Below are 126,248 nucleotides of genomic sequence, written 5' to 3' on the forward strand. Positions count from 1 at the left end.
ACCCAGAGCAATCTACACATTCAAGGCAATCTCTATCAAAATACCATTGACATTTTTCACAGAGATGGAACAAACAGTTCTAAAATTTGTATGGAACCAGAAAAGACCCCAAAAAGCCAAGAGGAATATTGATAAAGAAAACCAAAGCTGGGGGCATCACAATTCTGGACTTCAAGCTATTATTACAAAGCTGTAATCATCAAGACAGTATGGTATTAGCACAAAAAGAAACACACAGATCAATGGAACAGAAGAGAGAACCCAAAAATGGACCTTCAACTCTACGGTCAACTGATCTCAACAAAGCAGGAAAGAATAGCCAATGGAAAAAAGACAGTCTCTTCAACAAATGGTGTTGGGAAAATTGGACAGCCACAAGCAAAAGAATAAAACTGGGACATTTTCTTACACAAGACATAAAGATAAACTCAAAATGGATGAAAGACCTAAATATGAGACAGGAATCCATCAAAATCCTTGAGAAGAACACAGGCAGCAACATCTTCAGTCTCAGCTACAGCAACTTCTTGTTAGAAATGTCTCCAGGGGCGCCTGGATGGCTCAGTGGGTTAAGCCGCTGCCCTCGGCTCAGGTCATGATCTCGGAGTCCTGGGATGGAGTCCCGCGTCGGGCTCTCTGCGCAGCATGTAGCCTGCTTCCCTCTCTCTCTCTGCCTGCCTCTCTATCTACTTGTGATCTCTCTCTGTCAAATAAATAAATAAATAAATCTTTAAAAAAAAAAAAAAGAAAGAAAAGAAATGTCTCCAGAGACAAGGGAAACAAAGGCAAAAATAAACTATTGGGATTTCAACAAGATAAAAATTTTCTGCACAATAAAGGAAACAGTCAACAAAACCAAAAGCCAACCTACAGAATGGGAGAAGATATTTGCAAACAACATATCAGATAAAGGTCTACTATCCAAGATCTAGAAAGAACTTGTCAAACTCAACACCCAAAAAAACAAATAATCCAGTCAAGAAATGGGCAAAAGACATGAAGAGACATTCCTGCAAAGAAGACATACGAATGGCCAACAAACACATGAAAAAATGTTCCACATCACTCAGCATCAGGGAAATACAAATCAAAACCACAGTGAGATACCACCTCACACCAGTCAGAATGGCTAAAATTAAAAAGTCAGGAAACAACAAATGTTGGGGAAGATGCAGAGAAAGGGCAACCCTTTTACACTGTCAGTGGGAACGCAAGCTGGTATAGCCACTTTGGAAAACAGTATGAAGGTTCCTCAAAAAGTTGAAAATAGAGCAACCTTACAACCCATCAATTACATACTAGGAGAAAAAGAATCTTTTTTTTTTTTTTAAGATTTTTATTTATTTATTTGACAGACAGAGAGAGATCACAAGTAGGCAGAGAGGCAGGCAGAGAGAGGAGGAAGCAGGCTCCCTGCCAAGCAGAGAGCCTGATGCAGGGCTCGATCCCAGGACCCTGGGATCATGACCTGAGCCGAAGGCAGAGGCTTTAACCCACTGAGCCACCCAGGCGCCCCAGGAGAAAAAGAATCTTAAGCAGGCTCCACACCCAGCACAGTTTGAGTCTGATGCGGGCCTTGCTCTCAAGATGCTTGAGATCATGACCTGAGATGAAATCAAGAGTCAGATACTTAACCACGCAGGTGCCCTTATACCTATTGCTTTATGTTCATCTTCTTATCCCCTTCTTAATCCCTTCTATACCACTGCGTGGTTATACTCTTATCCATCTATTATATATGAAATACACAAAACACAGAACTCAAAATTCAAAAAGGCCAAGTAAGATACTTGTGACAAGGGAATACACTTGCAAAAAAAAAAAAAAAAAAAAAATCTGAGATTCAAATTTAGGTTGGATTCCAAAGGCCCTGTTCTTTCTACAATACCATGGAAGCTAGTGAGATACAGATTTCCTCACAAGCTGAGGAAATTGATTTTGGCATTAAACAGCATCATGAAACTCTTACCTCTGAAAATAGTTTTGGCAGCTCCTCAAGTAACTGATCTGTATTTTGTTGTATAACATTCATTTCTGTTTGATAACATTTCCAATATTTAAGTACACTGAAGATTTGTTGATCTGCTGACATTTAAATTAGTTTTTGCATGTCTTTTCTTCCAACAATGTTAGGTCATTGAATTTCAGAATAGGGCCATTTTTATAGAGCTTCCTCCATATGTAAAAAGATTACCACATCATGCTGAGAAAAAAAGATTGAAGATGAAAGGCTTGAAACTCTATAGTTCTCAAAGTAGGGTCCAAAAAACTCTATCAGAGTTACTTTAGGAGGTTGTTAACATGCAGGTTCCTAAAACCTCATCCCAGAGACACTGATCCCAGTTCTGGGCCCCTGTTACCTACATTTTAAAAGCAAAAGTACAGGAATCACTATTACAGGCAATGCACTGTGAAGGAAGTATTGTAAAGACCCAACCTATGAAGTTTTTAAACCCCAAGAGTCACAAAAAGGGTCACCTCCAGTTACTAAAGACTTAAATTTGAAACAGACATAAATGAAATGGACTAGACTCTCTGTGCAAATACACAAATTATTTTTATGGAAAGAAATTAGTTTCAGGTATGCCACTGTTGATATGAAGCAGTAAATCAGACTAACCCACTTACATTTTCACCAGAAACCAGCAAATTAACACATGTACAAAAACCAAATGGGGTCTTTGGGTGTATAGCAATTGGCCTACTGTCCTTCCCCTTCTCCCTCTCTCCTTGCATAGCCATAGTTCTTCCATTATTATATGTTTACAGGCCTTCTTTCTTCCCAACTCCTCATATTTCATAGTAATTATACTCAAAGTCTAATACGTCAATGTAAAAGAATTTGTGTCATGTACATGACATGGAAGTCCTTTCAGCATGAGGCCCCTGCCTTTCAGCATGAGGAACCCTGCACTCCCCCTGCCACCCTCTCATTATTCCTAACCCTGGAACAATTCCCAGCTGGAGCTCCCTGAATACCCAATGCTGACCCATGCTGCATCCTTCTCTTTTGATAAAATGAACTTTAACCCATCATCTTCTTTACCTAAGTGATAATCAATTTTCTTCTCAAGGATTGCCTCCTCCTGGAGCCTTCCCTGATGCTCTGCAGCCCCACAGTGGGAGAATGGAGGGGGTTCTAATTTCTAACTGTACCTCAGAATTGTCTGGGTAGCTTTGATATATATATAGTCCCTCCAACTCTCTGTGGTTACTGTGTGCATGATATATCTTTTTCCGTGCTCCTACTTTTAACCTATTTGTGTCTTTGAATCTAAGCTATGTTTCTGGAAGACAGTGTATAGTTGAGTCTTACTATTTTATCAAATCTAACAATGTTTGTGTTTTGATTTGAGTATTCTTTCATTCACATTTAGTGAAATTATTGCTATGGGTAGATTTATTTTTCCATTTGATGTGATGGATTTCTTTGCTTATAGATTTCATATCTTAAAATTCCCATATAACTATTAATTTGGTTGGATTTATTTATTTTCAATATGACTACCTTTGTTCCTGTTTTCTTCCTGTATTGCCTTCATCTGCATTAATTACCTTTTAGGATACCATTACAATTCTTCTGGTAACTTTTTTGTCATTTTTTTTATTTTTTTAGAAGTTGCTTCAGGATTGATATGCATCTCTACTTGTCACAATCTACTTCAGGTTAATAGTGACAGAATTCTGGTAAAATATATCAGGTCTGTTTCACTGTGCTTCATTTCCTCCTCCATACTTCGTGCTATTATTATCAGATATATTACACCTCTGTATGTAATAAACCCAACAATATATTGTTATAACTATTGATTTAAACAATCTTTCGGTTTTAAAGAAATTAAGAGAACGAGACAAAAAAGATAATCGCTTTAGATATATCCTATTTTACCTACATATTTACCATTTCCAGTGCTCTTCTGTAATCTAAACACCTGACATTAAACTTTTGGATTGTAGTTTAAGTGACTGACATTAAGCTTTTGATTGCCGAGACATCCATTTCAAAAGCCATCCATTTCGAATAAACACATTGCTGGCTATATGACACAGCTACTAGCAAAACAACCAGATAAGGAACAGGCTAACTGACCCAGGAAGCTCCCTCTTTCAGAAAGCCCTGAGTAACCTGGGTAACCGACTGCTTGAGTGGCCCCACTTCCCCCCTCCCATGCCCTAATTCTTGTTCTCATGCTTTAAGATAGCTGATAAAGAGTGAACCCACAAAATCCCAAGCACATGTCCCTGGAACAATAATAAAGGCAGAGCCCCAGGTTGTGCCTCCCCTCCCTGCACTTCCCAAGACCTTGCTGTGTGGCCCTCTGGCATGCCTCATACCCTCCACCACCACCTGTGGGTAATAAATCTTGTTCCTCAAAGTTTCTTGATGATTTTGCTGAATGTAGCCTGACATTATAGTAAGAACGACATGGGCCAGTCCAGTCACAACATTTATTTATTTATTTAAATGGACTGACCCCCAAAAATGAACTTAGTCCATAACTTGTTTTTTTTTTTCACTTGGTGACATCTAATACGCCAAAGAACTTATAATAAGTATAAACAGAAGGAGAACTCCTTGATACTACATAAAGGAAATAGAACAAAATTTTAAGACTTTTTTTTAACTGCCTCTTATGCTGACAATTATAGAATGATCCGATGACTCAGAAATGTAAAAGCATCAATGATACACAAAGGTCTTCCTTTCTTTTTGATCCTTTCTTGATAAAGATGACCTATGCTTTACCCCATGCCTGTTGCCTTCTAATTCTGCTCCAAAGATGAACTAGCTTTCTCAAGAAATTCCTCTTCAAGAACTTCCAGACCAACTAAATTGGGTCTCATTTCATTCTCATGAGACAATGAGATTATTAATGCAAATTAAGCAACGTATAAAACAAAGGACCTCCCATTCCCATGAATTACATACAGATCTAAATGAAACACCCAGTAAGTATATATGGTCTAAAATTTATTTTTCATAATGAAGATGGACTCAGCCTTTGACAGTATTCTTTGGCTGCCCATTTTTAATCTTCTTAGATTTCTGGAATAATTGTACACTCTGACCTCTGATCTTCTTCATCCAGCTCAACAGGACTACATCCATCCTCTCTGGAGCCTACATGGCATACTTTCATAGGGAAAAAAAAAAAAAAAAACCACCTTAGAACTATATTTATAATGCACATTTTAATCAACAGCCAAGATTTGAAAAGGGCAGTATTATGCTCATTCCGCCTCCACCTCTAGAAGAAAGGATGGGTAAGATTTACATACTGCTTAACTCCATTGCAAAGAATTTGTATGCAATAATCTACCATTTCGTTCATCTCCAAATCTTAACAAGGTCAGATTCTCAAATAATTGGCTATAAAATTATGTAGAATATACCACATTCAGTTTATTCCCTGCACTCCCACCCCATAATCTGTGTCTGTGTCACAAGAATAATAGAGAGTCGACACAAGGCTGTTGATTGTACATGCCATCATTCCCCACATAAACAGACTTGCATCTGGTAGGTTCCAAAGGACTGCTTTTATGTTTTCTTCTCCCTCTGCTCCAACACAGGTTTTAAGAGACTGGAAATCCAAGCTGCATGGTTTGAGTTAACTTAATGGTTACAAAGTTTGTTTAATTATTGCCTTATTCCCAAAGCATGAAAGAGGGTGAATTCTTGGTGGGGGGTGAGGGAGGAGAAGGAACAAGGTATCACTTAAAGAATATTATTGTATACCCACTGTTCTCACTTTCCCTTCTCTCCATAAACAGCTCTTGGGCCCTGGAGGACCCTCTGACCTACAGGTGAGGCATCCAGAATCCCTTTACTGTGACAGTTAATGAGCCTCATCTCCAGAGAACATACACAGCAGGTTGTTCCAGATTAAAGAAGATGCTCTTACCCTCTTACAAAGGCAGAACAGTGCAGCTTTCATGAAAAAGGGCACTAAGGAAAAGAATCCTCCAACAAGACAGTCAGGTGATGTCCAGCAACCTATAGCCAACAAGCAAAAAGTCCACTGTTGGTACATGCTACCCCTTCAATGGTCAGTCTGTGCTAAATTCAAGAACACAAAGTATTTGAAATAGATCTTTCCTACCTGTCCATTCTCATTTGTATCCCCACCTCTGTGTGTGGCAGCTTCCTACTCTCCCTGACTGACCAGGATCCCTATTCCAGTGCCCATGTTTTCCCACCTTTCACTTGGCAATAAAAATGACCTATCCTTCTTGGCCTAAAGGGCCATTATATCTAGGCCCTGTATGATTGAGTTAACTTCCTGAGCCAGGATACTGATGGCTGTTCCATGTGTACACCCTCCTTCCTAAGATATATGATTATTTTTAAAAGGACCTCTAATATCTTTATCCAAAGATATAGCAATCTTGAAATTCCAGATGACCCAGCATGATGTCCCTAGCAGGGAAAGGATAACAGTGTCTACTGACGTCTCTCAAATGATCCCTTATACACTTGTACCTATAAGGGATGCCCAGAATGGGGTCTCACTCTCCTCTTCTTATACACCAAGGCCAAACTCATTTACTTACCCACTGTTGCCAGTGGGTAAGTAAATGGCATGAGATGCCATGAAGCTAAGCCCTAAATGAACAGAATGTTCCTAGTCAGAAGCACTAACAAATGGAGTGGTGACTGCTAATGCATTATCCACCCTATATGTTCCCCATTAAATTCAATTAAGTGGCACAACTTTTGCCAGACTTCCTTAGATATCATCACATGGTACAAATATCATGCATACTACAGTATAGCAGATCCTGCCATGACTCCCTCTGTTACTTCTGCCAGGCAGACACCCACTGTGGACCTCAGATTCTCCATACACACACTAGAGATGATAATATCTGCCACCCAGGGCTATGTGAGGAATAATGAGAAGGTGCCTATGAAAGCAGCAAGCCTGGGACCTGGCACCCTGTAGGAACCCAACAAATGCCTTTTTTCATCCTTACTCCAACTTCAAGATTTATTTCTTATCTAAAACACCTTTTATAAGAATGTGGATACCTATAAATATATGTGGATACTCATAAAATCCCGTATTTGTCTCTTCTCCATAACCACTCAGTCTCCTCCTTGCACTATGCACCCTGCATCTTGAGAAGACCAATCCAGTCTGTCTCCCTAAGTTCTTTTCACACTGGCTAGGGCAAGAGATATGAAAGGCTGCATGTGAGTTCACCCTTCAACAGAACCTTCTAAGAAAAACCTCTGAACTCAGCACTCGGCACTGTGATGGCTCCACCAGAACAAGGATAGGACCTGGTCCATCCAAACCCTCCCGCCCAATTAAGAGACGCACTAAATATGTGAAACTATTATAAGACCATGTGAATCTGTGTATTTTTAGTGTGTACTGTGTTATAGATGCCAAATAACTATAATAATAATAGCTAAAGTAATGAGTGCTCACCATGAACAGTCACTGTTCTAAGTATTTCATACAAATGGTGTTTTCATTATTTCCATTTTATAGATGAGAAACTTGAGGCAAAGGAAGATTAGGCCGTTTGCTCAAGGCCATGCAGTGGAGGAGCTACCACTATTATTCAGTTTGTGAAAACTACAAAATACTGTGCTGAGGACAAGATTTGGAGTACTGGATTAGTGTGAGATTCTTAACAGAAGAAATCACATCTTCCTGATTTTTATTTCCATGGTAGACAGTCCATTAATGTGTGTTGGTTAACTGACTAAATGAATGAGAGAAGTCTTGTTGAATGATATGGAGCTTGATAACTAAAGTACAGATGAGCAAAGTAAAGGCGAATGGCAAGTACAGTAGCAGACCCACATGCTCAAAGGTTACCATCACTATAGACAGGAACTGGAGGGAAGACTGACCTTACTGTTTGAAGATAATGATGGATGATAGATGAGACAGATGGGGATAATGGGAGGCCTTAAAAGCTTAAACAGAAAAATATAGAGTTGACACTATGGGTGATAGGGGTACCAATAAATCCCTGAGGAGGGAAACAAGTTAAGAGGCATTTTAGAAAGACTGATCTGGAAAAGAGTAGAATAGTCCAAGTGGGAGACCAGGAAGGAGTGAATCTGAGTTTGCCAAATGGCTGAACTAGAATGCAGAGCTACAAGAGCCAACGCATGGAGAGAAACAATAATTTAACAATGACTGAGCATCTTTTTTGTGCCTGGAATAGTGTCAGAGGCTGAGGGGAAAACAAAATGGAGATATAACCCTGGATGACTATCACGGAGAAGATGAAAATGGAGTTGAAAGTATTCTGCCATCGGTGTTCAGGTATCAGACCAGAAGTGGTGTCATCCCAGATCTCAGATCAGAAGGGCAAGATCCTGATTCCAGACATGAACATTGATGGGTTGGGGGGGAAGTGGGGAGGAGAGACAACTCACATTGTTCTCTCATCCCTTCATTAGTATTTATCTCCAGCAAGATTTTAAGTTTCTCTGAAAAAGGAGCCATATCATTCACATCTTTCAAGATGCCTAGGATAGTACTGGAAATAAAGACATAATAGGATGCTTACCTACAATCAATTAACTAAATATCATGAAATCCAATAGGAATTTCTTTTTAAAGTTATTACAATAACCTAGTCTCTCTCTAGTCCCTTATTATCATTTTATAGTCCCTCCTACCTTTTCTCCATTCCTTCACAATTACCTCTCCACCCCTGACGGGATTTGTTTCCTGCTGCTCCAGCCATCTGGCACACTGTTTCTGAGTCTCAGAAACTCTATCAATTTAGAAATATCATCATTCTTGTACTTCCAAAAAAAAATTAACACAAAGAAAAGAACTATCCATTAACACTGGCAAGTATTTTAGGCAATACTGTGTGATAAGTGTTAGGAAGGTACACCATGTTGGGAATTAACTTTTGGAAGTCTGGGGGTTCAAATTCCACTAATGACTTTCAGTCTTACAACTCCATATTGCCTTTCTTCATGACTGAATTGTTCTAGCCATAAGTGAAAAATACTCTGATCTGACAAACTCTCACAAAGAAGAAACCCAGAACCCAGCACAGGCCTCAGCACAGTACTGGATTAATGGGAAAAATCCCTGACAGGTAGGAAGTAGCTCTCCAGCATATCATCTCATAGGTGATGACAAATGCAGCACAGGAAAAGCAGGTGTTATTAAAACAATGGACTGCCTGGTCAATAATCATCTATAGACAAAAGAAATGGGGGCTAATGTGACTTCTGAAGGGATGAAAAATGGGTTTCAATTCTCTAGCAAACTCCAGTTGATTGACACGAACAGCCCAGAGCAGTTTGGACTATTCCTAGGCTCGGTGAGAATACAGTGCTGGACTGACTGCTGATACTGATCACAGCAAAGGCACAGGTAATGATATGTGTGCTCTTAGGCCAGGTCTGGTCATGTCCAAACCCCACCTGGATGACCAGCATGAACAGTATAAAGGATTGAGTGAAATTCAACAGTAAAGCTTCTAGAGAACGCAAGTGAGTCTAATCTGTGAGTGTTTTCTGAGTCATTACTAGGTGTAGTACATCATACATTAGTAAGGAAAGTCTTGAAGTAAGAGAGGAAGACTACAAAAGAGAAAAATCAAAGACCTGCAAGTCTACTGGAAGCTAGCTCTACAACTCTGAATAAGACCATCCACTTCCTTGGATTTCCATATGTTCATCTAGAAATGAGAGAAGGACATACACTTTCTCATACAAAATTCAATATTTTTAATTGCCATCTTTACTATTTCTCATTAATCAAAAAAACCCCACAAAAAAACAAAAACAAAAGGTGATTCTAATCAAAACGTTATGATCATTTTGATGTAAACTAGTCTACCTTGAAGACAGAACATGGGAGCGATGGTAGTTGAACCTAAATACCATCTATATTCTGGACAACCTTAGATCAAAATTTTTGTTGCTTTCCCCTTCTTATAAACCATGCTGTATTTTTATTCCCCAAATGCCAGCCTTGAAAAATACAATGTTGGCACCAGCCAGTAAATTATTAACTACTGTGTAGGTACTTGAGAGGGCTGAAAGAGAAAGGAATTATCATGGATTCCCAGATTTCAAATTTCATAGATGGGAGGGTGCTAGGGAGGAGAAAGAATTGGAGGAAGAAAGACTCAGATATCTTATCTTGAGGTGCTTAGGAGATATCTGAATCAAGCTGTCCAGAGTAAATGAAAGTCTGAAGCCTGGGAGAAGAATCTGGTCTACAGATAAAATTCAGGACTCGTTGATATATTGATGATAACTAATATCATGACAATGGATTAGATCAACTAGCCAGAAGAGTATGCAGAAAAATAGTCTACTTGAGATAAAAAAATGCCAGAAGTTAACTGGTGAGCAGTAGGGGATGCCCTGAAGAAAACCAAGAAGAGACAGTCCCTGAGGTGTCACGGCAATCAGGAGAGTAAGATTTCATAAAACCCAACATTACAGATTTTGATGAAGCAGTGTCAAACAGCAGAAAAATCCAGAAAGGGACTAAAAAAAAAAGTCCAAATGATTTGGTGATTAAGACACCAGGACTGTTAGCAAGAACCACTTCAGAAGAATAGAGTAATGCAAACTCGAGTGAGGAAAATAGTAATTTACTTTTATTTGGAAGAATATGGGGGATTGTGCACAAAAGGTAGAAAGTGAAAAGCTAGTATATAAGTGTGAGAAATTCTAAGTACTTGCTTTTTTCCATTGCCTGTAATTGGATAAGGGTGGGCTAATTTACTGGCATGAGTCTATCAAAGGTTGATTTCAACGGACTCATTTCTGGGAGAACTGACAGATCATACTAAGAAGAAAATAACTTAGCATCTCAGAAAGGGGGAGACTTCTAAATCCCACTCCCTTGTCTGCCGTGTTAGATCTGTTAGGTTTTAAAACAGTCATTCAGCCTCTTTGTTGATCCATTTCCTTAGCTGTGGAGTGGGAAAATAATTCCCTTTTAATTGGATCCTGAAGTGCTAAGGGCTTTTCAGACTGCCCGAGACTCGACAGTATTGAGACAATATTCTGGCTCAGAAATTTCCCAGCTACTTTGTCCTGCTACTGAGAAAGCCACTCTCTCTCTTCACATGAAATCCTTAACTGGAATGCTCAGGATGTAAATTTCTTCTTGCAAGTTGGTTAGGCTTTGGACCCTAAACTATCTCCTTGTGTCTACAATATGCAAAGTAAAGTGAAGAACTGAAGAAATGATCCAGAAAATTCAGCCCCAGCTTGAAGTTTGCCTCAGACTATTCATTTCTTTGGCCAGAAAACTTTATAAAACCAAATTCCTACAGCATAGGCGAGGGCCTCCAGTTTATTAGGTCTGTGCAGGTTCATTTGAATTCTCTGTTTCTTTCCTCTTGAATTTCAGCCTCTACCAATTTTGTATCCCCCAGGAGCTGTCGTTAGCAGCCATATATCCTCTTGTAAATAAACCCCAACTGTCTGCTGGAAATTTCCACTTGCATATCCAGCCATCACACCAAAGGCAATGCACCTAAAATCAAATTCATCAATCTCTCCCCCAAAACTGGCTTCTTCCCAGCCTTTCCTATTTCAAATTGACATCATTCTCCCCATCACCCTGGCTTACATCCTCAGCATCATCCCTGTGCCCTCACTCTCCCTCATCCTCCATACCTTCCCCCAGTTGTAAAATTTTTTCACTGAAATGCTCAGCCCACCAGTCCTTCTAGTTTCCGGCATCTGAATACTTCTCATGTGCTTCATGTGCTTCATCATGCTGCATACTTGACAAATTTCACCTTACTTAATTCTCATGACAAGTTTATGAAGAGGCTGATAGAATTTTCCCCAATCTGCAGATGAGAAACTTGTGGTTGAGAACTCGTGGGGACTGCTTGGGACTGGACTATCTGAATTGCCCCCAAATTCCTTTGGTGAAGCCCCAACCACCAATGTGACTTTATGGAAAAAGGGCCTCTGAAGTGTGATAAAAGCTAAATGAGGTCAGAGGATGGGGCCTTAAACCAATAGAGCTGGCGTCCTGGTAAGAAGAGGAAGAGACATCATTGCAGGCTCCCCTACCCACCAAGTGAGGACACAACAAAAAGGTGTCCATTGATAAGCCAAGAAGAGAGTTCTCACCAGAAACCAGCACCTTGATTTTGTACTTCCTGGGCTCCAAAATTGTGAGGAGAAAAAAAAAAAACCAAAACATTTCTGTTGTCTAAACCACCCAGCCTAGGGTATTTTTGTTATGACAGGCTGTACTAAGATGGGGTCTGTGCCCAACCCACTACAAGGGCACAGAGGTCAGATCCAAAGCCAGGAATGCCTCTCTCTGCATGCAAAGCATGCCCTGAGGGACCATGCTACATGGCCCTGGCCAACTAACTGCTCAGGCTCCCCTTGCCCCCAAGGGAGGCTTCCTAGCAGCTTCTTGGCAACCACCTCACTTCAAGTCCCCTTTACCCTCCTCCAGTCAACCTGTGCATGTTAGGTTTGCTATCCCCAGGCATCACCTGCATCAGATCATTCCTTGAATCAAAAAGCTTTCAGTGGCTCCCCACTAAATACAGAGTAGGTTTAATCTCTTTAAACAGGCTTCCAAGCTCTCTCCATGTTGGCCCTCGCCTTCTTATCAGCTCTGGGTCCCCTCATTGCCAATACCCACGGCACCCACTCTGCTTCTCAAAGTGGCATGAGTTATTCATCTGTGAGTTCCAATGAGGGCAGAGACTATGGCCTCTCTCTGTACAACTAGGGTCTGGCACACAGTTAACACTCAATAAATAGCTGTTGAGTGACTGACTGAAGTGGTACGTGCTAATCACCTGGCCTGGATACACTTCCTGTCCTCCCACCTGCAGTTTACCCATCCACCAGGACCAAGCTCAGTGCTGGCCTATCCAGCCATCCCGGCCCACCATCATCTCATACTTCTCCAAGGCCTCCTCAAGGGGCTATCCCATTTGCTACATACCGATTACTAGAATGAATCATCATGATTTCCCACATTCAAGAATGTTCATTTTTGTTTTTGCAACAGCAAACAATGCTAACAATTTGTGGCAGATTCTGCCAATGCTTCCTTAAAAGCCATTCCATCCTTTTTTTTTTTTTTAAGATTTTATTTATTTCACAATAGAGAGATCACAAGTAGGCAGAGAGGCAGGCAGAGAGAGAGAGGAGGAAGCAGGCTCCTTGCTGAGCAGAGAGCCCGATGCAGGTCTCGATCCCAGGACCCTGGGATCATGACCTGAACTGAAGGCAGAGGCTTAACCCACTGAGCCACCCAGGCACCCCAATTCACTCTATCCTTTTATGTTATAAAAACTCTGATCTTTAGGTGGGCATTTCGCTGCCCAACTTAGAAAAAGGAACACACACACACACACACACACACACACACACGTTATAAAAACTCTGATCTTTAGGTGGGCATTTCGCTGCCCAACTTAGAAAAAGGAACACACACACACACACACACACACACACACACACACACACACACCCTTGCCTCCTTAGCAGCTAATTATGAACAACACACACACACACACACACCCCTGCCTCCTTAGCAGCTAATTATGAACAACGCATGCGCACGCACGCACACACACCCCCGCCTCCTTAGCAGCTAATTATGAACACCGGACTGAATTCTGGTCAATCAGGAAAAGTCATACCTTTCTCTTCTACATCCTCAGTCCCACTTCATGGAATTCAGATGTGACTCTGGAACTCTAGCAGCCATACTGGACCATGAGGACAAGGACTAACCAGGGCAGAAAGCTGGCAAGACCTGGGGTATCTACCTGTAGCATGGAGCTGTCAGAACATCCACATACTGCCTGCCTCTGGCCTTTTTCATGCTCGAGAAATGAACTCCTACCTTATCTGAATCACTATTATTTAGGATTCTCTACTTAATGCAGCCAAGCTACAACACACGAAAATAATTATCACTAGAGAAATGAATATACAAAAATATGTTGAGGGGGACCTGGGTGGTATAGTCAGTTAAGTGTCTGACTCATGTTTTTGGCTCAGGTCATTATCTCAGGATCCTGGGATCAAGCCCTGAATCGGGCTCTGTGCTCAGCACAGAATCTGCTTGAGATTCTCCCTCCCTCTCCCTTTGTCCCTACCTCTGCTCTCTCTCTCTTTGAAATAAGTTAATAAATAAATCTTTTATAAAAATGTTGATATAAAGGTAGTTAAAAGAAAAGAACTGAATCTATCTACCTACTCACCTACGTTTATATTTATCTATTTGAGAGAAAAATAAATGATATATCCATTATACTTTTAAGTAAAAGAATGGATTTATTTATGTATAATTTGTATAACAAATCACCAAAAAATTTTTAGTCATAAAAATGTTAATTTTTTTCTATTCTCTATATATTTTGTTCCCTAAATAATCTTTTAAGCTTCCCAGAAACAGAGGTAAGAACTTTTATTATCTGACATGCCTGAGTGGCTCAGTTGGTTAAGCATCTACCTTCAGCCCAGGTCATAGTCCCAGAGTCGGGGGATCAAGTCTCACACCTGGCTCCTTGCTCAGCAGGGATCCTGCTTCTTCCTCTGCCTGAAGTTCCCTCTGCTTGTGTTCTCTCTCTCTCTCTTTTTCTCTCTCTCTGACAAATAAGTAAATAAATTTTTTTAAAAAAAGAACTTTTATTTTCTTCATGTCTACCACTCTCCCTAGCATATAATAGGTCCTAATATTTGACTGGCTAAAATCTGCCAGAATTTGTCAAACACTAACTGTACAGAAAAGCTGAGGATAAATGGTGAGGTGGTGGTGGGGGCTTAAAAAAATGAAATCCTTCATCCTCAATAACTTAATATTTTATAATCTGAAAGACTGTTTACTTCTCTCAGCCCTAATTTCAGGGATTTTATACTCAAATTAAACATTAATATGTTTGACTAATCCTTATAGTCCCTTACTCCCCACCTCCTACAAAATTTAATTCACTTATCAGCTAAAAAATTAACTATTTTGAATTCTAAAATGAGATAGAAACATTGATTGTGAAGCTTACCAGTAAGAGGCTGAAAGGAGCAAAATAAAGACAAATGGTATGAAATGGAATTTCTTTACACTATATGGTTTGAAAGATGAAATTAATACTCACCTATAAATTTACCAGGTTCAAACTTATTCATATCCTAAGTACTTAGTAGTTATGTTCCAGAGGATGAGATATCTTACTATCAGTAGTAGAAATCCATCCATATTTTGTGCTCTTCACAGAAAGTCTTTGTTTGGGGCCCATCAAGAGGTAATAGGGCATGGCATTGGAGTTTATTGGAAAAACCAGCCCTTGTTTATTTCATAATTATATACTTGACATTTGAAACTCCTGCTTGTTACTAATCGCTTAATTAGGCGCTCCAAAGTTCATAAAAAATCATAGGTTTAACTTCAACTTAAAAGATCCTTTAGCTCCTCTTGCTCTGAAATTCGATCTCACCCACTGTACATGCAATTACAGCCCTGACAAATGATTGCTGACAATAATAGACCTCATTTAAAGGAATGAAGTCTAAACACAGCGATGACCTGATTTTTTTTTTTAATCTGTGTCCAGAGAAAGAAGGTGTGGAACAGATAAATCAATCATGGGAAGGAAAAAAAAAACCCTAATTGTTGACTCTACATTCAGCAAATCATTAAATGAAGCTTGAATTAATGCAAATTTACATAAATAGTCTAAATGGTGAGTGACCTTCAGGAAAATTACTATTAAGACAAAGGCCTTTGCATCTCTCTTCAGAGATGTTTGACAAGGGAATGACCTCAGCTGCATGTGTTCATTATTATAGGTTTCATTTAGATCACCAGGATTTTTCCTGAACTGTGTGTGTGTCCGTATATGGCATATACATACATATATCTCTCTCTATATCTATCTATCTATCTATCTATCTAGATATAGATAGAGAGAGAGAGATATCTTGGCTAAAGCTAACGTCATATCTGAAGAATTTTGGCAGTTATAAACACACATGCACACAACACCCAAACTAATTATGTTCAGGAGTGCAAACTATTTTTTTGCTTTCTTACAAGCAGTCATTAGAGAAAATGAGGGTGACTTTAATAGTGAAAATACTTTTGATAATGATGGGTGCTATAAAAAATGCAGACTATTACCTCAAGTCGGTATTTTCTGAAATGAGTTACTAAAAACTCTGGTTCATCAATATGCTTCACAAAGACAAAGCTCTGTGGTCCAAAGAACATGAAATATGATGCCTACTACGTTCTCTCCTTGATAGTCACATTAGCATATTACATTCCATTAAGCATATTAAAGGCTCTGAAAAAGACATGCGATAAAGCAACCTATATAAATATAACCAGGTATTTTTTTCCCCAAAGTAACTTCTATTACTATTCCACTTTGGGAAACTATGCTCTAAATCAAGATTCTCAGGTTGGGTTTTCCTTGTGCATTATAATTCTCAACTGAATGCTCTTTATTATGAAGGTGATTTACCAAATTCTCACTATGGTTAAAGTTGTATAAGGAACAAGAGATGAAGAAAGTAGGATCTTTGATCTCCAGGAACTGACACCCCAGTAGGAAATGTAACATGCCTCCCACACTAAATGTATCATGGTATATGGTATAGGCAGGCAACAATTGCCATAGTTAACTTGAACAGGAAAGGTTTCAGACTCTGTGGCAATTCAAACTGAATTTTAAAGCATGGATTGAATTCATTTGGAAAGAGATGGAGTTTGGAAATAACGAGGTGCAAAGATAAAGGGCAGGAAACTCAAGATGTTCTGTAGGATGATGACTAATTGGCTAGTGTAGAGATTTCGGGTAAGGGACCTACAGGCTAAATGGCTTGAAAGCTCTCCAGCAGTTTTAAGTAGAGTTCAGATTATGGGGATGCTTAAATGCAAAGCTAAGGAAGGTGGGAGTTATTAGGTAGAATAACTGTGAAGGTAATATGATGAAAGCTCTATATGGAATGGTTTGAAAGGCCACCCTCAGTACAGAAGTGCGATAGCCTGAGGCCTTTCATCCTCTGCTTGGATCACAGCACTATATAATTTAAGATCTTTTGATTTTTTTTAAAAAGATTTTATTTATTTATTTATTTATTTATTTGAGAGAGAGAATATGGGTAGGGCGTGGGGAGGGGAGATGAAGGGCAGAGGGTGAAGAGACTCCCTGCTGAGCAAGAAGCCCCATGCAGGACTTGATCCCAGGACCCTGGGACATAACCTAAGCCAAAGGCAGATGCTTACCCAGTGAGCCACCAAGGCACTCCTATAATTTAAGGTCTTTTTTTTTTTTTTTAAATTAATTTATTTATTTTTATTTGCTTATTTACAGCATAACAGTGTTCATTGTTTTGGCATCACACCCAGTGCTCCATGCAGTACGTGCCCTCCCTATTACCCACCACCTGGTTCCTCAACCTCCCACCCCACCCCACCCCGTCCCGCCGCCCCTTCATAACCCTCTGGTTGTTTTTCAGAGTCCATAGTCTCTCATGGTTCATCTCCCCTTCCAGTTTCCCTCAACTCCCTCTCCTCTCCATCTCCCCATGTCCTCCATGTTATTTGTTATGCTCCACAAATAAGTGAGACCATATGATACTTGACTCTCTCTGCTTGACTTATTTCGCTCAGCATAATTTCTTCCAGTCCTGTCCATGTTGCTACAAAAGTTGGGTATTCGTCCTTTCTGATGGAGGCATAATACTCCATTGTGTATATGGACCACATCTTCCTTATCCATTCATCCGTTGAAGGGCATCTTGGTTCTTTCCACAGTTTGGCGACTGTAGCCATTGCTGCAATAAACATTGGGGTACAGATGGCCCTTCTTTTCACTACATCTGTATCTTTGGGGTAAATACCCAGCAGTGCAATTGCAGGGTCATAGGGAAGCTCTATTTTTAATTTCTTCAGGAATCTCCACACTGTTCTCCAAAGTGGCTGCACTAACTTGCATTCCCACCAACAGTGTAAGAGGGTTCCCCTTTCTCCACATCCTCTCCAGCACACGTTGTTTCCTGTCTTGCTAATTTTGGCCATTCTAACTGGTGTTAGGTGGTATCTCAATGTTGTTTTAATTTGAATCTCCCTGATGGCTAGTGATGATGAACATTTTTTCATGTGTCTGATAGCCATTTGTATGTCTTCGTTGGAGAAGTGTCTGTTCATATCTTCTGCCCATTTTTTGATATGATTATCTGTTTTGCGTGTGTTGAGTTTGAGAAGTTCTTTGTAGATCCTGGATATCAACCTTTTGTCTGTACTGTCATTTACAAATATCTTCTCCCATTCCATGGGTTGCCTCTTTGTTTTGTTGACTGTTTCCTTTGCTGTGCAGAAGCTTTTGATCTTGATGAAGTCCCAAAAGTTCATTTTTGCTTTTGTTTCCTTGGCCTTTGGAGACTTATCTTGAAAGAAGTTGCTGTGGCTGATATCGAAGAGGTTACTGCCTATGTTCTCCTCTAGGATTCTGATAGATTCCTGTCTCACGTTGAGGTCTTTTATCCATTTCGAGTTTATCTTTGTGAATGGTGTAAGAGAATGGTCGAGTTTCATTCTTCTACATATCGCTGTCCAGTTTTCCCAGCACCATTTATTGAAGAGACTGTCTTTTTTCCATTGAATATTTTTTCCTGTTTCGTCGAAGATTATTTGACCATAGAGTTGAGGGTCCATATCTGGGCTCTCCACTCTGTTCCACTGGTCTATGTGTCTGTTTTTATGCCAGTACCACGCTGTCTTGGTGATCACAGCTTTGTAGTAAAGCTTGAAATTGGGTAACGTGATGCCGCCAGTTTTGTTTTTGTTTTTCAACATTTCCTTAGCAATTCGGGGTCTCTTCTGGCTCCATACAAATTTTAGGATTATTTGCTCCAGCTCTTTGAAAAATATTGGTGGAATTTTGATCGGAATGGCATTAAAAGTATAGATTGCTCTAGGCAGTATAGACATTTTAACAATGTTTATTCTTCCAATCCAAGAGCATGGAACAGTCTTCCATCTTTTTGTGTCTTCTTCAATTTCTTTCATGAGTGTTCTGTAGTTCCTCGAGTACAGGTCCTTTACTTCTTTGGTTAGGTTTATGCCCAGGTATCTTATGGTTTTTGGTGCTATAGTAAATGGAATAGATTCTCTAATTTCCCTTTCTGTATTTTCATTGTTAGTGTATAAGAAAGCCACTGATTTCTGTACATTGACTTTGTATCCTGCCACGTTACTGAATTGCTGTATGAGTTCTAGTAGTTAGGGGGTGGAGTCTTTGGGGTTTTCCATATAAAGAATCATGTCATCTGCGAAGAGAGAGAGTTTGACTTCTTCCTTGCCAATTTGGATACCTTTTATTTCTCTTTGTTGTCTGATTGCCGTTGCTAGAACTTCTAATACTATGTTGAACAAGAGTGGTGAGAGTGGGCATCCTTGTCGTGTTCCTGATCTCAATGGGAAGGCTGCAAGCTTTTTCCCATTGAGGATGATATTTGCTGTGGGTCTTTCATAGATAGATTTTATGAAGTTCAGGAATGTTCCCTCTATCCCTATACTTTGAAGCATTTTCATCAGGAACGGATGCTGGATTTTGTCAAATGCTTTTTCTGCATCAATTGAGAGGACCATGTGGTTCTTCTCTCTTCTCTTATTGATGTGTTCTATCACACTGATTGATTTGCGAATGTTGAACCAACCTTGCAACCCAGGGATGAATCCCATCTGGTCATGGTGGATAATCTTTTGAATGTGCTGCTGGATCCTGTTTGCTAGGATCTTGTTGAGAATCTTTGCATCCATATTCATCAGTGATATTGGTCTGAAATTCTCCTTTTTGGTAGGGTCTTTGCCTGGTTTGGGGATCAGGGTAATTCTGGCTTCATAAAAAGAGTCTGGAAGTTTTCCTTCTGCTTCAATTTTTTGGAACAGCTTCAGGAGAATTGGTGTTATTTCTTCTTTGAAAGTTTGGTAGAATTCCCCAGGGAATCCATCAGGTCCTGGGCTCTTGTTTTTTGGGAGGTTTTTGATCACTGCTTCAATCTCATTACTAGATATCGGTCTATTCAGGTTGTCAATTTCTTCCTGGTTCAATTTTGGGAGTTTGTAGTTTTCCAGGAATGCATCCATTTCATCTAGGTTGCTTAGCTTATTGGCATATAACTAACTGTTGGTAATAATTTCTGATGATTGTTTCTATTTCCTTGGTGTTAGTTGTGATCTCTCCCTTTTCATTCATAATTTTATTAATTTGGGCTTTCTCTCTTTTCTTTTGGATTAGTGTGGCCAATGGTTTATCGATCTTATTGATTCTTTCAAAAAACCAGCTTCTAGTTTCATTGATACGTTCTACTGTATCTCTCGTTTCTACCTCATTGATCTCTGCTCTAATCTTGATTATTTCCCTTCTTGCATGTGGAGTTGGTTTGATTTGTTGTTGATTCTCCAGTTCTTTAAGGTGTAGAGACAGCTGGTGTATTCTGGATTTTTCAATGTTTTTGAGGGAGGCTTGGATGGCTATGTATTTCCCCCTTAGAACCGCCTTTGCTGTATCCCATAGGTTTTGGACCGAGGTGTCTTCATTCTCATTGGTTTCCATGAATTGTTTAAGTTCATCTTTGATCTCCTGGTTGATCCAAGCATTCTTAAGCAAGGTGGTCTTTAGCTTCCAGGTGTTTGAGTTCCTTCTGAACTTTTCCTTGTGATTGAGCTCCAGTTTCAAAGCATTGTGATCGGAGAATATGCAGGGAATAATGTCAGTCTTTTGGTATCGGTTGAGTCCTGCTTTGTGACCCAGTATGTGGTCTATTCTGGAGAAGGTTCCATGTGCACTTGAGAAGAATGAGTATTCTGTTGTTTTAGGGTGGAATGTTCTGTATATGTCTATGAGGTCCATCTGGTCCAATGTTTCATTCAATGCTCTTATTTCTTTATTAATTTTCTGCTTCGATGATCTGTCTATTTCTGAGAGAGGCGTATTAAGATCTACTATTATTGTATTCATATCAATATGGCTCTTTATCTTGATTAATAGTTTTCTTACGTAATTGGGTGCTCCCATATTGGGGGCATAGATATTCACAATTGTTAGATCGTCTTGGCGGATAGTCCCTTTAAGAATTATGTAGTGTCCTTCTGTATCTCTGACTACAGTCTTTAGTTTAAAATCTAATTTATCTGAATGAGAATTGCTACTCCGGCCTTCTTTTGAGGCCCATTGGCATGAAAGATACTTCTCCATCCCTTCACTTTCAGTCTGGGTGTATCCTTAGGTTCAAAATGGGTCTCTTGTAGACAACATATGGATGGGTCCTGTCGTTTTATCCAATCTGCAACCCTGTGTCGTTTTATGGGCGCATTTAGGCCATTCACATTGAGAGTGATTATTGAGAGATAGGTTTTTATTGACATCGTGTTGCCTTTGAAGTCTTTCTGTCTATAGATTGTTTCTATATTTCTGTTCAATGATATTCTTAGGATTTTTTCTCTTTTATAGGACCCCCCTTAATATTTCCTGCAGTGTCGGCTTGATGGTTGCATAGTCTTTTAAGCCTTGCCGGTCTTGGAAACTCTTTATCTCTCCATCCATTTTAAATGTCAGTCTTGCTGGATAGAGTATTCTTGGTTGCATGTTTTTCTCATTTAGTACTCTGAATATATTTTGCCAGCCCTTCCTGGCTTTCCAGGTCTCTGTGGAAAGGTCTGACGTTATTCTAATGGGCTTTCCTCTGTATGTAAGAAGCTTCTTTGTCCTAGCTGCTTTTAAGAGGGTCTCTCTTGAAACATAATTCCCCATTTTAACTATAAGGTGCCGTGAGGACTTTCGAGAATCTAAAATCTTGGGAGGAGATCTTTCTGCCTCTAGTACATGAACATTGTTTCCATTCGTGAGATTGGGAAAATTTTCATAGACAACTTCTTCCACTATATCTTCTAGACTTCTTTCTTTTTCTTCCCCTTCAGGGATTCCAATAATTCTGACGTTGGAACGTTTCATGGCATCGTTTATTTCCCTGATTCTGTTTTCGTGGCTTCTGAGCTGTTTGTTCCAGGCTTCCTCCTGATCCTTTCTCTCTATCTGTTTGTCCTCCAGATCACTAATTCTATCTTCTGTCTCAGTTACCCTAGCTTTTAGAGAATTTAGATTGGACTGGAACTCATTGAGAGCATTTTGAACATCATCCCTGGTGGCTTTCAGTTCTGCCCTAACATTGTGAACATCATCCCTGGTGGCTTTCAGTTCTGCCCTAATCAATTCTGTTTGGTCATCCATGGCTTTCTCCAACCTAGCTATTGCCTGGATAATTGTTAGTCTGAATTCCTTTTCTGACATATTGTCTATGTCGATAGCCATTAGTTCTGTTGCAGAAGGCCCATCCTCTGTATTTTTCTTCTGTTGGGTATTCCTCCTCCTAGTCATTTTGGTAAGAGATGACTAAACAGATGCAGCTGGACTTATCGATTGTGGTGCAGTCAATGTGCACCCTGGAACGCTTCTGTGCAATCAGGATTCCCCACCCAAATGAGAGAAAAAAGAAAAGAAAAAGAAATAGAGAAGAAGAAAGAAAAAAAAAGGGGAAAGAAAAAAGGAAGAAAAAAAAAAAGAGAGAGAGAGAGATAGGAAAAAAAGGGAAGATATAAGAGAAGGCTCAGCCCAAATGGGCCACAAGGTAAGATTTGTGGAGTATACAAACAAAAACAGACAGACAAAGAGTGATAAAAGTATATGACAAGAGAAAAAAAATATGTATATATAAGCAAAAAAAAAGGGAAAAACCTCCTCAGAAAGAACCCCAAGTATAAGATTTATATATTGTCAGGACAGACACAAATTCACAGAAACACTGACAGAAGGAAAAATTGGGAGAATGGTTATAGATTCTCAGTGTGGGTGAGGAAGGTTATTTTGATTCTTCCTGAAGGTATCTTGATGTTTTTGTTAAGGGACTCAACTTTCCTAAGTTACAGGGGGATTAGAAACTGGTTTGCCTATAGGGGTAGCATTGATTGGGGAAAGGGGGTTACCTTGAAGTTTAACTCTATATGTATAGTAGAAAATAAAAATTAAAAAAAGAATAAACTAGACTAAACTAAGTTAAAATTAAAAAAATAGAAAAACAAAAGAAAAACACGGGTGTATGTATCAAAAATTTCAGGTTAGAAGGTTATTAAAGAATTTGATGTACTGGACATCTCAGTGTGATGGTAAATAGGTTAAAAAATTATCTGTATGTATAAAAAAAAAGAACCAGAATATTGGTAAAGAGTTAAAAATAAAAGTTGTATTTATGAAGTAGTGGTGGTTGTTCTCTTGTAGTCTTTTTTTTTTTTTTTTTCCTTCCTTCCTGGTTGGTTTTCTGGGGGAGGGGCCTGCCACGTGGGTTTTCAGACAATGATGTTCCCTGAGTTAGGTCCTCCCACTCCCCTCAAGGGGGTGAGCTCTTTTTTTTTCAGGAAACTGTTTTTTTTTTTTTCAATCTTTTGTTCTCTGGGGGTTTTTATGTTCTTTCATCTGTTTTCTCTCGCCTTGACAGCTTTTGATGGTTTTTGGAGATTTAGAGGAGAGCAAACAGCACCCCAACCTCCCTCTCAGAGAGAAGCCTCAGACTGTTTTGCAAAAGCTGCTGGCAGAGTTGGTTCTGGGTCACTGTCCCTGGGGATGCAGGAGCTCCTCGTTGTGCCCAAAACCAGGGCAGCTGTGGCTGTCTAGGCAGCTCCAGACCGCCAGAGAGGTTCCGAGCAGAGATCGCGCACTGAAATTTTCCCGCTGTCCCGGGCTGGGAATGTCTGGTTTTTCCTGCTGCCAGAGCTCCAGGCTAGCGCCTATGAGCACCTATCCCAAGGGAGGGTGTGGGACGCGCGCGTTTCAGGATTGCCGTCTGGCCAGGCTCCCAGCCCCTCACGGGAGACAGACCCCACTCGTTCTCAGGCGCGCTGGCGTTCAGGTGCACTCGCGGCTCAGGGACCGAGACCTGATTTCTCCGCCGCACTCTCTCTGGCTCTGCGCCAGGGGAGGCTGTCCTGGGTCCGGGGACTTAGGTCCCTGACCCTAACCGCCCAGGTTCCCACTATTACCCCCCCCCCCCCCCCCGACCGCGATCCTTTGCTGTTTGTTTTTTGAGTGCTTTCAACCAGACTCCAAGTTAATGCTGGTCCCCAGACGCAGAGCACTCTCGTGTTGGGGTGTTACTTTCCAATCGGTCACCTCTGGTGGCTCCCTCCCCCTTTTGTTTATCTTCCGATATCAGTCCGATGCTCCCAGTCTGCTTTACCTGCCACTGGTGTCTTCTGCTCCAGTAGAGATCCAGACGTGTATAATTCTGATCTCAGGCTGATTTCATGGGTGGTCGGAGTTCTTTGGTAGGTAATCAGCTCACTTTAGGGTACAGGTTGAAATGGTGCCTCCTCCTACTTCCCCGCCATCTTGCTCCCCCCTAATTTAAGGTCTTAAACACATCCATATTACAAAGATTCAGAGTGGAATACATTTTATCAAAAATGTTCACAAGCAACCAAGAGACTAGAAAATCATGGTTTGGGAATAACAGGGAAAGGCGATAAATTTTCACTATCTTTCATAAATCCAACCTGATGGCGATACAAACGTATGACCCTGAACTATCACTGTCTGCACCCCCACTGGCACCTGGCATGGAAACCACAGTATAGCCCTGCAAAACTGAAAAGACCAGTTTCACCACAGCAACTTCCATTGGTTATGAGAGGTTACCTTTATCCCCCAAAAGCCACACATTATTAAAAATTTACATGAAGCAGAAGTATTTCATGTGAGGAATCTGTGGCTTAAAAACAAACAAACAAACTGGCAACTTTATATACTTAAGGACCAAAACAGAAAACATGCAATTTGAGGTTTAAAACCCAAAGGTTGTTTGCTTTAGAAAAAGAGTTTTACTCCATAAGAGACTCTTAACTACAGATAACAAACTGAGGGTAGCTGGAGGGGAGGCGAGTGGGGGGATGGGCTAAATGGGTGATTAAGGAGAGCACTTGTTGGAAAGAGCACTGGGTATTGTATGTGGGTGATGAATCAGTGGATTCTGCCCCTGAAACCAGTGCTACCTTGTCTGTTAACTTGAATTTAAATTAAAAAAAGAAAAAGAGAAACTGTTTTACTCCCACAACTCCATCCACATCTACTGGCATAGTTGAGGAAACTAGGAATATAATGGTGCTATATTCTATAATGGTGCTTGCTAGGAGGTGGAAGAATTGAAACGAGACATGGGGAATTTTTTATTTATAATTATAATAAACCACAGGTAGCCAGGTTCCACAAAATCCAGGATGGCTCTCCTCATATGCAAGGTGTTTCACTGGGAAATGAAGTAGCCTTATTTACGGAGCACACTATGGAAGTTCCAAACAACTGATCACAGAATATGTCTGAAGTCTGGCCAATTAGAATGGCTGGTATTAATATACATTACACACACACACACACACACACACACACACGTATACACACACACATTACTAAGTAACTAAAGATCACTCATTTTTCTTAGTCCTTTTTGTTAAAAATCTCCCTGAAACAAATTAATCCATACTCCTGCTTATCTAGTGCATTATCTAGATCAGTCCTTTGAAAACACCAAACTGGCACAAGACTGCTATATCCAAATCACCCAGAGAACCTCTGAAAAATGTAGATTCCTGGCCTGCTTCTACCCCTACCCCCACTCCCATTCTGACTCTGTGTAGGTCTAAATTCAGAGATATTTTTTAATGACCCAGGTTTATGAAAGCAGTAATCCAGATGATAATGAGATGCTTCTTAGATGTTTCACAATACCAGCAGGGCCATAAAATCTCAAGATTTTATGTCACTGCGGTGACAGGGACCATGTTAGGCAGATATCAACCATTTTTCCCTTTTCTTTCTGGGCACAGAGATGGACTTCATTTCCCAGCCTCCCTTGCATTTCCCACCTCCCTTGGGTGGGTCATGTGACCAAGGCTCAGCCATTGGAATTTGACAGATGGACTGCGTACTCCTTCCAATCTTGGCCTCAGAAACATCCCAGAGAATCTTCCTGGTTGGCTGCCTTCCTTCACTCGCCAGTCAGGATCCAGAGCTTCAGTAGAGAACTGAGATTCTGGAGGACTATCAGGGCCACAAGATAGAAACAGTCCGGATATCCGAACGAGTGTATGGAGCAGAGCAACCACCCATCCCCTGACCACAACTGACTCCCACGGCATTGTGGGATGCATGAGACACCAGATTTTATTACAATAAGCTATTAAGATGCAGGGACTCTTGGTCACAGCCATAGCTTACCTTTACTGGTACAACTTCCTTAACAGTTTTAGCAGTGCTAGCAGTTGAGTAAACATTTCAAAATCATAAAGAAATGTACTTAAAATTTAACATCGTACTAGGCATACTGAGACATTAGGCATAACATCTAAAAGGCATAGGACCACAGGACATATTTAACCTTTAAAAGAAATTCTGATATGAGCTTATTTTTCTGTGGTTTTCTCCTTCCTTCTAAAAGTGGAGTACAAAAAAAAAAAAAAAATCTGGCTAATTAAGAGTTCCAGGTAATAAGATTTCAATTTAATAAGGTTTTATAACAGTTACAGGAATAAAAACAAAATATAGCAACTAATAAATCTGAATTTCCAAAGACCAAATGAATACAAAATGAAAGGCTATGAAATTTTAAGACTTAATAGAATCACACAACCAGAGGAGTATTCAAAAGGTCATGATATTTATTTACTTTTGAAAAAATCTGTAGGAGGAAACTCTACCACTGAGCTCATCATTGTCATCGCCTTTGAGTTGGTTTTACAATATAATGTTGCGAGGACAAGGTTAAGAGTTAGACAGAGGTGGGTCTAAATTCCAGCTTTTCTGCTTAGCATTTGGGAAATCTGAATAATCTAAGGCTCACTCTCCCCATCTGCACAATGGTGATGATATTACCTATTCCATGGATTTATGAAATTTAAGTGGGCTTTAAGGCAATAATGGCACCTATAACTTTTTTTTTTAATTTTATTTTATTTTATTTGTCAGAGAGAAGGAGAGAGAGAGAGAGCACACAGGCAGGCAGAGAGGCAGGCAGAGGTGGAGAGAGAAGCAGGCTCCCTGCCAAGCAAGGAGGCCATGCGGGACTCAATCCCAGGACCCTGGGATCATGACCCGAGCTGAAGGCAGCGGCTTAACCCACTGAGCCACCCAGGCGTCCCACACCTATAACTTTTTAATGCTTGTTTATATTAATATAGTATTAGCATCATGCTATATTATAGTCAACCCCCCTACCACTTCTGTGCGTCCCTCCAGCTACCTCTCCTGCAACAGATCTTAGTTAGTTGCAAGGTATCTTCCATAGCCTGCTACTTTTTATCCCAAAAGAAAGATGAGGCTGATAGGAGCTATGCCTGGAATTCTATATAGATGAACACTGTTCTTGTAATGCCACAACTAGTGTGCTAATATCTATGCTTCATAATCCTTTTTCTGCCAACCATGAAGATCAGTAAGTCCCAGGATCACTGGTGCTTGACACTTCTCCAAAAATGGTAAAACTCTCCCCATTCGTGGAGAGAAGAGCTGGGCTGCCTGTCATAGTCATCCAGTCTCAACCAGCCCTTCCTATCCTAGGCCACCTCAAAAATGGACATCTGCAAGGGGGAGAAGAAATCATCTGATGAAGGTGCACCCCTCATCCCTCCACCTGGCAACAGGGAGAGCCTGTTCCTGGAATTTCTTTTGATAAGCTACTGAGGAGACCCTCGGTTTTCTAAGTTTTAGTTTGAAAATTGAATTCAGGAACTTGTCAACTCTGACAGCCGAGCTTTAATATTCAGTTCAAAAAAATCTGCTTGTATCTTTATAAAATCCAGCTTCTCACTTCAGAGCAGGAGGATTTTTCAAAATCTTCACTTTGTAGGGAATGAAAACTTCAGTTTTTTCCTTCTTCTCAATTAAACTTGGGTTTTTCATAAAAGCCATTACATTTTTCCCCTCTTCCTACCCTAATTCTTCTCCCCAAACCACCTCTTTCAGCGCATAGAACTCAGTCTTACATTTCAAAAAACAAGGCTGAGACTTTTGGCTGATGTGAACCCTCCTCATCAGCAAAGACTAAGGACAAAAATAGACAATACATACAGGATTAATTACCAATCAACACTGTTCAGCTGACAGGATTTATGACACCTAAGGTTTTAAAAATAATGAAAAGTGAAGCCTGTGGAAGAAATCACTCCATACCTTAAAGTTACAAAAGTTGCACCTGGCAGCAGAGACCTCCATCGAAAACTATATTGAGAGGTAAAATTACCACGACTCAAAGAGATGGGTCAAAACCCTGCACATGGCAGGAAACCAAAGGTAAAACCATGATCCAATGACAGATGGCAAAGGCCTGTCAATGCCAGGGAAATTACACGGTGAAATTCATTTCTGACATTTCACTCACACAAGAATAACAGGACCCTGAAGTTAAACAATGACATTCTGAAAGGGAACACCTCCACAGATGACGCTCCTTGCATAGTTCAGCCTCCAAGGCATACCAGAATTTCAGAACCAGAATTTCATACAGTTCACGTGGGGGGAGGGCGCGGGGAGGAAGTGGGGGGAGGGTGGGAATGCAAAGAGCAGAGGAATGAGCAAGAGGGGGAAGAGAGCCAATATCTAAGCAAAGGGAGGATCCGGTGACAGATCATTTCTACTCCTTCCCAAAGGACTTGAACCTTCACTTCATGGATTTTTTTTTAAAGTGACATTTTAAAGGTGCTACAATCATCCATTCATTTGTGTTCTGTTTGGCCTTTAAATGTAATATTTCAACTGAGAGTTTAAGCTGCTGGGGGTTTGAGATGTTTTCATGAGAAATAACCAAGCCAGACAGTTCTTATTGTCAAGGAGACCCTGTTGAAGGGGAGAAGCACTAAAATTGGCCACTCGGGGTAATTTTATCACTCAGGCCCAGGGCACAAGGCTTCTAGACTGTTCCATTCTTCTTAGCAGAAAGGTACTGAAAGCAATCCTTGGATTCTGGAGAAATCCAGTGTGCATGCTTGTGCAAGCGTGGGGAGAAAGGGTTGGGGGAGGGGGACCGTATCTCAGAGCTGTTTCCATGTACCAACATAGGAAACAAAGTGAAATGTTTTTGAGTGATGAGCAACTCAAGAGAAACAGAGTCCCTTTATTTTTTTAAGTTTTTATTTAAAATCCAAAGGTAGGCTCTAAAGTTCTACTTACTAATTTCTGTCTCGTTGCCTTCCATTTGAATGATTATCATCATTACTTTATTAAGAATTATTTTAAATTCGTTTTCAAATAGCTTCAACAATAAACTCTAATTAAATATTACTAACATGCTATATTAGAAATCAATTCTTAAAATATAAAAAGCAACAGAAAGGATTTCTGGTCTTACAGTGTCTCACACACACATACACACACCAGCCTCCAAAAAATTCAATTCTATTTTCTTCTGCTTTAGAGAATAAACACAACTGCTTGCAATTCCAGGGACACTTAGTGGCCAATGCACTCTCTCCTTACCCCAGACCATGCATAACTACTTCGAAAAGGTGATTACACACACATTTTTCTTCTCATTGAAACATCGGACTGGGGAGACGGAGTTTCCCCAGCGAGTTGCAAAAACACAGAACAGGACATTTAATTTGTTTAAGTTTCCAGAGCAATTTACCAGAGACAAAATATAAAATACCATGGCATTTTGTTGGCATCCTAAAAAAAAGAAACCCTCTCTAAGAAGTACAATGAACCTCATGAGAGTTCCAACATGATTCTTCTACTTGTGTGCACACATATATTTATAATTTTCTTTACCAAAGAACAGGTTAACATATTCCAACCCATGCATGGAGTGGAAGAGGGGCTTCCAACCAAACAGGTCTTTCATGAAGTAGCCCTCAAGGTTACCAACAGCTAAATAGGCTCAGGCAGCCACCCACACTCACTTCTCTCAGCCTCGGTCATCAGGAGACTCTGTTCCCCAGATCACCTTCATTTGAAAGAACGTTTTCCTACTTAAAATACAGCACCGCACTAGAGTCAGCTTTTAGAAATCTTTAAAGAAATCTCATATGCCTATGAATAAGGTATGGCCATCTATGCTTTCATTATTTTACAATGAAGCTTGAAATGAGAATTTTTTAAAAAGGAATGACTCATCTGCAGTTCATGGCTTTGACATGGTACACAGTACCCAAGGAGGGCAAAGGCAGGCATGGTTTGAAAAATACTAGGTCTCTACTCTTTGATGTTTGCCCTTGATCTGCCACCGCTGGTGCCCTAAGGTCCTGGAAAACATCTCCCTGCTTGGGAGTCAGTTGTCAAGCTACCTGTTGGTCTTCTCATTTTCCTTTACCACTGCAATGATCGCTCAGCACAAAAACCCTCCAGTGGATGAGCTTCTCTGTTCCTGCTCGCTAACTTGATTCTCAACTACTACAGAGCTGCTTAAGAACCACATGGGATTTTCAAGGCACCATCTATTCATGAGGTATCAGAGGAGAGCACATATATCTAACAAATTGTCAACTCTTCCCCATCAATTCAGAGTTCTTTAATTACAAACAACAGGAAATCACTCTGGCTAATTCAGGCAGAAAAAGACTATCAAAAGAGTAGAGTGGAGCTCTCAGAATAGAGAAGGCTGCAGATCTGGCCCAGAAAAAAGGGTAGAAGCCTAGAAAGTTTTGAGGCCTAGCTAACGAGAACAACTTGACAGTCTTAACTAAGCTGTTGCTGGAATGGACAAGTCCCATCATTTGGAGGAGAGGGGTGTTGCTAATAGCACATCCCTGATTTTCCACAGTCCCAGAAGGTAGAGCCCATTTGGCTTCAATCGGGGCTTCTCAACCTCTGCATTACTGACATTTTGGATCAGATAATTCTTTGTTGTGAGGGGTGGTTGCCTTATGCAGCACCTCTGGCTTCCATGCACTAAATGCCAGTAGCATTCTCTCTGGTTGTGACAACGAAAAATGTCTCGATGTTGCCCAATGATCCCCAGGAGGCAAAATTACCCCAGCTGAGAACTGGCTTAGACTGATTCACAAAGCTGCCCAACTGATGGCTTAGGAAAGACCAGGTCCCTTGATGTATGATCCCATAAGGCAAAGGGAAGGTAAGTCAGTCTCCCAAAAGGAAGTTGGGATACTGATCCCAAAAGATAAGAGAATTAATGCTTACAGTCCATTTCCCAACACTGGTAAGCCGGAAAGTTGAACAAGATTGTATTTTTTAGCCCATGTATTCAGAGAACAAGAAAAAACAGTAAAATTTCAAAAATTTATGAAAACAGGCTGTAGAAAAAGTATTTCATCAGAATGTTGTACTAGTCCCCCACAACACTGTGCCAGTGAACACTCATGCCCTGAAAAAGCACAATTCCAGTCAAGTGGGCATTCTTTACCATTTTTATTGAGATTCTCCACATTTCCCTATCTGTTTTCTTAAAACCTGCCAGATCTTTTTACAATTCCTGCTATCTACGGACTCAAGGTAATTGACATGGCTAATTTAAGGGAAACTGATTCCAAATCCCAGAAAACACCCACTGCATCTTTGTATTAATTAGTCAGCTAACTCTGGTGGTTCCAACATGGTGCTAATGAGACCAAAGACATGAATCCAATCCTCATGCCATATGGGCTTGTTCAACAGCAAGCCCGGAGCCCCACTCCAGCCAGCCAACTGATAGATCGATGTATATGGCCGCTGGTGGGGAGAGGAGAAGGAGAGGGGATGGATGTGTCCAGACAAATCCACCTCCACTGTGAGCACAGCCCGTGGTGTACATTCTCCCAGGAAAGGGGAGCGAATCCTCACAGAATCAGAGCATAGCACACCCCTCACTATGCCTCTTCCCTAACACTCTCCCATGCCATGCCACGTCTTTGCCTCTCCCCTTTCCAGCTCATACCCACTCACCCCAGCTTCCTTTGCTGCTCCCTTTCCCTTCTGTTCATTACCATTTCTTAAAAATTAGAGTGCAGAACTTCATCTCCAATCCACACTGACTCTAAATTCTCTGATCCTACCATCAGCAGCAAGTCTGGGCTTGTCTCTTCTTCCATTATTATTTCTGACAGCCCCAAAGAAATCACTTAATATTCATTTCAGCCTCCTTTTTCAGACAGTCTTAAAAATCAATTTCAAAATTTTTCTTCTTGATCCTGTCATTTAGCACTGAAATGGCCCAAACTGATTACTTGGGAGCATCAGTGTTTCTCCCTTGTCCTCCCGGGATGTCAGACTCTGGGAGTCTCTTCTGGTATGATTTCGGTTGGCTTTCATTTCAGGGAGGCTGTTTTTCACTAAGAAACATGATTTTTTTTTTTTAAGCTATATTTGTAGAACAATTATCCTTACTGGGAAAAAGAAAAAAAAAAAAAAAAACAGCATTAAAGAATAGACCAAACACTTGGCTACAAGAAAAATCAGATTCAATGGGTGAAAAAAGAAAAAGAAAAGTCTTGAAATTCAGTTACTCTAAAAACTCCCAAGAATGTCATGTGAAATCCCCTAATTTTCAAACAGTAAATTAGCAACACTAACATCATCTTATTTATTAATAAGAAGAAGAAGTTAAAATAGCCATTCATGATAAGATGCTGAACACTGTGAGGAAGCCAAGAACAGGAAGAAAAAGGTCTGAAAGGGGAAAAAAGGGAAGGGCAGCTTTTATAAAGAAGAAAAAAGTTCTTTGTCTTTGCTGCCATTCTGTGAACAGTCTAGAGAATTCAGTTCATTGTTATTGTCGGGGCCCTTCTTCCTTGCCATTGTTTTGCTTTTTCAGGTTGTCTTTAATTCTCCAAGTAACATTATTAGAGAACTGGAGAGGTTGCAAACCACCAGGAGGACTGAGGTGCCAGTGGGGGGCGGGGGATGGAACTCAGTGAAACGTGTCCAGAGCATTTTATTCCTTCGCCTGTGTTTTCTCTTCTCAGAGAGCAGAGGAATGTTGCAGACATGACATTATAAAAGCTCTGGACCATGCAAAACAGTCCTCCAGCTTGATAACCGTAACCAGTTTTTGCTCTGACCTCTTAAGAATCACTCTGTTATCTTTGTAATTCCACCAGCTTCTTACTTATGTTATTACAATATCTTCATACACCTCCCCCCCGCCATAACTCTGGCTTGAGAAAGAAAGTATCAGCTAAAGCGACCAGGGAACAAAAGCCAGTGGCAGGAACTGCAAGAGAGAAAACAATTGGATTTTTCTTAGAGGATCAAAGAGCCAAAAATCATTCTTTCTGGGACAGAGAACATCAAACATTGGGACTTAAGCAGTGTCACCTCAGGAATTAACCAACAACACAGAGTGCAACCAGCCCCAAACCACTTCCTGAGAAGGAAGATAAATGGCAGGAGCCCGTCCGCATCACAGCAAATGGGATCCTACAGATCTGGAAAAGGCACAGTGTGACTTGTGTGAGAGAACCCTCTGTCTTTTCTGCCTGCCCAACGTGTGACCCTTCTGTGTAGAGCAAGTGTCCTTCGAGTGCCTCCAGGAGGCCACTTACACATGGTGCCACAGTACTGTCCTGGCTTTTAGGCTCTGACTGCAGGGAGTCAGCCCGTGACTCCAGTGAACTGAAAGTCCCCGAACATAACCAAGGGATGGAGATAGTCCTCCCACCTGAATGTGTACCGAGCATCAGTAAGGTAGCTTGCTCTACCTGCAACACCACCTCTGACAAGTCATTCCTCTACGTGCATATACAGTTAACCCAGGGATGCCTTGAGAAGAAGGGGAATATTGGGACTATTTTGATCAATGACCTTTGGTTGTTTTTTTTTTTTAAGATTTTATTTATTTATTTATTTGACAGAGATCATAAGTAGGCGGAAAGCCAGGCGGTTGGGGGGGGGGGGGAAGCAGACTCCCTGCTGAGCAGAGAGCCTGATGTGGGGCTTGATCCCAAGACCCTGAGATCATGACCTGAGCCAAAGACAGAGGCTTAACTCACTAAGCCACCCAGGCGCCCATGTTTCCTTTTGTTTTTAATAAATGACTGATCTCTGAAGACCATGGTGGTAGCTAGAAGAAAAAAAAAATTTTTTTTAGAAAAATTTTAATATAGAGCCTGAACTAAGTCACACAGTAAGAACAGAGTTTTGCAACTACACCCAGAATTCTCCTGAAAGTTCTGCCAGACTTCAAGCAAAGTCAACAGAAGAACATCCATACTTTCAAAATTAGGTTATGAGTCACTTTACCGAGGGTCCATTTATTTCACTAAGGGATTTACTTCTAAATTCTTCCAAATAGCATTAGCCCTTTGAATGCATTTCTAATTGGATTAGAACGATAAATATTTCAAACCGGACTCAGCTTCATGAGGGAGAGAAAATCTGAACTGCTTGTGTGACTAACACATGTCTTCAGGCTAACAGGACTAGAAATGGGTCCCTGAGTGAGGCCCCTTACTCTAACAAGACCTGTTGGTCTTCCACTCTCATTTCCCTATGATGCTTCAGCACTTACAAAACTGTCGTTGACCCAAACAAAATGAATGTAGTGAAATCCAAATGCAGAACCCCACAGCATTTTCATTGGTAGGTGATCATGAAAGGTCACTGATCAAAACCTTCCTCTGAGGTTCAGGCCCCACAAGCACATGCCAGACAGCCTCACTTTAGCACATCTGCTCACAGGAGAGGACTACTTTTCAAGGCTCTTAGGTGTCACTCAGCTTCACTAGTACAGGATCTCTCATAGAACAGTTAACATTTAGAGATGAATATGCGATGCTCTAGGATATTTATGCGAAAGGGGCAAATAGTTAAGAGGACAGCGTATTTTTATTATTGTCATCTCTGTTCTGCTGAGATGGTCTCCTGATCCTTCCATTTCAAATATTCTACATAACTTCACCTTCCTTTGAATCCTTTCCGCCATTCTATCCTCAGATTTATTATCTAATTCATAAGAATGGCAGCACCCAAAATCCCAAATGCTTATGATAAATTTCTTGCAAATCACCTATCAGACGACAGGAGCACACCCGTTTACCTAAGGAAATGCCGAGAGTGCCATGAGCTTTTGGAGACCAAAGGAGAAAGAGCACTTTGGATTTCACAAATGCTCTAAACTTTCAAGTCTGGCATTCCCTAACCTGAGAGTGGATCCCGTTCCTCAGTTCTGTGGGCCAACCATTAACTGACAACTATTTGTGGAAGGCCTTTGTGGTCTAGTTACCATGATGGAACAGAAAAAAACAAAAAACAAAAAATTATCAGATGTGGTTCTTCCCTATCATCCATCTTCCACCATCTCACTGGAGAGACAAAAATAATACACAAGGTCAAAGAATAAATCCTTAAACTAACTTAAGCTGTTTTAATTGAAAGAGAAGAGGGATAATTCATGGATTTGCTGATTATACTTCTGTGCTGTACACATTAGCCTTGAATGGCTCATCCACGGCTTAACCTGACTTCAGGGACATTTCATCAAGGCCTCTCTTGACTCCTCTACATGTTCAGCTGATACCAATGCTAAGCATGGTTTCTTACAGAATACACTCCATTTTGCTGGCTGCTCTAGGTCTTTCCCTAGGTCTTTCCCTAAGCAAACATTTTCCCAAAGCAAACATGAAAGTTAAACACTTTCGACACCTATCCGGTATTAGTTTCCAAAATATTCCATGCCAATATGGAGATAAGCTTCCAAAAACCTAAAAAGCGTGTTCACATAAACAGATGTCAAGCAGTTTTAAATACTTACAAACAGTCCCTTTCACACCCTGTTGCCAGTTTATTTCTGTGTATGTTAACAAGGAAAAAAAAAAAAAAAGACAGGAAAAAAAACATAGCCCAAAAGTGAGCAGCAAGTGAAACCTTGAGAGAAAACACAGGAAAGAAACATACAGTAGTGCCCCCCATATCTGCAGGGAAAACATTCCAGTCCCCCAGTGGATGCCTGAAAGTGCAGGTGGTACCAAACCCTATACAGACCATGTTTTCTCCTATCCATACTTACACAATCAAGTTTAACTTGTAAATTAGGCACAGTAAGAGATTAACAACAATAACCACCAATCAAATAAAACAATATCAGAAACAACTGTAATAAAAATTATGTGGATGTGGTACCTCTCTCATACGAACAAAATACTTTATTGTCTTGTACTCACCCTCGTCTTGTGATGACGTGAGATGGTAAAATACCTACGTGATGAGATGGAGGGGAATGACGTAGGCACTGTGATGTAGCATGAGGCTATCGCTGACCTTCTGACAGTTCATCAGGAGGATCACCTGCTTTCAAACACAGTTGACCCGGGGAGCTGAAACTGCAGAAAGCAAAACCGTGGATAAGTCGGGAATTACTGTGTGGCAGTCATTTGCATGAACTGTTAGTTCGCCCTCCTAGATTCTAGCTTTACAGGATTCAGTTTCACACTACACACAGCAGAGATGGCTGAGACAAAGGAGGGAGAGAGTGAATCACATAATGTACAGTCTAGAAGAATATTCCTATTCTTTTCTGAGAAAATTCATGTCAACTTCCCCTCCTCTGAAGATGAATAAAAGCATTTTTAAATAAAAAGTCACCATAAATTTTGATGCTGCAAATAAATCCCCTAGATGTTTTGTTGCAGCTTCAAAAGTAAAAAGCTTCCAAAGCATTTACTCTGAACATAATAGCGGAATCTCCAAGAATACACTGGGCACTAAATCCAAAATGATATTATATGAAAGATACAGACATTTCACACCTTTTTTAAGGAGACTTGGGACACTGAGTGCAATCTCTTGGGAATACAAACTTAGGCTGTGACAAACTTTTAAATGCATTTTTAAAAATTAAATGTGTACATGTCTGAATCATCTGGAGCCATTGCTTAAAACTGGAAAGAATTAAGACAGACTTTTAAGTAAGGGGGCAAATTAATATTGGTTTAATTCTTCACTTTATAAACACCTATTTTATAAATGTTAAAAATTGCTGAAAATAAAATCCCATAACATCTAAATGAACATGAAAGCATATTAGGTAAAAATATTTCACATTTGGGTTCCATGAATCACAATTACAGACTAAAGGCTCCCTTACTTGGCATTGGAGAAGGAACTTTAAAAAAAAGAAAGAAAAAAAAATTTTTTTGAGACAGCTGTGCCCTCTGGAGGTGACACTTGGGAATTGAATAAATTTTCCCTAAACCAGTAACAATGACTTTCCTAAGGAACTGAACATGCACTTGGAAATGCAAAGAAGGCTTAGGAGGTTTCATCCTTGTTCCTTTCTTTGTGCCAAACCAGGTTTCAGTGAATAATAATTTAGAATTTCAATTTAGAAATGTTCAAATGGGCGCAAAACATTTTGGTAGGAGGGATTAAAGCCTGTGTTCAATATATAGAATACAATGATCAGGAACACACTCAGTATTATGAGAAGAAAGAACAGCAGTTCCAAATCAAATATCCTCAAGCGTCTTTTGGTGAACTGGCTAAAAGCAGATGGCCTACGCCCCTCAAACCGCATTTTTGATCACTCTGGGAGCAAACCAAATCATCTTGACTAGCAAAATGCATATCCTATCTCAGAATAACTCACCACCTCTCCTTTACTTTTCCTTTGACCTTTTTATTGCTCATTTTGAATAAATGGAGCAATAGTACCCTTCTAGGGACTATATTTTCCCCTTGGGAGAAGAAATAAGCATTTCCTGCAGGAGTTTTAGAAATAGAAATTAATAGGGGCGCCTGGGTGGCTCAGTGGGTTAAGCCTCTGCCTTCCGCTCAGGTCATGATCTCAGGGTCCTGGGATTGAGTTCCGCATGGGGCTCTCTGCTGGGCAGGGAGCCTGCTTCCTCCTCCCTCTCTGCCTACTTGTGGTCTCTCTCTGTCAAATAAATAAACTCTTTATTTTTTTAAAAGATTTTATTTATTTATTCGACTGACAGAGATCACAAGTAGGCAGAGAGGCAGGCAGAGAGAGAGGGGGAAGCAGGCTCCCCGCCCAGCAGAGAGCCCGATGCAGGGCTCGATCCCAGGACTCCGGGATCACGACCCGAGCTGATGGCAGAGGCTTTAGCCCACTGAGCCACCCAGGGGCCCCATCAAATAAATAAAATCTTAAAAAAAAAAAAAGAAAGAAAGAAAGAAAAGAAAAAGAAATAGAAATTTATTAATAAAGTTGGCTTTGCGTGTTTGGAATTTCAACAGGCAATAAATAAATAAATGAAGTAATTGGGGCAGATCAAAAACAAAGCCACCACCTCTGAAGAGGAAATGAAGACATCGTCTTCATTGTAAAATTGGCCTTGGTTGTGGGTGAATGTTGTGTTTCTTTGAAAAGAGGTGGGGGAGAAACCCAAGAGTAATTGAGTAAGGCTGGTTCACGGGGAGAGAGTTTAATTACTATCTGTAGGAGTGCAGAATACACCCAAATATCAGTGGGATGGGATTTTCTTCAGCAAGCAGGTCCCCCCGTGCGCGCAGAGCGCGTGGCGCGTGCCGCCCGGCGGAAGTGGAACTGAAAGTTCGGGAAAAGGAAGCAGAGGTGGTCTTCCAGGCTTCCAGTGACTTCGGGCCACCCCTGCATCTCGGGTTCTGGACCTCTCTCCAAAGGCAGCTTCTCTCTCAAAACCCACTTTCTCCCTCCTCGCCAGAGGGAAGTCAAGGACCCCTCAGGGTTACTAGAACCTCGCCCTTGCCCGCGTCCCACTGCTTGCGGTTCCATCCTACTCGCGACAATTCCTAACTCTTAAAGTTCTCCTTCCCCTTGGCCAGCCCCTTCTCTTCACACTGCACCCCCACCTCCAGGGCCGATTCCTTAAAGAGGCCCAAGACGATGCCCCGAAACTCACGGTGATATCCAGGTCCCACTGGGAGCCCGCTCTCGTCTACCCCCAAACGTGAAGCTACCACGTGAAGACGGCGGGTAGTCAGACGCCGGCGCACGCACCTTGCGCGCAGCTTCCTGCCTCCCGCCCTCCGCGCACCTGCGCGACCGCCCGTGGGCCGCAGCGCCACTAGAGCGCCGACAGAGGGCGCCCGCGGCCGGTGTCCCCGTCGGAGGCCAAGGGCTGGCTAACTGCTTGCCTGTTCCAATACAGAGGTGCCCCGTGGATCCAGGGAGATGGCTGTGTGGGCTAATAAGTAAGGGATGGCATAGGGGACGAGTTTCTAACTTATCTGAACCTCAGACTCTCACCTAAGAAAACGGTGATAACACCAATAATCTATGCCATGGTTGTCAGTTATGACCATAAAGACATCCATTTATTCATTCATTCATTCACTCATTCACAATAAATATGCCATGAGGTCCCTGCGATTTTCCAAGCGAGGCAGGCGCACTAGGGATACCTAAGAATCAAATTGAACCCAGGGTCCTGGAGGGAACATTCAAAAGGGATTAACCTGGGGTAGCAGGAATGAGATTATGCTTGCGGACCTTTTAGCATAGCTCCTAGCACGTGCTCAGCCTTCTTGAAAGGCTGTTTGGTGCTTAATATTATTAGGTGCCTCTGCCTACATCAACTTCATCCTCCTCCTACAGAAAAGAGGGTTGGTTCATTCCTCAGTGGCTCCAGGGCAGGACACCAACTTCCTCACATTAATAGCTGGATGAGAGTTTGGTGAAGGAATAAAGTGCTTCAATGAACTGTGCCCTGGATCCCTGGGGGAGGGTAGAAGGAATGGAAGGGACAAAGCCCTGCTACTCATGAGGCAAATATTGCTGGGGGCTGGTGTGGAAAATTCAGAGTAACATCTTCCTGTGGAGAGCCTTCTGTCTTTGAAGGACTGACCACTTTCCCAAGGAAAAGAAAATAGTCTCTTAAATTAAAAGAGAGGTGAGCCTGCACAGGGATTTCCCTCCAGCTCACATCCTCCTCATTAAGAGCTTCCAATGGCATTTGGGTTGTTAGCTATCTCCTACTCTTTTCGTAGGTGTACCTAAGTGTTCCCAGTAGTTTCAGGGCCCTCAAAAACTTTCTCACTGAGTTTCCCCTCAAAGAAACTGATCAGAGATGAGAACTTACATCACCAAAGGGAGTCACATCATTGTAAAAACAAATCCTGGACAAATGAGAATGCTCTTCTCAACTTTTTTTTTAAAGGTGTTTTAAGGTTTTAACTCCTCAAACAGCATCCAAACAGAGGAGGGGTCTTTTTCCTCCTAGAGCCACTGAAAATGATTTTTTCTTAAAATAAATTTCAGGAAGATGTATTAGTCTCCCACTGCTGCATAACAAATTACCACACACTTAGCAGCCAAAAACAACACTCATTTATTATCTCATAGTTTCTGTGGATCAGGCATCTGGGTACAGGTTTCTCTTTTCAAGGTCTTGTGTGGCTGAACTAAAGGTATTGGCTAACACACAAAGAAAAAGAAATAAAAGGCATCAGATTGGTAAGGAAGAAGTAAAACTCACTATTTGTAGATGACATGATGGTATATACAGAAAACCCTAAAGACTCTACCAAAAAACTACTAGAACTGAAGAATAAATTCAGTAAGGTTATAAGATACAAAATCAATTTATAGGAATCTGTTTCATTTCTATATACTAGTAACAAAGTAGCAGAAAGAGAATTAAGAAAGCAATCCCATTTACAATTTCACCAAAATAACAAAATACCTCAGAATAAACTTAACCAAGGAGACAAAAGACCTATACTCTGAAAATTATAAAAAGTTGTTGAAAGAAACTGAAGATGACATAAAGAAATTGAAAGATATTCTATGCTTATGGATTGGAAGAACAAATATTGTTAAAGTGTCCATACTATCAAAAGTGATCTACAGATTTAATGCAATTTCTATCAAAATACCAATATCATTTTTCAAAGAACTAGAACAAATAATCCTAAAATATGTACAGAATCACAAAAGACCCCAAATAGCCAAAACGATCTTGAAAAAGAAGGACAAAACTGGAGATACCACAATCCTTGATTTTAAGATATACTACAAAGCTGTAATAATCAAAACAGTATAGTCCTGGTGCAAAAATAGACACATAGATCAATGGAAAAGAATAGAAACACCATAAATAAACCCATTATTATATAATCGATTAATCATCAACAAAGGAGGTAATAATATGCAATGGGAAAAAGACAGTCTTTTCAACAAATGGTGTTGGGAAAACCGACAGCAACATGCAAAAGAATGAAACTGGATCACTCTCTTACACCATACATAAAAATAAACTCAAAATGGATTAAAGAACTAAATGTGAGACCTGAAACCATAAAAATCCTAGAAGAGAACACAGGCAGTAACTTTTCTGACATCAACCATCATTTTTCTAGCTATGTCTCCTGAAGCAAAGGAACAAAAACAAAAATGTTTGGGACTACATCAAAATTAAAAGCTCTGCACAGCTAAGGAAAATTGATAAAACTAAAAGACAACCTATAGAATGGGAAAGCTATTTGCAAATAACATATCTGATAAAGGGTTAGGATCCAAAATATATAAAGAACTTGTATAACTTGATATTTAAAAAACCCAAATAATCCAATTAAAAAGGAGCAGAAGGTATTAACAGACATCTCTCCAAAGAAGACATCAAGATAGCCAACAGACACATGAAACAATGTACAATATTACTCATCAACATGGAAATGTAAATCAAAATTACAATGAGATATTATCTCACACCTCTCAGAATGGCTAAAATCAAAAACTTAGAAAACAACAGGTGTTGGCAAGGATGTGAAGAAAGAGGAACCCTGGTGCACTGTTGGTGGGAATGCAAACTGGTACAGCCATTCTGGAAAACAGTATAGAGTTTCCTTTAAATATTAAAAATAGAATGACTATATGACCCAATAATTCCATTACTAGGTATTTACCCAAAGAAAATGAAAATACTACATTCCAAAAGATAATGTTTATCTATGATGTTTATTACTATGTCCATGGCAACATTATTTAAAGTAGCCAAATTATGAAGGCAGACAAAACTATGGTATATAAATACAAAGGAATATTACTCAGCCAAAAAAAAGGAATGAAATCTTGCCATTTGCAAAAACATGGATAGATCTAGAGAGTATAATGCTAAGTGAAGTAAGTCAGAAAAAGACAAATACCATATGATTTCATTTATATGTGGAATTTAAGAAATGAAACAAAAGAGAAAAAAGACCAGGAAAGACTCTTAAATATAGAGAACAAACTGGTGGTTACCAGAGGGGGGTTGGGTGGGATGGCTGAAATACATGAAGGGGATTAAGAGGACACTTATCATGATGAGCACTGAGTAATGTATAGAATTATTGAATCACTATATTGTACACCTGAAACTAATATGACACTGTATATTAACTGTACTGGAAATAAATAAACTAATAAATAAAATTAAATTAATAAAATAAAATAAAATGAATTGGCCAGTTACATCCTCTCCTGGAGGCCCCACTAGGGAAATATCCAATCCTATGTTTCCTTGTGTTATTGGCAGAATTCTTTCCTTGTGGTTGTATCACTGAGATACCCACTCCACTGACTTGCTAGCTATTAGCCAAGGACCACTCTCATTTCCTACAGGCTACCCTGGTCCTTACCAATGCGTCCTCCACAGACCCTCTCATATGACCTTTCACTCTTTTAAAACTCACCTGATAAGATCAGATCTGCCCTAATAATTTCCTTTGTGAGTTCCTTTGTGAGTAACTCCAATTCCAATGATTAGGAACCTATTAATGGGAATAATATCTGATCATATTCAGAGGGAAGGAAATTATACAGGTGTCTTCATTTGAGCTGCTATAGCAAATACCATAGGCTGGGTGACTTTGAAATAAATAAAATAAAAACACATTTATTTCTCACAGTTTAGTTGGTTAGGAAGACCAAGATCAAGGTGATGGCTGATTCAGTTCCTAGTGAGAGTCCTTTTTCTGGTTTGTAGATAGATGCCTTTTTGTTGTATCCTCACATGGCAGAGAGAGAAAGATTGTCTCTATCATGTCTCTTCCTATAGGGGCTCCAACCCCATCATGAGGGGGTCGGTCCATCCTCATGACTTAATTATCTCGCAAAGATTCCACTTCCTAATATCATCATACTAAAGATTAGGGTTTCAACATGTGAGTTTGGGGAGGACAGAAACACTTAGTTAATAGCAACAGAACATATATACCTGGGGGTAGAAATCTTGTGGGTCATCTTAGAATTCTGCCCACTGCAGAAGAAACTAGAGGAAAATAAACAAAGGAAACATAATGCTATAGAAATGTGCTAACTTACAGACATTGAATTTCTATCTAACATCACTACTAACTCAAGGCCAAGGGTATGTCCAGGGCCCCAGGGACCCCTCCTTCTATCCTGCCTCAAGCCTTCACCCCTCTCCAACCTTTCCCTTCCACTCTTCCACCCCTATGCATGAGGAGAATTAAGAGCCAATGCTGGAGCTTGGAGCGTCAAGGGCATTTACTGAGGGCCATAGGCAAGAAAGGCCACGACATGCACCTCATGGTGACTCTGACCTGGCAGCAAGGCAAAAATTAAAAGTAGAAGGGTCAGGAAGTCATACTTGGGTTCTGAGCTCAGCTCTGACACCTACTCCATTTGTAACTTCCAAGTCTAGTTTACTGAATCTCCGTTTCTGCATCTATAAAATGAAAGTCCTAAGATTTCCTTCTTGGTGGTAAGCACTGGGTGAGATAATATACATCACGTTCTTCACACAGCATCAGCACAAGAAGAGAACACAATGGGAAAAACAAAACAATCTGAGAAGCAGTTCGGAGAAAGAGACATTGCTATTCCGCAAAGCATCTACTGGCTGCTGGGAGCCATGGGATTTGCAGGCATCTGTAATTCATGGTGTTTAACCTTGCGACATCTACAATCCAGCTGAAAGAAAAGGCAACTCACTCAGCAAACAGGTGCACTGTCACAGAGAGATGGATTGTGAGTGCAAGTGTTCTCTTTCCTCAGAATTTTCACCCAGAACCTGCGAGCACTTGGCCTCCCCATGTGTTTAGGCCAAGGCTTCATGCCAGCAGCCGGCCTTGCGATGACTAACACCTTCCTGATGGCTGGAGATAAGGTTGCAGAACTACCACCCAGAGAGAGACCGACCATGGGGCCCTCACTTAGGTACACTCAGATGCTCAGCCAATGGTCATTGATGGCTCCACTTACTCCTGCCGCATAAAGGTAAACATCTGGAGGAGCTGGTGGGACCAGAGACTGCCAATGGTGCTGTATTATTTTCCTATGGCTGCTGTAACAAATTACATAAACTTAGTGGCTTAAAACAATATACATTTACTCTTTCATAGTCCCAGAGTTCAGAAGTCTGAAGTCAGTTTCACGGGGCTAAAGTCATGGTGTCAGCAGGACAGCATTGCTTCTGTGAGCTCTGGGGAAGAATCTCTTTCTTCCTCTTTGCCAGCCTTTAAAGGCCGCCTACATTGTTTGGCTCCTGGGTCCTCATCACTCTGACCTCTGCTTCCACCAATCCCATCTCCTTCTCACACTGACATTCTGCCTCCCTCTTCTAATGACTCTTGTGATTACACTGGTCCCACCTGGATAATCCAAGACACTCTTCCTGTCTTGTGAACCTTCTTTTAATCACACTTGCAAAATCTCTTTTGCCAGGTAATAACATAGTCACAGATTTTGGGGAATTGAGATGTAGCAATTTTGAGGGGCCATTATTTTGCTCACCACACCTACCTATTTCCCTGAGACAGATGCCTGTATACTTTCTACCTATCCTCTCTCCAAACGACAGAAAAAAATAAAAAAATGACTCATCTCTGGACATTAACCTGATCTAGCTTACAAACAACTTGGATGAAGCACATTTTCACAGAAGTAAGTTTCTTGAAGTTTAGTAAGAAAAAGATACTATGCTCTCCACATCACAAGGGAATAATCTGTTGCAGTCAGTCTGCTTTTAAATGCAATGGATAGGGCACATTTAATAAGACATGAAAACAGAACCTATATTTTAGTAGCGTTCAGCATTCTTCCCTTCCATTTTTGCAAACTGTGATGATCACTAACACCTATGCTCACCCTACCCTGTTTCTAACTACTCTTTAAATCAACTTGATGCTGTATTTTTTTTTTTGACAGTTCTGCGACAGGCACAACTTGACTGTTACTATGGTTACGAAGGGACCTCCAAATAGAGAAAACATTAAGATTAAAATAAAAGGGGGAAGGAGTAGTCCAAACTGGCATTAATGAGTCGTTGTCCAAGTGTAACCGGGTGTTAACTGGTCAAGCTTTGGGAATTTTGCCAGTGAGGACCCCGGAATCAGTCAACCAGCAGAGGAAGGTATCTGTGTGAACAAGAATGCTTGTCTCCTGCAAGAAGCAATGGTTCAAAGTTTATAGAACCTTCTACTCTCCCTTACTTATGCATCTCTTTTATTTGGATCGTCTCCTTTGTTCTTCATCTCCTCCTGCTTTTCCCCCTTCTGAACACATTAGTTACTATGGAAACATTGGTGTGAATGTCAGAAAGCTCGGCTCAGAAATGCTTCATAAAGTCAATTTATAGAATGGTCTGACATTTATCTCATGTTTGGGAAATTTAAAGAAAATTTGTGATATTCATGACCAGGGACCGGGGTAGGTGGTAAACACTGTGCTATGTGTGGATTTTGACATTTGTTTTATATACACTGTGAAAGCATTGGGTTTTGTCTTTTAGGGGAAGAATAGCAACAAAAACAAGGAGATTGTTTTGGGATTTGAAATTGGATTCATTTTCCATCAGTTCAGGAAGGATTTCCACTTTCTAAGTTTGTAAGGCTGACTGGAATCTCTAGTGTCAAAATAAATGTTTTCTGAAAAAAATTACAGTAAGCTTAATTTTTTTTTAACTTTAACCTGACAGTAAGACAAATGGTATTATCCATAATAATGTATACATGGCAGCAGCAATATTAGTTAAAGGCACAGAAATGTTAAACCCATGCTAGAAAAATTTTTACTTCACTATGGGGAATTTCAGAGTTAGCACAACCCTCTGGACTAACAACCATAGTAGCTAACGTTTAAAGCACATTTTTTATGTGTGTCAGGACCATTCTGAGTATTTTCCATGTATTGATTCATGTGCTTCTCAATCATTATACTTTTTTACACACAGGGAACTGAGGGACAAGGAATTTAAGTAATTCATCCAAGTAAGTGGGAGAAAAAAATTCAAACCAAGGTAATTGGGTTCCAGAGTCTACAGTCTTAGCCATCATGAAAAACTGTTTCTGCATGGAAAAGTGAAATAATACTTAACACCATAGTCAGATGGAGAGTTCTGATCAGTTCTGGACTAAAAAGATGATCTAGGCATTACCTATAATATCTCCCCTCTGATGTTCTTGCCCAAAGCCTTCAGGTTCACCATGTTGTCACTGAAGATGCGGTGAGTTCCTGATGATTACAGTTTGACGGCGAATTCAGTTTAGAGTTCAATTTGATCTCTGATTTGCAGGCTCTTACAAATCTTGTTACATGTAAAAGAGTGATAATGTTTCACTATGCGATTAGCAGCAAAGCTCTAAACAGCTGACCTTAATTCCACTGCATTCCATCAGAAGAATTTAATTACGAAGAAAACCCAGTGTCGATCTGTGGGGCAACGTTTGTTCCTTGCCACCCAACATTCCCCATCCTTTCTAGTAACAACTCCCAATTTTTGTTTGAGAAAGTTGTACCTGCTTAATTAAATGCACTTGACACTCCTAAAATGGGCCACATGGTCCAGGCCTATGCCAGTCAGCACCTCTCAGCTCTGTGACTTCAGTGATTGGTTCAAAGATCCATGTGTGATGAGGGTAAGCCAAAGAAATGCCAGAAGATTTTTGCTGGGAATGCTCAAACAGGAAGAAGACCTCATTTTCTTCCCTGGAAAACTTGAGCGTGGAATGAGCTGCTCTAACCATCTTTGCCATCACAAAAGCATTGGCCTAGAGCACACAGAGGCCTGTAGGCAGAGAGACTGAAACCTTTGGAACCAAACAAGTGGAAGTGGAAGATTAAGAAAAATCTATCCAAATGGCATCATTTGATCTGTGAGTACAGTACTGTCTATGTTTGCCAGACTTATCAGAGCACTCTGGCCCCTCCACCCTCCTTTTTAAAAAAAATCTAAACACATTTGAGCTGGCTTACAACAGAAAAGGGCCTAATGGACAAAACATGAAGTGTCCATGTCCTTTGAGGACATGGAACAAGTGTCCATGTCCTTCTCCGTAAATAAGAAACACCAACTCCACAAACCTCTGAAAACCCAAAGTCCTTTTCTAGCTTATTTGGTGACAAAAAAAAAGGACATGACCTACACGGGCATAAGGCTACTCGTGGTCCTTACTTACCCACTCAACATGAATATTCCTATGTTTGGCAAAATGAACAACTGATATGTGTGATTACAGGATGCTGTCTCAGACCCTACCAGAAGCATCAGACTATATAAGGTACATAAACTCTTATCTTTATTAAAATTTTTAAAAATTACAAATTCTTAAAACCCAAGGGTTTCAGATGAAAGATGGCAGGATCTAGTAACAGATAAACTGAATGAATAAATTTATTGAATAAGTGAGTGCTTAATCTCTCAATAGGATGGGATCTGAGTTAGCCAAAGATACTGTTGAGAACCATAAGATGAAAGCATCCATCATTCCACAGTTGTGTTGAAGGTGAAAGTATGCTTGCATGGCATTTAACAGACAGACGTCAAGTCAAATATCAGATCGATAAATACCAGGACAAAGTGAAAATTCCTAAGGTCAGAACAAAAGCAAAAGGAAATGTGTGTCTCAAGGAATAGTATCAATAGCTTTAAGAACAGAGAATTTGGAAGAAGAATAGAACCCATTGCATGACTTCACACCAGGTCACACTACAGTAATTCCAAGATGTAAAAGATTATGATGCTGAATACCTGTGGTTATACCTTGGCTAAATATTGAAGTTGAATATTCTATGTTCATGGAAACTTTATCCTAAGCCCTTCTTCCCCCCCACACACACATATCACTTCCCAAAATCTGTCTGATAGACTTTTCAATTATTCAGTCAATAAGGCCCTTCCATCCTGCACCCACTTTACACTTGAGTTGGCTTACAACAAACAGAAAAGGGTCTAACGGACAAAAGCGAGAAGCATCTCTTTCCTTTGAGGGCAGACACTACATCTTGTTAACCTCGCTCATAAACAAACAAACATTTCCTTACCTAAGTTTCCAAAATCTGCAAATATATATATATACATACATATATATATATATACACACACATATAAAACGTTACTATTTATTTGACTGCAGCCAAGAAAACTATCATGCTGTGTGATATCAAAAAGAGTATTAGAAACTAATTAAACACAATCCTTAAAGTAGAAAATGTTGGGGTCATGACTCATATGTTTTCTTCTCTATATCCAGGACCTAAAATTGTAACTAGTTCACAGTTAAGGATTTAGTGTATACTTTATTAATAAATTAAATATGACCTACCTTCTGACCGCTCTGCTGTCTGACGACACTGACAAGTTGTCAGTGGGACAACTGACAGAGGGAGGGAAAACGAAGAGGAGAAAAGCCCCCGAGGATGGTGACACCACTAATCCATAGAGAAGTGCTACCCACAGGTCTCACCTCCAGTTGTAGAAAAGCCAAATGGAGATCAATGATCTAGTCTAAGGTGACCATCAGCCCTATGATTACATGGTTTTGCTGCAGGAAAAGAAAATATAAAAGGGTACAGAGAGAAGTCTATATAACTTAAAATACTAACTAATTAAGCAATATTAACTAATAATACTATATATATAAAATATGTATTTTATATATATACTAATCACAGTAGTTAGTATTATATATAATTAGTATTATGTATTATAATTATATACTAATTATATATATTATAATCATAAGATGTATAATTATAGTTATAATTATAGTTAGTATTATATATTATATAATATATATTTTATGTAACAATACTAATAATGCTATATATAATATATAACATATATGTTATATATTAATATATATAATATATAATAGTAATTAATAAATACTAACTAAAAAGCAAACTAATAAATAATCTCTAAATATGGAGGAGACTCTCTTAAAATTTCAAATTTCATATATATGAAAAAATTCTGCATCAAGCATTTTACTATACCTGAAAATGGCACAAGTCTAAAAATTAGTCCAGCACAAAATGGCACACTCACTGGTCTAAGAAAGATTATACCCTTACCTTCCTGCTAATAAAACCTCTAGGGCGCCTGGGTGGCTCAGTGGGTTGAGCCACTGCCTTCAGCTCAGGTCATGATCTCAGGGTCCTGGGATCGAGTCCCGCATCAGGCGATCTGCTCGGCGGGGAGCCTGCTTCCCCCTTTCTCTCTCTGTCTGCCTTTCTGCCTACTTGTGATCTCTCTGTCAAATAAATAAATAAAATGTTTAAAAAAAAAAACAAAAAGCCTCTAATGTCCAAAACACCAAACTGTAAGAACCCAGCCAAACCCAGCATGCTGTCAAATTTTTTGACCTCTGGGACTCTGTGCAAATCCAACCCATCTTTCCCCATGAGAATAGTTAACTGCCTCCCTTCATTCCAGGCTCTTCTCCAACTTTCCTGGCGCACAACTGCCAGAAGAATTTTCCTAATGAAAAGCTTTGATCCCATTGCGTTTTAAAGCTTTCTAAAGCTCCCGGTTTAGCAGCATTTCACTACCTTTGTGATGATGCCACATTGTCCTGTTTTCTTTCCTACCTCTAGCTCCTGCTTTTTGGTCTCTAGTACCAAAGCACTCTCTTCCACCCATCCTTCAGTCTTGACCATAGCCCCTCCTCTCATTCTGTACCTTCTCCTTAGGTGACTCCAACCTTACAAGGCCTTCATTACATCTAGATTCCAACAAGTATCACTATTTATTTGTTTAATTGTGATAAAATACACACTTTCACTACCTTAAAGTGTACAATTCAATGGCATGGAGTACATTCACAATGTTGCACAACCATCATGGTCGTCTAGTTCCAGAACATAATCATCATCTCAACTAGAAACCCCAGACCTAGACCTATTTTCCCCCACTCTCTGACCCCGGCAACCACTAATCTGGTTTTTGTCTCTATGGACTTGCCTATTCGGGATATTCCATGTAAATGGAGTCTTACAACATGCGGTCCTTTGGGTCTGGCTTCTTTCATTTATCATGTTTTCAAGGTTCATCCATTTTATAGCATATGCTAGTTTTTCATTCTTTTGTATGGTTGTAAAATATTCCACTGTATCGCTACACCGCAGTTTATGTACCCATTCATCTGCTGATGGACACTTGGGTTGTTTTCATCTTTTAGCTATTATGAATAATGTTGTTACGAACAGTAGTGTACAAGTTATTTCTTGAACACTTTTTTCATTTCTTTTGGATACATACCTAGGAGTAGAATTGCTAGGTCACGGCATATTACTATGTGTCACTAACTGAGGACCTGTAAAGTGCTCTCCTGATGGCTGCACCATTTTATATTCCCACCAGCAATGTACAAGGGTTCTAATTTTTTTTACATCCCTATCAACACTTATTTTTTTTTTTTTAATTATGGCCATCTTACCTCTTTGTGGTTTTGATTTGTATTTGCCTAGTGACTAATGATGTTGAGTACTTTTTTGTGTACTTTATAACTGTTTATATATCTTCTTTGGAAAAAATGTCTACTCCAATTTTCCCATTTTTAAAATCAGGTTGTCTTTTTTTGCTATTAAGTTGTAACAGTTCTTTATATATTCTGAATCCTAGATCCTTAACTGCTATATAATTTAAAAATATTTTCTCCCATTCCATAGGTTGACTTTTTATTCTCTTGATAGTGTTCTTTGATATACAAATATTTTTAACTTTGATGAACTCCAGATTATTTTTTTCTGTTATTGCTTTTGCTCTGGTGTCATATTTAAGACATCATTGTTTTGTTTTGGTTTTGGTTTTAATTTTTTTATTATGTTATGTTAGTCACCATGTGGTAGTACATCATTAGTTTTTGATGTAGTGTTCCATGATTCATTGTTTGTGTATGTTCCATGCAATCTGTGCCCTCATTAATACCTATCATCAGACTCACCCACCCATCCCATTCTCCCCTCTAAAACCCTCAGTTTGTTTCCCAGAGTCCATAGTCTCTTATGGTTTGCCTCCCATGCTGATTCCCCCCCTTCATTTTTCCTTTCCTTCTCCTAATGTCCTCCATGGTATTCCTTACATTCCATAAATAAGTGAAGCCATATGATGACTGTCCTTCTCTGTTTGACTTATTTCACTCAGTATAATCTCCTCCAGTCCCATCAATGTTGATGCAGATGTAAGACATCATTTTTTTTAAAAAAAGAAATTATTACCAAATCCAAAGCTGTGAAGATTTGTCTCTGCATTTTCTTTAAGAGTTTTAAAGTTTTAGCTCTTAAATTTAGGTCTTTTGCATTTCATTTTGATTTAATTTTGGTAAATGATGTGACACAATGGTTCAAGTTCATTCCTTTGCATGTAGAAATCCCATTGTCCCCACACCATTTGTTGAAGAGATTGTTCTTTCCCCCATTGAACGGTCTTGGAGGCTTTGTCAAAAACAAGTTGATCATTGGGGCACCTGAATGGCTCAGTGGGTTAAGCCTCTGCCTTCAGTTCAGGTCATGATCTCAGGGTCCTGCGATCGAGCCCCGCATCGGGCTTTCTGCTCAGCAGGGAGCCTGCTTCTCCCTCTCTCTCTGCCTGCCTCTCTGCCTACTTGTGATCTCTCTCTCTCTCTCTGTGTCAAATAAATAAATAAAATCTTTAAATTAAAAAAAATGAAAAAATAAGTTGATCATAGACACACGGGAACTCTTATTATCTTTACAGAAATTTCTCCTCTGAGCTCAAGACCCATATGTATCCATCAGGCCATTCAACATATCTACCCTCACACTCCCAAAGCAGACAGACCTCATGGTCTCTGACTTCTCCAAGTCTATTCATGTTCCACTGTTCTTTCTGGGCATAACCATTCATCTAGCCATGGAAGCTAGAAACATTTTCTTCGCCTTCAGTATCCATATCCAATTCCTGCCAACTGAGTCTCCATAATAAATCTGAAATCTGTCCAGTTCTTTCAAACTCCTTTTAGATTCCCTAGATGAAATTATCGTGACTTAATCCCTGTACCATTAAAAAGTCTCCTGACTAGACTCAGATTTCTACATCCATTCTTGTATTCTTTTAGTCTACTATTCAGGGATCTTTTTTAAAAAGACAAATCAAGTCATGTCTTTTTCTTACTCTCCGACTCCCACTCCAAGCCCACCTTGTTTAAAAAATTTTTTATTTCCTCCCATTATTCATAGGATAAAAACCAAAATGGTAACATGGCCTTCAAGGTTCTGCAAGACCTGATCCGGAATTTCCTCTCTAGCCTGATTATATACCACTCTTGAACCTTCACATAAGTAACACCTACTCAAACTTCAGGTTTCACCTCAAATGTTACTTATTTAAATGACCTCTGTCAGATCAGGTCTTCTTGCCAATTGTTACTATAGCATACTATACATTTCCTTCATAGAGCTTGTCACACAATTTGAAATTATGCATCTGTGAGATTATTTAGGTCTCTTCCCTGCTAGATTTAAAGCTCCCGAAGTCCACATTTTCCAGTCTGGAAATTTCAAGACCCTCCATCATCTGGCCTATGTAGACTTATTCACAACTGTTCTCTTTCACATTCCCATCCTCATAATTCTAATAAAACCCTGTAAAAATTCTGCCACTGTATTCTGTTCATACTGTTGTTTTCCTATTTCTTAATTTTTTCTATAATTATTTGCATTACTATAGCCTGTTTTCATTCTTCACTCATTCTTTTAAGTTTAATTTGTAAAGTATCTGTTATGTGTCAAGTCCTGCACTGGAAATGCAGGACTAAAGATACAAAACAGAGAAAGTCATGATTCCTGATTCAAAGAAAGCAAGGTGACAGGCCTATAAACAAATAGTTACCACCCCAGATAAAAGTTGATATGAAAAGGACTTCTAAAAATCATCATGGGAACAGCTTCTCTTCCTGAGAAAATTATCAAAGCTCCACAACAGAATATATAATTATAGCTAGGTCTTGAAAGATGAGTAAGAGTAGAAGGGAAAGTTTTTAGGGGGAAGCATTTAGGTAATAGTAAGTCATGATGAAAGAGGGTAGCATATTTGCAAGTAGCAAGTAGCCCAAGTTGTCTGAACCATAGGGCTTACCAAAAGGCAAGGTACACAAACTAAAATCCCATGACTTTATATTTCAGACACAGCTGGCAAACACAGTCTTTTTTTTTTTTTTTAAGATTTTATTTATTTATTTGATAGACAGAGATCACAAGTAGACAGAGAGGCAGGCAGAGAGAGAGGAGGAAGCAGGCTCCCTGCTAAGCAGAGAGCCGGATGTGGGGCTCGATCCCACGACCCTGGGATCATGACCTGAGCCAAAGGCAGAGGTTTTAACACACTGAGCCACCCAGGTGCCCCGACAAACACAGTCTTAAGCAACTGTCCCTTTCCCCCTCTTTATTAGAAAGTGTACCATTAGAATGAGAAATGTAAGATAAAACTTTTCAGTGGAAAGATTCTAGGGTGGCCCCAATGAATCCTGCTCTCTGGTATCCCTTGCCCTCGAGTGTGGGTGGAACTGGTGATTTACTTTGAGCTAAAACAATATGGGAAAGGTGAAGAAATTTTGTCAAAGAAATTAAGGTCCTTAATCGGTTTACTTTGACTAATTAAAAGAGATATTATTCAGGTTGGGGGGGGAGGGGCTGACTCACTCAGGGGAAAACCTACAAGAGAGACTGCATGCTCCCTGAAGCAAGAAACTCCACTTGTTAGGAGATGATGTAACCCTCATGTTGGAAAAGCCAACAAGGAACTTTCGACCTCCGGCAGCTGTCTGCCAAAAAAAAGCTAGGGCCTGTCGGGCAACCACAAGGAAATGGAATCTACCAACAACCTTTATGATTTTGGAAATGTGTTCTTCCCCTATTCAAGCCTTCAGATAAGAATGCAGCCCTAGCCAACACCTTGAGGGCAGCCCTATGGGACAGGGAGCGGAGGAGCCGGTAGTGCCATGCCAGACTCCCGACCTAGAGCAACTGTGTGATAATAAATGTGATTGTTTGAAGCTACTACATTGTGGTAAACTGTTACAAAGAAAAAGAAAACGAATATAAACTTTAAGTTAGCAAAGAAATTTTTGTTGTCATTGTTGTCATGTTTTCACACTTTTGCCAAAACCACTTAAATATCTCAAGGGACCATTAAAAGAATATACTTGTTAGAACAAAATGGAATGTATTTCTAGCCAGCTCCCCAATAAAGGGAAATGATGAGTGAAGCTTCAATCTGATTTGCTCTACTTTACAAGAGGATTTGTAACTTGGCTGCTCCAACTTTCATTCTTAGCAGGTTCTTTGGTTTCTAATGAACCAGTTGCTCTCAGAGGAAGGGAAAAACAAATGCAGAAACAGCAGCTTTGAGGATCAAAGCAAAAGCATAAAGAAACAAATGGAAAAGCACGCTTATTACACAAAACACAGCAGCACATAATTAGTCCACAGACTGTTTTGCCTCCGTGCCTTCCTTGCCTCTGCTGTTTGAGTCAGTATCTTCCCACAAGAATAACTGTATATTAGGGAATTGATGACCCAGCATCAGACGAGTCATTACTATGGTCAATTTTTATATAATAAAAGCAAAGAAGGGATCCAGAGGCTCTATAATAATTTAAAATGAAAATATTATTCTTCAAGGTATAGAAAATAGCATAGGATGCTGTTCATTTAACAAAATAAAGTCATAAGTAGCATAATAAACATTATGATATAAAATATAACTTTTAAGCATCATTGAAAAAATGTAAGACACTAGAGCTGATAAATATATAGTATTTCATTTTACATAATTTTATTAATAAAAACCTAGCAAGGATAATTGGAAACCCATATCATTAATGAAAATAGAACTAAAACTCTAAAATAAAATACCAGGGGAAAAAATGCAGCAGTAAGTATATAAGGTAAGTAATCCTCCATAACCAGGTAGAACCCACTCCCAAATAAGAGAGATATGTTCGTATTAAAAAAAAATCCCAGCAACTCACATCTATAATTATACAAAGGGGAGGAAGCTCACTACATATTGGGAACTATTAAAATTCTGTTCATACCTTTAATATTTAAAACTCTTCAAAAACTAGGGCTAATGAGATACTTATTAAACATAAATAGCCTTTTAAACCATTAATGTTTAACAGGTAACTTCTAGATGCATTCCAGTTTAAATCCACTATCTTTGATTGAACTTTGATTATTTCACCTTCTAAATAGTTCTCCAATCTTTTAATGGTTCAGGCCTTCAGTATTTCTCACCTGGATGACTTAGCAGTCCCCTAAATGACATTCACTATGGTCTGAAGGTTCTTGTCCTCCCAAAATTCTTGTGTTGAAATCCTAAACCTCAAAGTAATAGTACTAGAAAGTAGGACCTTTGGAGGGAATTAGATCTTGAGGGCAGAGCTCTCATGAAAAAGATAAGTGTCCTTATTGGGGGGGAAAAAAAAAAAAAGCCCCAAAGAAATCCCTCACCCCTCTGGCCATGGCTATGTGAGGACACAGAGAGTCTTTATCGATAGCCATCTAGGAGAAAAAGGCCTCTCCCATCAGATATCAACTCTGCCAGCACCTTGAGCTAACACTTCTCAACCACCAGAACTGTGAAAATACATTTCAAGTTGTTTATAAGCCACCCAGTCATGGCATTCTGTGATAGTGGCCAGAACCGAGTAAGAAAACCCACCGTCTTTGGCCTAAATCCTCTCAAAATATTCCCCTCACTGTGGTCAGAATCATCTTTCTAAATCTGATCATGTCCTGTCTCTATATTAAAATCCTTTATTGGTTCGTCTTCATCGTCAAAAAATCCTAGTGTCTTGGCATGCACCCAAGGCACCCAAGGTTCTCAGACTGTGCTGATGTCTGCACCCTACATCCTGCCTCCCTGTCTGGCCCTTGGAGGTCTGGTGCATACTCTTTCCAGCTTCCTGACCCAAGCACTTCCCCCTCCGTCTCCACTAGAGGTATTTCTACTCATTTTTAATCCCCAGCTCAGGTCTTCTATCTCCCGATTTACCTCCTATGAACTCTAGCAAGCCTTCTCATATACCACACTACCTCCTAGGTTCCAGCTAGTGCCTCCACAATGCTGTGTGCATATATCTGTTCCCCACTCCTACCACGGGATTATGCAAATTAGATGTGTCTGTTCTACTTGATGTCTGTGCTCCTCGATATGATGCTGGGTGCTCAGCACACAGAAGGTCACTACAGCTCCCTGAAAGAATGATGAAAAAACTGGAACAAAGGGCAAAAGTGAGCTATGTTGGTTGGAACACCTCTACAGAAACACAGGCTGGAATGGAATCATCTGTGGGAGTTAGTTGCCCAGACAAGCTGAAAATGACTGAAAGTATTATCTACCACCAATCCTAAAAGAAACCACCACAATGTCAACATTCTAGATCTGGAATATCTTATAATCCTACCTAATATCACCTTACATCCACACTTAGAGAATGTGTGTTTAAAAGGGGAATACCCCTTTTAAACTAAAAACAAACAAACAAAACACACCAAGCCTTATGTACAAAGCAAAATGCTAAGAAAGCTAAACATGGTGGCCACATTTAAGTGTCTGCACACAGTCTAACAAGAAGAGTACGGACAGAGAAAGTCACTCTCCTAGTTCTGTAATATATAGGCAAGTGTCTCTCTGTTTCTTGGAGGAGCTCTAAACTCTTAGGACATCTTACAAGCCTTTCCTCATCTGCCCCCACCTACCCTCTCCAGTCTTCACTTTGTACAGTCTCCTTGGTGTGGCTCAAGTTCCAGCAGTTCCTCCTACTGGACAACGTTTTTCCTTGCCAAAGTCATTAAGTTTGTTATTTATTTATTTATTATTATTATTATTTTTTAAAGATTTTATTTATTTATTTGACAGAGAGAGATACAAGTAGGCAGAGAGGCAGGCAGAGAGAGTGAGAGGGAAGCAGGCTCCCTGCCGAGCAGAGAGCCTGATGCGGGACTCGATCCCAGGACCCTGAGATCATGACCTGAGCCGAAGGCAGTGGCCTAAACCACTGAGCCATCCAGGCGCCCTAAGTTTGTTATTTAAAGAGAGTTCAATAACTATGGCAATATTTAGACGTCCAGATATTTTTCAGTTTCATTTTGGCAGATAAAGATTTAGTGCGGTAATCATTATAAAAATGAGAAATAAAATGTTTTCTCATTTCACTAGGATTCAAATAATAGAGTAGGTGCCTTTTGACATAAGATGTGCTTCAAATAATTTTGAGAAGTTCAATTTGTCTGAATGGAAAATGAAGCATACTTGATTTTTGACATTTTAATTTTAAGTGAGCTTGTTGTCAGATTTCACTTGAAAAGGACCCACAATATCTACATCAAGGGCATGTCGACTATCTCCAGCCATTATTATGATTTTTCTGTGTTTATAAATTTATCCTACTACTATAAATGCTATTATTTGACATGTGTGGCGAAGGAAGAGTTGTTAATCGTACTCCTAGTTTATTGCAAACATAACAAATACCACACAGAAACTAATAATTTGTAACAATCCCTATATGGATTCCATTGCTCAACAATAAAATCAGAAATGATATTGAACCTTGCAGAGGTCAAAGCATCATACTAGATGTTGCATCCACCATGAGGAATAAAAATGGTCTCTGTCCACTGGGAAGAGAAACCTGCAGACATAATCATCCCCATTCTCTGTAAGATTTACCTTAGTAGGAAATGAATTTTCAGGGGCACAGAAGGGGATATGATTGCCTTTAAGTGACAGAGAAGTATCACAAAAGAGGTAACACGTCCTGAAGGACATGTCCTGCAGGATCCGTGGGAGCTTGCCAGGTAGAAGGAACCATGAAGGTAATGGCTCAGAGCCGTGAAATGATCTAGCACTCTCTGGATCCTGAGACTGGAATATCAGAGGCAGGGTGTGTGGAGAACTGAGAGACAAGTCTTCAAAGAAGGACCCACGATGCCACACCAAAGAGCATGGTTTTTTCCCATGGACAATTAGATTTGCCTTTCGGGTAGAAACAAATGGAATAGAGGTGAATATGGCAGACAAGAACGTATAGAGGAAGACAGAAGGCCTACCGAGGAGGCTGGCTGAGACAACTCTCCTTCACGTCTCATCTTTCTCTTGGGACCAGCAGCTAGCTCAGGCAGCTCGTCTGCGTGTGTGTGTTGCGTGTGTGTGTTTAATGTCCCCATTGGAAGCGCAAGGGTTGTACTTCAAGAAGTTCAAGGTGATAACATGTCACACCTCTTAAAGCTTAGGCTTAAAACTGGTGCACCATCACTTCCGCTCTTATCGGCCTCATGACCAAACCCAAAGACAGAAGATGGGGAAAAACACTCTACGTTTTTACTAGTGGGAGCTGCAAAGTCAAATGGCAAAGGGCAGGAAAACAGGTAGGGGAGAAGGACTGGTGTTGACAATGCAATACATCACACTCTGCCCTCTGGGCCACAGTTCCTCGTGTCCCTCCCAAATCAATATATGCTCACCCCCATCAATGGATTCTCAAAAGCCACATCCAATTGCTGCATCACATTCCAAGTTTAGGATCTTCTCATCTACATTACATTAGATCCAGATGAGTCTCATTTTGAAAAGAACAATGATTGCTCTTTGATCAGAGAATACCAAACAAAAGAATGAGCTACCTGCCCCCACCTGATCACCCCCCCCCCACACACAAAGCTTACAAACAGCAGTGAATTTGGGGGAGGATACCAGCAATACACACCCCCATTTAAGAACGAGGGCCTCCTAGCAGACACTGGCCCGCAGCAATTCTGAAATCACATAGGACAAATGTTGCCCTGTGGATGGGGAATGTTTCTGATTAGGCCTGGGTTTTGTTTCCTGGGAAAGCCTCCCACCATCCCTTGTTTTCTAGGTTTTGACCCTGCTCTTTGTGATTTCATCCTCCTCTTCAACCACTCCTGAAAGGGCTTTGGAAGATAGGCCATTTTAACAATGGAGCAACTTTCTCAGGAGTTAAAGAAGTATTTTTGAAGAGCTTTCATTTCTTTTAGTCCCAGATGGCAGTGCTTTTGCTAATTCAACTGTCTAAAACAATTTGTGAATTTCTATGCATTTGATTCCACAGTCTACTCCGTGTGCCTAAAGCCAGAAGTCATACCCACAGTTTTTTTCTAGACATGCTTTTCTCTCACTCTTGACTTAATTTCTATGACTAAGCACATTTGACTAATAGGGAAACCATGCCCTTAAGCTTCATAAATGTCCTTTTTTCACCTGAACAGATACACTCCAGGCTCTCAATTTTCTCAGTATCAGTCTTTTTTATACTATTAAAAATTGAGGACTTCAAAGAGTTCATCTTAGAAAATTCTAGAAAGTACAAGAATACACAAGTACCGGGGTGCCTGGGTGGCTCAGTTGTTAAGCGTCTGCCTTCGGTTCAGCTCATGATCTGAGGTCCTGGTATCAAGCCCTGCATCGGGCTCCCTGCTCAGCAGGGAGCCTGCTTCTCCCTCTCCCACTCGCCCTGCTTATGTTCCCTCTCTCTCTGTGTTTCTCTTTGTCAAATAAATACATAAAATCTTAAAAAAAGAAGAAGAAGAATACATAAGTACCTGTTCCATTAAATATCAGGGCAATAGTACTCACTTGTCATGTAGCCTCTGGAAAATTCCACTGTGCCCATGAGAAAATAAGAGCAAGAAATTATTAGTATTATTATGAAAATAATCTGATCTCTCCAGACCCCAAAATGATCTTGGTAATTCCCAGGGATCACCAAACTCCATTTTGAGAATTCTTGGTCTATTAGATACTCTTTTTCTTCTCAGAGATTCAGGACCATTTCTATAGCCATACCCTTGATTTTTCCCACAAATAACACCAATGTACACATATCTTTGTATCACTGTAGTCTATAAGACCTCTATTTTCTCTAAGAATGAGGAACTTGATAATCTGATACCTAAAATAATTCCTCACTAGAAATATTTTATATAAGAAAAAGTGACTATCTGCAGCACTCTTTCCTGGCATTTTGTTAACTCCAACTGTGAAACAGTCTATCTAAACATCAATAAGAAGCAGAACTTTGAAAATCTCTACAGAGTTGGAGACACAAAAAAATTAGGAGTTCATGACACACTAAGACAGGACCTGACAGAATCCTAATAGTTTTTGTTTTTGTTTTTTGTTTTTTTTTTTAATTTGACAGACAGAAATCACAAGTAGGCAGAGAAGCAGGCAGAGAGAGGAGGAAGCAGGCTCCCTGCTGAGCAGAGAGCCCGATGCGGGGCTCGAGCTCGATCCCAGGACCCTGGAATCATGACCCGAGCCGAAGGCAGAGGCTTTAACCCACTGAGCCACCCAGGCGCCCCAGAATCCTAATAGTTTTGATTAAACTCTGAAGGACTGGGGTGCCTGGGTGGCTCAGTCGGTTGTCTGACTCTTGATTTATTTTGACTCAGGTTATAATCTCAGGGTTGTGGGATGGAGTCCCATGTCAGCCTCTGTGCTCAGCACAGGGTCTGTTTGAGTTTTCTCCCTCTGCCCTGCCCCCCACTGGCACATGGGCTCTCCCCCAAATAAATAAATAAATATTAAACAAACAAACAAAAAAAAAAACCTCAAATATTAAAAAACAAAAATAAGAATAAACCAGGACATAAACTCAACTCACAATTAGCTCATCTCTAGCTGCCTGCAACAGTGAAAAGTAAATCTCTGGGAGAAGGTAACAGCATTCAAAGACTCAAGAGTATTTCTACAGGGGTGCCTGGGTGGCTCAGTTGGTTGAGCAGCTGCCTTCAGTTCAGATCATGATCCTGAAGTCCCCAGATCAAATCCTGCATCGGGCTCCCTGCTTGCAGGGAGTCTGCTCTCCCTCTGACCTCTCCACTCTCACGTGCTCTCTCTCAAATAAATAAAATCTTAAAAAAAAAAAGAATATTTCTACAACTTTTCTTAACAATGTCAATCCCTCAGTAAAGAAATATTCAAGAAGACAAGAAAGCACAATATGACCAAAACCTGGGAGAAATAATGTAAAATGGAAAAAAATCCATAGAATATTCTAATATTAGGGTTATCAGACACAGACTTTAAAATAACTAAGATGAATACATTTAAGAAATTAAATTTTAAGAGTTCAATAGAGAATTGGAAACTATTAAAAAAAGAACCAAGTGGAAACTCTAAGCTGCAAAACGAAACTGGTGATATTAAATATTTAACCAGATTAGGTAAACAGTGAATTAGACATAGTTGAAGAGAAAAATAGTTTCTGCTAAAACTGTTTTTGGTATTATACCGAATCTGTAAATCAATGTGTGAAGAACTGACACTTGCCTCCCAATTTATGAACATGTCCTCTCTCCATTTATTTAGGTTTACTTTCTCTAGGAATGTTTTGTAGAATTCAGTGTACAAGTCTTGGATAACTTTTATCAAATTTATACTTAAGTATGTAATATTTTTGATGCTAGTATAAATAGTATAGATGAATATATATTCATATATATAAATCATATAAATGAAATATTATATAAAATATAATATGAAATCATAGTATTTTTGATGCTAGTATAAACAGTATAAATGAAAAATATTGATTTTTTTTTTCAGTATATATAAATGCAACTGATTGTGTGTGTGCACAAAAAGGTGGTTTTATTAAAGCATGGGGACAGGACCCTTGGGCAGAAAGAGCTGCACTGGTGTTGTGAAGATTATATAGTTTATAATTTTATAGTTTATAATTTTATATAGTTAATTATATATTATAATTTTATATAGTTATAATTTTATAGTTTATGATTATATAGTTTGGAGTTGGGGGACAACTGATCAGTACACTGACCATGTATACAGTAACCTTTTTATTCACTAATTTTAGAATTTTTATATATTCCATAGGTTTTCTGTAGAGTTCAGTATGTCATGTATGAGGAGACTTTTACCTCTTCCTTTATAATTTGGATGGTTTTTCTTTCTCTTGCCAAATTGTCTTGCTAGAAACTCCAATATATGTTAGTAGAAGATAGTGGACTTCCTTGCTTTGTCTCTGATCTTAGGGGGAAGACATTGTGTCTTTCAACCTTAAGTATGAGGTTAGCTGCAGGTTTTTCTTAAGATGCCCTTTATCAAGAAAGTTCTTTTATTTTTACTTTAATGAGAGTTTTTAATCAGAAATGAATGTTGGGTTTTGTCAAGTGCCCTTTTTGTATTTATTGAGGTGATCATATGGTTTTCCTATGTTAGTCTGTCAATAATTACATTATTTTCTAACGTTAGCCCAAATTTGCATTAATATACACCTCACTAGTTCATATATCATCCTTCTTACCCATCATTAAATTCAAATTGCTAAACTTTGTTTAGAACTTTTGCATCTGTGTTTGTGATAAATATTGGCTTGTCATTTATCTTCTGATTTTGGTATCAGAGTAATGCTGGTCTCAAAGGAGTTGGGAATTATCTCCACTTCTATTTCATGCATGTATTTGTTGAGAATTGGATTTTCCTCCTTAAATATTTCAAAGATTTCACCAGTGTAGTTAGGTTTGGCATTTTCCATCAGAAATGTATGTAGGGGTGCCTGAGTGGCTCAGTCAGTTAAGCATCTGACTTAATTTCAGCTCACGTCGTGATCTCAGGGTGCTGAGATTGAGCTCAGCACAGAGTTGGCTTGAGATTCTCTCTCCCCCTCTGACCCTCCCTCCAGCATGTGCTCTCTCTTTAAAAAAAAAAAAAAAAAATGTAGAATCTGTAGTCATTTCTCTCTTTCCTAATATTGGTAATTTGTCTTCTTTTTTTCAAAGTCTGACTAAAGATTTATTAAAGATTGTATTGCTCTCAAAGCGTTAGCTTTCAGTTCCACTGACTTTCTCAATGGATTTTGTTTTCTATTGCATTGATTTTTTTTTCTAACCCTTTTTCCTTTCATTTGTTTGAGTTTCACTGGCTATTATTTTTCTAGCTTAAGGTGGAAGTTTCAGTCCTTGATTTGAATTTTCTAATATGGACATTTATTTTCATATTTAAGCTATCTGTCTTTATATTTAGATAGGTTTCATGGATTCAATATCTACCTGGATTAAAAAAACTCAATCTGGTCAGGGTAACTGAAAATTAACAGTTAATGTAATTATTGATATTGCTGGTTAAATCTACCATATTTTTTAATATATTTTCTATTTGTCCCACTTATTCTTTGTCTCCCTTTCTTTTCTTCCTTCTTTTGGATTATTTTTTGTGGCTACATTTTATGATCTTTGTTGGTTTATTAGTTATGGCTTTTTATTTTTGCTTTAGGGCTTACAGTACATATTCTTAATTTATCACAGTTTACTTTCAAGTAATATTACACTATCTCACAGTTAGTGTTAGAACCTTAGAGTAGTATATGTAGGTTCCCTCTGCCTATCCTTGATACTGTTGTCAGACCTTCCACTTTACTTGTTAACCACACAACACCTTATCATCATTTTTGCTTTAAATCATTAACTATCCTTTATGGACAATTTAAAATGAAAAAAAAGGCTTACATTTGTTCATATATTTACCATTTTCATATTCTGGTTACTTTCTATAGAAATATGTTTCTATCTGGTACATTTTCCTTCAAACTAAAGGCATTCTTTAACATTTCCTATACCAAGTCTGCTTGTGATGAATTCTTTTAGCCTTTCAAGTTCTGAAAAGTTTTTATTTCATTTTCATTTTTGAAAGATATCTTCGCTGGATATAGAATTCAGAGTTGAGTATTTTTCTTCCAGTACTTTAAAGATGTTACTCCACTGTCTCTGACAGTCTTGCCTTTGTTCTTCTGTGTCTTTTTAAATTTAGCTGCTTTTAAGACTTTTCCTCTGAAACCAGTCTAACGAATTTGATGATGACATATTTTGGTATAGTTTTATTTCCTGTACTTAGAGGTTCATTGGGTTTCTTGGGTCTCATTTGTTTCCCTCTCTCAGGGAACACTGTCCTGTTTTGCCTAATACCTGATATTTGAAAACTGTCTCATATTTTGCATTTTTAGACTTTCAAATAGGTAAATCCAATCTCTCTTATTCCACTTTGGCCAGAGGCAAAAGTTCAACTTAGGCATCTCATTTTTACCATATAAAAATTTTATTTTTTTACTTAACTTTTAAATTCCATGACAAAATGTTTCATCTATATGCATACGATTACTAAAATTGTTTTATTTATCCTACCTCTTTTAATACACATCATGTGCATTTACAGAAAAAGGCAATAGGAAATATTAATGGACTTAAATGCAGCCTGTAGGCAGAACACACTTTTACGTTTTCTAAACCTGTTTGATAATGATATATAAGGCAACTTGTTACAAATCATAATGCTTCCAATAATCTGTCAGGAAAAAAGATCACATCAGCACTCATTTACACTTCAACACAAACATATTCTCTGAGCCACACTGGGAAAAAGTAATATTACTGTTTTTATTTCCTGAAGTAATTATTAGTACGTTTACACACTTATTAAATATAACCTTAAAATTTCCACCACTTTGGAAAATCATAAAGTTAGTAAGCTAGCTAGATTTCCTTTTTATTTTAGTAAATATTTTTACCTCAGAAGTCAAACTGGGTAGGAGTGCTGTATACAGGGTATATAGTTTAAATCTTTGGGACAAGATACTGCAAGAAGGTAAAGAAGCCGGTAGCCCTCCTAATCTTGTATCACCAAGACTGTATATCATAGTGGGTAGATGTATAGATACAGCCACCCATACCAGAGAGCTGTGAATTTTTTTGACAGTTAACCTTTCTAAATTTCATAGTAAGGTCAGTAACATAAAAACATTACACACAGCACACAAAGAATTAGAGAAAGTTAATGATATAAACCACAAAACAAAATAATTCACACTTCTCATTTGGAAGGGAAAAAATGGGACTAATACTGAATACTTAGCATCTAATATAACAGTTTCACTGATTATAAGTTGAATCATGTTGATTAAAACTTGACAGAATAACTTTGCATGTTATTAATTCATAAGATAATCAGCAGATATGCAGTTCTAGTCAAGTCTTATAAACCTCTAAACGTTTTCATAGGTAAAGTGAAATTAGCTAAAAAATTCCAAACAGGGGATTTGTGAGAAGTACAAAACATATAAATGCAATAGATATATAATAATCTGTGCAATCCAAAATACCCAAAATTCCCTTATGAAATGTACAAGTAATAAATAATAGTCATACTTGACTTTATCAAGTTAACAAAATAATACTAACCAACCTTGTGTTTTACTAGTCAATTGCTTAGAAACACCAACTGCCATTTAAAAATTGCTTTCACCATAAAAATAGAAGGCGTATCAAACTCTTTAATCCTCAAACATCCAAAAAAATTTGGAAGGCAATTGTCAATCAAAAATATTATCTGTTAAAAAAGGTGATTAAAAAACATACATAACCTATTTTTTTCGCACAATTTTCATTTCTTACAGAAAAGGGCACTTAGTGTATAGCTAAAGCTTTCAGAAATTAAAGATCCTGTTGACTTTCCTGTTAGGCAGATGACATGTTGTACAGTTTTTAATATAAAAATATAAATATCTTTGACAGAGAAGGTGAAATAGTGGTTGGTATAAAATCCCATCACCATTTTACTTGAAAAAAACTTTTTTCCCAGAGACCATGAAAACAATACTGATTCCATGCAGGTCTGTCGCCAGAAGCTTGCTTTCCAAATTATAAAACATTAAGGTATTCACTGAAATTTCAAAAGTGGGCCCGCAGTCTTTTGTTTTCTTCTCGTAGTCTTTCAATTTCAGCCACTAAACCTTCATTCACTGAGTATCTTTCCAGCAAAGAGTGCATTTCATTCTAGAAAAGAAAAAAAATGCTTTTTAAATCACTGGTATTTCACATTTATTTGGCAAGCTGTTTTACATACTTTCAGCTATCATTTCTGTCATGTCCAATTAACTAGCTGAATGGTATTTCTTGTACTTAACCATCTTCACTACTTTGTTAATATAAATGAAAGATCACTGATGAAAGTTATATATTTGGAAGGCATAGATTTGCACATGTGGGAAGCTTTTAGCTTACTTATTTAAATAAACAAATAAATAAAAGCTGTGTAAAAGTAGCCTTAACTATAGGTTAAAAAGAAGGGTGATTATTTTACTTACTGAATTTCTAAAACTCCCTGTTTATTTATTCTAGCAACTAGATATAATAAAGTAAAAATATATCACTCTTTATTTTTAGATCCACAACTCAACACTCATTTAAAATAAAATATGTCATACCTACCAATTGCATGTGAAACTGTTTAATCATCTCCACTTGCAAATTCACAATGTCCCTATGGCATGCTTCTCTAGGGAAGAATATAAAATACTTGTTAGAATTATAATGGTTTTGCCAATTCTAGACCATTCAAGAAACTGCTAAACTTCCCATTGTTTCACATTATTGGATGTTAGTAATAATAATAATAGCAATAATAATAATAATAAAAAAAATACCAATGCACTTAGAATTTATTTACTATGTGTAGGCACTGTTTGAATGGTAGAACTCATTTAATCTTTACCATCAGGTGCAATTATTACCACCATTTTACCAATGAAAGAACTGAGCCACAGAGCAGTTAAAACGTATCTAATCAGATAACCAGTAAATGGCAGAGCTAGTATATGAACCCTGGCTGTACACATACCTCCAGAACTCTCATACTACACATCCCTTAATATAGAAATTATCATTAAGAAAAGACATAGGTTCATATTATAATGAAATACATATAATTTACTAGGTTATAATGTTTTGACTATTATCAATGTTTTAGCTATTAAAAAAATACTTCTAGGAGAAAGGAAAGGGTTATTTGGGTGCTTATAATAAAGGTGACACTATAAAATGCAATTCATTCATGCCTACAAAATACATGAAAATTAGGAAATAAAAAGGATCATTCAGTCACCTACCACACAACTTAAGAGCTAGAACACTACCAAAATCATAGAAGCTTCCTATGTGTTCCTCTCTGATTCCATCACTTAACTTAGGAGAAGCCCAAGAAAGAAGTCACTACTCTGTTGAATTTTTTTTTTTTAATTAATTTATTTATTTTTATTTGCTTATTTACAGCATAACAGTGTTCATTGTTCTGGCATCACACCCAGTGCTCCATGCAGTACGTGCCCTCCCTATTACCCACCACCTGGTTCCTCAACCTCCCACCACACCCCACCCCCTCCCGCCGCCCCTTCATAACCCTCTGGTTGTTTTTCAGAGTCCACAGTCTCTCAAGGTTCATCTCCCCTTCCAGTTTCCCTCAACTCCCTCTCCTTTTAAGCAAAGAAATGTTTTTAAAAAAAAAACCTGTCTAACATAGAAGTTGTAGTCAATCTATTTCTGCTGTGCTTGGTTTTGAGCATTATAAAAATACCACATTCTATGTAGTACTGAGTAGTGTACACTTAAAAAAATAACCCAATATCCTGTTTTCAACATTCATATTCTATATATCTGTAAGTCACTGATTTGTATCGGTGTACAAATTCTCCTTTCAACTGACAGATTGTTTTCAAGATTTTACTTGAGTCCCCGCTGAGACTTGCCTGCGTCCGCACGCACATGCTGGGCAGACGGGACAATGTTGTTATAAACAATATGTATTTCCCAACCCATTTGTGCCCATAACTATAGAAGATAGGTCCAAGAGTAGATATGTTGAGTTAAAGGTATGATCCAGATGTACACTTGTTTAGTTTTACAAAATAATACAAAAATTATTTGCTGAAGTGGTAGTATCAGTGGACGTGCTTGTCATCAGTGTAACAATACCTGCTGTTCGTTCTGTAACCACACCAAGACTTGGGTCTTGCCAGACTTCTCACACTTTCCCATCTAATGAGTATGAAACAGTATCCTGTTGCATTTTCAGTTCTCTGATTAACCACAGGATTGAACATCTTTCCTTATGTTTGTAGATGATTCCTCTTCTGTGAAATGCTTGTCCATGCTTTTTAACCTTGTTTTTCTATTGAATATCCTTTTTTTAAGACTTTATTTGAGAGAGAAAGAGAGCACAAGCAGGGGGAGGCGCAGAGGGACAAGCAGACTCCCCACTGAGCAGGGAGCCTGATGCAGGACCCGATCTATCCCAGGGTCCTGGGATCATGACCTGAGCTGAAGGCAGACACTTAAGTGACTGAGCCCCCCAGGCATCCCTTGACTGTCTTTTTTTCCTTATTTATTTCTAAGAGTTCTCTACATCATCTGATTCTTTGTTGGATCCTTTGTTGGAGTACTACAGATAGATTTTTGTCCTTTCACTTTGTTAATGGTGTCTTATGATGAGCAGTCCTTGTCAACATTCTCTAATTACTGATCTAATATTATAATCAAATTTGCCGATCTATTTTTATAGGTAGTGTATCCTATTATGTTTTGATAACTTCCCTACCCTGAAGTCATAATTCTCCTACAATGCCTAAAATTTTACCCTTTAAACTTTTATGCTGGGTATAATTACCTTTTTTTAATAGCAGGGAATAGGGATCTATACTTTTCCTCTGTCATATATCACATTTCTATACATGCCCAGGTTTTTCTCTGGTCTATTGGATTCCTTTGGGCAATCTGTCCATCCCGTGCTAATGCTACACTATTTTGTAGCATTTATATTATAGCTTAATAATTAAGCTTACCCATCTGACAAATAAGTCAGCTTCAACTTTGTTCTTCTCTAGAGTGTCTTGGTTACTCCTGGATCTTTTCTTCTTTCACATAAATTCTGAAGTTATCCTATCACCATCTTCCAAAAAACACAGCTGGAATTTGACTGAAATTGCACTCAATCTATAGACCAATTTAAAAGAACTGACATCTTCATATCTTCCCATTTAAGTGTTAATGCTTTCCAATAAATTTTTAAGTGTTTTTCCACAAAGATCTTTACCATCTTTGCTCAGATTTATTCCTAAGTACATTTTCTGTTACAACTTTTTCTGTTACAACTATAAGAGTTTTGTTGTTGTTGTTTTTTTAAATTCTCTCCTGCTTTCAATTATAACAAAATCTGTACTTAAAACAAACGAACTGGGGGTGCCTGGTTGGCTCAGTCAGTTAAGGAGCTGCCTTCAGCTCAGGTCATGATCTCAGGCTCCCCACTGATTGGGAGTCTGCTTCTCTCTCTCCTTCTGCCTCTCCCCACCACTCATGCTCTCTCTCTCTCTAATAAATAAATCTTAAAAAACAGAAATAAAACAAAACAAACTGAAAGCATCAGAGAACCACTAAGGTGGTCAGGATTTGAGGGGCTATGGGCTTGCAAAGAAGGGAAGTCTACTAGGTAAGTCCCTCATTTACCTCTGCTTTTCCCTCTGGGGGATGTGCTGATTAGACAGTGTGGGGAACAGAGGCCTGGAGCTTGAGAGAGTCTCACCAGGTTGGGGAATGCTAGGGTTTGGGATAGCTAAAGCATCCAAGGCTTCAAGGTGCCAAGAAGGTACCTGCAGAAAAGTAAACCTAAAACTGTACAATTTCCCCCCTTGCATTACCTGTTGACTCCTAAGCAAAGCCTGTACTAGGTTAGATGGCAGAAAATTAAACATGAAGTTGTAGCTAGATGCCAGAAAGATTCTGGCAGCCTTGTGATGCTGGGGAAATGGAGGTTAAAGTTCAGGACCCACCAAGGTAAAAAGGCCTGGTGAATACTCCAGACATTCAGCTGATATCCTAGAAGGGCAGAGACTAAATAAACCCTAGGAATAAAGGCAAGCTAGAAATAAACTAGTCATAAGAAAACCTGAAAGCCAGCAAGTACAGGAACAAAGTGATCTGTTTGCCAGAAGAAACTAACAATAAAAACAGACCCACAAACTTCAGCTTAGTATATAATCTCTCCTACTCTAATAGTGAGGACAAGCCAGATAACTTATAAAATCATACATTTTTATACTTAACTTGAGAGTGCAAAGAAACCTAAATGAATGAAAATTCAGAAAATGATAAGTCCCTCTTAGGAGAAGAGACCCATGATTGTTTTCATCCTCAACAGTGGAGAGGGGAGGATAGGAGGGTAGAAAGCGGTGGGGGGTGGGGGGGGGATATGACACAGTTGCTGTTGATAGGTAAGGAGAACTACCTGAAATTTTTATAGATTTGTGAAGGCCAGGTTGGACTGGACCCAAGGAGCCCCAGCCACAAAGAAAGTCTCCATTCACTCACCAACTATTTGTCATAGGCCTTCACTGAGTGCTTATGGAAATCACTAGGGACAGGGAAAGAGGACGGAGAGACACCCTAAGGCAGAGAGGCACAGGGCATGTGAAGATAGAGCATGTGACAACTAGACAGAGTACCCAATGAAGCACTCCAGACTCTCATGGAGAAGGCAGCCTCCATAGCTGATGGAGCCTCTGTCCCTCTGTCCCTCCTCTGTAAGGCATAGCTCTTCATGACTTACTGAAGGCTGACGTCAGAGCAGGCAAATTTATAGAAATCCTCTGAGCCATTCTGGGTCCTCACTGAGTCCCAAGCAGAGGCTGCCAATGGTTACTGGAGGGGCCAGAAGAGTTGAGAGGCCCCGACCCACTGACCCTCCCCAGGTGCAGGCATGCAAGATATGCTGAAAGCTGAAGGCAGAGCAGTGTTATCTTTCTCAATCTGCCCAGCATAAGAGTTTTCTCCCTTTCCACCACTGCTTTCCTCACATTATATTGAAGTCAGTTGTCCCCAGACAATTCTGCTGTTTTGCAACATATATACATTCCTGAAAAACCTCATATTCTTGAAAATAACATGACCAGACTTTTTAAAATGTAGAGTGTGTGTGTGTGTGTGTGTGTGTGTGTGTGTGTGTGTGATGGAATATTATTCAGTCATAAAAAAGGAAATCTCGCACTATGCAACCACATGGATGAACCTGGAAGACGTTATACTAAGTGAAATAAGCCAGTTACGGAAGGACAAATACTGCATGATTCCACTTATAGGAGATATCTAAAACAGTCAAACTCATGGAAGCAAAGAACAGAATCATAGGTATCGGGTTGGGGAGTGCGGGAAATAGGGAGTTGCCAAGTGACAAATACAAAATTTTAGTTAAACAAAATAAATAACTTGCAGAGATTTGCTGTACAACAACACTGTGCCTATGGTTGGCAATACTGTATTATAGAGTTAACATTTATTAAGAGGCTAGATCTCATTGTAAGTATTCTCACCACAATAAAACTAAAACAATAAAAAAAAAAGAAAAGAAAAAGAAAGAAGATAACAGGACTTATAAAGAAAAAGGATTAGGGCAGACTACTCAAAATGTATGCAATTTTGCAACCATAGCATTAACAAAAACAATTAAACCCCAGTAAAAAAAATACTAGCATAGTTAAATAGTGAATAATCAATGATTTTTACCTTTAAAACATGATGGTAACTTGATAAAAGGGGTAAGAACAGAGAAGAAAGGATTGGGGGTGTGAAGGATGGAGGCAAGGATAAAATATCCAAAGATGGGGTATAATCACAAAATAAGTCCTTCCAAACACAGAGCACAAAACCAAACCAGGTGAAGAGGAAGGGAAGAGAAAGAAATGGGTACTGATAGGTGGTTTGCTGCCTTCAGCTATGTTCATACATTTTGTCTTGCCAGCTGTTATAGGAACTAACAAAATTCCCTCATCATGTTGTCATCACTGTCCTATTTATCAATCACAAAGAACTAATCCACATTAAAGAAACATACATCATGACAGATACATCGTACCTACCCCAATTAAACTAGAAGACCTTTGTGGACAGATCATTCATATCTGTATCCTTAGTAACCAGCACATATACTGGGCATGTTATATATGTAAAAAGTGACCAAAAATCATATTTTTTTAAAAAAATATATTTGCTAACATTTACAAATATTTTTTCAAAACACTTTTTTAAAAAATTTATTTATTTGACAGACAAATCACAAGGAGGCAGATAGGCAGGCAAAGAGAAAGAGGGGGAAGCAGGCTCCCTGCTTAGCAGAGAGCCCGATGCGGGGCTCGATCTCAGGACTCTGAGATCATGACCTGAGCTAAGGCAGAGGCATTAACCCACTGAGCCACCCAGGTGCCCAAAACATTTTTTTTTTTTTTTAAAAGTATGCTCCGCTTCCAGGATGTAGCCCAATGTGGGGCTTGAACTCATAACTCTGAGATCAAGAACTGAGCTGAGATCAAGAGTTGGGTGCTCAACCAACTACACCACCCAGGTGCCCCCAAAACACTTTAAGATTTCATTTATTTATTTGAGAAAGAGAGAAAGCACGTAAATAAGCAGGGGGAGTGGCAGGCAGAGGGAAACAGGGCTTGATCCCAGGGCCCTGGAATCATGACCTACCAGAAGGCAGATGCCCAACTGACTGCACCACCCAGGCGCCCCTCAGAGCACTTTTAACATTAAAAAGAAACATGCACTGGGGCACCTGGTGGCACAATTGGTCAGTGTCTGACTCTTGATCTCGGCTCAGGTCTTCATCTCAGGGTCATGAAATTGAGCCCCATGTCGGGCTCCACACTTAGCAGGGACTCTGCTTGAGATTCTCTCTCCCTCTCCCTGTACCCCTCCCATTCATGCTCTCTCTCTCTCTAAATAAATCTTTAGAAACGTATAAGACCTGGACCAACAAAAACTTGTACATCTTCTCCAGCATTCTTGCTCATGATATTCTAAATCATAGCTAGAATATTAACTACAGGTTGGAAAGGGGGAAAACATCCACAAAAGATTCTAATAATTGAAAATAGCTTCCAATATATATTGATATGATAGGTAAAATGAAGCAACAATGTCAAACACATTCTTACAGTGTTCTAAATTTAAAGGATGAGGAGACAAGGATAGACCCAAAAAAAAAAACAAAAAACTTTTAATTCACTATTACCTTCTGATGCATTCTGTTTGAAAATATTCAGAATTCCTTTAAAAATTATTTCTCTATTACATTATTATGCATAGCATACTTAACAGGTGATCTACAAATACTTCATGTAAGAATACCATTGGACCTTTACCAGAATCTGTCCAAATTTTGAGGATAAAAAAAAAAACCATGATGGCAGCCTTTCTGCTAGACTGCTCTGCCAAGTTATCTAATAATTGCCCTAGGTAAATGTACATTTTCTTGGCTGGTAGTCAATAAATTCGATACAGCAAGATCAACAAAACTCATCATGTTTTCTATTGTTTTTATGGACCCCAAAACCTAGGCAAAAGTAGTAATCTCCAATATTACTTACGGTTCTGGTTTCACATCCAATAAAAAAAGCCAGTTAATGTCTAGACAGAAAGAGCAATTTCTCAATTACTACCTAAAGTCATCCAATGTCTCCTGTATCATGTTCTGAATAAAACGGATTTGAACAGATGTCAGTGGTGCATTTGGCCGATTATTTCCGATGGTATCAGCTATTTTTTCTGATAGTGAACTGGCAACTCCAGCCGTGACAGAGGATGCTATCTTTGGATCTAAAATAAAAAATGGAGAAAATATTAATAGCTTAGACTAAGAGACATCAAACATTTGTAAATAAGATTTGGCATGAGAAGACTTGAAAAACTGGTAAAGAACAGGGTTCCTGTGACATTTAGAAAAACTCACTGTCTGGAATACAAATCTTAAAAACTTTCTATGACATTATTTCTAATAGTCATTTATCTATATACATAAACTGCCAACTGTCTAATATAATAACATATGACAGAGGGATTAATCTTGAAGAATCTTGGAACCATTTCCTCTTATAAAAGATGAATGGGACATGCTATCCCACAAACTAGATAAACCAAGACTATAACAAATAAACAGAAAGAATATAGGAGCTCAGTACCATTTCAAGCAAAGCCCCAGAGTTTACACTAATATAATATATCCACAGAAACCTTAAAAATATATATATCTATATAAAGGAGTTGGTTCTATACAAAGAGTTGTTTTCTATAGATAACCTGTAAAACTGAACCCAATATCCCATTAAATGTGATCAAGTTTTTAGGATCTCTGGCATGAACTCTACACAGGACTTCTGTATGGAGGAGGAAATAAACAATTTCAGGTAGTTAATGACTCATTTTCAAAGGGTCCTACAATATATTCTTATTTGTGCCATATCAGATCAAGACCCTTACACATTGGATTGAAAATAAAATTCACACCAAAAGAATATCAAATCAATGTCACTGAGTTTAACCATTCACATTCATCTCATTGTCCTCTAGTAAGAGAGTCGTAGTAGATAAGCATTGTAAAGTTTCAACTCTTAATTTTCTTAGCCTATGGTTACTCTATTTATTTATCTTTTTCAAGTTAAATAGTGGGAGTTTTCAACTTAACACTTTCAAATATCAGGAAGTTTTATGTACTTACTTGGAGTTGAGGATCCAATGAGGGGGGGTTCGTATATGAACTGAGCTTCAATTTCTTTCTCTGGCTTTTCAAACTTCTCAGGACTTCTTGTTTGGTTAGATGACGGAGAGGTATTCAGATTTCCAGTTTCAGCACCAGAAATCAACTTTGCAAACTTCACATTTAAAATAAACAATACATCAATTCTGGTTTTATATATATAATTTGTACCTACTTTTCTTTTTTCCAGTAGTTAGGATCAGAAAATTGAAGAATAAGAAGGGATATAGAAAGAAAAAAAACCTGCTAGAACTAGTGGCAAAATAAATCAATTTTACTAATCAAAAAATAATTTCAATGATAACATAATGAGGAAAAGCTCATTTATTAATAAGCATCTGCTATTGAGTGTCACTGAAAATGGTAATCACAGGCCAAAAAAAATAAAACAAAAAATCCCCAAACTCTCAGGTGGTAACTAGCCAAAAATATTTGAAAAATATGTCAGAAGACATTTTTGTACTTCCTAAATATCTTTTCAATATCATTCTAAAATATCAATATGAAAATATGACAGACTCGACCTTGTTGGTAATATCTGATAACTTTAAGCCTTTATATAGCAAATTAACTTCTATTTTGGATACCGTATTAATAGCAGAAGGTAATGAGGATGCACTACATTCTTAGCACCATCAATTAGCTCTAAGACTTAGGGTAAATGACTTGACCACCAACTTGGTGATTTCTGCTGCAATGGAAATAAATTCTAAAAACGTCAGGTATAAACTAGTCAAGTATCTTTGTCCTAGAATAAACAGCGTAAGTTTACATCTGCTGTTACCTCCAACATTTCCAAAGACAGATTTCAAAAATATCCTTTAGTTTTTAACATGTGACATTAAGATTTAAGAATATTTTCTACCTGGTAAGTGCACAGCACTGTTGATAATTAGGACATATCCCCTGGCAGCCGCCTGCTTTCTACCTCGTGAAGAGCTTCATTATGTGCTTGCTACTGACAAACGCACACTGAGCTCAGTATCATTTTTAGGCAGAAGATACCTGTTTGAGGGAGTCCTTAGGTTCCTGTTTTCCCAGATACATTTTCTTAGATTCAGCTGTCAGATCATGATTTTCATTTTCTTCTTTCCCTGGAGATCCCATAAAGACATTAAGAGGACTAGAATGTAATACTGAAGTGCTTGAAGCTACTGGATTTTTTCTTGGAGGAAGGACTGAATTCAATTGTGGTAGAAACTCAAGGCCTGAAAAAGAGGAGAAAAATACTATTTGCATATGATTTTCCTTAATCTTGGATATTTAAGAAAAGCACTTAACACGACAGACAGGTTAATATGGTAGAAAGACATGCGATTTGGATTCAGAAGGCAGGTTCCTTTGTCAGCTCTACCCCTTACTTGATGTATACAAAATCTTGGGCAAAAATTGCAAAACTCAAAAAAAAAAAACCAAAAACCAACTGCAAAACTCTGTTTCCCAATCAGTAAATGTGAATAATGATATCCACCTCCCTGAGAGGTGAGACTAAAAAGTGGTATTATATGTAAAACTACTTTGAAAATTGCAAAGCCCAATGAAAGTTTTAGTCAATATTAATAGTTTCTAATAACTGAAAATCATAAATTTGGTATGTATCTGTAATATATCTTGGTAGTCAGCCTCTAAGATGGCTCTGATGATCCCTGCCTTCTGTCATGGATCCATGCCCTCAGGTAATTCTCTCCCTTTGAATGTGGGCAGGACCTAGTCACTTGCTTCCAACGAAGAGAATACAGCAGAAGTGGTGGGATGTCACTTCCAAGATTAGGTTACAAACATGCAGTGGCTTCCATTCTGATGCCATCTCTGACTATCTTGCTCACCAACTCTGAGGGAAGCCAGCTGCCATGTTGTTAGTTGCCCTGCAGAGAGGCCCACAGGACAAGGGACTGGTATCTTCTACCAAGAGCCACATCAATGAGCTTGAAGTAGATCCCTGTCCAGTCAAGCCTTAATATAACTGCAGCCTTGTTACATCCCAATTAAAGCATCAAGAGAGACCTGAAGCCAAAGGCACCCAGCTAAACCATGCTCAGATTCTTAACCCACAGTTATGAGATAATAAATGTTCTTCTAAGTTTTGCAATGTTGGGGTACTCTGGGGGTGCCTGGGAGGTGCACTCCATTAAGCATCTAACCCTTGGTTTTGGCTCAGGTCATGATTTCAGAGTTACAAGATCAAGCCCTGTCTCCAGCTCTGTGCTCAGTGCAGAGTCTGCTTGAGATTCTCTTTCCCTCTTTCTCTCTCAAATTAACAAATAAATATTTTTAAAAGATGTTGGGATAATTTGTTACATATCAATAGATAACACAATATCCCTTTTCATTTTAATAAAAATACTTCTCAATAGGTCTTACCATCTTTGCCTATGGATTCATCACCTCCCTTGTTAACCACAGCATCTATAATAAAATTAGAAAATCAAATTTTTAATTGTGAAAAATAAGCCATAGCAACTTAAGCTTCCTATTCATTCCCCAAAGAGTTCGACTTTAAGACGGAAAATCTGAGTGAAGTAACAGCTGGGACTCTATAAACTTCTCTTTTTATTCTTTTCACTTCATGCATAGCAACAAATATGAAGAGTAATTCTATGGTATAGGGTCATGTAATGAGACAGCAAGGTATACTAGAAAAGCATTGCAGTAGGCTCCAGAAATCTATAATCCAATTCTGCCTATACCACTTACTAGTTCTATGACCTTAGACAAGTTTTTAATACAATTAAGCTTCAGCTTCTGCATCTATATAATGGGAAAAATGTCCTGACCATCTCACAAGATTGTTTTGAGGATCAATTGAAACAATGTCAAAATAGTTTGTGAGCATCACAATGATATTAAAAAGATAAGATTTTATTAGTATTCATTTTAATGGCAGAATATAAGAACATTCCAATACTATAATACTTTTCATTTGCAATTAACAATCAAAAATGGCCTAACTCCATTTTAGCAAATTAACAGAAAAATGGGGACAAGTCATTAAAAAAAAAAGTCAAATGGCCAATAAATTACCATACATGATTATCATAGTAGTAGGAGTATCACCCATCCACCTGCATGTGTGTATATATACCTAGTAACTACACAACACGCATACACTTTAAGAAGCTATTAGTTTTCTAGCAGAAGTATTATTTAAAAGATGAAACTGAAGCACTGATTCAGCCTTTTACCTAAGGAGAGTCACATTTTTGAAATCAAAACATAAATCTCTTGACAATGAAAACCAGTACTGTATTTAGTACACATGTTCTTTCACTAATACTATGAAATGCTAATGAAGGGCATATAGCTCAAATTTTAATCATATTTTTGAAAAAGTAATAAGGAATTTCTATCCTTTATTCCTTTCTTTTAAAAACCATTAAAGAGAATTTCATTTATAACTCAAAACCCTTTCAAAAAGCCCCTTCCCTACATTCTTCAATTCAAAAGTTACCCCAGGGGTTCTCATAAGCCAAAGCTTCCAAATGATTACTGACCTCCAAAACCTTTCTCAACTACAGCTCAAGCCACTTTTCCCTCTTTTGCCCACATCTCTCCTCTCTTTATTCTTTAACTATGTAGTCTGACCCCTCTTCATCCTGAAAGGAATCCTTCCTCTTTCATTAGGTGGAAGAGAGGGAAATCTGACCTGGCAATTAGAGTAGTTATTTTCAGGCCACGGTACGGCAGAATACACTAAATAATCTAAATAATTCTGTGCCATCACATATGTATGTTTTCTTTCTGATGATGAAATTAATTGTAGAAAGTTTGGAAAAACAGACAATTTGAAGTAAAAAATGAAATTTTTTAAGATCATGATGTAACAATTTAAACATTCTGCTACTGTTGACATTTAAATATGCTCCAGAGTTCCACTATTATTTAAAAAAAAAAAAGTACAAACAAATCTTTGTGAGATTCTCTAAACAAGTTATTAGGTAAATTTACAGAAATGGAATTAACAGGCCAAAGAGTGTGAATGTTTAACCTGCCAAATGATGCTCTAGAAATTTCCCATATTGTTAATAATACTGCTATTAGCAGTGAGACTACCCAATTAATGAAACTGTATGAATATCAGTATCAAAAAAAACACAGCCGATCAATGTGCCTAGTTCATATAGTATGAACAGTGATATATAATGTTTCTATTTATCAAAATGGTAAAGTTTTTAAGTTTTTATTTTCTTTTTAGTAGCAACATCTCCCAGCAATGATGTGTGTGTGTGTGTGTATGTGTGTGTGTGTTGTTTTCACATAGTGTAAAAGACGAGGCAATCTATCACCCAGCTATATTTCTACATGAAAACAATGAATAAATAGACCAATTAGATATTAATAATCAAAAAATTTTTAGGTTAGAAAGATATTTTTTTGCCTATCGAAAATATCCAAGATTTTGAGAAGATTTATTTAGAAGTAGATACAATGAAAAAACTGCGTATGGAGGCAAAACTTCCTTTAAGAAACTTCTGTGGAAATTAAAATGCTAACTTGAGAGCTATTTGCATAGTTCCCATGTGAAAATGACAAGCATATACTTCAGAATGGTAACATCTGAAATATCAGGGCAAAGGAAAAGATACCACCCCAGGGACTGAGAAAATTAGCAACTGTCATGAACACAGTCAGACTGAAGCTATTACCCACATCTTTTAGCTAGAATAAAAATGTAATGACTGCCAGCAAAAGAACATGATCCTCTGATCTGAACAGACTTACCATCTCTGATAGGTGAGAACATGTCACCTAAACTACTTTTTCTGGTATCATCAAAGCTGAAGAAATCCTGATTTTTCCCACTGTCCGTTTCCTTAGATATGATATCAGTGTTTATGCTTCGAGGCAAACCTTATAGGAAAATTAGATATAAAAATAACTGTTACTACATTTGAATGAATGTACCATAGAAGCTAGATTATAAAAATTAATGTATTAATCATATATTGGTAATATTATAACTGTGAGCACCAGGAAAAGAAAACAACGTAACAGCTCAGTTAACTATGATTTGCATGGAACGAAGGGCTTCTCAAAAGCAAATAACCTACTTATTTAAGTGATAACACCTTATTTTAGCCATTTTGGTGATTCTCCCAAAACGATTTATCTACTTTGCTATCCTCTTAAATACTGAACACAACCAACTTCTGTTGTAACGGGCTCCTTTTATGAGCATCTACAAATGATTAAAAAAGTCTGTAAGGCATAGAGCATGATGCCTACCATAGAGCAAGATTCAAGTAATGTTCGTTCCTTTCCACACCTGCTTAAGTAAATGGATCTCCTTTCTCCCTCTTCTGCCTTTTCCTTCACTAACTGTGGAAGCTTAACCCTGCTCTCAGTATTATCCACCTCAGATGATTTTACTAGCCTCAGGAGAGTTTACTACGAGTTTCAAAAGAAACCAGAACACTAAACTCATAAATAGCATAGTAGACAACACTGAAGAAGTGTGCAGCAGTTTATTTTCCCTGCCAGTATACAGTGCAAGGAATTTGTAAGAGGAACTCTGTGGGCTCAGCAGCCCACATATTTGGGTTGAAGAATGAGTTTTACAGATTCAAGAGCTGTGATGAAAGTCTGGTACTTTAATTGGTAGCACGTTACTGTGTTACATTTTTTAAAAAGGCTTGTTTGGGGGGGGGGCAGAAAGAGAGGGAGAGTGTCTTAAGCTGACTCCCCACTGAGCTGGAGCTTGAATTCAGGAATGCACAACCCTGAGATCACAACCTGAGCTGTCAGATGCTCAACTGACTGTACCACCTAGGTGCCCCCTGTACTACATTTTAAATAGCGTTTTATTTGCCTTCTTGGTCCCAAATGAAAACTGAAAAGCTGGGATAAAAACAAAGAACAGCCAGCATATCCAAAAATGTCCAAAACTGGCAAATAAACTTTTCTAGTAACACCTGATAAAACGTTAAAATATTACTGAACATTTGTACATCATTGTCACTGAAGTGTTTACGTCAAGAGTTAAACTGTTATAAGGGAGAAATTTTCTCTCCTTCTAGGTCTTTAAACATGTATGAATATGTAACTTTAGCCTCTGGAACTTTAGGAAAGAAGTTTGGTATCATTTGAAAGTAGCGCTAAAGACATTTTCTACTTCTTAAACGAGTGTTTTCCTACCAAAAATGAGCATTAGCAGTAAGTCTGCAGAGGTTCTCTATTTTAAGTTTTTATTTAAATTCCAGTTGGTTAACATACCATGTAATAATTTCAGGGGTACAATATAGTGATTCAACATTTCCATGCAACACCAGGTGCTCATCACAACAAGTGCACTCCTTTATCCCTATCACCTGTTTCGCCCATCCCCCCCACTACCCGCCCTCTGGTAACCATCAGTTTGTTCTCTATAGTTAAGAAAAAGCAAAGAACACATCAGAATTCTGGACTTCAAGTACAAAGCTGTACTCATCAAGATGGTGCTGGCACAAAAACAGACACAGAGAGATCAATGGAACAGAAAACCCGGAACAGAACCCACAACCATATGATCAGCCGATCTTTGACAAAGCGGGAAAGAATATCCAGTGGGAAAAAGTTTCTTCAACAAAAGTGGACAAGAACATGCAAAAGAATGAAACTAGACCACTTTCTTACACCATATACAAAATGGATTAAAGACCTAAATGTGAGACATGAAACCATTAAAATCCTGAAACCATTAAAGTGTTAGAGAAGAACATAAGCAGCAACCTCTCTGACATCAGCCATAGCAACTTCTTTCTAGGTAGGTCTCCTGAGGCAACGGAAACAAAAGCAAAAATAAACTACTGGGACTGCATCAAAATAAAAAGCTCCTGTACATCAAAGGAAACAACAAAACTAAAAGGCAACCTACAGAATGGGAGAAGATATTTACAAGTGACATATCTGATAAAGGGTTAATATTGAAAATACATAAAGAAATTATAAAACTCAACACCCAAAAAATAATATAATAATCTAATACAAAATGGGCAGAAGACATGAACAGACATTTCTCCAAACAAGAGATCCAGATGGCCAACAGACACACAAAAAGATGATCAACATCACTCATCATCAGGGAAATACAAAACCATATGAGATATTATCTCACACCTGTCAGAATGGCTAAAATCAACAACACAAGAAACAACTGGTGTTGGCGAGCATGCGGAGAAAGGCAAACCCTTGTGCCCTGTTGATGGGGATGCAGTGGTTGACACCTTTAATAGAAGTAATGTGAACTTTTTTCAAATTTCAGATTCATTTTATAGGAAGTTTAAAATAACAGTAATATTGATGATAACCGTGATGACAAAATTAGCAAAACCATAATTTCCTGATTGCCAATCATGTGCCAGGCACTTTGATACATTTTCTCTGGTTTTCACAATAACCCTAAAAGTTAAATATTATCTATGGAAGAGAAAATAAGAATCAGAGTGGTTAAGAAAACTCTCCAGAGTTATGCTGGTAGGAAGTCACAGACTCAAGATGTACATTTAACATACTCTCTCTGTTTCAGAAGGGGAGAAAATGTATGTATGTATGTATCTATGTATGTATGTATGTGTGTGTGTGTGTGAGAGAGAGAGAGAGAGAGAGAAAGCAAATGATTAAGCAAATACGGCAAAATTTATAAAACAGTGAATCTGCTAAAAGGAATACTAGAGCTCAGGAATTCTTTATACTATATTTGAAATTTTTCTATAAGTTTGCAATTATTTCAAAATAAAATTAATAAACAAAAGTTTCTAACTCTGTGGGTACAGAGCAAACATTCATTTTGTCAGAAACTTTGTTAATCAGCCAACAGTTATCATTAATCAGTGACCCTGCAGACCCAACTCTTGCATTTCCTAATTAATGCTGTCATTGTTACAAGAGTTCCCTTATTAAAAACTAAATGAATAACAGGAGACTTCAGAAAGCTCAGAGTAAATGAGAGAAAATTTTGTTTAATTTTGGAAATTATGAGTAGAAGCAACAATAATAAAATAATCTTTAAAGATAATGACAATTTTTATAATATAGTTAATTCAATATCTTGGTGAACATTACTCAAGTTATATTTCAAAATGAATTTCTTCTTCTAAGTATATAGGAATAATATTTGTTTCTGGGAGTTCTTAAATTAGGAATTAATTATTTTTCTATATAATATGTAATGACTTTTATGTAAGGATGATGTAGATACTAACAAAGTTTATAATGAAGATATATACTTATTACATATTTTTTTAAATCATTCCATACTATCAAGGCTAACAAATTAAAGTTTTGCTTCTACCTGAAAATTGTAAACTCATGCTGAGAAGGTACAACAAATATTTTTGTCCGAGTTAAGTACTTGTCCTAAAACCTTAAAAAGACATGGATATGTGCATTTCTAATGAGACTAGTTTGGAAACACAATGGTATATCATACAGACGTCTTAAAATGTTTTAAATTTTTTTAAAGATTATTTATTTGAGAGAGAGAGAGACTGCACCCAAGTGGGGGTAGGGGCAGAGGGAGAGAGAGAGAATTGCAAGTTGACTCCTTACTGAGAGCAGAGCCCAATGAGCGGGGCTTGATCTCACAACCCCAAGATCACTGCCTGAGTCGAAACCAAGAGTCTGACAACCAACTGAGCCACCGAGGTGCCGCTACCATACAGACTTAAAAATATGTTGCAAGTTGACAGTATAGCATAACTTCTTAAAATTAAAAGAAAAAATATTTTCAGTAATGTAGAGAAAAAAAGTATTCGCTAGAGTAAATACAGGGAAGTTTATCATCATATTATACCCTCACAAAGTCTAAATGACTTCTTTAAGAACCATTTTATCAATATGATTATCAGAGTAGAAGAAATTACTTAAAAATTATAACACTTTTGTTTATTTTTCTTTAATAAACTACTAATATACTGCTTAATATGTGCCAGGCACTATTCTGCACTTAAATATATTCATTTCATCAACTTACTTTACATTCTGAAATATGAAATAAAAGAAGCCATTAATAGCTTTTTTGTGTGACTCAGAGATCAAATCAAAATGAATGACAGCATCACAGAATCATATTCTCTACTGATTGAATCTGAAGACACAACGGAAAGTCATCCAATCTGGAGAGGCATTCAGGATAATTTCTGAATTGGCATTATTCTATTTTTAAGATAATCAATATTTCTTACAACAAAAATTCAGCTAAATAGAATAAGTACCTTTCATTAATTTTTTAAAAATTTATAGCTCAAGTTAAAATGGTCACTTCTTCCATGTGCACTATCTACTAATAATTTTACCTAAATACACAACTGAATTTGAGTTCTAGGTTCTCGAAGAAAGCGCTAATGATCTATTTGGGGTGTTGTGGCGGGTGGAAACTCCACAAACTCTACACAAGCAGCATTTTACCTGCTTTGTCTTGAACAGCAACTGCTCCTTTCCCCCCGGCTGTTGTCATGGGCTGTGGTAGAGCCGTGCCAATGGGAGCGGTGGCTGCTTCCCTGACGATTCCAGAATTCTGAACTCCTCCACTGGTAGCACTCAGATTAATGGCTCGTTTGTTCACAGCTGTGGGCTTATTTGAACAGCCTTTATTTAAACTTGACTGAAATGTAATGGAATATTTAAAAGCTCAGGTTTCTAATGCTCCATACTATACATTAATATTTTATCAATTCCCTGTTAGGTTAAAAATATATATAATTTCCCTTACAAATCCTAAGCCTGCTGGTGGATCTGAGTTTTCTGCTGAACGAAAAAGCCTTTTAAAATATTTTTTGAAGAGAGAAATACGAGAATTAAGTACAAAAAAAATAGTTTTAAAACCAAGTATCAAATGGCTTTGTACCAAAGTCATTTAAAATGCTTTCATATAAAAATGATTATAAAGTAAAACTACACTGCACTTAATAGACAAAATATGATTTCCATATTCTGAACTGGACTTATTTAGTAAAATCAAAAACAATGAAAAGAAAGAAAATACCTTACCTTAGAAAGAGCAGTGGAGTACTGAAATGCTATACATCGCACAGATGTCTTGTGAGCGCTGATGGTTTTAACTGGTGATTTCAACATCCTTAAATCATATTGATATATCTTCCCCCGGGAAGATCCGATAGCCAAAGTGGCTCCATCAGGCATGAAGTCTACTGCAGTAAGAGGGGTGTCGGCCACTAGAGTTTTCACTAGCCTTTGAAAAGGGTAACAAAGTATACCTAGATATGTGAGCCTATACAGGTATGTAAGCATATGTGACATATAGACAGCTATGCGCCAAAACCAAAGTTACTGAGCATTTGGCAAAGTTACTTGAAATATGCATCCCAAATATTTGTGTAAAGCATAAATTCAGAACTAGTCTAAGACATTTCTAATACAACAGCATCTAAAGGAACTGCTGAACACTCCATCCTCTTTCTTCTATTCACTTCCAGTTGGTACGTTCCACATTGTCTAGAAGCAGCAACTATTTCTTTGAGTAACTACTACTTCCACAGAGAGTATGACAGACTTTCTGGGTGTTACTTCACAAACAAGGTCTCTAGCCTCAGGGTTAAGGAGGCCCTAACTATTCCCCTTCCATTTACTGACCTGCTCAGGTCTCAAGAGGACTATGACCTTTCGCAGGGGAGCAGCTGCTACTCTGCTCTTTCAGCTGTGCATTTCTTGAGAAAAAGCTAACAGAATCCCTGCAGCTTGATCCTCATGAAGCTTATACAGGGACACTGAACTGCTGATACTGAGATACGGACACTGAACTGCTGAAACCGGGCTCTTTGCCACAGCTATCCGGTCTGAGAGAGAAATGCTTACTGACTTTTAAAGTTCTTAGTAAAGTTCAAAAAGAAAGAATAAAAAGGAAAATTTTAAAAGAAAAAAGTGAAACAAGTAACAGTAAACGTTAACAAGGACAGAAGGTCCTTCCCTAGTCAAAACATTAGCATTTTCTTCCATGCAATCTTTAGATATTGTTAGGTGTCTTGAATACACCCATAGCACTCTTGTCCCATTTTTTTTTTAATAGCTAACCAAGCACACCTATAACTGTAAGAAAGACGGAAGGCACAATGGACCCAGATACTTAGAAGATTGTGTACCCTTTAGCTCTAGATCAGTGGTTCTCAACTGGGGGCAATTTTGCTACTTTTTCTGATATTGGGAGTGCTACTGGCTTCTATTGGATAGAGGCCAGGGATGCTGCTGAATATTCTCCAGTGCCCAGGATAGCCCCCACAAGCAAGAATTATCCAGCCCAAAATATTAATAGTTTAGAAACCCTGCTCTTGAAAATGAATTAATTTTAAGGCAAATTAATCACATTGCTCTTAAAATACACATATCTAGTTGTATTTCTGAAAAAGAATACTGTGCCTTCATGCTAAAATAAAGATGTGCAATCATTAACAGGCTATCCTCAACATTCGTCATTCAGATGTACTCTATGTATTTTTTTCCTGCATGGGAAGAAAAAGAGAAAATTCTATCCTTTTAGATACCAAGTACACAAACTTAAGATCTCCCAAACATTAATCAGAGGTCTATGCAAATCACAAATGTCTGCTAATGAGATAATAGTTATTTGTTACTAAATTAAGAAATGATCATGTTACACTTACTTCTTACTTGAAGTGTCGTAGAGAATGATTCTTTTATCCAAGCCTATAGTCACAAATAGCAATTCATTGACAGGAGAAAAACAGATGCCTGAGGCCGGAGCTTTATGCGTACTGTCAAAGTTATGGTATGGACTCTGACTATTGACATCCCAGAGAGTTACTATTCCATTATCCGAAACACTGCCCAGTAGTGATTTCTTAAACAAGGAGTACTTCAAGTGCCGAACAGACTGTAAAGATAAGAATAAATTTTATGCAATTGTAAGCATTCATAAGAACATTTTATATAATGTAAATAATGGCAACAGTCAACCACACTAGTCACAGGGGATTTAGGACTTTCTGGTTTTTAGAGTAACAGGTTTCAACTATGACAACCATAAAAATCACTTAGAGGACTAAAAGAATACATACCAATATTCTAGTAATTAAATATTTGTCATTATTTTATTATCTTGGAATAGAGTTACCTCAACCTCCCTTTTTGTAGAGGAAAAATATAACATGTTGAGATTAACTACAGTAATTCATCAGGGTTAGGAATACCTACCATAATAAAAATTCCAGTAGCTAATCACAGCCAAATTACAAATAAGAGAACACTGACAGAATAAGCAATATTTCAAATTTATTTTCTGTACATATTTTAGATATTTGGATATATTTTTTGAATCTGAGCATTTGATGTACTGGCATTTTAGCACCTTAAGTATTATAAAAAATTAACTAAACCACAAAGAAAGAATTGACAACACTCTAGAGCAGGAATGGACTATATCCTTTCAAAAGCATCTGCCTGAGGGCAATACTGGCCTTTCTCTAAACACGCATCCCGGGGTGTAGTAGAAACATTCTCTCTTTCTAGTTTCTGCTGGATCAGAATTTTAAAAGATCCAGTTTGAGTAAACAGATCTTGAATTACACCTCAATGAATTTTATCTACTTTTACTAAAATGTTGCTTTCAAACATGTGTTGATATTATCACTTCCTGAGCTGAGGATTAAGTATCCTACATTTAAGCTAATTTTTCCCTGCACAGAAATAGCAATGTAAGTATAGAAATTAATAGCAGAATCCCTAGTAGTGGGAAACTGGTTTTCAAAGAGTTAAGTTTATAGTTTCAAATAAAGCAGTGAATCAGGCTCCAGTAAGCAGACAGTAGCTATATATATAGGTTCCAGATAAATCTGGCACAAAAGTCAAATCTGAAGGGGTTTTTTTTGTTTTTTTCTGTCTAATCTATCATACTCCAAAAGCTTCTATATACCACTAGAAACCACACAGAAATCACAGCTTCTATTTTTAAAAACTCATATACTACCTATTTCTAAGATTATCAAAATAATAAATATCAGCCCTCAATAACAAAAATATTTATGAATAATACAAAACAAGTTCTGTCTAAGGAGACAAAAGGAGTATTTGTTACCAGACACCTTAATGTTAAGATAATTACTGTGGTCATGCATTAAATATGGCTCTTCATTTTGATACAGTTAGAGTACAAAGAGAAAATATTGGCTTATATTTTGCATTTTTGTTGAGGAAAAGTATATTCACTCCAACAGACAAATCTTTCCTCTGGTCTACACTCAAGGAAAAATAAACTACTGGGACCTTGACTATATAAAAGACATAGAGGGCACCTGGGTGGCTTAGTTGGTTAAGTGTCCAACTCTTAATTTCAGCTCAGATCATGATCTCAAGGTCATGAGATCAAGCCCTGTGTCAGGCTCCATGATGACTGTGGAGTCTGCCTGAGGTTCCCTCTGACCCTCCCTTCACCCCCAAGCGCACTCTCTCTCTAAAAAAAAAAAAAAAAAGACACAGAGATCCTTAGTGAACTGCGATTGTTTATAGTCACATATCAACCTAGAAAACATTAATTTTTTAAAAATTCTGTAGCACATTAAGAGTTTATATACTTATGGACCTTCATATAATCTAAATTTAGATTAAATACACAAGCAGAACCTTAAAAAAAAAACAAAAAACCCAATACCATAAAACATAGATCTCATTGGGGCGCCTGGGTGGCTCAGTGTTGGCTAAAGCCTCTGCCTTCAGCTCAGGTCATGATCCCAGGGTCCTGGGATCGAGCCTCACATAGGGCTCTCTGCAGAGCAGAGAGCCTGCTTCATCCTCTCTCTCTCTGCCTGACTCTCTGCCTACTTGTGATCTCTGTCTGTCAAATAAATAAATCTTAAAAAAAAAAAAAAACATAGATCTCATAGATCCACGAAGTACACAGAATTCAATCTCTTAGCCAGAGGATTCCTACTGGAAGGTGGTCATCCAGAATCTATTTGAATATAGCAAGGAACAAGGAGCTTACTACTTCATATAACGAGACTTTATAAATAATTAAAAATGCATTTTTTGATTAAGTCAAAACCTAAATTCTACATATTGCTTCATATTCTGTGGCCCTATATGACAACCCTTTAAGAAAAGAAAAAAGGCTAACAATAACCATAAATCTTCCTCTCAGATAACCTGGGTTCAAGCAGGGTCTCAGCCAAACTCTGTAGGGTCTTGGGTAAATTACTTAAACTCTCCAAGTCTCAGTGTTCTCACCTACAAAACAGAAAATGCTCTGATTTCCCAGTCAAAGTTGTTCTAAGGATTAAACAGACTCTCTGCACAGAGCCATGCGCACAGCAGCAGTTGCCACTACCCTCACAGGCTCCTGACTCATTCTTCATTGTTTATATACCCATTCGACCATCCTCTACACATATTTTTGTAAAAGACCCTTAATCACCCAAACTAATTTCTTTAAATGTCTCCCCTCCATCCCTCGGATACATTTCTGACCTTTCTACAGCCATTAAATCATCATGTCTTTAGAGTATCATTAAAAGAGTACCCAATGGGGGCGCCTGGGTGGCTCAGTGGGTTAAAGCCTCTGCCTTTGGCTCAGGTCATGATCCCGGGGTCCTGGGATCGAGCCCCGCGTTGGGCTCTCTGCTCCGCAGGGAGCCTGCTTCCTCCTCTCTCTCTGCCTGCCTCTCTGCCTAGTTGTGATTTCTCTCTGTCAAATGGATAAAATATTAAAAAAAAAAAAAAGAGTGCCCAATGACCTGAATAAATGAAGTATTAGTCTACTAAATTATATTTAAAATAAGTACTAATACATGTTAGTATTACCAGCCCTACCTTGTTCCAGATTCAAACCATTTCTAAGAAAAAAATATATATATATTGCCAAGAACCTTATGAAAAAACAACCCTGTAAGCAGCAATGTCATTTTTTCATACAATACTATTATTATTATATAAGAGTGCATATGCTTGTGGAGACATGTATGTTTCTAAATGTAAAAAGTACATCACTCACTATAGATCAAGTGTTGGCAAACTTTTTCTTGCAGGGCCAGGCAGTAAATATTTTATGGTGTTGTACTGCGAAAGCAGTTATCAATGAGCGTGGCTGTGTTCCAATAAAACTTTATTTACAAAAGTAATGGCCAGCTATTGGGTCATAGTTTGTTGGCCCCACAGTTTTCATAAATGTTTGCAAACAAAACAAAACAAAATATGGGGTATCTAGTCAGTTAAGTGTCTGCCTTCCGCTTAGGACATGATCCCAGAGTCCTGGGATCCAGGCCCACAGAGGGCTCCCTGTTTATCAGGGAGCCTGCTTCTTCCTCTCCTTTCCACTCAGGCTCTCTCTTGCTATCTCTGTCACTGTCTCTTTCTCTCTCAAATAAATAAAATCTTACACACACACACACACACAAAAGAAGAGGAAAAAAACCATCCATAATCCTACCACCTACAAAAAAACCTGGTTAACATTAGTTTTGTTATAAATAAGTCTTAGTTTTATTGTTTAAATGTTTTTCTGTGTGAACGTATGTTTGTGTGTATTAAGTATAAACAGAAAACCTGGGATCATACTTTATTATTATAAAGTCCACAATGTCATTAATATTTTCTACTACATGATTTTAACAGCTGGATAATACATGAATATATATCAATTTATCTAAATAATCCAATGTTGTACATTTAGGTTATTTCTAATTTCCAAGTACTCTAACTACTATCACTTTTAAAAACTGCTAATTTATGAGAGAATTTGCATTTTACTATTGTTCATATTTTAAAGGTTCTTGGTTGAAAAATGCTAAGTGACCATCTGTCTTCCTTCTTTTGTGAATTGCACATTAATCTACTTTGCTTATTTTCTATTGGGCTATTAAGATTTTTTTTAAATCCCAATTTGCAATTGATCTCACGATAATAATGACATTATTAAAGCTCTCATAAGTATAAGTATTTTCCCATTTTTCTTTCAATTTTGTTAATTTTTTTCAAAATATTGCCATTTTTTCAGCGTTTAAGTTTTTATGCACGTAAATTTATCAAATATGTCCCCCTAACTTATAACTTTGTTCTTATGCTTAGAAAAGCCTTACCTTCACAGAGATAAGAATATATATTTATATATTATTATAGCTTTATAATCTCTAATATATATTATAGCTTTATAATCTGTAATGTGTGTTCCTAAATACATATATATGTAGATATACATATATACTAGACACTCTATATACAAATATATGTATATAACAAATACTATACATATGTGTAGAAACACATATACACATATAAATATACACAGTATTCCTTCAACTCCATCCCCTCCCTCTTCTTATGTCCCAGTGTCATGTCTCAAGCTCTAATCAACTACCACTGGAGGTACTGCCCACTTCATTCTCAGTGGCTTACTATCCATCCTTCACACTGCTGTAGCAATAACCTCTTCAAAACTAGAAATCTGAACTTATTTGTCTTGCTTAAAATCCTTTTAACTCAAAGGCTCTGGGAAGTTAGTTGTTACAAGTGGCAGGTTTCTGAATATCTCTGAATTCCCCCAGGTATGTGTGTGTGTGTGTGTGTGTGTGTGTGTGTGTGCGCGCGCGCACACGCACATGCAGAAAAGACTTAACAAGTAGGCCTGGACTGCCTATCCTTAGAAAGTCCTACATCTCAAGGCTGGCCCTTGGCTGGTGTCTGGGATTTGGGGAGGTTTTCCACTGCCCTAATGATAAGAGCGACTCACTGACTGATAAAAGTGGCTCAGTGCCGAAACTATTAGCATGTAAGATATAGTTTATGACCGGACCATGGCTGAACAGCTGCTTTCCTTCTGGGAGTCAGGAATTTCAATATATGCTACATAGAGGGTATAGAGGGTGCCTAGGTAACTAGCCTCCACTAAAAACTCTGGGCAATGAATGTCTAATGAGCTTCCCTGGTGGACAGCACTACATACATGTCACAATTTGATGCTAGGGAAATTAAATACACACTCTCCACTGAGAGAGGTTGCTTCGAAGCTTACACCTTGTTTCCTAAGGACTTCACCCCATACACCTCTTCTCTGTACTGATCCTACTTTGTACCCTTTCACTGTAACAAATCATGGCCATATGTATGGTCATATGTTGAGTTCTGTGAGTATGCCTAGTGAATCATTAAGTCTGTCCTTGGGGATCCCTGGTGCAGTGAGTTTAAATAACTGAGGGTGTGTATGTGTGTATGTGTGTGTGTGTGTGTGTGTGTGTGTGTTTTACAGACAGACAGCAAAGGTAACATCCCATGAACATTTACAACAAAACTAAACAATCAGGGATCCCCACAAGCCCCAAAATACATGCTAACAGGTCAAACAATTAGCAGACACAAGTCCTTCCTAGTATTAGTATCTTTGCAAAAGGAGGCAGAAGGCAGTAACAGGGAATATGAGATAGCTCTGAGAATAAGAAAGCCCCAAATAGCCAATAGGTATTTAAAAAAAAAAAAAATGCATAGTGGCCAATCTGACAAGCCTAGCTGAAACCAGGAATATCTGCTGGACTGGTGGAACTATACAAAGGTCTACAGAAAAGTCTGAAGAGCTATCTGCAATGAACTCCCCAAACTGATCAGCTGAGATGCCTTCCTCCTAGGTCAGGGCACCACAATAGGGAGACACTATTAGGAATGTCATAATAGGAGTGGATGCAAACCTGAACAGGATGGAGTCAACAGAGCTGAAAGAGAGCTGAAGGAGACATGCAAGTCAGTCAGTGGAATAAAGCTAGGCAACCTCAGAAAACACGTCATCATTAAAACAAACAAAACTAACCAAAAACAAGAGGGAGCTTATAAAACTAAAAAAAGACACCCTAAACCCCCCATCTCTGTGTAGAAGTTCAGGGAGACTAACTCTACAGATAAATCCCACATGAAGTTATTATGAGAACAAGAAGAAAGGCACTTTCAGGAGATGACCAGCAAGAAAATAAAATGATACAAGACATTAAAAAACAATATAAATCAGAATTAGAAAACTTAGAAATGAGGTGTTAGAACTTAGCAAAGAATTAGAAATTTCGAAAGTCTCTTCAAAAATGAAGGCTAATTTAAAAGGAATATAAGAATGAATAAACACAACAGATAACACCTTAGAGACAGGAAAAAAGGACGGAATTTTTGAAAATTAGAAATAAGGAAAGAGTTAAAATGATTGGAAAGTAATAAATCAATGAAGACAATCTAATAAAGAAAAAAAGACATACGGAAAATAAATACTAAAAGCAGTAATTCAAGAAAACTTCCCCGAAAGAAAAAATCTGAAACTACATAGTAAATGCACACCATGTCCCTATGAATAGAAGACAGAGTGACCAACACCAAGACCCAGTCTAACAAAATTACTGGACTTTAAACAAATATCTATCTATCTATCTGTCTGTCTGTCTCCTTTGGACATCTAAGAAAAAAGAAACAAGTGACCTCTAAGGAAAAAAGTACTTAAATTATTATCAACATTTAAGACCAAAAATGATAGCAGTAACAAACTGAAGTTCCTCAAGGGAAAAAAAATGTGATCCATTACTGAATTACACCAAAAGAGAATTTATGTCAGAGAAAAAGTCAAAAAGCAGAAAATATATACTATGGAAACAATATTAATAGAGGTGCTCATTGTGATTATAAAACTTTGGAAAGTACCTAAACTATAGGAATGTTTAAGCTGTGGCATTTGGACAATGGGATATTATGGAGCCATTAAAAAATTATGGTCATGAGGGCGCCTGGGTGGCTCAGTAGATTGAGCATCCGACTCTTGATTTTGGCTCAGGTCATGATCTCAGGGTCATGGGATCCAGGTCTGTGTGTTGGTCTCCATACTAGCAGGGAGTCTGCTTGAGATTCTCCCTCTCCCTCTAGCCCTCCCTACCACTCATGTGCACTTTCTCTCCTTAAAATAAATAAAGAGATGTTTAAAAAAAAAAGTTATGGTTATGAAGACTAGTAAAATGAATACATGGGATGGAACACTACAGTGAAAAAGGCAGAAAACAAGACTGGATCAAAAGAATGATTATAATTGTATGGAAGGAAGATAGAGCTATACATAGAAACATTGCAAGAAAACATTCTTCCCATTACAGAAAATTTGGAAGAGCAATATAGAAGGAAAAAAAATAGCCTTTAAAAAGTATCTACATTAAAGATATAGATTAGAAGTTTATTTTATGCCAACATGTCAATTATAAAACTGCTTAAAGAAAATACTATATAGACTAGACAAATATACACATATATTAAGAAAATACATGGAGGACATATTATCATGCAAACACTGTATATCAATGCTCCTATATAACATCAAGGAGGCCACTATTCTAAAATTAAAGCTTTGTAGTCAGTCAAACTCTGAGTGGTAAAATTCAGGTATAAATATAACTGGACAAACAAGTTAACCTAATTAAAATTAAACTCATTCTTGATAAAATAATTATTATTAAGTGTAACTAGTATTTACATTTACTGGATTCTGTACCCAAACAGGGTTACTAAGACTTAAAAAAAAATCTATACCTGTGCTCGCTTCGGCAGCACATATACTAAAAAATCTATACCTAATCTATACCTAAAATGTCAAAAATTACATTGAATAAAATTAAATTATTTAACATATACTGAAATACATTATATTTATTTTTGAAATACATTATACTTAAAATCTCACAAATAGCCTGCTGCATTTAAAGATAATTTTTAAGTCTAAGGAATCATTAAATAGATCTACTTTGTAACTGCTTTGAAAAAGGCTGCGGTTTGGGAAAGGCAACACAGGTTAACCTCATTTGCTAGCCCACTGCTGCTGAACCTGCCAAACAGCAACATGCAGTTGTAATCTAGGAAGTCTGTCAGCCCTGGCAGTTCTACACTCCCTCCCCCAGGGCAGAAAGACACTAGGACCCACATAAAACTAATAGCTCCATTTCAGCTCAGACACTTCAAAGTTAAGATCTAAATATATTCAGACAATCTCATTTTCAATATGAGATCCAGTATAATACAATGACACTCCAGGTTTTTGTCACTTTTACTGAGAAATCAAATTGATGATTTTTAAATATTTAAAATTCTCAATTGTTCATAGAAACAAAAATTAAAATTTTTATTTTAGGGTGCCTGGGTGGCTCAGTCAGTTAAGCATCTGTTTGGCTCAGGTCATGATCCCAGACCATGGGATCCAGTCATCCTCCCCCCGCCCCCGTCAAAATCAGGCTCCCTGCTCATCTCAGTGGGGAGACTGCTTCTCCCTCTGCTGCCCTCACCCCCTTTGTGCACATACATGTGCGCGCTCATGCTCTCTCTTGCTCTCTCACCGAAATAAATTTTAATTCTTTAAAAAAAATAAAATTTTTATTTTAATCATTAAATGTGTCCTATCTACTATTTTTCTCAATACCCAGACCCTACCTATAGTAACTGATCACCATAAAAACTGGGCTGGCTAATGGTGTATTTGAGTTGAATTATGTCAATCTTCTGACAGACTTAAAATTTTTATGAACATTGTCTAAATTTAAGAAATGAATATTTAACACATTTGAAATCTTAAATTAATTTTAAGAGCTCTAAATGAATGCTCAAGTAACAATTCTATGCGTCTAGTCACCAACAGGTAAAATACACATATCAAAATCATTTGTAGGGGAAAAAACACTCCAAAGATTTCAGTTACAATGCTTGTAAAAGGGAAAGATAACTATGCAGAATCATGAAAACCTGACTTTCTTTACTAAAAAACCTGAAACTGCATCGTTACACAGTGACCAAATGCTATTTCCTAGCCCCGGCACTCTGTGTTAAAAGTACAGAGGGAAATGAAATAATATAATACACATAACATATACAAACATTTGTTCATGGGAAGGGGGAAAAATTAAAATACTCCAGTTCAATTTCCTCACTTTCTTAAATGCTTTCCTTTTTCTAAGTCAAACATACAAAACATGGTTACTGAGGTCAAGTTACAACAGGCAAATTAGCAGGGGTTTGGAAGGAATACATTAAACCTAAAGATACTCAAAACAGTTTGGGAAAGTAAATCATAAAAGTTATTTTAATGATTTAATATGATTAGTCATGAAAAGCTCACTGACGTTCACTGATCCCTTACCAAATGTTAGGAACGATGCTAAACACACTCAGCATCTCATTTAGCCCTCAAAACAAACAAAATGTAAGATTCTACTGAAAGTATATTCTCATTCTCACTCAACAGATAAAGAAAAGGAGGCCTGAGAGTTAAATAACTTGCCCAGGTTCACACAGCTAGCTCTCCAAATAAATGTGTACCTGCAATACAGAACTATACTGAAGATTCTATGGAGATGCTGACTTGTGGTAGCAGGAGGAAGAAGACACACGAAAATCTCAGATGACCTAACATAAGAGATAAGCCTACAGCATTACTGTTTTCCTTAACTAGAAGATAATGTAAATTCAGTTTTGCTATGCCAATAATCAATGAAAATCCTTTGAAAACCAACAATACAGTGACCTATCTGTCACCTAGAATTTTTAAAATATCTTTAAAGTGACAAGAGAATACCGCAAAGTTTCCAGAAGCTTTGGATTCTCAAATCGTTATACATTCAGCTGCTTCTGAGCTACAAAGAGATCCCAAAGAAAACAGAGCTACCACTCTTAAAGAACAGATCTTCAAAACAGTCAGAAGTCCTGCAATCTAAAAGTCCTTACTTGTAAAATGAAAAATTAGAAAATGAAAAATGAAAAAAAGTTTGTAGCATACATCTCACAAGTGAGTAGCAAAGATTAAACGAGAAAATGTGATATAAAGCAGTAATCACAGTGCTTGAAAGACAGGAAGTGGTAGTAAGGATTCTACAAAGGTGATAACCTCTGCCCAGAATGCTCTCCAAACCCTCTCACGACCTACAGTCACCCCCGTGGCAACAGGATGCTCTTTGCAATGAATAATGCTGACATAAATATACACCTGTGTGGAAAGCTGAATCCTACATCTCCCACCATACACAAAAATTAATTTGAAATGGATGATAATAGACATAAATGGGAAAGGTAAAACAATAAAGCTTCATCTAAAGATAAAACAAAAAAAGGAAAACAATAAAGCTTTATCTAAAAGAAAACAAAGGACACTATTTTTAAGACCTTGAGGCGAGCAACATTTTTTCAAGAGAACACAAAAAGCAGCATCTGTAAGTGAAAGTGATATACTAGACTACATTTCATTAAATTTAAGAACTTCTGTTCATTTTCTAAAGAGGCATTAGAGTTAAAAGGCCAGCTCTAGACTAAAACAAGATATATGCAGCATGCATATCCAAAAGATTACTCCATCTGGAATATAAAACTATAAATCTATCAGAAAAAAACACAAGTAACAAAACACAAGGAAGAACAGACTTGAACAGTCACAAAAGAAGGCAAATGAAAATACACTCAACACATCCAACATGCAGAAACGCAAATTAAAACCACAATGAGATACCAACACAACCATCAAAATTGTTATAACTAATAAGATAAACAATACTTGGTATTAGAAAAAATGTGGAGCAACTGAATCTCACCAACATTGCTGGTAGAAGTGTAAAATGTCACAAGCACTTTAGAAAGCTTTTTGGCACTTTCCAGTAAAGTAAAGCACAAAGCCTATTATGCTAAGACCTACACCAGGTCTTAGGTGCTGCCTAAGCTAGTTCATCCCTGAGTATTTACTCAAGACAAATGAAAACATATCTCCACAAAAAGACATACACAAATAATATTCACAGAAGCTGTATTGTAACAGCTAAAACTAAAAACAATGCAAATGTCCATCAACAAACTGTGACATATTCATATTATGGAAAATGACACAGTAGTAAAACAGTATGAGCTACTATTCCATGCAACAAGGCAAATAGTGAAGACTAGAAGAAACCAGACACATCCAATTCTTTTAAGAAATATGAAATATCTTAACCCTGGGAAGGGTTAAGATGGAGTCCCCGGTGTGCCAGAAATGTTCTATATCTTGTTCTATACCTTCTATACCTATACCAGAAATGTTCTACACCTTCTGGTAGTTACACAGGTGTATGCATATATAAAAATTCATCAAGCTTTATACTTAAGATGTAGGCACCTTATTATTTAAATCATATCTCAATTTTAGAAATTTAAATACTCTGCACATAATAAAGACAAGAGCAATAACTAAACTTAATGTTTTCAGAACTATTCCTTCAAGTCTGTTGTTTTTTTTTTTTAAGATTTGTTTATTTATTTGACAGACAGAGATCACAAGTAGTCAGAGAGGCAGGTAGAGAGAGGGGGAAGCAGGCTCCCCACTAAGCAGAGAGCCCAATGTGGGGCTCGATCCCAGGACTCTGGGATCATGACCTGAGCTGAAGACAGAGGCTTTAACCCTATGAGCCACCAAGACGCCCTGCTTCATTTCTGGTTTTAATTTAAAAACAAACAAAACAAAACAAACAAATAAACAAAAAAAACTCTCTAGCAAGATACAATAAAAACTAAAATATAAGAGTACACATGGTAGGTATCTGACCTAACTTCTATGTTTCTAAAAAGTCAGCCCAGAACTTTTTATCTAAATGTGTCATGCTTTTAATATATCAAAAATCTTTTAAAAAATTGGAAAGGAAGAAAGAAAATTAATTTCCTTAAAAGCAAGACATGTGAACACTAGATTAGATTTTTTTCACTATAGTTCCAATGCTTGGGCTTTATGTCTTATTATCAAAACACAAATAACCAAAAAAGGAATGACAAAAACAAAATATTAATTCTTGCTTTTTTTTTTTTTTTTAGATTTTATTTATTTATTTGACAGAGAGAGCGATCACAAGTAGGCAGAGAGGCAGGCAGAGAGAGAGGAGGAAGCAGTCTCCCTGCAGAGCAGAGAGCCCGATGCGGGGCTCGATCCCAGGACCCTGAGATCATGACCTGAGCCGAAGGCAGCGGCTTAATCCACTGAGCCACCCAGGCGCCCCTTAATTCTTGCTTTTATGACAATACTAATATGTTCTCTGTGGCAAATCACTTATCCACATGCATAAAATGCAGAAAGTGGAATTACCTGTAAAGACTTCTTTCAGTTCAGGTTTCTAGGATTCTGACATTCAAATAATCAAAAACTCTGATTAGCTCCTCAAATGCCTTCCAAAATATAAGCTGAATCTTTGGTCTGGCATTCAAAATTCCACATTAACACTAGGCTCATACTTATCTTTCCAATCTTTTTTCACATTGGCTCTATATAGAAACCTATGTGCCTTCCTTAGTTCTTTAGATTTCCTACATACAAAATATCCATCTCCCAAAGTTCTGTATTAGCCTATTAAGATCTCTGTTACTCTGAATCCACTCACATATTTATTAAGGATCTTTTCCATGTAAAGTACAAAGCTGGATAATGGTTGAGAACCAAGAAACAAGACATGGTTCCAACTATAAAGTGGGAATGTAAAGAGCTAAACTTAGTATTAATCAGAATCAAGTAATTAGCAAAGAAGCCAATTTATACTGTAGTAAAACAAAATAAAAATTTTTTAAGTATTAGACACAGATGAAATCCTCCCTCCTTCACTCTGCCCTATTGTACTCCCGAGTAGTTCTCTCTAACTGCTCTGAATCACTGTAACATTGTTTCGTATCAATCATCTATATCATTTTTATGTTTATCCAATACATAAGAAACTTCAAAAGACTTTTTTGTTTTTAATATCCATTAAATTTTCCTCAAACACTAAATATATACTATTCAAATCATGATTTCAAAAACTGCTTTTCAAAAGTGAAGAGCTCCCATATTTTATCCAATAATAGTTAAGGCCAAAACGATTATAATAAAAAGTAAGAATTAAAAGAGATTGCACCTCATTGGAAATTTCTGTGGAGAATATCACAGAAAGCTAGCCAAGGCTTAGATTTCTTAGATTTCAATTAATTGAATTAATTCTTTTACAAATTTTACAGATGAATATTACATAAGGAAAAAAATTACTTGACTAATTTTCCTTCATAAAGTTTCCCTCACTACTCCTGTATTAACCCAAAAGTCCATAAATAAGCTTTGGGACTTTTACTATCATATATTTACACAAAAATCAAAGCTCAATTAACCATGTGCCTAAATACACTCAACCATCCACATCCACCAAAAAGCATTTGTGAACAGAAGTATCTGTCTTATAGCTGACATAATCTGAGCTACGATAACTGTGATGTTATAAAGATTAATATCCGTATTTCAGATTTAACCTACTCAAAAGCTCTTTATATTTTGTCATATACAGTTATATTCTAGGAGCATATTTAATGGCATAACTGAACTCATGTAGGCAACATAATCTAGTATGAATTACCTTGTTATTTGAATATTTTTAAACAATACCATTAAAAAACAGCTAGCTCTAAGTTTTTTAAGCAAGCTAAATGCAAATTTAAAATACTTAATTTTGAAAACTTAGAATCACTATCTTATGTAAGATAATTCAAAATCTACCTCATCAGTGCTGATTTGAATAAATATAAACTGTACCTGGTTACTGCCATGGCCAAAAGGAGTACCAGATAAATTAGTGGTTACACTGTGCAAAATAATTTCACCACTGAGAGATCCAGAAGCAATGTAGCAATCATTCCAATTATATGTGACACAAGTTACTTCATCTTTATGATCCTGAAAGAAAGAAATGAAAGTAAGTACACTGCCACATAACCTTCACACTGCACGTTTTCTTTTTTTCTAAGTTACATTTTTTGTAAATATTATGTATTTGTAAATTTAATAACTACTTTAACATCTTCCTTAAATAACCTTAAAAAAATTACTCAAATGAGTAGGAAACTATTTGATCAACATCAAGTCTTCTCGGGGTACAGAGACTTAGTTTTCATAACTGTAATAATGAGCAGGCACTTTGAAACAAAAGACAAAAGGGAAAGGTAATTTTCTAGACCGCATATGTCTACCTTCCACTGACAAGTAACATTTATTCCACGTTGACTATTATGAGAATCCCTGGCCTTGAAAGAATCACAGTTCAGTGAAAAGACAGGACATTTAAATTAACCTGAAAATGGCAGAAGGAATGCTAGATGAGTAGTAGAGGCAGTGTCTTAGGAAAGACAAAGAGGCATGACTGTGACCTGAACTGACAGAAGCAACTGTGGGGAAGACATAAAGCTCTAGTTCAACAGTAAAGAAAAAATAAATGATAAGCACGGGGAGGGGGAAAGAAACCAGACACACGAAATGGAAGAGAGCAAAAACAAAAGCTCCAAAGCCAGAATAAGCAAGGCATAGCTGAGACACAACAGCAGTTGTTTTCATTTGCTGGGAACATTATGAATTCTTATTCAACCTTAGAAGAATCCTGGGAGGCAAGGTCACTTTTCTCATTTCATGGACAAGTTCACTACATGCGGCACAGAAAGGTTAAGAAATCTGTGCAAGCTCACATACTACTAAGTTAAACAGATCCAAGATTCAATTCCAGGTCAAAGCCCAAAGTATATTTCCCTCTCTATAAAAGGCTGTCTCCCAATCCAAAGGGGAATCCACTTTGAGGAAACAAAACTGGTTTTAAACAAATGGGGTTCACAAGCACTGTATTTTCCAACATCAAATTAGAGATATCTAGCAGGAGCATAGAAAAGTGATCAGGGTTAGAAGTATAGTTTTTAACAGTTTGCTGTTGTATCTTAATAATATAAGTGAACTAACTTTTGTATCTAATAATTAGATTAATTAATGCCAAGAAAAGTAGCTATAATATTCTACTTATAATCCAATGTTTTCAAATGGACCTTTGAGCATGTCTACAGGCATCTTTACACTTTATTATACTCTCTTAAATCAAAAAAAACAATTGCTTATCCTGAGGGAAAAAATGTCTGATGAGAAGAAAAAAAGGAGGTATTTAGTGCATTTGGAAAATTATGAATACGAGGTCCAATACAATTACTATGACTTTATAATGAAGCAGGTATCTTCCTTATTTTAACTGTGGGAAACAAGTTATTCAGTAAATATTCAGTAAGCACCCACCAAGTGCCAGAAATTGTGTTTCCAGGGAGAGCACCGCAGAGAAGAGACCCAAAGGTGAAAGATTAGATTTCCCACTATCGCAATTACTCAGTCAAATACCTGGTAAATGAATGAATAAAGAAATGAAGTACTCTAAGAGTTGCAAACAATGAGAAGAGACAAAACTATCTGGAATAACTGGGAAACTGAGGACAGAAAAATAAGTGGCATTATGCCACGCCATAGAGTTAGAAGGGTAAGTGATGCTCCTAAAATAAATGAGAATATGTGACGGAAGTGGCCACAGCCTTCCAATCTCTCCTCAATTCTGTAAAATAATCTCTTTCATAGTAGGTATATCCCTCTGAATAGCTTTAATTCAATTTCATAATTTAAAAAATTAAACAATGGATAATATCTGAGTTTGTAACTCATCTTTGTCATTACTAGCTGTTTGATACTGAACAAGTTCTTTAATGTTTTTGAGCCGGAGTTCTTCCATGGGTTCACAGAAATAGTACTACCTGCTTTGCAGAATTCTTGTGACACAAAGAATAAACATACGTTAAGCACAGTGGCTGGCATATCAAATAACTCAATAAAAGTTAACTATTCTTATTGCTGGCAACTCTTCAAAGTTTAGCTTTCCAAAGTTTAGCTAATATCTAAAATAATGAACTTCCAAAGGCAATATTTTATGCAACAATTATAGGATTATATTTCTGTTTAAAACAAAATCATTCTACATATAATTTACTCAGTAAGAATTAAGCCAATGACATCTGACATTAACAAAATGATAATGTGTCTAGCATTTGCTTCAAAATCTGAGGGTGAGATTATATAGTAATCTTATTATAGAGTAGATAAGGGCACATATAAAATAATATTGGCCATGAGTTGATCATCAAAGTCAGATGAATGTGTGTATTAATATGGCTAGAATTTTTCATATTAAAAGTTTTTTAAAGACATATGAAAATGAAAAATAAGTTTAAAGGTGAATTTCCAAATATTTAAAGCACATTATAGTAAAAAGAATTACAAAAAAATCATAACCCAGAAGCCTTCATGTGATGAGTATTATTTTCTAAAACTACAGAGAGCTAATTATTTAAAGAAACACTAATTATAAATAATAATTTTATAAAATAGTTCATTACCAAGATGAAAACACACACACACAAAATAACACAAAGAGCCACAATCATATACATTAGAGAACTAAGAAGTCAATTCCCCAACTATGATTAGTAGGTTGATTACAGCCATCCCAAAACCGCCCTCATTTTTTCAGAGAGACTTAAAAAAAGATTTCTGATGACAACTCATACTTTAGAAAAAAGTAAGGGTGGTTCACTGAAAAAAGAGCAGAACTGAGTGAAAAGAATAAAGGAAAAGTTTTAAACACCAACAATATGCATTAGTGACATACGTGGAGGTAAAAATATACCCCCCCCCAAAATTTCTGACTTAAATATCATCTTTATTTTCCCTAACAAATCTCACTTCAATTCTGAAGCATCTTATTTTATCATAAAAGCTCAAAATTAAAAGTTTGGCAAACACTCTAAACATCATAAGATACTCATTACTGCAAGGATTTTTTTAAAAAACAGTAAGTTGCTTACCTTAAGAGATCGATGAACTCTTTTTGATTTTAAATCCCAAATGTTAACAGTGTGATTTAGGCCTCCACTTACCAAATACATAGATGTGGAATTTAAACTGACACATGTTTGCTTTTGCTATTAAAGAAAAAAAAAAAGTTACCTTAATTTAACAGAGCCCGGAGCTGACTTTCAAATCCCATCCAACACTTAGTGAGCACTCTGTAAACATTTGTTGAATTAAATGCTATAAACACCCTAAGACTCAGATTCACCTCTCATCATCTTCCACATGCAATCAACAGCTTGAAAGGAGTTCAAAAAGGCTTCAGAAGGAACTCAACCAGACCGGTGTTCTCCTCCATAGAACAGAGCTGACAGAGGAAGCTTAGGGAACACCAGTAAGTCTTGGCCTCCCATTATGGCTTACTTGCCCTTAATATTGCCCCTTAGTAAAACCTACTCTTGCACTTTCACAGAGTATCTTGATTCTTGAATCTAGAAACAGCCCACAGCTCAGGAAACACTAAACATAAAAGAGACTTTATTTTATTTTTTTTTAAGATTTTATTTATTTATATGACAGAGACAGAGATCACAAGTAGGCAGAGAGGCAGGCAGAGGGAGAGGGAAGCAGACTCCCCATGAAGCAGACTCCCCGCAAAGCAGAAAGCCCGATGCGGGGCTTGATCCCAGGACCCTGAGACCATGACCTGAGCTGAAGGCAGAGGCTTGGGAAAGTTCGCAAAGAGGACAAGATACTTGCCCAAAAATCTCACAACAGAGTCTCCCCCAAAGGAGCCCAAGACTCAAACATGAGATCATCAGAACCTACCTCTACACTCTTCCTCACATCTGAAAAGGGACCATCCACTCAGTTTCTCAAGATAACAGTCCAGAATTACCCTTGATTCCACTTCTCCTTCCCTGCCATCTACTGTAAGTTCTTTAAACTCCCACACTAACATAACATACTGTTGCTACCAACACACTAATCCAAACCCCACAGAACCACAAGAACAGCAGCCTCTTAACTGGTTGTCCCACTTCTGACCTGACTCCCCTACATTCTAGGTTTCACAAGTAGGATGACCTTTAAAAAATGCAAATCAGATCATGACTCTCCCATTTAAAAAATGCCAATCAGCCCTAGAATAAATATCAAACTCATTAACCTGCCTTCAAACCCTACTTCATCTCTCACCATTCTCCTCCTCACCCATTAATTCTCCAGTCACTCTGGCCTTCTTCCATTCCTTAAACATTATCAGCCCTGTATTTGCCTCAGCGCTTCTATACCTCCCTGGAAACCTAAATTCCCTGAACCCTGGCTGAATGATTTCTGGTCGGCAAGACAGCAACTTCAAAGCCACTCTTTCTGGGGCCCTCCCTTGTATGTAACCTGCTAACTTTGTATCTTATTTTAGTTCTCTATGTAGCAACTTAATCACTATCTGGGTATTCTGTTTAGTAGTTCACTGTCTTCCACCAGAATGTCAGTTTCATTAGTGCAAAGGCCATATCCATGCTCGATAAATATTAATGGAATAAAAGGCTAAAAATAGTTTCAAGTTTTTTCTCACAGTGAGTATCTGTGAGCATCTCTATCTGGAGGCATCATGAGTAACTATGCTACATAGTAATGTTGCATGTTTTTTCTCCTATTTAACCCTCAGATACACTCTGTAGTTACATAAATTGTTCTTACCTCTAGTTGAATACAATGGGGGGGGGGGTAGTGAATGCCAAAGGGTACCTTTTATGACTTAGCTAAAAGTTAAAATGTAAGCTACATAGGTTTGGGCAAGTCATCTCATCTACATTTCTTCATCTGAGAAGTGAAAAATCAGGACTTAGATTTATTGTTCTTACCTCGAGAGTCCACATGCATCTGAAAACACCCTGTGCTCAAAAGGGCACTTTTCTTAAAAATTTAATTCCAGTATAATTAACATACAGTGCTATATTAGTTCCAGATGTACAGTAGATGATCACAATTAAGTGTACTCTCAATCCCCTAGGAGAGCACTAGATTCTTATAAGAAACCTTTCCCTACCCCAAGGTTTCTTCCAGGTCTGAAATTTTGACCAGGAGTCAAAATTACTAAAATATAAAAATATCAGGAACACATTACATCAATGTTTCAATATAGTTGGTACAATTCCCTTATAGATACCATTCTAGGAACTGACTTTGGTCTACACACACTAGTATGATTTAGAATCTGCGGGCACCTGGGTGGCTCAGTTGGTTGACCGTCTGCCTTTGGCTCAGGTCATGATCTCAGGGTCCTCAGCTACAGCAATTGATGTGGAATAGTCACAAAATCCTTAGAATTGTGTCCCATTTTTAAATATCTACTATTTTCATAATTCAACAATAACAATTGCAAAGTTGTCAAACTATTCTAAGGCACCATGTATAGAAGGAGCACAATATATATTGTAGTAGAAGTAGAAATTGAGATTATTTTGATACTGATATTCAATTCAACAAATGTTTGTTGACACCTTTGATAGTACCTCAAGATCCAAAAATGACTAAGATGTTCTGCCTGCTCTTGAAGAGCACAGTTTACCTCTTATCAACCAGGGATGTTCTCTGCCTCAATTTTACTTGACTGAGTTTGAACAGGCAGTGTGTCTCAAATTCCATATCTGCCCTCAGCAGACACTCTCTGCCCCAGACTCTAGCATTTGTGGGCTGGATGTGATGCTTGTGTTAATCCCACCTACCTTTAGGAAAGGATGGATAGAAATCAAAAGTCCTTTTTAAATTAGATGAGCTCATACTCCATTGCCCTTCTGTGTTCTTTCTAACTGAGCTATCTTACCCATTCCAGTGTGTAAAATTATGACAATGCATAATGGTTTAGGGCCTGCTATGAAAACTTTGAACCTTAAATTAAGAACAAGGTATCAACTACTTGTACCTTTTTAGTTAAAACTTATTTTTTAAAAAAAGCTTTCAAGGAGTGTGACTAAAAATGAGGACATAATCATTATCCTGAATCAAAGGAATTAACATATAAAACAAAAAGATGAGAAAACAACATGCAGTGAGAACTTCACTTAAATGCTCGGGGACTAAGGCTCACGTTGACAAAGCCACCCTGTTCCAGGAGAGCTTGGGGAGACTCAGGCAGGGCCCTCAGTAACCAAAAGGACAGAAGCTAAAGCAGAAGCTACCATCACACAGGGGTCTTTAGCTGATGGTCCTGAGCTCAACATCAGTAAGGACAGGGCTATATCATTAGGACCCTAATGGTCAAATCAACCTGGTGACCGAGGTTAGGACTTGGGTTTTAAAAAGGCAGCAACACCAGGAAATCTTCCAGAGGAGATGGAGAAAGCAAGAGACCAGCTGACAGAATCTAAGTCCTTGATTGCTCCCCTAGCATCCGCTATTATTTTACCTGAAGACATTTCAGTGCCTATCTCCTCTTTAAGTGTATCGTATTATTTTGAATTTCAGTTAAGACTAATACTTTTAAACACCTTTATATATTTAGTTGCACACACCACTAGAAGCAGTTACCACCCAAGTAGAACTAAGATTTTTTTAAAAGGTTTTTTCTTTTCTTTTTAATCACTTACCCCTTCACCAAGCTCGAAAAGTAGAAAAGGTTTATTTTTGTAATGTGAAACAACAATTTTGTCGCCACTGGAAGACGCTGTCACGAGAAAGTTATCTAAATGAAGAGTTATGGAGCATCAAACAATTCATGAGCATCTCTAGCACTACACTATTATTGCAAGAATTGTGATGATAAAAGCAAGTGCACTAACCTAAGAAGACAAGCAAATGAATATAGCTTATACATCAGCTTTCAAAAATGGCTCAGGTTACTAATCACTAAGACTAATTCTCTTGACTACTACCACAGGGAAGAACTATCCTCTCTGGCTCTATTACTTGAAAGCTATTTTACCCAAGTGAAATACTACTCCATTTTCAAAGAATAGGCCAGAAGGTCTAATTTTATCCTTCAAGAATGAGATCATGATAAAAGCAACATCAGCAAATATCAATCAGTCTTTTCATCTATAAACACCACTCAAGATATTTATTAACACAGTGCTTGGTACCAATTTAAGCTAGGAAGCAAATATTCATATTAGTCTCCTGTTCATCCATTAAAAATATAAAGCCTGATATATTCTTAGAACTAGAATTTTTACATTAGAATCTTTCAATCTTAAATTAAGAATAAATATTACAGTAAATATAGCAAATAAAAATAAATGTGGTTAAATAGCAACTATTTATGCTGTGGAAGAGTTTTATTTTAAATTACGCTAAATTTATTAAAAACTTAATTTAAAATTACTTATTTTAAAATTTAACTTAATTTAAAATTACATTACCTTGTTTTACAGGACTTATAAGCAGAACAATCAGTAAACACAAAGTACTGTAAATTATTTTTAAATTAAAAAGATTAAATACAATATAATCAAGAATAATAGCCTAATTTTGAGAGTCATAATGAATTAAAATATCAGAAGTTTAAATCTTTGCTTTTTAACAAGCGAAATCTTAACTAGCTTGCTTTGGGCAGTTTCTATAACATTTGTATATTTCAGGAATAGACCACTGATTGCGATTTTATTATAATGCATGATTCAAACAAAATCATTCTCACCTAGCTATTATACCACGGAGAAGAACAAATCATTCCCCTTTCCTTGGTTTCATCCTCTGTTTACTACTACTTTTTCTCCTTAGAATACAGAAAAGGACTGAACAAAGGTAGTATGAGAGGGTAATCTAGTTACTCCTTTTATTTCTCTTGTAGTTTTAGGAATCGTGAGAAAGTGAGGAACATTACCTAACAGGGTCAAAAACTCATTTCTTGGTACCTCACTCTTAATCCCGTTCTTGGAATCCATGCTAAATGGACCCCAAGTAGCTCAGTCTGGGAAGTCCTTGTTCTTTGGTAACTAATGTCTATGGAAGAGATCAAAGCCTCATTAGAAGTAAGACTATCTGCAAAAGTTTCCACTGTGTATTTACTTGTACAATAAAACTATACAGAAGACCAGTTTCCAAAAGTCATCCCACACAACCTCATAGTCACATCAGTTTTGTCGACAGACCATTAAGTGGTTTATCAGCAAATGCCAACTCCCAATAAAACTTCTTGGAATAAAAATAAACCCAAACTAATAAATCCCATCCAGAACTGCTACTTTTCTCTTATACAGTAAGTAACAGGGAAATTAAGCTTTACACATAATAAAAAGCTAACAATAAAAAGAAGCAACCTCACATATTTGTCACTCTCTTTAAAACATTTTTCCCCCACTACCCATCTGGAGAGTCCTTCAAAAATATACTTCCTTCACCAGGAGTTTGATTAATACAGCACCAAAGTAATTTATTTTGCTACTTTAACACAAAATCAAGGAATGATAAAGAGGTAAATTTAATTCAGTAAGAAAATTCATCATTTCTGTTACATATTTGCAAGAATAATTAGGTTGGGCATGAAAACTTCTGTTTTTGTTCATAAATCAGTCATATTTTAAAGCTTTGGTATTTTTACTTTCATCAGGAAACAGAATATTTCATGATTTGATATTGATAAGATCAGACATGTGTTAAAACTTAATTTGTTTTTTAAGTAATAGCCTATATGTATAAGTTATACAAAAGAATGGTAATTTCTAGCATAACAAGTTTATAGAACATTTCCAGAGTGTTTTGTTTACAGCAGTGGTTCTACTGAGAGCTACTGGTTTCTGGTGGGTAAAGGCCAGGAACATTTCCAAACATCCTATAGTGTACACAAGAGCCCCCATAACAAAGAATTATCTAGTCCAAAATGTCAATAGTGCAAGGTTGCACTATTTTATTATTTTTATTTATTATTATATTATTTTTTAATTTATTATTATTATTATTATCCACCAATGTCATAGAAGAAGCATCTCATATTTTAATTTCTGATTTCTAAGATTCATCCCCTCAATTATTTTATCTACACCTAGGAATTTACTAAGACAGGGAGTGCATAAATCAGAAATACAAAAAGCTTGGAAAATTCAATCTAGACAATTTCTCTGAGAGATCAGGCTATTTTCATCATAGACAGAAAGAAAAATACAGAGAGTACATCAGTAAGATAAGGATGCTGGACAATTTTAATTTTTATCTCCTCCCCAACTTTGCTTTCTGCCTTTGAGTTCTGTCTTTAATTTGCAGACCAGATCCATAAATAGCCAAATGTTGATGCAAAATCTCATTGCAAAACCATCCATAAGTCTTCCCACCATTATCTTCCTTATTCCATTTGGGTTCAACAACAAAGTATTGATAACAAAACTAATTCTATGGTCTGGATCTAGCAGTTTCTCTCTCTATATATATATATGCATATATATACATATGTGTATGTATACCTATATACATATATATGTATGTATTCCTATGATGTATTTATTAAATCCCCGTTTCACTTTATCTACCTAGCTTTCACAGCTATGCAAAATATATTTCTCATTATTAGTCACATGCAAAAGTTTCATTGATACTGTTATTTTATCTAACAAAAAGTGGTTATTTAAAAAAAAAAAAAAGGATACTATTGGTGCTCCAACACATTGAGCTGATTCCATGTGGTGATGTGTGTGGGCTGAATTTATCCACCAATGTCATAGAAGCAGCATCCCATATTTTAATATCATCTCCGGATGAAGCAAATCTGAGGTTTTCCTGCATGACTGCACCTACAAATAGTTCAAAACAATATATTTAAAAAACACTTAAGGATAAGTCAAAATGAAGGATCTAACCTAAATAAGTGGCTCTATCTGTCCACTTTGGTTCCAGAAGGTGTGTTCACCACAAAGTAGCTGGACCGATCCTTCTAAAATCACATTCTCTCAGCTGACCCTTCCAACGGCTCTCCACACCAATTATAATGAAATCCAACCTCCTTGGCATGCCTCACATGATCTGGCCCCATTTTAACCATCCTACCTCTATTCCCCACGGCCACCAGACTCACAGGACTTCTTTCTTGCCTCGATCTTTCCATTTGCCACCCCCTCTGCCGGGAATGCTCTTTCTCCAGATTTCCCAAGGTCATCTCCTTCACCTCACTCTAGTTTCAGCTGGTCTCCTCAGAAAAAGCTTTCCCTGACCACCACGGCTAAAGCAGCCCCATACCAGTCACCTATTATGCAGTTTCACTCCACCCACTAACAGCACTTTCTGCTATTTGGAACTCTTACTTGTTCTCATAATAATGTCTGCCTCTCCTGACTTAAACAAAATAAAGATCCCAAAAATGGGTTTTGACTTGTTTATTATTAGTCTTGATATGTTCCTGGCACACAGTAGGTGCTCAAGAAATAACTGTTAGCTAGAAAACTTCCTAAACCTCTTTAAAACGTACAATCAACTGTAGCATCCCTGAGGGTCAGAATCCAGTGACTCTAGTTTTCTCCAAATAACTCCAAAATTAGCAAATACAGCCAAAGGAGATGTCACTAAGTCTGTATACCAACACTTGCTCTACAACGTCTCACTGGTACTGTTTATTCACTGTATATAATTCAAATACATAATTCTGACAAGTGAGTTAACAAACCAAGGCAGTCTACAAAACAGAAAGTAAGGGAGCTGCTTTAGGCAGATACTCTAAGAGCATCAAGTACTAATGGCATGACCAGTCAGAAAAAAAATGCTCAAAAATACATGGAGGAAAGGAAGGGAAAGGAGCCTAGAAATATACTCCCCATATCTTCCTGATGTAGACAGTGTTGAGGACAGCACAGTACTAGTGATGTCACAGACGGAGTCCCAAGTCACCAACGAAGCATCACATGTATGTCCAGTGTATTTGACTTCAGAGGTCAAGTTAAAGGTATAATAAATTACAAGGCCCTTTGATTCTCAAGAAACAAAAAAAAATTTTTTTAACGTGCTTATAAAAAGATTAAAACTTTTGTTAACTAGAAAAGTCATTTATGTGGTTCACTATGCTTCATTCTTTGGACACAGTATTACCAAAAGCCGTTAGTCATCTGTTGAAAGTGGACATGCAGTGTTTGGATTTGGTGCCTTGACATGCGGTAACATGTGTTGGTTCCCTACTCAGGGTACAATTAAGTGTTGGAACGAATCTCTTAAAACCAGTAAACAACTGAAAAATGCCTTTACTATAATCTCACACCATTCCTGTTGAGCTGAGGGGCAGTGTGGGAAGATCACTTAAGTCAGGCTCAGAAAACAGGAGTTCAAAGGATCTGACCCACAGTTCGGTGGCAGTGACTTTGGCAGTCACTTAATGTGTTTCCTTCTCTTCAAGTGGAGCGGGGAAGGGGACCACCTGCCCACCTACCTCACTCTTCTGAGAGCTGAGCACCTTTAAGGGAGAGGCATTACTCAGTCTCTCAAAGAAGGTCCCATCAAAGTGAGTTGTCAGGACACACGGCGGCAAAACACAGCCAACCCCGAATTTAGGGACAGCGTCTACAGGGGGGAAAAAAAAATCACTACAATACTTAGTTTCAACGAAAGTTCTTCAACTTTACTTTACTTGCAGGAGCACCGCTCAACTGGGTTACCTTATAAAATGCATTCGAGCCGTAGGGGAGACGATTACAAAAGGGGAGGCGGCCGGTGGAGAAGCGGTGGAGAAGGGGGGACAGCACACCCCCCGCAGAGCCGCCACCTACCCACCCACCCCAGCTGCCCGGGCCACTCTCAGGCTGAGCCGGTGACTGTCGCAGACGGAGGTGCGCGACCCCGGCCCGCGGCTCCCGGGAACTTCCGCGCCAAATCCGCTGCCGCGCCCTTGCCCGACAACTGTCCGAAGCACTGAACCGGCCGGGGCGCGGGGCTCGGGACGCGCCCCCGGGGTGGCCGGAAGGAAGGCGGGGTTCGGGAGTGTGCAAGAACGCGGCGAGCGGCGGCTAGCTAACCCCCCGACCCTCCGGAACCTCACCTCTCAGCCGCGGTACACCGGGGGCCACCGCGCGGCCCGCTCCGGCGCTGGGCTTCCGGCTCCCGCCTGGACTGTTAAACTTCGGCGGCCGGAAGTCCCGCCCGCAAGTAGCGTCACGGGGAGAGGCGCGGCACCGAGGGGGGGTCGGGTTCGCTGGGCAGGGGCTGGGCAGGCGCTGGGCAGGGCCTCCGCGGCGGTCGTGATCCCACCGCCCGGGCGGGAACTGAAGGGCTGGGAGGCTCCTTCCAGGTCCCAGCGACGGTCTCGGGGCACAGGCAGATACCCCTTTGTTCATTTGTTCGCTGAATGCCCGGATTGTGCCAGGTTCTAGGTGCGCCGTGATGGGCTTAGCCTGGGAGTGCAGGGATACGGTGAACGTTGTCGTCCCTGGCCTCCTGGAGCTTACAGTTCAGTATAGGAGGCAGATGTTAATAAATAATTACGTATTTAAAAGTGAAGCTGAGGGGCGCCTGGGTGGCTCAGTGGGTTAAAGCCTCTGCCTTCGGCTCAGGTCATGATCCCAGGGTCCTGGGATCGAGCCCCGCATCGGGCTGTCTGCTCTGCGGACAGCCTGCTTCCTCCTCTTTCTCTCTGCCTGCCTCTCTGCCTACTTGTGATCTGTCTGTCAAATAAATAAAATCTTAAAAAAAATAAAAAATAAAAAAAATAAAAGTGAAGCTGACAGTTGCTTCAAAGAAAAGCTAACAGGTGAATGAAAAATATATGAAAGGTAAATGAACATGGATATGGGTTTAGGAAAGGCTTCCTTGAAGAGGAAACCATGGAGAGCAAATAAAACCCCATGCAATTTACAAACCAGAAGGTATGCTCAGAAAAGCTAAGAAATAACCAAAAGTGTAAGTGTCTGAGATATATGACTTCCAAACCCAGGATCTTTCTCCCTAATCATTGATCTTTCTTCTTAATCATGCTACAGGTTCAGGAAAATCAAACACCATCTGGTTGAGAATTCAGAAAGGGAAGTTAAGTTTCTCAGATTGGAAAAAAGAGTTGCTGAACTGAGTTTTCAATACTAAGTCCTTTTTTTTTTTTTTTTAAGCTCTACTGACAATTTTTGCTGAGAATACTTATAATAAATATGGGGAATTTCTTCTGCAAACAGTATTATTATTCTTTCATCACAAATGTGTCAAAGAACTAGGAGTGGGTTCCTGAACTGGGTACATAAGCCCCAATTACTTATACCCATGTTGCAAGTAAACTTGAAAACTCTGAATGCAATTTTTTCTGAGCAGAAATTGAAATCCTAACCAAGTTGTAAAGATTGATAGGAAGCCTTAAAAGGAGAAAGATAGCAAGCAGCAACTGCCTTGTGTAGTTTACAGTTCTTGAGTTTACTAAATCCAATTTTGGCAGGGATGGGGGCCCAAAGGTTGAAAAATGATAAAATAGACTAAGAGAATAGGGCAGGGAGAACTGGGGCAAACGGGGAAGAAAAGACAACTAAATCTCTGAAAAGTTAAAGCCAGAAAAAAAAAAGTTGAGACTAGAATATATGCAACAAAATATAATAATGCATGTCATAGTATACATATTATATACTGTATAGTATAACAAATATATATGACAATACATATTATTTATTGAATGTATACTTCACTAAACATATATGTATGCATGTATAGACATAATTTGTATATATATACCATATGTATAAGTCATCCTTCTACAAACGTAACACTATTATATGTCCCCCACTTTACATATGAAGAAACAGAGGTTAGATTAACTTGCCTGAGGTCATACAGTTTAGAAATTGTATGGACTGGAGTTAAACCCAGAACCATAAGTCTACAAAGCCTGTGCTATATAGTCAAGAGCTAAAACACAGCATGAAGCGCCAAAAGTTAACCTCCACTGACCCTCCTTGCTGGTGCCATGGCCTCATCAGAACTTACATGGTCCTGAGACAGTTCTGTCATTCTTGTTCCTACCCTTGTGCCTGTGTGCCTACTTTCCTCAGATCTATAAAATATAAGTAATAGAAGCCAAATGTTGGAAACCACACTAACATATGAATTATATAAATATATATGCCTTTCCAAAAGTAGACATCATTACAAGGAATATTTCTAGAGAAAATGAGGTCAGTAAAACCAGAAGCCATATAAATTATACATATATATGTGACTACAGAAACTGAAGAATATATGAAGAATAAGTGTCATAATTAAAGGGAGAAAAAGCATATCCAGAATCACTGTTGGACTTTAACAGAATTCTTTCAGTAACTGGTAAAATATCCAAAGAAGAAAAACAATAAGATGTGGAAGATCTGAATACTATTAACTATTCTATATGAAAAAAGAAGACGGAAGGTAGGAAGGTAGGAAGGAAGGAAGGGTTGGTTCCAAAGTCAATAATCTATGACTCTCTTAAGGAACCTAGAAAAAGAGGAGCAAATTACACAAAGAAAACAATGAAACTAAAAACAAATGACAGTAAAAAAAATCTGATGAGGGGCGCCTGCGTGGCTCAGTGGGTTAAAGCCTCTGCCTTCAGCTCAGGTCATGGTCCCAGGGTCCTGGGATCGGGCCCCGCATCGGGCTCTCTGCTTGGCAGGGAGCCTGCTTCCTCCTCTCTCTCTGACTGCCTCTCTGCCTAGTTGTGATTTCTCTCTGTCAAAGAAATAAAAATTAAAAAAAAAATCTGATGAAATCAGACAGTGAATCTTTGTAATGATTAATAAAGTAGATAAACCTCTACCTAGACTTATCAAGAAGAAAGAGAAAACATAAGTTAACAATAGAAGAGGGGAAAGAGAAGCTATTACTACAGAGCCAAAAGAAATTTCAAAAAAATAGTAAGGGAAAAATATGAACAACCTTATAACAAATTTGGTAATTAAATGGACAAATATCCTGGAAGACATAGATATTAAAACTGAGACAAGAAGAAATAATATGAGTAGTCCTCATATATACTACAGAATTTGCATTCATAATAAAGGAAAGAAAATACCAGAATCAAATGGCTTCACCATTGAATTCTACCAAACACATAAGAAAGAAATGATACCAATCCAATAAAAACTTCTGCTGAAAAGAGAAGAGGAGAGAGTATCTTCTAAACTTATTTTTTTTAAGGATAGTATTAGTATTAGTCTGATACTAAAACCAAAGACAAGACATTACAAGAAATAACTATAGACTCATATCTCTCATACATATAAAAATTATACATGTATGCAAATTAAATATATATGCAAATTAATTCCAATAACACATAAAAAGGATTATACATCATGACCAAGTGGAATTTATTCCAGAAATAGAAGGTTAGTTTAACATCCCCAAATTAGTTTATATAATTCACCATATTAGCAAGAGAAAGAATACCCATATAATTATGTCAATAGGTAAAGCAAAAGCATTTGAAAAAAAAAAAACAGTATTTACTCACGATTAATAAGTCTCAGCAAACTAGGGAACAAACAGGGAGGAAATAGCTCACCTGGGTCAAGAACTGACAGCACCATACTTACTGGCAAAAACAAACAAACAAACAAAAAATGAATGCTTTTCTCCTAAGATCAAGAACAAGACAAGGATGCCCAGTCTCACAACTACTATTCAGATTCTTCTGGAGACTCTTGCAGGTGCAATAAGAGACAGAAAGAAAAGAAAAGAAAAACATACAGAATGTACAGGAAGAAGAAAATTCTCTTTATTTGCAGACAATTAGGATTATGTACTGGATAATCATAAGGAATATGTTAAAAAGTTCCTAGAACCAATAAGCAAATTTAGCAAGGCTTAGGCAAAATCATATAAAAATAGAGTAGCATTTCTAAATACTAGCAATAAACAATTGGAAAGTGAGATAAAAATTACAATCCCATTCCAAACAGCCCCCAAAAGCATAAATACTTAGCTAATTTTATAAAATATACTCAGTAACACTGAAAACTACAAAACATTGCTGAGAGAAGTTAAAAACTTAAATAGAGAGCTATATATATCACACTAATGAGATGGAGAATATTGCTAGAATGTCAATTTAAAAAAAAAAGACAAATTCAAAAGAACTATACCTGCTGTCAATGTAGATCTGACACAAATTAGTCCACAGTGACAGAAAGCAGTATACTATTTGCCTGAGTAGTGGGAGGGATGGACTATGGAGAAGTCAAGGAAGCAGTTGGTGGTAATGGAAAGTTCTTTACCTTGATTTTTGTGGTGGTTTCAATACATCTATCAAAGTTCAGGAACTAAGAGCTCCAGATCCTAAGAAATAAAGTGATGTCCTTGACTTATAAGAGAAAAACAAAATTAATTATTTCTTTAAAAGACATATCAAAATACATAACTGTCAAATTTCAGAATATTGGCTTGAAGAAATTTTAAACATTCCCCAAATGAAAAAAAAAAGTTACTACACAAGGTTCAAGGATTTGAATGGCTTCCATGCCATTGCTATTCTAGCAGGAATGCTAGAATTTATAAAACAATGGAACAATCCCTTTATATTTTTGAGCAAAACAAAAAAGAAAGATTATTAACCAAAAATTATATAGTCCTATTACTCTTCAAGTGTGAGGGAATAAAAACATTTTCAATCATGTAACATCTTAACAAATTTACCTCCCATGCACCCTATGAGGAAGATATTTGGGGGGGGGGGTGCCACCAAAACAAAGGAGCAAAGCTAGAGAGAGGGAGCGTGGGTACCCACCTTGAGAAAGGTAAAGGGAATCCTCAGGATGTCACTGAAGGATAATTCCAGGATAACAGCCAGACACTGGGCTTAAAAAATAATCAGTCCAAATAGCAGGTCAAAAGTCTCCAGGAGCACTATTGTCAAAAATTAAAATACACAAACACACACACATACACATGCATATCTCACATGCTTAATTGTGTTATGAAGAGATTTGCAGAACTGGGAGAGAGAATGTAAAGGGTTTATTTTGTGATTGAAGACATAAAACACTGGAAAACCAACCAACCAGCCAAACTATAAGAGAAAACTAACACTAAGGAAACAAAAAGAAAGGAAAAATGGAAATAGCAACCACAATATACCATATAATTCTGTGATGAGTAATATTAGCATAATTGTAGAAAATGAACATGAAATTTTAATTTAACCAAAATTATGATACAGCTATCTTGAATTGATAGACGGGAAGTATGCGTTTGCATGTAGTTAGGTTTTGTGAGAATGGATTCCCTGCCTTCCAAGGTGGAAAGTTCATAGTAAATCTTAAAATTGAAAAAATCTTATCATGAATAAGCTTATTATTCAGAGAGTAGGGGATGAAATCCAAAAGACTCCACAAAAAAGTTGCCTTAGGGAGAGTCGTAAGTGGGTAATGATGGATAAAGACAAGGGACGCTTTTTTTTTTTTTTTTGGCCTTGTGGTTTTATGTTCCTCTTTTTAAGTTATTCCAATATGTCTGACTCTTTTAAATAAAGTAAATTTAAAAAGAGAAAAAGGTAAGTACAATATATCGACCCATTCATAGTTTAAGGTGTCAAGATTTAGAAAGGTTAGATCAGCCACATAATATATTTTATAATGGTTTTCGGGGATATGCCAAAAAGTCACATTGTTTGTTATTATTGCGATGTCAGTGAACATTTGTGAGTCCTCCAGCTTCCCAGGAAGCTGTGCAGGTTAGGTGATTTCAGTCACCGCGTTGAACAATATCCCTACCTTGGAGAAGCTCCAATTATACCAAGGTAACACATACTAGGGATATAAAGTGATAAATGCTATATTTACCAAGTGCTGGGGAGTCTCAGTGGAAGAAAGAATTAGTACCACCTAAGGAGCCAGGACTGGTTTCAAAAGGAAGCAAGAGGACATTTATTTAATAACTTACAGTTTCTGGGGAGCAATGGAGTCCTATGACATGGAAATTTGCATCCCTTCCCTCTGCATCCCTTCCCCACAACTGCCACCACCCATTGCTTTGGGACCCTGCTGCCCCACATGGTTCTTCTTTGCACACCGTTCCCTAGGACTTTCCCAGAGCTCCTTCTGACACTTTAATCAGGTTTGTGTTCAATTCTTACCTCTTCTTTTCTCCAGACTACATTGTCTAAAATATCCCCACACCTCATCATGCTCTTTCTTCTTACCTGAATTTGTCTTCAAAGCACCTAACTACTTGACATTTTACAATACTATACATTTATTTGCTTTTGTTTGGTTTGTTCAGTTTCTTTATTGGAATTGAAAGTGCCACACGAATAAGAATTTTGGCCCCTCTTTTCCTTGCTACTGTACTCCCAGTGCTTCGACCAGTGCCTGGGATCTAGGAGGTGCTCAGCACTCATTTGTCAGTTGTGTAAATGGATGAAGACTGAATATCTCCAGTCTAAATCCCTCACCTGAGTGCTGACCCATATATACTCAACTGCGGCTGTCTCCACCAAATCATCCTACTGCCTCTCTGCCAAACCATCCCCGCTTCCATAGCTCCTCGGAACATCCCAATGGCTCAAACCAGACATTGCCAAGTCAATACTGACTTACCCCTCTTCCTTCCCTCCTTCCCACAAACATCCAAATAGGACCTCACTAAACCCCCTTTATTCTGTTCATGAATAACTCTCAAATCTGTCCAGTTCTCCCCATCCCCACTGCTATTATCTTGATCTAAAGTATCCTTAACTCTTGGCTGAATTGTTGAAAGAGTCTCCTCCTCTTTTGTTTTCTCGGTACCCGGCTCTGATCCCTCCAACTACCTTCCAAACTCCTACCACACTGCTTTTCATTAAATGCAATCAGATCACTTGACTGCTGTGCTTAAAACCTAGGTTTTTAGAATAAAATCTAACTCCTTTGCCTGGCCCCATTCACCACTGCCTCATGCTGACATCCCCAAGTTTTCTCTGGCCACCTGTTCAGCCTTACCGGCCAGCTATACCCTGCACCAGCTTGTCTTGCCTTTGTCCTTGCTGTTTCCTCTGTTTAGAACATGTCCTGCCCCTCTCCAACTGGATCAGATGGCAGAGACTGAGAAACTGACCCCCTGCTGCGTGCTGCCTCAGCAACATTTGCCCACTCCACTGGACTGTAAATCATGCATCTATTCATTGGCCCAAAGCTCAGGGGCATAGAGGAGCATAGTGCCTATGAAAAATATGTCTTTACGTCCCCAGTACCTAGCATGATGCCTGATGCAAAGGAGATACCTAGTGAATGTTTGGAGAATGAATGAATGAATGAGTGAGTGAATCTGTTTTTCAGAATCTAGCAGTAAAGTGGAAAACGGATCACTGGTAGGGAGTCTCAAAGCCTGCAGTGTAGTTAAGAGCTAATTGACATATTCCGGACAAGATGAAGAGAGCCTGGACTCAAGCAGAGGCAACAGAAATGGAAATAAGGAGTCAGAATAAGAGACTTTTGTTCCAAAAAACAAAAGGTATTTTATGAGCAAATGCAATTGAGCACTGTGTGTGTTCTGAAGGATGGGTCTAGTGTTTTAAATTTAGACAAAGGGCTGGAAAGCCAGACGTACCCCATGAGAAGCAATCAATCAACAAACTTCATGAAACTGAGAGGAGGTGATTGAAGTAGACAAAGAGGTTAGCAAGGCACATAGAATTTTTGATACAGAAATAAAAGAGAGTGTTTTAACTGCTGAAGAATCTAGAGGCTGACAAGGAGAGTGAAGATTTGAGTGCAGAGGATATAATAACGGGAAAAGCTTGCTTCAGTCCTTAATATGGTAATAAATTTGCAGACACCCAACAATGCTATACTGACTACAAAGTTATACATTATACAAGCTGCCTTCCATTTTGATCAGAGAAGTATAAAAAAGTAAGCAAGCAAGTTTCTGCGATTTATTGGGGGGAAATAACTAACTGCCAGGGCGTGCCATAAGATCTGTGTAGCCTTATCTCATTTACAAATAATTGACATCTCCGGAGTCATAACGTGATTGACACGTAAGGTATCCCCCAAACATGGAAAGATTCTATTGTGACATCTGTGCTATTAGCCCAAATGTGGGGAAGGGAAAGGAATGGGTATTTCCTAGGAGTCTACTATGTGGAGGACACTGGGGTTTACATGTGTCTGTCACCCATCTTTATTTTTTAAAAACGAACATGAATCATTATCTGTCATAACTGATTCTGGGAGATTCTTTTTGGGAAATTCTTCAGAAACAATGAAGACCTACAAATACTTTTTTTTTTCTGAATAAAGAATACATATTATATAACACATTTGATCAGTACAAAAAGAATTAAAAATAAATCTTCTCCCACTCCAGATACTGAAGCACATTTTTCTTCCTCTGAGACAATAACTAAAAATAATTTTTATGCCCCTTTCCAATAACATTCCACACACATGTACACTTTTACATACATCACTCAAAAATCCTTCAATAGTCACTGAACACAAATATTAGCTTAATATACATCCACTCTGTGGTCTTCTTTTTCACTTAACAGTCTAGCTTGGAGAGTTCCCCATCTTAGTACATATTAGTGTCATTCTTTTCTCTCATCATATAATATTCCATTCTGTGGATGCACCATGTTTTATTTAACAAAGTCTCTGTTAGTGAATATTAAAGATGTTTCCAGATACTATTTATAAAATGCATAATTTCTCATACACGCCATTAGAACTGTATTTGCTGGCACTGTTCAGTAGTGATATGACGTGAACAACTTAGGAAAATTTAAATGTTTAGTAGCCACATTAAAAAAATTAAAAGAGGGGCACCTGGGTGGCTCAGTCAGTTAAGCATCTGCTTTCAGATCAGGTTGTGATCTTGGGGTCCTAAGATCAAACTCCCCATCAGGCTCCTCTCAGCAGTGAGTCTGCTTCTCCCTCTCCCTCTGCCCTTTCCCCCAACTTGTATGCTCTCTAAGTAAATAAGTAAATAAATAAAAGCTTAAATAAATAAAAAAGCAAAAGTCAAACAAGTAAAATTAATTTTTAAAATATATTATATTTAACCCATTATATCCCAAATATTCAACTTGTAAATCAAAGTAAAAAATCAGCAAGAGGGGTTTCTGGGTGGCTCAGTTAGTTAAGCGTCTGACTCTTGATTTTGGCTCAGGTCATGCTCTCAGGGTCATGGGATAAGCCCTGCATCAGGTTCTGTGCTCAGCATGGAGTCTGCTTGTCCCTCTCCCTCTGTTCCTCCCCACTCTTGCACATGATATCTAATTATCTAAAATAAATAAATAAAATATTTTAAATAAACGATCAATGAGATAGTTTTCATTTTATTTGGACTGAATCTCTGAAATCCAGTGTATATTTTAGGGCATACCACCCAATTCAGACAAGCCACATTTCAAGTGCTTAGCAACTAGGTATGGTCATGACTACCATATTGGAAGGCATAGGTATATACATTCCTAGGAGAGAATTGCTAAGAGTATGAGGTAAAATGCCTTTCAAAGAAGCTATACCTATTTACGTTACCCTCAGTTCAGTTAAAAATAGCATATTGCTGAGTTTTGATTTGCAGTTACTACATTATAAGTGAGTTTGAACATCTTATATGTTGAAAAGTTATTTGTATTTCCTTTTCTGTGGATTCTTTCTTTCTTTCTTTCTTCCTCTTTTTCTTTTACTAGATTTGTTTTCTTCCTCGCTGGTAGATCAGAGACTGAAACTACTCCCTTTATCTGTCATAAATGTTGCAAACTTTCTTTTTCTAGTTTACCCTCTTTTGGCTTCGGTTATAACATTATTTTGCCATGCAAAAATATTTACATTTTAAGCAATCGGAGAATATCAATCATTTATGGCATCTTGATTTTATTATACCTTTAGAGGTTTTTGTCTCTCTAAGATCATTTAAAAAATCTTTCCCATGACTCTTTTAATCCTCACAATAAAGTTAAGAAACTGATGTCATCATTTCCATTTTACAAATTAGAGAATAGATGCTTAGAGAAATAGTAAATGAATTGCTTAAAAACATCCAGCTGATAAGTGGAAGTGCTGGGATTCAAACCCAGTCTGTCTAATAACATTTAAGACTATGCTGCTTTTTTGACTATAATATAATGATCAATATAACCTGTGTTAGGTGTCTCCCTGCTGTCCACTTATTTTAAATCCTAGTGCTGTATTAAATATATCATTATTATTGATAGCTAAAACATTACATCAATGCTAACACCATATTCCCACAAAATTTCAGATAAATAGAAATAAGAATACTGGACAATCCCCTGGCGTAAGGATGACAGGTGTTCCCCGGGTGGAGGAAACCAAGGATAATCAACTGGAGCAACCATCAGGGAAGGCTAACACATGGGAATGATGACATTTGATTGGTGTCATAAAGGAGATGCAGAGATTAGACATACAGAACAGAGGGACAAAAAGTTCTAGAGAACAAACCTAAAATGTTCAAGAGTTCAGTTCATTGAGTGAATAGAGAACAAATAACAGGTTTCAATGAGACTGCAAAGAGCTTTGACTTTGAGAACGAAGGGTTTGGACATATTTATGTGAGTAGCCAGAAGTCACTGATACATTTTGAAAAAGGCAGTGACATGATTGGAATTCTGCTTCAGAAGGTTAATCTGGCTGGCGTATGTAAGAGCTACTGAAGAGAGAAGAGTATAGGAGAGAGAGAGGGAGTGAGAGGTGTGAGGAAGAGAAAGGGGGAAAAGGAGCAGATCATTTAGGGTCCTGGAGAGGAAAATTAATCCATCATTATTGAACTATATGATTATGTTGTATTCCTATTACTCACCTTACCCACTAAATTTTGCTCCAAATGACAACTTAGATTGTTTTAAAAACTCAAATCTGTCCTTTAAAGAAATAGATTTTTACCCCTTCAAGCTTTGAGGCAAATTCAGAAGAGAAGTTTCAGAACTATCTTGCATAGTGATTTCACTGCTGGAGAGATGTACACCTTCTTGAAGTGAACACCTTGGAAAATGTTCCAATGATTTTACCTAATGTTTAAAAAAATAATCACATTATAGTCTTACCTCATGCTAAAAACAAATTTCAACCACCATAAAGGAGAAGAAAATCTGCCTTTCTTATGTGCGATTTTTCTGAGACTACATACATCTTATTCATATGTTTAGTTAACAGGCAAGCTTCCTCAAAATGAAGACTAGTCTATGGGGGTTGCCTTCGTTTTTAAATCAATATCTGTCAGAGCTGAGTCTAAAAGACTGACTGGGTTTCAACCGCAAACTGGTTTCCACCATCATCATTCAACAGATTGTAGACATCTGCTATTTTTGGTTGCCCTCCATATCTCCCACATATTCTGAAAACAGCAACTCTTCTTGTTCTTTCCTTTGGATTTATTCCTCTGCTCCCAAACCATGTGATTCTGATTGTGTGGCCATTCACGGTACCTACTCCCTGGCCTAAGAGTGGACCCGTGACCCTGGCCTGATTAGTCAGTCCTTCTGAGCAAGTTGTGTATTCCAAGGTGGGGAAAGAGTTGTTCCCTCTTTTCTCTGGAGTTACAAGACTAAAGAAATGTAAGCCTGGAGCTGTCTTATGTCCCTGCATGGACAGGGACCCTCTCTGCAGTGAAAGAGAATGAGACCAAAATGTAGAAGGACAGGGATGTGTGGACGAGGGGTTATGGCAAGAAATGGAGAGAAAACGGTAATATTTAAAATCTGCTTCCACCCTTCTCATTCTCATCAACGGGAACTGATCAATTCCTTCAGCTGATTTGACTTGAGCTTTCAGTAACTGCAACAAAAAGAGACCTAATTGCTTCACTTACAAATAAGTTCCAATATACCCAGTACGATGTCATATTGGGTTATGAGCCTTTAGCTCATCCAATCTTTTTGATGTCCACATCTCTATTAGCACATTCTCTTTATTACTCTATTCTCTTAGTTTTTATCCCATCTCTCTGGCCCACTCCATCTTGGTCTCCTTCTGGAACTTTCCCCCCTTGGATTTCCATGCTGTGTCTTTCTTCCTGTGAAATAGTGTCAAAACCTATAGTTCTAAAACCCATTCTATTCTGTTGATTTTAAACCTGACATCTCCAGCCCAAGGGGCTCTATGGTAAACTTATTGTCTTTGACACCAAACCTTCTCCTTCTACCTACTATAATCTGTATCTTAACTGATTGACCCATCACCCAACCATAAGCTCAATCTGGAATCCCAAGAATCATTGTTAGAGTCTCCTCCTTATCTTCTCTTTCCCTCCATCCTATCAATCATTAGATCATACACATGTTATTTTCTAAGTATCCTTCAGATCAGCACCTACTTTTTATCTTAACGTGCCCTATCCTAGTTCAAACTACCTAGTCTGGAATACCACTGTAACCCCCTAGTGACTCATCCTACCTCTAGGTCAGTCCCTTTATAGTATGTTCTATCTTATTACCAGAAGGTTCTTCCTACAAAATAAATATGACAATTTCACTCCTCTCCTGAACATGCTTCAGGATGAAGTTCTAGCTTTTTTAGTTTCTAGTTTTTAGGATAAAGTTCTAGTTCCTTAGCTTAGTACATATAGCCATTCTTGAGTCACCAAACATGTATTAAACACTCACCATGTCCCAAGTTCTGTAGTAGATGTTCTAGTTGCAGGAAATAAAACAAAAACATGGCTTCTCCTAAAAGAGCTGCTGGTTTTGGAGAAAAGTCACTAAACAGCAGCAACTTGGTTGAAATGTATAACATGAATTCTGTGATTCACACCATTTCTAATGCCATGAAAAAGCAATATCAAATACATAATTCAAGAGACATCAACCTGAGTTGTTTGCCTACTAGATACCCACTCTTACTTTTACCATTTTGTTTGAACTGAGATGAGGCTTTTCTAGAAAAGATTAAAGAAGGATTCATCCCAAAGAGTGACTTTCTGAATTTCTTTTAGCTACTGATAGATATTAGCCCTCAAGGAGATTTGAACATTACAGCCTTGCACTCCTCTACCTTGATGGAGAAAGTTTTGTCTGCCTTGACCACATAGATTCACCTTTGGGTCAGATAGCTGTTCTGTGCCTTCTAAACACAAAATAAAGGATGCTCTATGTCACTTGGTTTCTAATAGCATGTCATAGACTTTAATGCAACATTATGGGGTTACAGTATTTAATTGGTTTGGTGCTTGCTTCCTGTCTACTCCTATAATAAAGGGTATATTAGGTAGGCTTTATGTGTATGGCTTGACTTTGCATAAAACAGCTGCTCTCATTTTAAACTAGTGAAAAAACTAGGGATTATATCAGAGGGAACAATCCTTCACCTGATGACCTAATGGGTTTTTTCTCTCTTCTAATTTCCATGAGTCTAGACGCATCTTTTGTGAGGAAAAAAATGCTCTCTGGCTGTTAATTTGAAAGCTGGAAATTTTTTGCTCTTTTTCACCTGGACTTTCATCACTGATTTCAGCTTTCAGGAGATGGGGAAGTTGTCTTAGAGAAACTATTTTTGCAAGCTGACCAACAATGGTCCAAGGGTGACTTGTGACGCAGGAAGGTAAGCATTAAGCAGATTGTTGAATAGGAAAAAAAAAAGTTGTTTGATATATTTCCTTCCTCCTGCTGAAGTATTGACCAGAAAAGGGCTTCCTGGGTGCTAGTGAAATTCTATTTCTTTATCTCCCATGGTTACTGGGTGTGCTCAATTTTAATAAATTCATTGAGCTATATATTCTTTGGATTCATGCAACTTTCTGTATTTACTTCAACCAAAAAAAAACAAAACAAAACAAAAAAACCCTGCAAATTCCTTCCCTACCTGAAGGATTGAAGGATAAACACACACACACACACACACACACACAAACACACACACATCTTCCCTCTTCATACAAAGGGATTATCTTCCTAAAATATCTTTCACTTTTCTGTTAGACTATAAATTCTCTTTCTTCTTTACTAGAGATTAAATTCCTTGTGAGTAGGGCATATGTCTTACATAGTTTACACTCCCTCTTGGAGCTAGCACATAGGAGATACTTAGATAAACGCTGAACAAAGGAATGAATAAATGACCAAAGTAAAGATTTTAGAAACAGGTTTTAATAACTAAGAATAGGAGTATAGTAAATTAGTATTCTCTACATAACAAAAGACAATTATGTCCATGATGATCTTGGACATTGGCCAGGTTCTCCAGGCAGCTCGAATTTCATAATTGTGGTAAATATTAAATATA

At 38.0% G+C, this 126,248-nt stretch overlaps 1 protein-coding gene across 3 annotated transcripts; it reads right to left on the reverse strand.

The window, feature by feature from the left end:
* Positions 1–64,307: 64,307 nt before the first annotated feature.
* On the reverse strand, positions 64,308–112,178 carry NEDD1 (NEDD1 gamma-tubulin ring complex targeting factor). Of its 3 annotated transcripts, none has more exons than XM_046013600.1 (16): positions 112,115–112,178; positions 111,509–111,639; positions 109,746–109,889; positions 106,755–106,849; positions 103,179–103,295; positions 100,057–100,197; positions 86,159–86,388; positions 84,531–84,732; positions 83,949–84,114; positions 79,287–79,415; positions 76,929–76,973; positions 75,573–75,775; positions 74,529–74,682; positions 73,474–73,630; positions 66,422–66,488; positions 64,308–65,986 (listed from the first exon to the last, which is right to left on the reverse strand). In XM_046013600.1, the coding sequence occupies exons 3-16, from the start codon at positions 109,879–109,881 to the stop codon at positions 65,882–65,884; spliced, it is 1,947 nt and encodes a 648-aa protein (XP_045869556.1). In that variant the 5' UTR covers positions 109,882–109,889; positions 111,509–111,639; positions 112,115–112,178; the 3' UTR covers positions 64,308–65,881. The 3 variants fall into 3 exon arrangements, with proteins under 3 accessions (XP_045869556.1, XP_045869553.1, XP_045869554.1); XM_046013597.1 differs by having other exon boundaries at positions 83,949–84,144; XM_046013598.1 differs by lacking the exon at positions 111,509–111,639 and having other exon boundaries at positions 83,949–84,144; positions 112,115–112,167.
* Positions 112,179–126,248: the final 14,070 nt, after the last annotated feature.

The sequence above is a fragment of the Meles meles genome, chromosome 7, assembly GCF_922984935.1.
Source record: "Meles meles chromosome 7, mMelMel3.1 paternal haplotype, whole genome shotgun sequence".
Lineage (NCBI taxonomy): Eukaryota > Metazoa > Chordata > Mammalia > Carnivora > Mustelidae > Meles > Meles meles.

Coding starts and splice junctions, on each gene's coding strand:
- NEDD1 (XM_046013597.1), bottom strand. CDS start 109,881: ATGCAGGAAAACCTCAGATTTGCTTCATCCGGAGATGATATTAAAATA. Junction 106,850..109,745: donor AATGTGTTGGAGCACCAATA/GTATCCTTTTTT, acceptor CTCTTCATTTAG/ATAACTTTCTCGTGACAGCG. Junction 73,631..74,528: donor CATTGGATCCTCAACTCCAA/GTAAGTACATAA, acceptor TTTTTATTTTAG/ATCCAAAGATAGCATCCTCT.